The sequence below is a fragment of the Notamacropus eugenii genome, chromosome 2 (genome assembly GCF_028372415.1).
Source record: "Notamacropus eugenii isolate mMacEug1 chromosome 2, mMacEug1.pri_v2, whole genome shotgun sequence".
In the NCBI taxonomy this organism is placed as follows: domain Eukaryota; kingdom Metazoa; phylum Chordata; class Mammalia; order Diprotodontia; family Macropodidae; genus Notamacropus; species Notamacropus eugenii.
Window position 1 is genome coordinate 305,003,168 of NC_092873.1, and position 137,973 is coordinate 305,141,140.

The following is a 137,973-nucleotide window of genomic DNA, read 5'->3' on the forward strand; positions in this document are numbered from 1 at the left end:
CTTACAAAATTGACTTAAGATACTAGGAATGTTTAGAGAAGGATGGGTTGGGGGGGGAAAGAGGAAGTGAACATGTATGAAAACTGTCTCCAAGGATCTGAATAAAATTCTTGCATAGAATACAAATTGTGGATGGCCTAGAGGACCTAGTTTTTAGGCCCTACAGAGTGTGGCTCCCATCTTATTCCATATTATTCCTCTCCCTAGACTCTCCGTTCCAAATAAAATGGACTACCAGCTGTTCCCCAAAACTGATGCAACATCGGCCTCCTCCATACACAACTGTGAACACTCCCTTCTCACCCGTCCTTACAATTCTTATCTTCTCACACTCAGCTTGGCTGAGGTTGTCACTGGAACATTCCCTGACGCCCAGTGCTCTGAGGACAGTTTGCCTGTTCTTAACTCTGCACTTATCACTCCCAATTTTGTGCTACACTTACCTGGGTACGTCAATCCCTAGACCCAGCAGAATGTAATCTCGAGGACAAGGACAGCGTCTTTTTTTCTCCTACTCAGTGCATTGGAGAATGTGTAAGAACGTTCAACAAATGAGACTCAAGGGCTCAGATAAGACTCTTGTTTTGTGAACCTCGTTTCTTGGTATCATGCTGACATCTGCTGACCATCTGTGGTCTTACACCCATGGTTCTGGTAGATACCGTGACTTCACTCCCGTAGAAGAGGTAAAGAACAAGGAAACATGTCCTGCTAATCCTCAGGGGACTAGAAGCCTAAGCCCATCCCATGTCCCTTCCTCTCAGAAGGTAACATGTTAGGAGAAGGACTAGAGCTGGACTAGACCCTGCTGGGCTCCAGCCCCCAGACTCCTCTCCAGTGAGCCTTAAGAACTGGTTTCTTCCTTTAAGGGATTCTGAGAATTAGAAGGAAGCTTATGCCCGCTCTGTTTTATTATTAGCCTTCCCTACAACATTCACTGTGTCTCTGCTTGGATACCTTCAGCCCTCCAGTTGACAAGGAGCCCACTGACTCCTAATGCAGAACACCAGAAATAAAGAGACATGGGCCTTGGGGAAAGTGGGTGAGCTAGACAGAAACAGACCAAGAGAATCAGAATACCTCAAAAAGAGGGATTGAGGGTTTGGTGTTTTTCCCCCAAAGAGGCTCACAAACTTTCTTCCTTAATCATTGGTAGGAGGCTCTTGTCCTTGGAGTTCTAGACCTCACTGTGACTGCATAAGTTGGGGGTGGGGGAAGAGAAGAGAGAAGAGGGAAGAGGGAAGGAGGGTGGGGCCGGAGGCGGTGCTAGGCCAAAGACTCTTGAAAGTTTCTTCATTCTCTGTCAGTTCTCCGGCTACATCCAAGGCAAGACTGGCCTCAAAAGGTGAGGGATGGGTCATGGGGCAATTTGGGGACAGGGCAAAAGGCAGGACTGGGCAGGGTGTTGATGCTTCCCTCACCTTAACCCTTGTATTTTGCAGGGGAAGCAATAACTCCTGGGAGACCTCTGGGGTACAGTGGAAGCAGAAGAGGGGTAACGACACAGATGGGGACAAAGGAATGGAGAGAACAAAAAAGGTCGAGGTGATGAGGGCCAGTGTGATGAAACACAGGGAGATCTTAAGAGATGAGTGAACAGTTAAATGGGATGAGAGGAACTAAGGGACCAGAGCGCAGGGGGGCTAAGATTGAGAGAACAGTGCAGACATGGATAGGGAGACAGGGAGTGGGGGTGGCAAGGATACAGATAAGAGGAAGCAAGGCTCACACAGCTCCTTCTGCTCCCAGGTACCAGGCGCAGAACTGAAAAGCCTCACGCTATACCAGGAGCAAAATTCCTCCCTGGATCCTGATTGCATGAATCCCGCTGGGGAGCTGGACTCCAGGTACCCACTTGTCCCACCTTTTCAGACACCCACTGTGAGGAGTGGGAGAGGGTGCGGCTGCTCCTCCCTGTGGTCACAGCCACATCCTGTAGAGGAGGGGAGGGGGAAGTAAGACGCAAAACCACCGGAGGAACCTGAGGCAGGGAGCCTAGTTTGGGGCAAATTCTAGGGCTGGATCAGCCTTCTGCAGGGCCCTGACTCCTAGCTTCTCCTGGTGCTGAGAAGAACACATAGGACCACCCCTGTGTCACCTGCTTTCATCCAGTCTACTCTCCCTTCCTTCCACAGTTTGCTTTCTTTTTAGGCTTAAGCTCATGGTGGGCTGGTTTCTCAGACACCCTTCATCAAGTCCCCTAGCCAACCCTTTCCTTGGCTCCTTTGTCCCACCCTTAGAGGTTCAGAGTCTCTAGAACAGAGCTCTGAGGTAGCAAAAATGTGAGGGCTCAAATGAAAAGACAGGGACCCAATGGGTAGGAAAGGGAGACAACTAAGAGGAGAAAGCCACCTGTCTCCCTCATAGGGACCTTGCAGCCTATCCTTTTGGTTGATATTTAACATGGACTTGGGTCTCTGCCCCCAGGGATCATGGAGCCCTTCAGCTCAAGAAACCTTGCCCTGCAGGCAGAGAAGAAACTCTTGAGCAAGTTGGCTGGGCGGTCAGTGGCACACCTCTTCATCGATGAGACCAGCAGCGAAGTGCTGGATGAACTTTACAGGGTGTCTAAAGAGTACACCCACAACCGGGGCGAGGCCCAGCGGGTCATCAAGGACTTGGTCAAGGTGGCCATCAAGGTGGCGGTATTGCATCGAAATGAGCAGTTTGGCCCTGGGGAGATGGCCTTGGCTGACCACTTCCGCCAGAAGTTGCGCCAAGGTGCCATGACTGCCCTCAGCTTCGGTGAAGTGGACTTCACCTTTGAAGCTGCTGTGCTGACCGCCCTGCTGACAGAGTGCCGGGACACCTTACTAGAGCTAGTAAAGCACCACCTCACACCCAAGTCTCATGGCCGCATCCGCCATGTCTTTGATCATTTCTCAGACCCCAGCCTGCTCACTGCCCTCTACAGTCCTGGCTATGCCCAGCACCTTAGTAAGATCTGTGATGGGCTGAGGAAGCTGTTGGATGAGGGAAAGCTTTGAGTGCTGGTTCCCTGGCTCCATCTATCCCAACAAGGTGGTGGACTCTGAACGGGCCATGGTTATCTAGACCTACTCGCCCACTTTAACCCCCTCCAGCCCCTGGCTTGGGTCTCCTTAGAGTGTGGTTGGCTCTGAGGACCTCTTGGGTGGGAAACAGTTGGGGTTCACAAGCCCTTCCCTCCCCTATGCCTCTGGCCACCAGGACAGGAAATGAAGCTGCCTGAAAAAGATGAAGTGAAAGTCGGATCTTCTACTTCCCCCTGATCTGGACACATGATATGGGGAAACCCCTTCTAGGAAGAAGGACAACAACTGCTGATGAGGGGAAAGGGGGATGTCAAACTCAAGGCCAGCCCAGTGACCAGTCCTGGAGACAGTTTGGATGGATGTTGGAAGCCTTGCTCCCAGAGAGGGGCAGGGCAGGGGAAGATACTCAGAAGGGGAAATAAACCTGCTAAAACATATACAGGGCTCTCTATGTTTAATCTCTGAAGTTTCTAACAACTTACTATCAACACAGGGAGAGGGGAGTGGGAAAACACATTTACTTTCCTCTACATCCAACATTAAATAACAAAATAAGGCAGACTCTTAGCCCCAAAGAGCCTCCCTATGCTGTTTTCTTTTCAAAAAGAGAAAAGTACACCTCAAGCTGGTGCTACAAACCACAAATAAATATTCAATGGAGAGAAAGAAAGGAACCAGGTCATGGAGGCAACGAAAAAACCCTCCAGTGCTCAGTATGTGTAGGGGGGAAAGGGGTGTACGTACACACACACACACACACACACACACACACACACACACACACACACACACACACACACACACGCATGCAGAACACAGGTAGTCAGGCCTGCTCTTTAAATCCTAAACTCACTGACTATCCATCAAGGTGGCCAGTGGCCACTGCTCCCATCTCTCTATCTACCCCAATATAAATCTCAGTGGAATAGGGCAGAAAAGTGGCATGGAGGGAAAGGATGAGCAAAATCTCTAATCTCCTGAGCCATGAGAAAGAAAAACAGGACCAGTCACGTCAAGGCCAAGTCCAGCATTTCACTTCCTGATTTGGGGGAGAAAGCTGGTACAGCATCTAGGGAAGCTGGCTTAGTACCTCAGTGCTGCACAGCAGAGGCTGGGGCTCAGACATACCCACACTACTGACGGTCCCCAGAGCTCCTTAGATGGGAGAGGACTACAGGAGCAGCCATCATGGCTGATCATTGCTTAGCCACCATCCCGAGAGCTGGGAGGACTCCCATCTCCTGCTAGAACAAAATGTAGCTAATAAATAGGATTCCAAAATAGCACCAAATAAATTAGAAAGGAGGGTGGGAGGGAGTGGGGGGACAGCTTCTAGAGATCACTCCACCCTATGGTAAGGCCAAGGAACTGTGACAGGAACCAGAGAGAGGAAGGAAAGGGATAGACAGAGCTCTCTGAATCTAAAAGATCCCAAGATCTAGTCACAAGAGTTCGGAAAGGATCTAATCTCAACCCTTCCATTCTTGCCTACAATTCCTCCCATAGCCCCATAGTCCCTGATATGACAAGGCCAGGTCAGGGGGATGGGATGAGATAGTGGATCCTCAACTTTCACCCCATCAGACAGCTTCTCCTTTACTGCTTCTCTTTTCCCAACAGTTTTGGGGGTATCAGAGTTTAAAGATTTCATCTTCCTGGTCCCGTAAGGTGGCTGCCCTTGTGGTTCGAGTCAGGGGTACAGGGCCCAATACTGCCCGTTGCTGCTTTCGAGGGGAAGCCAAATGGGGATGCACATCCTCCCCAGGTACACTGCAGGTAAAGACAAAGGGAAAAGTGATCAGGAAAGGAGGCAAGGAAAGAACAAATTCTTATGAAGCACATGTGCCAGGAAATGTGCCAAACATGGTACAGATTTCTCATTTGAAGGGGTAGGGGTTAGGGTGGGGGTGTGTGAACTAAATAGAGAGAGGGATTGTAGCAAGCTGCCCAGGTAATGCTGCCAAGTCTGCCCAAGGCTCAACTTGCCTTGCCCCTGGAAGGACAGAGCAGTAAGAGGAACGTGAAATCATAAGCCCCCGTCCACCATAGATGTATTCTGGCAGGGGCTAGCTCACGTTGCAACTGGAATTCAAATTTTGAGCTGGAAGGGGCCTTTGAGCACATCTAACCCAAGTCTTTGATTTTTCAAGAGAAAGAGTGTGGAGTCCTGCAGTGTTTTGGGACCAAGGCCTGACTTCCCATCTCCTGATGCCCAATTCTGTGCTCTTTCTGCTAGATCAAAGGCTTCTGGTGCAGGTCAGAGGGGCTGTTCAGAAATGCCCAAGACTTACCCACTCTCGCTTTTCTTCAGCTTCCTGACGGCAGCCTTCTTTGACAAACTGATCTGTGAGTCGATCTTCTTGAGGAAGTCAGTGGCAGAGAGGTCATGGCTGGGTCTAGGGAGGTCCTGACCACATCTGGAGGAAAGGCCTTCACCATTGGCTTTTTCCTCTTGTTTTTTCCTCAAAGCTGAGGGGGCTTCAGCTCCACCTTGACTCAATGGCATCTCTTTCTCTTTGTCTTCTTCCTCCTCAGAATCTAGCCCATTGAATAATCCCCGGGGTTCCATCAGGATAGGAATATAGAGAGTTTTCTTGAGGAAGATGGAGTCATTAGTATAAAGACGGTTAACACGCTTAATCTGTTCCATCTTGGGGGGAAAAAAGGTAGGGACACCAGATTAATAACAGCAATAGTAATGCAGCTCCCAATTTTATAATACTTCACATTTTAAAATCCATTTCTTTATTTGGTGTTAACAACCATCCTGAGCAATAGGGAGGGCAGTATCATCCTTGTTTTATAGATGAATATACTGAGGCCTACTTAGGAGATCATGACTTGCCTAAGAACACTGAAAAAATGAGTGACAAACTTAAACTCAGGAGTCCTTACTAATAAATCAGGAACCCTGAAATATGCACTATTAATGTTTACATGAATTTGTCAGCATTTTTGGATAATATATCTTGGTTAAACTGAGGCATAACACATTGGGAAGACAGCATTCAGAATCAAAGTCTCTAAGAATGTTCGTGTTAGGAGGGACCCATTCAGTCCAGCTACTGAAGCCTGAGATGTAACCAAGATATTTCTATCCTAGCACAAAACTATCCTAATGAACTTGAATAACAGATCGCTGGAGTCAGGGAGACCTGACTTGAATTCTGCCTCAGTCACTTATCAGACATGGGACCCTGAGGAAGTCACATTATCACTCTGGGTCTCTGATCCTCATCTGTAAAATGAGGTTAACACAGCACCTAATTCACAAAGTTGTTGTGAGAATCAAAAGGGATAAGAGAGTTCTAAGAGTTTTAAAATGCTCTAGAAATGCTATTATTATTAAAACCAGAGAACTCTGAATAACACCAAAGTTAATAATATCTTGAATTGGGAGGGCATACAAGCTGTCATTTTGTTTTTAGATTTTATAAAGATTTCACAACGATATGATACAGTTGTCTCCCCATAGGGGGAGGGAAAGGAACATCCCTGTTTGACTAAGGTCCAGAGGTTAGAGTCTGGACAGACTGATCATTAGCCAAGGCTCCGTATGCTCTCCTGGACCGTGGATACTTCTGGGGTGTGTGTGTTTTGTGATCCCCAGATGATTAGCTCCAAGCCAAAATCTGGTGGTAAACGCCCACACACTCCAGCTGTCGCCAGCCGGTCGGACAACCGGGTGCACCTCCCCACACCCCGGGGGGGGTCTTCGGGCCTCCTCCTCAGACACTGGAGGGCAGGGGACCAGAGACTGCAAAAAGGGGTGAAAGTGGGGAAGCAGGAAAACCTGGGTTCAAATCGGGCCTTGGCGGTTACTAGCGGGGAGACCCCGGCCAAAATCACTTCATGTGCCCCAGCCTCAGTTTCCTTATCTGTAAAGTGAGGATCACAATAGTCCCGGTCTAACACAGTTCAAGCTCTGAACACCACTGGCCACAGCCCCGGGATCCAGGGGAAGCCGCGAGAGTAGTCCACGTAAGCCCTCCCGGAAGGTGCCCCCGCCGTGCCCTCCGCCCACTCACCGTCACCCCGTACTTGAGCGCCAGGCCGGCCAGGGTATCCCCGGGCTCCAGCAGGTGCTCCACGCGCCGCTCGCGCACCGGAGAGCAGGCCGACTGTACCAGGCTGCCGTAAGACCGGGCCCGGCTCCCTCGCAGGAGTCCCGAGCCTCCCGGGGACGCCTGACGGGAGGGGGACGCCATGGCCTCGCCGGCCCAGCCCAGGTCCTGACCTCCGACCCTAACGCCCTCTGACCCCTGACCTTCGAGGAGCCTTTCTCAGCCCAGATCCCGGGGGCCTGCCTTCGCCATAGGCCGCCTACTCCCGCTTCGGGCTGCGGATCTCCCGTCCCGGTCAAGCCCGAATGCAGGGCCCCGCCCCTCCCGTCCAAGGCCCAGGCGCCGAGATCTACAGCAGCCGGTTCTGTCGCTGCCCGCAGCCGAGGAGTGAGAAGCTGCTGGGGGCCTAGAGGAGTCCTGGCGAGCACGGCTGGGCCAGCTCCCCACCCCGCCCCGGGTGGAAGCTCACGCCACTCATGCAGGATCCGGAACCAGGAGACAGCCCCGAACCCTCCAGTTTAAGGGGCCTTACAGACCCCCCCAGGGCTCTGGAGATACTGAGAAAGACTTGAATTCCCAGAGAGCCGCGGGGCTCCAAGGCATCCTGGGAAGTGTAGTCCTTCCGCGAGGCCAATCAGAAGGAGCTGCGGGGCAGGATGCTCTCGCATTCCCGGAAGCATACGCCACGGAAGTAAGAAATCAACCAACCAAAAAATATAACTCTCCGCTCCGCCCCCGTCGAAGCTACGGTCACTGTGAAGGCGTTGAAGAATAGGTGGTGGAGTCGCTATATTTTGTGGTGGAGGGCTGTGATAGAAACCATGTCCTTCAAGAGGGAAGGGGACGACTGGAGCCAGCTCAATGTGCTCAAGGTGAGGAGAGGGGGGGGGGGGTAGTTGTCGCCCCTGAGATGAGGCTCACGCGTTGCCTCGGCAACCCCCCAAGGGGCGGGGCCATACAGGGTGGGGTGGGGGAGGGGAAGGAGGAAGGGATCGGAGGGGAGGAGGGGGGTCTCCAGCGTTCAGTTCGGCGCTCTCTGACTTCTCCGCCGTGCCCTCAGTAAAATTCTGGTTCAGAAACCTCATTTATGTTTCAAGGTCCATTGGGCCTGGTTGCTTCCCCTCCCCCCAGATCCCCCAGCCCCGCAGATAGAGGGGCGAACTCCAAACTTGTCCATTGGAGGAGGAGAAGGGCCATCGCATAGACATCTCATTTCCCACCAGCTTGCTCTCATGTGGGGCTTCTTCCATACGCCCCCCCCCCCCCACTTCTCAGCTTTTTTGTGTGTTTTCCTCCCCCATTATTAGATTGTAGACTCCTTGAGAACAAGCACGGGTTTTTCCATCTTTGTGTACCCAGCGCTTAGCGCAGCGCCTGGCCCGTATATGTATTCATATATATATATATTGATTATGGATCAATATTTGGGAGCGGGTCACAGACGAGCTGCTGGAATCAAATGTAGAAACAGCCAGAGCACTGTCGCCCTGCCCCGGGACCCTCCATCCCAGGGTTGAGGTAGAACCCTTTCTCTTCCTCTTCCACCACCCTTGGCAGTGGTAAGGAGTTGGGATGTCAGAAGACTTGGAGGCTCGGCTGAGACAGGACATGGACCACAGGTTCCCTGGAGATAAGCCTTACCCTCCTTGCCTCATTGTGGCTTACAGGAAACCTAAGCATGGCCCACTGAGAGTGGTGACCACTCTGAGGTGGGATCTCAAAACCTTCACTGGAAAAATAAAGTCATCAATAGACTGGTCCCATCCAACTTCTTTCCCAGGAGGCCTTCCCCCTCAGTTTCTTCCCTTCACACCCACTATCTTATCATCAGCACCAGAATTCCTGGTTACAGCACTGGACCACACTTTGCCTTCTCCTTTTCTAGAAGCGGAGAGTTGGGGACTTGCTGGCCAGTTATATCCCAGAAGACGAGGCACTGATGCTTCGAGATGGACGGTGAGGTCTAGGAGACATCAAACTTGAAGAGACAAACAAGGGGATGATGAGAAGAAAATGTCAATTCTTGATTCAGCCTTGGATTCCAGGAGAGGGAGAGAGAGAGTGGTGGGTGATGGGGGGAGATTGGAAGAGGTGTGCACTGGCAAAAGGGTAGGAAGACCTGGGAAGGGAGCAGGAAAGAATAGCCTTGAGGTGACCAAAAGCAAGGGTTCCCGAGGCTATTGCAACTCTTTCACCCATCTTTCCCCTCAAGATTTGCCTGTGCTGTCTGTCCCCACCGGCCTGTATTGGACACACTGACCATGTTGACTGCTCACCGTGCAGGGAAGAGACACCTGGCCAGTAAGTTAAAGGGTTAAAAGCAGGACATTAACTTGACAAAGCCTTCCCGAGCCATGCTGAGTATCTCTTCCCCACCAGGCCTGCAAGATTTCTATGGTAAGAAGCATCAGTGGAAAGGAGAACAGAATCCAAAACAGCAGGAAGAAAGGAGAACTGAGAAGATAGGGGACCAGGTAAGTGAGAAAGGGAGGTTTCTCCTAGGTAGAACTCTCATCCTGGGAGCTGTGAAGTATCTTGTTCCCCCTAGGTCTGAGAGCATTTGTTGACCTCTGCTTTGCATTAGGCTCCTCTGCTGGCCCAGACCCGTCTGATCACCCAAAGTGCCCTACGAAGAGCCCCAAATTATAACAGTTGCTGTCGGCGGCAGAGAAACAGGTAATTTTGGATAGAAGAGAGGTGAAACAAGAAGATGGAGGTAGGAAAGTGGCGGCAGTTTTTAGAGAAGAACAAGGAAATTAGAGGAAGAGGAAGATGGATGAGAAAAAGGTAGAATAAAACCTGGGGCATTTGTTACCAAACTGTAAAACTCAGTGAAGACATCTGTCTTCCAGCACCTAGGACAGTGGATGCATGATAACTGTTAAAGGAATGCTTTCAGTAATAAAAAAGATGTGAAGACAAAGGATTGGCAAAGGGTTGAGAAGATGGGAAGGAGAAATCCCATAGGTTCCCACATAGGGAACTGAGTTACATTTTCAAGAATAAGAACCATTCTCCAAATGATAAATGGTCAAACTATATGATCTCATAGTAGTAATTCATAATAGACTTTGGGTATGAATGCTCAGAAAGATTACTAGGAGTTGCTTCTGAGATGGGAGGAACAGAAGTAGATAACTCTGATGTATTAGGGACAAAAGATGACTGGATTCCTCCCCAACACTGTAAACTTTTTAAAATTCAATTTTATTTTATTTTATTTTTCAGTTCCAATTTCTCTCTGTATTACACTTCCCTAGCTGTTAAGAAGTCAAGAAAAATAAAATCCGTTACATATGTATATAGTGATACAAAACAAATTTCTACATTAGTCATATCCAAGAGAGAGAGAGAAAATAAAATAAAATATGGCTCAGTCTGCAGTCTGAGGCCATTATCTCTCTCCATCTGGAAAGGGATAGAATATTTCATCATGAATCTTTTGGAATTGTGTTTTGTCATATTGATTAGAGTCATTGCTGATTATCCTTACAATATTACAGTTATTATATAAATTGTTCTCTTGGTTCTGCTTACTTCATTTTGTGTCAGTTCATACAAGTCTTCCCAGGTTTTTCTAAAACCATCCCTCTCATAATTTCAATACAAATATAATAGTATTCCATCACATTCATGTACTGTAACTTGTTCAGCCACTCCTCAATGGATGGGCATCACCTCAGTTTTGAATTCCACTACAAAAAAGCTGCTATAAATATTTTTGTGCATGAGTTCTTTTCCTCTTTCTTTGCTCTCTTTGGGCTATAGATCTAGTAAGAGTATCATTGGGTCAAAAGGTATATACCAGGAGTAGAGAACCTGTGTCCTCGAGGCCACATGTGGCCCTCTAGGTCCTCAAGTGCAGCAGCCCTTTGACTGAATCCAAACTTCCCTGAACAAATCCTTTTATTAAGGGGATTCGGATTTAGTCAAAGGGCTACACTTGAGTATCTAGAGGGTCACATGTGGCCTCAAGGACACAGGTTCCCCACCCTTGGTATGTACAGTTTGATAGCTTTTTAGGCATAGTTCTAAATGGCTTTCCATAATGGTTAGACTAGTTCACAGCTCTGCTAATAGTACATTAATGTACCTGTTTTCTCAGATCCCCTCTAGCATTTGTCATTTTCCTTTTTTGTCATTGTTGCCCATCTGATGGGTATGAGATGGTATTTTAGTGTTGTTTTAATTTGCATTTCTTTAATGGTGATTTACAGCATTTTTTCATATGGTTATTAATGTCTTAGATTTCCAAAAATTGCCTACTTATATCCTTTTACCATTTATCATTTGGAGAATGGCTCTTATTCTTGAAAATGTAACCCAAGTCTCTATATATTTTAGAAATGTGACCTTTATGAGAGAAATTTGCTGCAAAGATTTTTTTCCCCCAGTTTCTTCATTTTCTTCCAGTGTTAGATGCTTTGGTTTTTTTTGCACAAAAACTTTTTAATTACATGTAATCAAAATTATCCATTTTACCTCCTCTTTCTCTCATTTAGTCATTTAGTCTATGGATAGATAATCTCTATCCATAAATCTGACAGATAATTTCTTCCATATTCTACTAATTTGCTTATGATATCACCCTTTATGTCTAAATCATGTGCCCGTTTGGAGCTTATCTTAATACCAAGATATGAACATCATAAACTTTGTTCCTTCTCCCTCAGACCAGAAGCTCCTTCGTCCTCAGCTCCCCACCTCTCACATAGGCCCCCCCAGACTGAGACACCTTCAGACAAGAAGGCTGACAGAACACCTAAGTCTGAGGGTGATATGCAGGCCAAGAGGGATTCAGTAGCAGCCCCAGCCCCTGTGTCCTTGAGTCCTGCCAGACGAAGAGCACTGGACCATTATCTGAACCTGCGCAGGTGGGTAGCCTGATGTATTGCTTCTCTTATTTTCTTCTCTGTCACTCCTTTTCCCTCCCTTCTATGAACCTATTTCCTCATCCTTACCAGACCTATTTTCTCTGATCTTCTCAGCTCTGGTTGGATCCAGGATGGAAGAGGTCAGTGGGTAAAGGATAAGAACGTGGAGTTTGATTCTGATGAAGAGGAACCCCCTGACTTCCCCTTGGATTGATAGCCTACCTCCCCACCCACTTTCTTTAAATAAATCAGAGCAGATGTTAGGAACCTAACGTCTTTCTTCCTCTAAGTTCTGGCTCTGTGTACCATACAGCTATCTCAGGTCCTTCTACCCCTGCAGGCTGCACAACTCCCTATACCACACCCACCCCTTCTAGAACCATGCCAAGCGTCAGCTGCACCCAGCCTTCTGCCCTATTAATAAAGTATATAGGGCAGGACTCTGCCCTTTGAATTGTCAGATGCCTTCCCTACCTCAACTCCCCCTTTTTTCCCCTCCCATTTCCACAGGGGTTTTTTCTGCTTTCTAGTGGGGCTTAGCCAAATTCAGGAGATACTGGAGGAGCCAACACTGAGTGGAAATAAAGAAGAGGATGTGTGTATTGGGATGGGCCAGAGGCATAAGGAGACTAGTAGAGGGAGGGATTTCTCCCTCCCCTTAGAGGTAACCTGAGCCTAGAACCTCCTGATCTCTGGGGTATAAATAATCCCCTAGTGAACTGGCAGACACCCTGGGGAGGGGGGGCATGTTTGATGCCAAAATCATCTCCCCATTTTCCCAGTCCCAGGCCAGAGAAAGAGGCAGGTGAAATGGGCAAAAAGACTTTTATTTACAGGAAGGGGAGATGGGAATTCCAGCTTCTAGGGGTCCCAGCTTTGAACAATGGGGAAGGACAGCATTATGTCTTCTTCTGCTGCCGACCTGTGGAGGTAGGAGGAATCAGAAAATGAGTCTATACCCAAGCTCTTGCTTTAGCCTGTTCAGAAGAATAATCTTCCTTCATTTATCATTTCCTCCCCAAGAACCCAATGGAAGGTAGTGGCCTAGGAATGCTCTCCTATCCCCTTAATAAAACTGACTTCTGTCTCTCAGTATCTGTTTTCCTGGACATTCATATTGCCCAGGGATCTCTGTGGAAGTAATGTCATCAGAGAGATGAGGGCAGGCAGGAAGCCAGGGTTAGAGGCTGGAAAGAGGTGCAGAAGGGGAGAGCTTGCTCGTGTATGAGATTATGGAAGGAGTAAGGAGGATAGATAGCTTGTGTGTCCCACTGGTATAGCCCTGCAATGATCGGACATCTAGAGGAAACACATTAGCTGGACTCCCTGTGAATGGGAGGACATGGACGGAAGACACAAAGGATAAGAAGAGACACTGGTTTTGGGTCTATACAGCTGAAGGGAGTGTCCTCATTGGTGAGATTGCAAATCCATCAAAGTCTCAAAGTACATGGGAAGAACCTTACCCACTTCTAGGTTAGCAACTCAGAGCTTCCTATGGGCAGAGCTTGGCTCCTCCGGTTTCTGTTGGAACTTCCCAGTCAGCCACTTGCTGAATTTAACGTTGGAAGGACTAACCCAGAGAGTTCTAAGCCTCATAATTTCCTCCAACTCCATGGTCACTTACGTAATTCATTGTTCCGGGTCACTGCTCGAGCTGCCCGAGCCCGAGGTCCTTGCTGTGTGAAGTGGTAACCAAATCGTACTATGGCTGGACAGTGCTCCAACATGGCAGCCATCTCCATCTCCACAGCATCTCCTGGCCAGTGACGCTGGAAGGGTTGAGGGTGGGGGGGAGAGCAGGAGTTATTGACAGTGAGGTAGTAGAGAAGACAGGTTGTTTACCACCCCCTCTGGTCACAGACTATCCCCCCAAGATTGTTGTGTCTTTGAGGGATCAGAGAAGGCTGACTCCAGAATTGGAGTAGTTAAGGGTGCTGTCTTGATTCTTTTCAGAAAGTTCAGGATTTGGGGAAGAGGGGCTGTCTTGGAGAAGGAAGTTATTAACCTGGTTATCCATCCTTAGCTCGGTAAGTGTGGCATTCTCCCGAACGGCCTTTAGCACAGCCATTAATCCTGTACTGCTGATGAAGTTAGACTCAATGTTGAGGCTCTGAAGGCTCTTGTTCTCCCGAAGCATCTCAGCTATAGCCTGAATGACAGGAACATGGAGCTGGGTCAGTAGATGTCACTGGGGGTAAGATAAACCTGGAGCAAGTGGAAAACGAGTCTCCAGGAGGGATTTTGAGGGACAGTGAGGGCAGAGTGGAGTAGAGCAGGACACAAAATGAGGGCAAAAGGGAGCATAGTGTAGTCTGTGAGAAAAGGATCTTGTGGAACTGCCTAGCTCATAGACTTAGAGCTAGAAGGTACCTTAAAGGGCATTGAGTCCTTGCAATGCTGTGACCTGGGTCAGTTCCCAGGCCAAGGAGAAGTGGGACATACTGGGAGGAGGAGCATGGACTTGAGGCCCAAGACTTGAGTGATCTCAGGCCACCATTTCATCTGTAAAATGTGCGGGGGGGAGGGGGTTGACTAGATGCCCTATGAGGTCCCTTCCCTTCTAACCATTTGAGCTTGTGATCCCATGGAAATCTGAGTAATAAGGATGTGAGTCAGGGAGCAGGGTACACTGATGGGCATTCTTTGGGAGCCAAGCTAAGGTGACAGTGTGATCAGGAGTGCCCAGGACTCACATTGGCTACAGGGTCACCACTTCGTGTAGCTACCAGGCTGAAGCTCCGCACATGGGTATTCCCCTTCATGGCCTGGCACAGCTCAATAATAGCGGAGGCTGCAATGTCCTGTCCACAGGAAAGGGGATAATCAGGTTTCTTCCCACAATGAGGCCTCCCATTAGAATGAATGATTTTCTCTTCTGGGGTAGGACCAAATACAGTACCTGCATATTGTTGAGGTTCACCTCCTCTAGTTCCTGGTCATTGTTCTGAACTCTCTTCAAAGTCTCCTCGACGTCTGTAGGGTTTGGCGGTTCATCTGGTACTGGCTTATATTTATCAGGCTGTACCACACCTAGAGGGGGCGGGGAGGAGGGGGGATATCCCCCATGTTCCCCCATCCCCCAATTCCGTTAGCCCTTATGCCCCCAGTCCTGTCCCCACCCCTTTGTGCCCACTGCCTCCCCTTAGCACCCACTCACTGCTGATGCCTTCGGTGTTGCAGATTTCTCCACTGCAGATGGCATCGTAGTATTGTTTGTTACTCATCAGTGTGTACATGCCCAGAATGGCTGAGATGGCAAAGGGGATACATGAGTAAAAGGAAGAAGGATACCTCAACCTCCCCCAAATTTTCCCCTCAATGAGTCAGGGGGCAGGGGAGGGGAAGGAGAGGTAGCCTTAGCCCAGCAGGGACTGGTGACTCTTTCATGACGTTTCTTAGCCCTTTGCATACTTCCACCTATCCAATATACTTCATTAATGCAGTGCGTTCCTCTTTTCCCACATGCCTCATGACCAAGCCCCCCTCCTTTGTCACCGGGGTTGCCCACCTGCAATGTCACACATTTCAGCATCTGTGGCCTTGGCCAAAGCCTCCTCCAACTCAGGTTCCAAAGTGATCTGTTCTTCCACAGGGATTTCCCTCTTAGGTTGAATGAATGGTTTCCCTGGTAGAGGGATGAAAATCAGCAAAGGGAAACATTTTCCAACCCATATCCTTGGCTTCCTGTCTGCCTTGATCCTTCTTACCCAAGCTCCTAGATTACAGTTAGGTCAGATGTCATGCATAGGTCCTATGTAGGTCTGGCATCATAAGATCTGGGTCTCCTATCAGGCTGGGTATTACAATGCCTAAACCCTGGTCAGTACAGAGGAGTGAGTGCTTAGGGTCTAGAATATGAAGACTCTTGGGACTCTGAGCTGGGCCAAGGAGCTGAGAGGAAAGATGGCTTTGTTGGGGAAAATGGGAGAATTGGAGAAGAGGATCTCTGGGTCTCTACAGGAAGGAGAGGGAGGAACTCAAAATTCAGATGCTGGGGTTCCTCTTCCTCTAACACCCCCCAGGGGGCTACTTCACAGAGCCCGAGAAATATGGAATAGCCGGACATTGGGGCTTGCAGGTGGGAATGACTGGCATGAGGGAGAGGAGGGGAAATGGGGAGATATCAACGACACAATAAAGTAATAGCAAGTTGAGAGGCCGAGTGCCTCGCTAAGGTTCCTGTACCCTTCTTCTCTCCTGTGAAGGGCACCAGGTCATCTCGCTCCTTAGTCTCCAGGGCCTGCCGTTCCAGGTGCTGCATCAAGGCTTCCCGGTCCAGGGGCCCCGTGGGGCTCTTCTTTGTCTGGTCACGCTGCCTTAGCCCGGCTGGCAGGAGCATGTTCTTGGGAGGGGGTAGGAGTGGGGGGAAGGACCAGCTCAGACTCCTCACTCCCAAATTTGGGACACCCTCAAGGTTCCCCATCTGACCCCCTTGCACCCTTAGGGATTCCCTGACCCCACCTCCCTGAGGACATTCTTCAGGTCCCCGGTGTGGAGACTACCTCCCCATTCGATGTCCTTACCTCGGGGTCCATTTCCTGCAGCTCATAGTCCAGCTGCTCCAGCTCCTCAGGGCTCAGGCTTCTCAGGATCTCATCTTCATCGATGTCCCTATACTTTTCCAGTTCCTTTTGATAGGATGACATGGTATCCCACAGAGCCTAGGGAATGTTAGGGAATTGTTAGACCAGATAGGTGCATGAAGAGATAATGGGTGAAGGAAGGTAGAGATCCTTCAGCAGCCCAGGATGCTTGGGTGGGGTGGGAAGCAGGAAGGAGGATGGGGGACTTGGGCTTAGCATCAGAGATCTTTCATCTCCTCTGCCTCCCCTTCCACTCACCCCAGATGAGGATCTGTGGGCAGAAATCCTGGCAGCAACCCACACACACAGCCCACACCCTCACCCGTCAACGCCTCTCCTGCCCCCTCACCCCTAACACAGCTGCCCGGGGCCCTTGCCAACATCTCTTGGGTCCCTGCCTAGTTCCTATGGAAGGAGGGGGTGGAGAGCTTCAGGGAAATTCCTCCTCCCCCCTCTCAATCAACCCAGCTCCTTCCTTAGACTAGGGAGAGCCTAGAGGACTGAGGGAATGGGAAGCCCGGGCCAGCTGCTCCTCTTTCCCTGGGCAATGGGAGAAGGCTTGGGGCAGTAGGGGGAGGGTGGGCTGGGGCACTGTCAGAACTTCACTTCCTGTGCCTTCCAAACTTCTAAGTCCTAAGGGAGACCCAGAGCTCAGGGCCGGAGGAAACTTGAGGGACTCTCCAGGTGCAAGAGCTGAGGAATGACAGAGGCCAGAGGGAAGGTACTGGGTTCCCAGCATTTGTCTCTGCCCTTAAGTGGAAGGTGACACTGGCCCTATTTGGGGGAGTGAGGGAGGAATGACTTCATGCCCTGTAATCTGGGGTCAAGTTCTTCTAGAAACATTTGGTGGGACCATGGGGGAGTGGGGTGGGGAAAGTACAATCAGTGTGGTAGGAGACATACACAGACATACCCCCCACAGCCAGACACACACAAACCGGGACATACATACACCCCAAACTTGAAATGCCAAGAGTGTAAACCACAAAGAACCTCAGTTTTGAGGGGACCCACAACCTGAGTGACAGTGTCACATACATACACTCGGCCTCTTAACTCCCCAGGATTCCCAATAGAAGCGCACTCTCCCACCCCTCCCGGGCCCCCTCCCCTCTCACCTCCCCTTCTGTCGTTCTGTCTGCTCTGCCTGGGCACTGACCGGGCGGCAGGAGGAGCCCTGTGCTGGGGGAGGGGGCAGGGGGAGCAGTGAGCTCAGCATTTTATTATTTTAGTTCTGGCCAGGTGGGGGGTGGGGGTGGGAGATCGCATGTACACCCCCCCTCACACAACCTAGCCCAGCCCCCCTGGTGGCCAGCAGCAGCCATGGCAGCCCTTCCCTGTTTCACAGAAGAGACTAATGTTCTGGACACCTGAATTCTAGTCCCAGCTGGGTGATCGGCAGATATCTAGAGCCCACACGAGAGTCACGAGAAGATACAGCCCCTGCCCTCAACAGGTGCACAGTCTCGTTGAAAAGACAGACATGCATGCCGCCTCCTACATGAACATTATGCTGGATCAAAATAATGGCAAGAGATCTTTCAATGGCCATGGCATAAAGGTCCCTCCTCCTCCCCTCCACAGAAGGCTTATCAGACGGGAGTTTTCCTATTTTTATTAGATTAAAAAATACAGATAGGACATGGGCAGGTCGCTCAAGGGAAAGAGGGAAGAGAAAATCAGGGGTCTGACATGGGTATGAGGGCAAGAGACGAACAGCAGGGGGAGGGGAGACGGAGGCGAGGTCAGTGAGGTCCAGGTGACAAGGGGCAAAGGAGGGATCTCTGAGGACCAGCCGTGTTTTCATTTGATTACGATTTTCTGGCGAAGAGCTCGGGGCCCAGGCCCAGGAAGGGGCTCTGGTGGTGGTGGGCCTGGCCCCAGGGCAGAAGCAGCAGGTGGAAGTCCGTGGGCCGTAATGTACTTTTTGTAGGCCTCCCGGATGATCTTGAAGGCTCTAGCTGTGGCGTAGGGAATATCTGTGACAGGATCTCGGTACAGTGCTGGACGGTGCGTCACAGGACAGACTTCACGCACGGGGATTTTGGGGGGTTTCCCCCTGGGAAAACACTCCTCAAATGTTGCGTCATCACTGAAGGTGATGAAAGTACGTGAGCACCGGGCAGGGGGGATAAGCGGCCCTGTTCCAGAGTGAGGAGCCACTGTGGAGACCAGAGTGGGTGGCTCAAGCCTGAGGGATGGAAGAGACAAAAAGTCTATGCATAAGAGGAGGAAGCAGAAAGGCTTGTTGGTTGAACTGGGGGATGGACAAAATGACAGGGAAAAAGTGAGCCAGGACAAAGGGAACTCCCTTGGGGGCAGCTAAGTGGTATAATGAGTAGAGCACCTACCCTGGAGAAAGGAGGACATGAGTTCAAATCCGACCTTAGAAATAACACTTACTAGTTGTATGACCCTGGGCAAGTCACTTAACCCAAACTGCCTTGCCTCCCCCCCAAAAGAAAGAAACTCCATTGGCCTGAGGAGGGGAATAGAGAAGAGAGAGGAAGGAAGCTGAGCAGTGATGCTGCAGGGGCAGGGAATCTTCAGAACCTCTCCCACTCACCCCTCCACATCCACGTTCTCCTCCTTGGGTCCCGGCTCAGTCAGCAGGGGCACTGTCATGGAGTGGTAGGTGATCACTGGCCCTGGGCATTTGCGCTTCTTATGAACCTGCTTCTTCTTGTCTGCTTCTAGTCGCTCGTAGTTCTCTGGGGGGTAGAGGAGAGTCAGGCCCTTCTGCTCCATGGACACTATCAGTCCCTCCCCCAGGCCATGCTTTTCACCTCCTAAGGTTTCACTTAGGGTCTCCCTCCCTCCCCACCTTGCCAGCCCCCAGTGCTGCACCTTTGTCTGTCCAGAGCCTTTTCTTGGCCCCACAGCCCCCACTTCACACCTCCCACAATGCCTGGGCTCCCTGTGTGCCATTGCCTCTCCCTGATATGTCCCTTACATCAAACCACCAGCCCCCTATACTTTCCCTCTGCTTTCCTAGCTCCTGTCTCCCATTCTCCACCTCTAATCTCCCCAGCCCCCTGGCTGACCAAGGGAACGCAAGTTGAGCTCCTCTGTGATCTTCGCTTCCCTGAGGAGCTCCTCTTGTGTCAGTGGTCGCTCACAGTGTGGACCCTTTCGGCGCCGTGACTGGCCCTGCCGCTCCTGAACCCGGAGGAATGTCTGTCGAGTGTGCTCAGCTGTCGACTGGCGCATGGACTTTCGACCTAGAGAGATTAAGTGAGAAAGAGAGAAATCTTGTACCTCAGGACCACCTCCTCCAAGAAGCCCACGCAGACTGACATACTCTTAGCTCCTTCCCCCAAAACAACAAATCCCCAACAACACCTTTTCTCTTTCATTCGCCTGTTAAACCCTGGTTCTACTACTTCCTACCTAGGAGGCCTTGGGCAAATCACTAGACTTGGAGAGACTCAGTTTCCTCATCTGCAAAATGAAGGAGCCACACGAGATGGTCTTGGGCTCCTTTCTGCTCTGAGTCCTATGATCCTTATACCCTGGATTAGACATGACATTAGAGAAGACTGGCAGGACAGATTACCCCAACATGGTCTTGTTTTCCTAACTCTGTTGTGATGCAGCTATATCAAATAAGGGCACCTTCTTTGAGCACAAGGAAATGTTCCCAGGAGCATGTCAACAGCCTGAATTAAACACTGGCTGTATGTAGTCCCCAGAGTAAGAGGTAGCTGGAAGGCCTTTATCTATGGACTAATCTCATGAGTTAAGCAGTGGGCTCCCCAAAGGAAGGAACGAGTCTCTTCTTCACTCCATACCTCAGAGAGAGTGGCTTTATTCTGTACTCATGAGGAGGGCTCCTACCTGGGAGCATCTAGTAAGCCTTGGGCTCATTTTTTCTTTGTGGTTGACAACATGGTTCCACCACAATCCAGAGCTAAGACACAATAAGACATTCTGATGGGGAGACCTTTCCAAAGAGGTCCCAACTCACTGTCGACGCCATCATCCTGCAGTTCCAAGGGCAGCAGCGTCTTCTCCTCCCGGGCCTTCTGGGAGCTTCCAGCTGGGGTACTGACTTTTCGAGGCCTCAAGCTCTTGATTGGCTCCTGGGGGCAGGTTGAGATCAGAGACCAGGGGCTGAGGGGATAAGGAGAAGGAGCAAGAAACCTGGGGCCTAGAGAAGGGAACCCAGACACTGAGGGAGTTGGGTTGGAATGGGAAAAACCTAGAAGATTGGTGAAAGAGAGCAGGAGCTTTCAGAGTCTAAGGAAGCTAGTGCCAGGACAGGCTCTCCCCAACCCCAGGGTCCCCACTCCACCTTGTAGGCCTTGGTGACCACACGACGCTTTCTTCTTGGTTCGTCTCCATCCCCGTCACTAGCTGGCTCGTCCCCCTCGTCGATGTCAAAATCAGAGTCAACTTCATCCTCTGTGTCTGACTGGTCCCCCTGATATTCATCATCACCAGATTCCTGGAGGAGGAAGGAGAATATGATGGTTTGGTCAACATAGAACATTGTCACTCATGGATCAAGGGTATAACTGTCATCTTCTTCAGGAAGTCAGGAAGACTTGAGTTCAGATCCAGCCTCAAACACTTATTAGCTGCATGACCCTGGGCAGGTCACTTAACCTCCATCTACCTAGACTTCCTCATGTGTAACATGATGATAACAGCATCTCCTTCTCAGGGCTTTTGTGAGGATCAAACAAGACAATATCTGTGAAGCACTTAACACAGAGCATGGCACACAGTTGGTGCTATACTTGAGCTAAATGCTGTCATTATTCTTATATTAAACTCAGCTAGGTGGTGCCATAGTGCACAGAGCGCTGGGCCTGAAGTCAGAAAGACTCCTCTTCAAGAGTTCAAATTCAGCATCAGACATTTACTAGCAGTGTGACCCTGGGAAAGGCACTTAAGCCTGTTGGCCTCAGTCCCTCATCTGTAAAATGAGCTGGAGAAGGAAATAGCAAACCATTCCAGTATCTCAGCCAAGAAAACCCCAAATGGCATCACAAGGTGTAGGACTCAACTGAAAACAGCAACACAGCTCCTCCCCAAGAAGGCTACCTAGTCACTCTACTCGGTGTCCCCCACCCCCGCCTCCAACAATAACAGCTTCTGCTTCTACCTCAGATACTTATTGTGACTTTGGATAAGTTAAATCTTAGCGTCTCGGTTATCTGTACTGTAAAATGTGAACACTGATACCTACCCTGGCAGCCCCACCTGGTTGTTATAAGAATTAAATAAAATGATGCCTAGGAATATGTTTTGGAAATATTAAAGATCTCATGGGCTTGATTTTGAATGCAAAGGCCAGGGCCTTGAGTTCAAAGCCTCCTTCCTTCCCGCCCCTCTTGGTGCTACTCTGGGCAAGCTGTTTAGATTCTCAAAGTTCTAGCTTCCTCATCTAGAAAAATGAGTTTGCACAAGATGGCATAGGAGAGCTCCTTCAGCTCTAAAATTCTATAAATTTTGTGATTTTTCCCTCTTCTAAACTTCCATAGCTATTTGTTCCTCTCTTATACGCTCAGCATATTGTACCTTGCATTAGTGTTAATTGTATATGTATATACATACGCCTATAATCTTCACTGATGGGCTTTAAATCCTTGGGAGAGTACATTTTACTTTTCTCTCTTAATCTACAGTGCCTTGCAGAGGGTTGGCATAGAATAGTCCTGAAATGTTTGTTGAATGTTCCCTGTTAACAAACATTTATTAGGCACCTAATATGTGCAAGAGAGTAAGATGAAGAAGTCACAGTCTTATCATCAAGGATTTTACAGTCTGGCTGAGGAGACAGCACATTATATTAAGAGTTCACAATCACAGAGGCCTTCTTCACAAAGGTTTACAAAGTATTTTGCATGTGCTACTTTATCTGATTCTAAAAACAATGCTGTGAGGTAGGGAATGCAACTATGTCCAGGTTACAAATCAGGAAACTGAGGCTTAGTAAACAGAAGTGATGGTAAATGGAAGAGCAGAGATCTGAACCTGGCTCCTTGGACCCACAATCAGGGCTCATTTCAGTACATCCTATTACCTATGGAAAGGTGCGTAAGGAAGATGTGGGTCCAAGTGTTGTAAGATTTGGGGGGAAGGTACACATTAAGAGCTGGAATGGTAAGTCATGGCTTCCTCCAAGAGTTGCAGAGCCTGATTAAACCTTGAAGGAAAGGCAGAGAGAGGAGGAAAGGGCAGGCAGGGTTTAAGGCACAGGGCGGGCAAAGGTAAAAGCCTTTATGCATATAGCAATGCCATAATTATGGGACTAATAATTAGACTAGTCTGACCAAAGGAAAGGATTCATGCAGGGGAAAATAAGGATAAAAAGGTGAAATTGGAAATACATTGTAAAAGGCCTTGAATGCCAGACTATGACATTGATCTGGAAGATAATAGGAAGCACTTGAAAGTTTTTGACCAGAAAGGCGCTGAGGATTGGTTTAAAAAAGTGCTTTAAGATTAAACTGGTCATGCTCATAGAGCAATCTGGCAAGCCTAGAGGCCACTGCAAGGAGGGGACAGAGGTCTAAGGTAATTAATGAAGGCCTGGACAAAAGCAGAGGCAGCATGAATGGAAACGTGAACTGGCAGGATTTGCTAATGATCAGATACAGGGAGAAAGGAAGAGGTCAAGGATGAGCACAAGGGTTTCAGCCTAAAAAACTGGGAGAATGATGGTAGGATTGACTGAAGAAGTGGGTTCAGAGGAAAGGTTATGAGTTCAATTTCAAACTTATGTCTCTATGGGCTGATGCATAACATCACCCTGGGATGACCTTGGGAAAGTCATAGAATTTTTAAAAAGGAATAGGAAGAGAACCTAGAGGTTGTTGGTGCCAAACTCCAATAGAAACGGGCCATCATGATCCCTGCTGGTGCATGCTGACTTAGAAAACCACGTAGTAACATCATCTGTGTTTTACTGTATTTTTATTTATTTTATTCAATATTCCCAATTACATTTTAATCTGGTTTGGGCAATATTCAAGCATGTTTGACACCTCTGATTTAGACTAATCCTTACTCAATGTTGAAACCTCCTCTAAAATATCCTCAACATGTGGTTATCCATCCTCCACTTAGATTCTTCTAATGATGAGAAACTCACTTCTTCATAAAGCTGTCAATCCTTTTTTTTTTTTGGATAACTCTAACTGGTTAAAAAAAAATCTCTCCTATGGCATTAAAATTTGCCTCCTGCAAGTTCCTAGTTTTTTGCTCTGGAGCTAAACCAACAGGTTTAGCCTCTCTTCCATATAACAGATGTTTAAATATCTAAAGACATATCCCAACTGAAGGAAGATTCTCAAGGTTGAACAACCCTCAATTCTTCCACTACTGCTCATGAGATATGGTTTCCAGACTCTTTTTTATCAATGTTCTGCTTTACTGTAACTGCTCCCATTTGTCAATGTCTCTCTTAAATGTGATCCTCAAAACTAAACGCATGACTCCCAATGCAGACTGACTCCTGAAGAATGTGGTGGGATTATCACTTCCCTCTCTCTGGATACGCTGCTTAAAGCCACCTAAAATCAAATTAGCTTTTTTTGGCAGCCATGTCTCAATATTATTTACATTGAGTTTTTAGTGAATGAAACAGGGATAACAATTGGGATAAAGCCCAGAAGTTAGGGTTAAAAATTAAACTGCACAAGAATGAGATGGGGAAGGAATGGTAACCTAATAGCTCAATGAAAAAGATGTGGGGACATGACTAATGTGAAGATGAGTTTAATAAGAACATATGTGTAGAACCCACATAAGACTACAAGCTGTCTTGGGGAAGAAGGGGAGAGGGAGAGAAAATTTAAGATTTACAGAAGTGATTGTTGAAAGATGAAAACAAATTAATTGAATTTTAAAAAAAGAAAAAGATGTGGGGGCTTCTTTAACCTGAAGCTAATTAGAAGTTAATAGTGTAATATGGCAGCCAATAAAGAGGCCTAAGGTCTAGTACTGTGTTCAGTCATTCGTGTTTCAGAAGGATGATCGACAAGCTGGAGATCATACATAGATAAGTAAGCAGAATGGGGACGAGAATGAAAAACACACTCTATACATCAATCAGATGAAGGAGATAGGATGTTTAGTCTAGAGAAAACTAAGGGAGGATGTGGTAACTGCCCTCAAGTACCTGAAAGGCTCTCATGTGGAAAAGGAGTATTTGTTGAAAAGGATTATTTGTTTGGCTTTGTCCCAGAGGAGAGGAATGGGAGCAAAGAATGCAACAAACAGAAAAGCAGATTAATATTAAATGTAAAGAAATATCTCCTAACCATTGGCACTATCCTAGAACAGGAATGTGCTGTATGTGATGAGTTCCCCATCAATGGAAGCATTCAGTCAGAAGGCTGAGTAAAGCACTTGTCAGGAACACTGTGGAGGGGATTCCTATTTGGGCACAGGTTGGACTAGATGAACTCTTGAGATCCCTGGCCAACTCTATGATTCCTCTAAATCTTCGGGATCTGTTTTAAGACGAACTGCTGTTTCATGTGAACCATTCCATTCTGTACCCATACAGTTTAAGTTTTTAACCCTGGAGCTGTATTTTACATTTATGTCTATTAAATTTCATGATACATCAATAGGCCAAAAATTTTGAAGCCTAAGTATCTCATCCAAAACTTTCTCTTAGCTTAGGGTTATTTACAAATTCTATAAATAAGGTATATCTGTGCCTTCATCCCCATCTTTGATGAAAACTATAGAACAGCAAGAAACAGAAGACAGAGCCCCAGGTGAGGAGATCTATTAACCCAACATTTTTTGGATAAAAGGCTCCATCTAGATTTCCGCTTAACTATGCTATCATGGAGCTCTCTTCATCTGTATATAAAGATCTCATAAAGAACTGTTATACCCTTTACAGAAATCTGGGTTCACTATGGCTAAAGCATTCCCTTGACAACCTCTTTAAAAAAAGAACAAACCAAACATGGAATGCAAAGAACACCAAGCTTGGAGTCAGATGACCTCAATTTAAATCCAGACTTTTTTGCTTACTACTTATGTAACCCTGAGTAAATCACAACTTTCTGGACCTGCTTTTCCTTATACATACTATAAAAAGGCTAGACCACATGACCTTTACAGCTCTAAATTTATTTGCCCCATCCAACTCTAAATTTATGATCCTAAGAAATGAAGTCAGTCTGGCATAATAATAACAATTGCTAGCCTAGCGTTTATATCATGCTACTATGTACCAGCAGCTGTGTTAAGTAAGCACTTTACAAATGTTACCTCACTTCATCTTCACAAGAACCAGGGGAAGTTGTTGGGGAATCTGAGGCAGAGGCCAAGGGACTTGCCCAGGATCACACAGCTAGTGTGCGAGGTTGGATTTGAATTCGTCTCCCTGACTCCAAGTCCAGTGCTCTACCAACTGAGCCACCAACTGCCTCTTGTTCTTGGTAATTACCATCACTTGTTCGCATGTAATTATATGTTCACTCTGCTCATCACTTCCCTAGTGTTCACAAACTGATTGTTTAAATAACCTCCAAACTGCTTAGGGACCCTTCTCAATCTCCTCACGGATAAGAACACTACCCCTGTAGTCCAAAAGACCCAAAGATTGAATCTCACTTCAGACCTTTATTAGTGCTATGACTCAGAATCAAATCTGTAAAGGAACTATGCAGCGCAACTTGAAGTCACCAAGACCTAAGGTCAAATCTGACCTCAGATACTTACCCTCTCTGTGTTTCAGGTTTCAGGTTTCCCATCTGTAAATATGGTTGTTGTGGGGATAAAATAAGAGTATACTTGTAAAGTGCTTCATAAATGCTTATGATTATTTGATCTCTTGGAGCCTCAGTTTTCAGTTACCTCATCTATAAATGAGGATGGTAACAGCACCTATCTCATAGGACTGTGTTGGACTTAATGAAGGATCTGGCACATAGTTGTTTGTCCTTCCTTCTCCATGACATCAGGAAGGTGATGTCATGATGCACAAGTTAATTGGATTTAAGTGAGGAAGGGCTGTGCAAAATCACCAGCCTCACTTTATCCTTCAGAGTCATCTGGGTCTGGGTCAGGCAGGTGGTGCAGGGGAGAGAGCACTGGTCCTGGAGTCCAGAGGATCTGAGTTCAAATCTGCCCTCAGGCACTTACTATATCTGTGTGACCCTGGGCAAGTCACTTAACCCTGAGTGCCTCCTCCACCAAAAACACAATCACTGGAACCTCCTGGCACATAATAAGCATAAATGGCAGCCCTTGTAATCCTAGTTATATGGTGTTTGGCAATCTTTAAAATTTACTGTAATTTCTAACGGAATAGAGGATGATGATCATTACGGCTAGCATGAAGCGCCTTCCAAATATTCTTTCATTTATTCCCCCAACAACCCTGGGAGGTAAGTGCTATTATGAAATAATACTTATAAAGCACTCCATAAACGCTGGCTATTGGTGTCGTCATCATCATCCCCACTGCGGACAGATGAGGAAACTGAGGCAGGCGGGAGGGAAGTCACTTGCTCAGGGCCACACGGCTGATGAATGTCAGAGGCTGCACTGGAACCCAGGCCTAGCGGATGCCTGATGCCCCGGCCGGGGAAGGATCCAGAAATACCGGCCTGGGCCTCCTCTCCCGACAGCTGTCCCAGGCAGGGGCAGCGGAGGGCGAAGGCCGAGGGGAGCCCCTCCCCCCTGCTCGCCACTCTCCGATCCCCCTCCCCCTCCCCCGGCCCTTTTTCAGACCCCTTCGCGCAGCCCCGCCCCCTCCCTGGGCCCAGCTCTTGCCTCTGTGAACCCCCCATAAGTGGTCTGGTAGAATTCATCTTCCTCCTCTGCCTCCAAGAGCCCAGACAATCGGTTCCCAGCGGTCTTCCGGGGTGCTCGGCCCCCAGCCAAGCTCATCCCTCCTCCGGCTCCAGCCGTCACCGGCGGCGGACCCGAGCTCGCTCGGCGCTCGGTGCTTTCCGCCTGCCTAGCGTCGCCGCCGGAAAGGAGAAATCGTTACAGGCAGAAGCAGCCGAGCGCCGAGCTGAGGATAGAGCCGAGCTCCGGAGCGGCCCCGCCCTGCTCCTCCACCCCTCCCTCTCCGTAGCCCGGCCTCCTGGCACGGAGCCTCGACAGCTCCGCCCCCTTCCCTCTAGGGCCGCCTACTTCTCCTCTCCCCGCCCCTCAAGCTCTCAGCAATTTCCAGTAAACTAGGACGTGAGAGGCACTGGGTCTGGGTTCAATCCGTTTTTGGGTGGTGGCATTAGAGTTGGAAGAGTGTGTCATTCAGCCTCTTTTAAAAGAACAGAAACGGTCACCCAGCGAATCAGTGTCAGAAAGGCTTCTCATCCCCAGGCTGGGGCTCTAGCACAAGGCGCAGACGTCTGCCAAAGCAGGGTTTGTCAACAAAGCTGTTAAAAGTGATGTGGGGACGAGGTCGAAACGAGGAAATGCTTATGTAAAATAATGCTACAGATATAGAACATGGGCATGAAAATGGCACCTGTCATACGCCTGGTGTGGAAATCAAGATAATATTTTAAAGCGCTTGGCACGGTGCCTGACATAATAAGACCTATATATAAAAGTCAACCATTATTATCATTATTGTACAAGGCTCTTTGAGATCTTTTATGTTCATTATAATTCCTCTGGAAATGATGATGAAGATAGCATTTGTACGTAGCACTTTAAGGTTTGCTATGTATATATACACATAGATGTATGTGTACAGCATATATAAAAACACATGCACGTGTATATATAACACAGTATTACAATAACTAGCTTCTTTTAAGCCTCGGAGGGCATGCAAGGTCCCTATGATTTTTCTTCTCTTCAGCTTTAGGGAGAATATTTCAGATGAAAAGTTATAAATTCAGTCACAATTGCTTCAAGCTCCTAAGTAAAAAAATTCCTAACATTGAGATAGAGATTGGACTATTTGTCTAACTTCATATATACATATATGTACATGTACATATACATATATAATATAATGTTAATATATTCAGTAATTAACATGCAGGCATATATTATATATACACATGTAGTTAACCCATAGCCTCTTTATTATTTAGGCAAAATTCAATTTACTAGAAATATTCGAGTAACAATACAGCAGCTTATACTGTAGTGTCTGTGGATAGACCAGCATGAAGTAAGTAGTCCCTGTTCAGACTTGATTCTGCCTGATTGATTCAATCAAGACGTGTTCTTACCTTAAAAAAAAAAAAAAAGCAGTTACTTTTAATTGGGTGAGGTAAATCAGTGGAGTCTGACCCTTATTCGGATGTATAAAGATCAAAAGATAATTTCACAGAATTGCAGAGATTTAGAGCTGGAAAAGATATCACAGTGGGCAAACTAGTCCAACCTGTATGGGATAACTAGGTTAGAGTTTAATGCTATATTTTTCCTGTAAATTTACTTCAACTTTGTAATTTTTAAAAACATAATTGAGGGGAAAAAAAGATTCCTAAGCTTCTTGCCTCTCCTCCATCCCTTCCACCTGTTCTTAATCCAATATGTTTTGGAGATCAATCAACAATGCCAAACTGTCTCTCATATATACGGGATTATTTCTATGATTCTTTTTAGAGGTATCATGCCATTTTCCCTTTTCTAGTGGAAATGGAGATTAGCTCCTTTTCCTACTTCCTAAGGAGTGCAAAACCAATCTGCCCTACCCTTTCCCCCACACCCTGCCACATCATCCTGTGTCCTCATGTGCTATGCCAGGAATGTTGCTAGGGAAGATCAGGGATATGACTCAAACAGAACGTTGCAGAGAAGAGGGTGGGGGGGCTGCCTTGCCTGAAGAGCATACTGCCCCTGCATGAGTCAAGATTGAGAAGGAGGAATCCTTCATTATGTCCTTGCCCATTCCCTGACCTCTCTTGTTTAGTTATGAATATATAATTACTCTTTACTCTGATTCCTTTTCTAATACATGGAGAGAAAATTAAATTTCCTAGGCCAGAAAGAAACTGGTAGACAGAGGCGGTTTTTGTCATTCAAATCCCACTCTCTTCTGGATCCAGAGGTATTGCTGAGGGTGATGAGTTTCCTTCATATGGCTGGATTCCACTTTGGTTAGAGTCATGGAGATATGTCCAACTTTAATTTAATCTCAGTTTTATTCTCATATCTGCTGATTGTAGAAGTGACTCACTATATGAAAGAAACCCTAGCCTCCTTGGGCAGTATTATTTTCTCTGTGAGAATTTTCATAGGCATGTAGAATCTGTTTTCAAAATCTCCTACTCTCGTACCAGCTCACAGGATCATATCCAGTCCTCTCCTTTTATAGGTGAAATAGCAGAACCCTGGAAAGGTTATGGACAGCTGGTGGTACAGTGGGTAGAACATAGGGCTTCAAGTCAGGAAGACTCATCTTCCTGAGTTCAAATTTGGCTTCAGACACTTACTAGTTTGTGTGACCCTGGGCAAGTCACTTAACCCTGTTGGCCTCAGTTTCCTCATCTGTCAAATGAGCTGGAAATGGCAAGCCACTCCAGCATCTTTGCCAAGTAAACCCTAAAAGGGGTCACGAAGAATCGGGCATAATCTAACAAGAACAGAAAATTTAAATAATTTAGTTAAAGCTAGTCCAGCCAGGACCATAACTCAAGTCCCCTGTCTGAATCTAAATTCAGTAATTTTTCCAATATACCAAACTACCCTCCCTCTTCCCTCCTTTGCAAAGCTTGGTATGGGCAACCCATTATTTGGGGGGAAACCAAAACAAACAAACAAAACCAAAAAGTCCAGTAGATGGCAGCAAGGAGCAATTACTATAGTTCCTGACTTCTCCTAGGCGTAAGAGATAGCAAAGTTCATTTGGTGCATATTGGTTGGTTGTTGTCCTTCCTTCTCCAAGACCAAAATGACATCACTATGTTAGAGTCAGGTTACAATGCCTCTAACTGTGGCTGATCAGACCCACTCAAGCTCGAATTGTTCTAATACAGATCGGACACAAATATTCTATGTGAATATTTGGGGTGGATTCTGTAAATGTGTAAATACACATCTTGCATTTTTTTTTTTTTTTTAGTAATTTCAATTTTGCTTTGCTCATAGAGCACAGCACACTTTCTGATGTGCGCACACCATGCTGGGTGGTCCTGTGCCAGTGTCTCCCATGTCACACAATCAATTCCAAAGTTCTTTTTTTGTTTGGTTGGTTTTTTAAATTAATTTTTAGTTTTCAACATTCACTTTTATAAGATTTTGAGTTCTAAATTTCCTCTCTCTCCCCTCTCTCCTCTCCAAGACAACATACCATCTGATACATATACAATCATCTTACACATATTTCCGCACTAGTCATTTTGTGAAAGAAGAATCAGAACAAAAGGGAAAAACCATGAACAAAAATGAACAAAAAAGAAGAAAAAATAGTATGCTTTGAACTGCATTCAGACTGTAGTTCTTTCTCTGGATATGGATAGCGTTTTTCATTAGTCTTTTGGCAATTCCAAAGTTCTTAGGAAAGACATTGTACTGTTTCTTCAGACCACCATGTGAATACTTGCCCTGTGTGAGTTCTCCATAAAACAGTCTTTTAGGCAAGTGTACATTTGGTAATTGAACAATGTGATCAGTCTGTTGAACTTTCACTCTGCAGTAGAGCTTGGCAGTTTAGTCTTAGGAAGGACCTCAGGGTCCAGTACCTTATCCTGCCAGGTGATCTTCAGAATCTTCCTAAGACAATTCAAATGGAAGCGATTCAGTTTCCTGCCATGGAGCTGGTAAAGTGTCCATGTTTCACAAGCATAGAACCGTGAGGTCAGCACAATCAGTCTGTAGACCTTCAGTTTGATAGTCTAATATCTTTTCTTTCCCACTCTTTCCTTGGGAGCCTCCCAAACACTGAGCAAAGTTCTGGCAACGCGAGCTCCAATCTCATGATCAATATGTACATCTCTAGAAAGCATACTGCCAAGGTAAGCTTATATAATCGTGGGGTAAATGAATATAGGGAAGAAAAGATCTTCTCCCTTCTCCAAATTTCCACAATACTTCTGGCAGACTTTGTTGGAACCGAATGGACAAAGACGACAGGATGGAAATGTCAGCGAACTCTCTGTCTTGTGCCTATTTTCCTTTGAACCTACAAGAACTCTTGGCTGAGAACAGGAGCTGCGTGATGGCTTTTGGATGGGGTTAGATGACCTGTGATAGGACCCACTGACCACGGCCTTCTGACCCCGGCGATCTGCACTCATTCAGAAGCTTTGCTTGGCCAGTATGTGATCGGGTGTGTTCCGAAGCTTGTGGGAGAGGCCTGACAGCTTCGGAATGAGTCTAATAAACGTGTCGCGAATGAATGAATACGCGGGAAGATGATCCTGAGGAACATCAGGAGGGAGGGCCCCACGTAGATCTCGGAGGCGGGGCTCTTGGAACTTGACCTGTGACCTAGCTCCAAGTTCCTAAACTTGTTATGAATTCCCTTGCAAAGGGTTTTTTCCTCCATCGGTTCCTTTTCACTAACTGGATACTTACTGAACCCTTTGATTCCTAGCCCACTCTCCAGCTGCACACCCCAAGTGACCCATCCAGGCCACCATAGGGTAGGAAGTCCAAGCGAGTTCGGCTTCTCCTCCCCACCCTCCAGAGCCTCCGGGGATTTACTGGGGCTTGTGAGGGCAGCATCATGTGACCTCGTGACTTGTCCAGATTGGCCTCGTCCTCCTTCTGCTCCCGCCCACCGAAAGTGTAGGCTGGAACGCGGGCGAAGTAGGGAGAACGGGCGCATGCGCGGGCCCTGGATATTTTTTTTTTTTTTTTTTTTTTTTTTTCCCCCTAGACACCCAGTGCGGAGCTCCGGAGTTGGACGATAAACAAGTCTCTGGCAGGGGTTGGGATTCGCTTGGCAGGAGACTTCTCACGCCCCCTTTTTTCTTTAGGTGTGGTGCAGCCCGAAGGCGTGGCCAAAGAGGTCCGGGCGACACCAAAGAGTTTCCAGGGTGGAGGGAAAAAGCAGTTCCTGTTGAGATCTGTACGGTGTTGGGGCCCGAGAGAGGAGGAGAATCCCCCTGTGCCGGACGAATGGTGCGGTCCTGAGCCGGGTCCGGAGCCGGCCGGACGCGTCTGAGGGAGGCCCTCGAGGAGGGGGCGCCGGCCGGCGGGAAGTGGGTTACCTGCGCAGCCTGTCGGGGGAGATTCGACTCCGGAAAGGGGAAAAGCCGGACCTGCGACGGAGCGAGGGCGCCGGGGTGGGGGGGAGGGGGCTGCCAAGATGGCGTCGTCCTCCGGCTCGTCGACGGCCGGGACTACCTCCGTGGAGTTGGGGAGCAGTACCTGCACTCCCACTTCAGGTGAGGCGGGGCTGCCGGGATGGGGAGGGGCGGGGGCCGTGGGTTGGGGAGGACCCGAAGAGGGGTTAGAGCTGGGAGCAGGACGGGCTGGGGAGTGAGTGCGGAGGCCCGGGGGAAGGCACTGAGAGCGGGGACCCGCGGCTGGGAAAGTTCAGAGTCAGGGGAGGAAGCGATAGGGGAGTGTTGGTGCGGTTTGGCCGTCTCAGCTTATTGGGGGTCTCAGAGACACACACATAGCACCTCCAACAGAACGTAAGGGCTCCTGACGGGGGCGGGGGGCGGGGAAGGCAGGGTACAGGAGGCTCCAAGAGGGTGAAGAATTTGTGGCTGTGGAAGTAGATGCCTGAAAGCAGGGAAAAGGACCCCCTCGAGGAGTGCGAGAAATCGGGGTCTCCAAAAGAGGGTCTGATAGGCAGACAAAGGTGGGGGCCTCAGGTTGTACCCGAGTTTTGGGAGGGAGGATTGATGGGTGGGAGGTGGGGAGGGGGCGAAAGGATAGGCAGTGTGTCTTTGGGGATCCGCGGGGGGAGGTCAGGCTTGGTGAAGGAGCCCCCTGAAGAGGGAAGATCTCGGGACAGGCCGAAGGACTTGGGGGAGATTGGGAGTGGGCTGAACAGCAGGTTGTGAGGAGCCCAGAAGAAAAAACAGCAGACAGTATGTGGGAGGGAAAGTGTGTGGTGTTGGGGGAGGAAGGGGATGTGAGTCAGGGATTGGAAAGGGATGGTGCGAAAGCCTGGGGATTGATGCAAAATCTGTAAGAAAACTTAGGGTGGCAGCATCTTCTTTGGATGGTGTGGAATGGGGTGTTGTTGCCACCTCTACTGAGCTGGGAATGCTGCTGGATGTTGGTTGCTTTACCTAAAATCTGGTGATGTCCGTGTGCTGATTGCCCCTTCTTGGTCTCCCAACCCCCTTCCAATTTTGAATAGATCAGATGGTCTTCAGGGACCTAGCTTTCACACTCTTAATAGAAACTGAATAGCTGAATACAAAGCCTTAGACATTTCATTAGCCGAAGTTTTATTTATGTTGCACATATTTTGGGGAGTCACTTTGAGCTTGAGGAGGGACACTTCGAAAATGACTGCCTTCGGTCCGTCCTTGGCCGGAAGTCTGATCCTCCAAATAGGGAAAAATAGAATAGTTATATATGGTCTTTAATCAGACTTGTCATTAATTAGATAGAAAAAAAAAAAGTGGGGTCTGTTACTGCTGGATTACCTATGAGAGCATATGTTCGTGTTCCAAAACTTTGATTAATACTCTTTTTTGGAGAGATTGACCAGATGAATAGGTTTAACAATAAGGAGGAAACACCTGTTTGTCATTTAATGATACTTTCCCCCCTATCCTCACCCCTTTTTTCCTGCTACATAGAATCCTAATTCTAGCCTTCAATCTATATTACTAGTTTACACCTGTTAACCTTGTGGGCCTTGTGTCCTGTGGTCAGTGTTGTTTTCTGTCAGCTGGAAGTTAAAAAAAGAAATGTTTATGTATTGTTAACTCTCCTGTTTTTACCAGAAAGTCAATTGTTAGATTTGGGTTGTACTTTGCCACACGTTTTAATGGGTATGAAAACATTCAGCTTAAAATTGTGTGTCTTTTTTAAAAAGCCCTTTATATAATTATGTAATTTCTTCCCTTTCTTTTCTCTGGCAAATTATTTCAAAAGTTTCTGCCAAACTATTTTTACTTTTAAAATTATTTTGCTTCCTATAATGTGTCTGAAAATTTGAGGTGAGAGGCATGCTTGTGCCCAAATGTAGCATGATGCATTTTTATATATTTAGATGTATATGGGTACTTTTGGTTTTAATCTAATGGTGTCATTCCTTCCATGCATGTGTTTTTCAGAAGCTTGATCCTAGTGCCAAAAAGCCAATAAGAAAGAGATTTTGTGTGTGATTGGAGAAGATAATTGTATCTCTGGCTCCCGGGAAATTGACATAAAGAGGAGATAACTTACGATTTCCTAAATATTTATGAGATGACATTCTGGGACCACAACATGTATTCTTTTTTTCCCCTGAAATAAACTGGTCATTTTTCCATTTTAATGCTCTTCATTCAGTAGAACTCTGGAATTCCATAGGCAGTGTTTTCTAGCAAGACTCAAGCTGAAGTGAAGGGAGAGCTGGCTTTGGGGGACCCTTGCAGAGGAGCCACTTTTCACTCTGTGGGTGTTGAAAAGCTTTGCTCTCCCAGTCAGGAAGGGCCACTGTGCAAAAGAATGTTGGTCTCCATCATTATTAAACCTTAGAATTCAGTCTCCTGCCTGCTTTCAGATTGTTTGTCCATCAGGCCTGAGCTGCTCCCTAATGACCAGTTAACAAACTGAAATACAGGGTGTAGCAAATCATAATCTGTAAGAGTTGCTTAACATCTCTTCCTAGTAGGGTAATTAACATTTTTGGATTTTGGGAAGACAATGACTGGCAAATACCTTACATCAGCTACTGTCAGGTTCATTCTTACATTTTGTTAATGAGTAGCGGTGAGAGTTTGTCATTTTATTTTGCTTGAACTTTTTGGTTTATATGAGAGATTTTCTCCTTCCCTTCAGTCTTTGTGTTTTGGCATACTGACACCATCTTAATAAAATTAAAGATGATGTACCCGTGCTGACAGTGCAGCCATCTGTCACACACTAGTGTGACAGATATCTATACAGATATGTGATATCTATATCCCAATCTTTGTTTCCAGCTTGTCGTAGTCCATCAAAGCGTTAAAATATACTAGAACCTTCACTGCAATTATTGAAAGGGGTCAAATCTTCCCTCTTACGGGCATGATTTTGGAGGTGAGTGGAATCAGGTCACCTGAAATAAACATAGAGTGATAAAGTAAAGTCTGACTCCTGTGGGAATGCATTTTATTTCTTAGATATCCATGAACTGTAGCTCCTTTTGATTCCTGAAGGGCCAGAACAGCAACCTTGTCTGGTGAGCAGTGCTTTCTAAACAGTCATCACAACATATGTCTGAAATTGTCACCATTCAGAACATCAGGAATACTAAATGACCTGCTCCATTCTTGATTCCATCCAGAGGACATGACATTAGGTCACTTTTGTTTGGGACTTTTTCGTTGAGGCCCACTCATCCATCTATGGCTGGGATGCCTTTGTTCTCTCTAGCTGTGCCCAACCAGTAAACTGTGCTGTAATCTGATAACCCCATAGTGCAGCCATTCTTGTTGAGAATTTTTTTTGTCAGTGTTCACTGTATAGATCTTAAGCAATTTCTAGGGTGACCGGACAGACTCTCTCCTCCTCCTATTTTGCTTTCTTATGAGTGAAAAGTTTAGACTTAAGTGAGCCATCTTCTTAGTGAAACCTAACAGGAAAAATTAAATTTGTAAATGTATACTATCTAGAACTTAATCCAATGCACTTTTAGAGACCTACTTTAGAATCCTTCTAATTCTACATAGCTATCCACTTTAAAAAAAAAAAAAGACACTGGAATTTTGAGGGTCAAAAAAGGTTTTTTGTTTAATTTTTTTTTTTAAAGAGAGGGCAATAATTGACCATGGAGAAGTTTAGTTCCTTTTCCTTGTTGGCATATTAAGAGTGTTAAAGGAAATGCAGATTTGGTATTAGGTTTCCATTGTTTCTGACTTAACCATTTATACATTTTGGTTCTTAGGTTCATTGACAGGTTTGGTGAATGGATCCTACACACACAGACACACACAGACACACAGACACACAGACACACAGAGACACACACACACACACACACACACACTCTCTCTCTCTCTCTCTCTCTCTCTCTCTCTCTCTCTCTCTCTCTCTCTCTCTGCCTGATTGATTAGGAACTTAATTGTGAACTAAGTTTGAGTGCCAGAATGTCCTGCTATACTTTTTATTTTTGGTCCGATCTTTGGAGGTTTTTTTTGAGCTGATATAAAACGACTGATAATACCTTTGGCTATCCACTGCATAACAACTGTTCTTTAAAAACTAATCTTTTGGGAGCATAAAGGAAATTAAAGCCTTTGAAGCTGAACTATAGATGATAACAGATCAAGGCAGGGAAGGGGTTCTTTTCTCTGGTAAACCTGCCAAGTGCTTTCTTTGGGAGGTGTCAGAATACCCCTTTTGATACTGAATAAACTCCCAAGTTACCAGAGTCCCCAGTCTCTCTTTCTCCTTTTTCTTTCCCTCTCAACTAGGGTGTTTCTGGTTATGTGGTGCTTTACAATACCCTAGGAATAGGAATCTCCATTCTGCTGTGCTCCAAGTCCAGCCTTTCACCACTCAGCTGTTTGATGTTTCCTAGAGAATAGAAGCTCTTACCCAACCATTTCCTATACTGGGTCCCACTTCCCCACCCTTTTCCATCAAAAAAGTAAGTTTAGTTTCCTCTTTCTAGGTGTCCTGTTTTGTTCATTTCACTTTGCAGTTGACTTTTCTGTTCCTTCTCCTCCCACTTTTAAATCCTGCTTCAAGATTCATTTGTTTTCCTCTAGTCAGTGGATCTGCCATTATGCAGAATATATTGCTTATGGACATTTTATTATTGGGTCTCTTATTGTCTTTTGACATCATAAGGAAGCTTCTGTTGAAAAGATTATCAGATTCTGGGAAATCCCATTGTTACTATATCTTGTACTATGTGCCTGACTACTAAGTGAATTTACAATCTAAGCAAGCACCAGGTCAGGAAAGAGGGAAAGAAGAGATGGGTGTGTGAAGCAGGATAGAATTTCAGGAGATATACTTAATAATTAGGTGTGTTAGTTTTCCTAAGCAGAGTTGCAAATAGGTCTGATAATCCTCAAGATTCTTGTTGATGACATATTATACATAGTAAGAATCAGAGGCCTATATTACAGGAATCTGATCATAGAGACAATAGTGACAATTTGGTTACCATTCTTGTCCTATTTTGAACTGTAGGACATATTTGGGACAGTTTTTGCCAATCATGTAGTTCACTCTGACATTTTCAAGAGTTAGACTTTACTTCAACAAACATTTGTTGAGTATATGAGGCACTTTGCTAAATGCTGAGCATGCATATATTACAATCTTAAATTGATTGTTTCCCCAAGGGAGTTGGATCTGTGTTTGGGAATGGTGATTGAAGAGGCAATGGGCCAGAAATGTTAAATGTCTCTTGGCTAGGAGCCATTCAACAGACCTTTATGGGAGGGATGAGGGTTTATTGAAAGCCTTGGACAGAGTTTTGGTGCCAAGGAGAACAAATGTTAGAACTGAGAACCTTAATTCTCTCCTACAAAAAGAGAAATAATGTTAGAGCTAGAAAAGAGACTGGAGACCTAGACTGATTTCTTTTTTTTTTTTTTTTTTTGTTACAGGTGAGGGAACTATGTCCAAAGAAGGGAATTTTTAGGATCACACAGCTAGTTATTGGTGGAGTTGTTGAAGGAGCATAGGCCTGCTAGGGTTGTCAGACTGGTTTTTAGACCATTCCCTTCTTCCCCGACATACACACATACTTTACAGGCATTGACTCCTCTCTGTCAGCTAAGCTAACCCCAGAATTATCAGGCTAACTTGGTTTATAGATTTGTTCTTTAAAAACATCCTAATCTTTTGAATATCATCATGCATTCTTAGAAAAAAGAAAATTTTCATTGAGCTAAGTTTAATTTTTGTCTATGATATGTTTTTGGTCAGTCATTATCACATGTGGAAGTGGGGGGGGGTTCTTTTCTTAACACTTTTTCCTTGAGCTGTGCACAGCTACACTTCTCAGAAGGCAGACTGGCATTTAAGATAGAGTTGTGAGGGGTTTTTTTTTTGAGGCAGAGAACATATTGTGCCTCCCACCTCTGAAAGGATAAAGAGAATGACTACCCAGATTGCACATAACTAGAACAGTGCTATTCCTCCAGAGAATTTGACCAGTAAATAAATGACTTTCTTGATTATTTGACTGATTTGTTTTAAAGTGTTCTGCAGTGTCAGATGAGAGACCATTGGCAGTTCAATCATTAGGTTTCTTTTGCTTCTATCTGACCTATGCAGGAATCATTGGTACCTTTGAAACCCAATTAAAAATTGCCTTGTAATTCTCTGGGATAGCTTCTTCTATGATCAGTTTGGGAACTAGGCTATAATTTCAGGAGTTTGAGGAATACGTATCTGTGTGGCCTGCAGTTTCCCAAAATTTTCTATGTATATGTGTATGTATACACATACATACTGCAAATATTGAAGTTGACCACACACAAGCTCTTAGTTTTTCTGCTGGTAGATGATGTCATTTCATCTCCTACGGAAATGCTTCTGCCCTGAAAACACAGGGAGAGGCTCCAGTATTAAGGCCAGCTCTGTTTTGCTCTACACATTGAAATAACACTCATTGCAGACATATCTACTGCCTGTAAAACCATCTTTGTTTCAGTCATCTTTTCTTTTGACACTCAGTTCCCTTTTTCCCTCTCTCAAGTCTGCATTTATCACATCTCTTGATATTACTTTTGAACTTCTTGTTTTCCTCATCTCTTTCTCTCCTTTCTCCCAAAATTGAGTCTGAACTTTCAGGAGCTCAGCAACAGTAGGTACATTTATATAAAGTTATGACTGTGATTCCACACAAATACACATTTTGCCAAGTGACTTGAAACCAATCCTTCCATGTGGAAAGTAGTGTCTGTTGCTCTGCAAACACAGCTTTGGGTGGGGTCAGGAACCAAAATTTAGATCAATCTTAAAACTAGGACTAAATGATTTTTAAAAACTGTTCTGTGATGGGACGATACACAGTTTTGTCTTTTGCAGAGAGAAAAGAGTATGAGCAGTTTGGGACTTGATCTGGTTGACACAAATGTTTTCTGAGGTTATATTGGCAACATTTAATAATCCTGTGTTATTTGTACTGGAACATTTAGTCTAAGTGTTACAGTTCAGGAAATACATTGAGATTAAATGATTGACTTGTTTATCCCTGTTTTGATAGGAAAGTATCAATGTTGTCCTGATGACTGGGAAACTGTGTGTATAATATACTTTTGGAGCAACCCTAGTATGATAAGTTCTCAGGTGGGTTTGTTTACCGGTCACTTTAGATGGCATCAAAAGCAGGGTGTTGAGTGTGTGTGAATCATGTAAAGTTGGGCATCTTTGGAGTCCCAAAGTATCAGTAGCACTTTGGACATTTTCTGTTGGTTTTTGCCCCTTCTTGTACCAGCTTTGGAGCAGCCAGGCGGCAGGTTTATGAGTTTAGTTTAATGGAAGCCAAATTCAGCATGTGTGCTGTGTAACTGAAATAGTGATCACCTGGTAGAGAATGAATGGTGGACACAGACCTGCAAACTTCCTAGAATGGAAAGCATCTGTCCAAAATTTCTCAAAGGAAAAATGTGATTCTTGGGTTGGAGTGAGGGTATTTTGTCTGCTCAAGGAATCTTTCTGCCAAAGCTTTTCCTTGACTTCTGGTCTTTTGAATATGGCACATTCAATATCAAAAGTTATTCCACATCTGAAAATTGGTCCGTAGGACTTAATCTGTTTGCCTTTTCTTAGTTTAAGCTTTTAGAATCTTTTAAAGTGTTCATTCTACTGTAAGCAAGTAGAAACTCCTCAGTTTATGATAACTTTCTCTCTTTCCTCATTTAGGTTTCCACTTTCTGTGCTGTGGGGCCACCCGTAAGAGAGGTAGACCTGATGCATATCTGTGCTTATTGAGGCATGAGCTCCCCACAGTAACTAGCAATCAGCTCCCCTTCCCCATAACCATATCAGGTTCTTGGAATGTGATGTGGTAGAGTATAGTCCTCCCTAAAAGGGCTATGAATGAAGGATTTTGTAAGCACATTTGTCCAAAGCTTCCTTGCTCTTCTCCCTTCCATCATGCCTCTTGAGGAGGAAAAAAAGTCCCTTCCTAATTTAAAAGTATCTTCACTTACAGTTCTCTAATACAATGTGAACTGCTATTCCCAACTCCTCCATCTCCCATCTGCCAGTGCCTCCCTTTTGTTTACCCTGGAGTCTTTTTGGAGCATCATTCTCACTGTTCCAACAGCCTGTTTCTCTGCCCTACCTCTCCTGGCTATCTAATTTCCCCTGCTCTCTTCATTGCTTAGAAAGGCTTTGTTGGTTTTATTAACAAGAAAATTTGTGTGTTAACTAATTTGGCAATGAACCCAGTAATCCAGGGATTGGACCATCTGAGGATTCTGGCTCTTTTAAAAAATGAAAAAACCATTCATGGCTCATAGGCCATTCAAAAAAGTCAGCTGGATTTGGTCCTTGAACTGTAGTTTGTCAACCCCTGTCTAGCTGGGGAGACCTCCCCTCCCCATTTCGTTAATGAACTCCCTAGTATAGGATTGGTTGACGTGCTGACAGTTCCTCTACACAATCCTCTGAAACTAGAGAATAGTGCCAAAGTTTTATACTTCACTCAGTCAATTTTAAGTAATCTGTAAACATTTTGGTATTTAAGAGTTCCCTCTTTTGTGTCTCTTCCACAATAATAGATAAGATTGTGTTGGTAAAATGGTAAAAAGCCTTTTTGATTAAATTCACTGCTGTTCCATTTATTATTTGGGGAAGAAGGTTGGAAGTCATGCTCTGATCAGCAGAAATGTTTCTAGATGTTTGCAAAAGAGCTGAAAGCATTATGCTTTTTGCTGCAGTAAGCAATGCAAACATAGGTACCAAACCCAGGCAGAATCTACAATCTCAGAGGAAGGAACTATTTCTATTATTTTTAAAATTAATGATTCTCATTATCAAGGCAAAAATTCTTTTCCTCTCTGTTTGTGGCACTTGGGAATTTTACTCTCCAGCTTCAAGGTTGTCAGCTTCAAGCCATTCCCTCACTTCTGGAGAAAATGAGAAACTGCCCCTTCATATGCAGAAGTGGCAGAAAAAAAGCACTTTCTTGTATAATAACAAAGATAGTTCTTCAGTTTAACTGGTGGAAGAGGAGGGAGGGGAACCTGCCTGGTTTTTATTCTTTTTGATTAAAGAAACTTTCTGCTGTCACACAGAACATACAGGATATTGGTTGTTGATTTCACTGAAAAGAGTTGAGGGCAGAGAATTGTGTTTGTTCTTCTGTTGCTGAAACTGACCTTCTAGGGCACGAGGAGCCTTGAAGTGATCGAAAAATGTGTCATCAGCTTATTCCTTCCAGTTTTCGGATTTTTGAACCCCAGCATTTTGCTAGAGTAGTCCAGTTGGAGCACCTTGCCCCACACCAGGGCTAGGAAGTTGAGAAGGCATGAAAAGAAGGTGTGAAAAGTACTAGACCAGGGGATTCATAGATTGGGCTCATGTTTTTACTGCTGACTAGCTATGAGATCTTGGGGAAGGTACTGAATGTATTCAGGCCTCAATTGCCTTATATGTAAAATGTAAGGATTGGAATCTCTTAAATTCTCTTCCAGCTTTGTGGTGCAATGATTTCAAGAATCTTTCTTGTTTTAGCTTAGGAATGGGTAAGCAGCATCCTGTGGAACTCATGGAGCCAAACTTCCAACTTGGTGTATTTTTTTAAAGCCAGCTGTCATTAGCTGATTTAGCTATAGGTAACTGAGAAGTAGCATTCTCCTAAAATAAATGATTGGTAACCCAGAAGGGTTGCAGACTGCTCATCTAGTTTTTTTTTTTCCTCTACCCTCTATATCAAGGGCCTAGAATTCTGATTCATTGGGACTGACACTGTCATCCACTCCTTTGGCCAAAACAGGCTATTTGTAGCCACTCCATGTTTTTGTAAAGTAGCCAACTTGTCTTAGCTTCATATTTGTTTCCAATAAAGTCTCTATATCTAGTCCGCTGAAATGTACTTCAGGGCCTATTAATAAAGTAGGATCCCTGAAGGCATGTTGGGAACAACCAGGAAAGACAGGGCAAAGCAGCCCACTACACGGAGTGATACAAGACAGTTGTTGTCACATTCTACCACCTTGTCTAGGTAGATCTTCCATCCTTCTTCATTTCTTAGCTTCTTTTATTTTTCTCCCTCCCACCTTCCTTTCCTTTTAAGAAATGTGGTTTGTTAGTTTTTTCCCTCCTCTTTTCCTTCCTTCAACAAATATTTATGAAGTTCCTACCATGTTCACTATTCTGTGCTCAGTGTTGGGATGGGGGTGGGGGAAGGAATAATTGACACCTTACCCTTAAATTCTAGGGCTGTTGGTTGAGGAGAGAGATGAGAAAAGTATATAAACATAGTACTAGTCAAAATGAGATAGGGCCCCTAAAAGTGGTACAACGGGATGTAGTTAAGTCAACAAGCATTTATTAGGTTCCAGGAACTGTATGAACAGCTGGCAATAGAGAGGAAGGCAAAAACCCCACAGTCTGTGCCCTCATAGAACTTCTATTCTAATAGGGAAGACAATGTAAAAAAAAAAATGAGGTGGTTACAAGATAAAGGAGTTCATGGAAGGAAAATACTGGGCTTTATTCGCACTGGGCCTTAATATGTGTACCACACAATTGTGGAGAATGAGTACAGTTTTTTCCCCCGCTTTGCAATTGTCAAAGCACTTTCACAAAAATATTCCAGCTTCATCAAGCAGCCATGGCACTAGAATGACCACTAGATTGAACCAAAAGACCTTAGTTCGAGTTCCAATTCCACCACTTATTATCTGTGTGACTTCCCATAAGCCATTTAAACTATCAGCTTTTTAAATTTTCTGTAAAATGAGTTCCTATCACAGAGTTGTTGTTAGAATCAAAATAGATAAGTGTTTTATATTCTTCAAGTTACAAATATGAGGTTACTGTTATTGGTACCTCCCAACCCTGTGAGATACTATTACTGAGATCATTCTACATACCCCAGGTTACATTCTGGCTTCTTTAGCATCTTCTTTGTCAATTACCTTGGTCTTTGGGGTAAAGTCCCTGCTCAGGGGCTTGATAGCACTGTCAAAGCACTTGAGATTAGAAGGTCCCACAGTAGTGACTTTGAATACAATAGCTGGTATGTCCTACATCTCTTTGTCTTGCAGATGCTATGAAGAATAACACAGTTGTGCATCATACTTCTTGATGAAAGTCAGCGTAGGCTAGATGGACATAAAATAGGTGAGGACCTTGCCTATACCAGTGCTGGCTTTTACTCGTGCAGTTTCAAGAGTTTAGGGAAGCTTTGTAGCCGGGTGTAGCACACCATTACTTAGGGTCCTATATGAGAGACCTTCATTGTCTCTGTCACTGAATCACTACTTCCTGCCAATGCTGACACAATACGAACTCTTTTCTACTTGTTTTCCTTTTGTCAAACTTAAGGAGGCAGGGACATCCTCTATGTTACATAAGCCTTAGTGGAATAGAAGTGGAAGTGTTGGCAGTGGCCTTAGGTGTATCCTGAATGCATCTAGGGATGGTAATGAGTCTTTTTTATTATTATTGTTATTTTATTTGTTTTCAGTGTTCTACAATCACTTCCATATAACTTAGATTTTTTCCCCCCTCCCTCCCCAAGTCGGCATTTTTTTATATGGGTTTTACATGGGTTTTATGGGTTCTACACATACATTCCTATTAAATACATTTTCACCTAGTCATGTCGCATAGAAGAATTAAAGTGGGAGAAATCATAAAACCAACCAAAATGTAATACAAAAGAAAATGATCTGCTACATTCTGCGATCGGATTCCATAGCTCTTTCTCTGGATGTGGAAGGCATTTTGCCTTAAGAGACCATTGGGAATATTTTAAGTCCTTGCATTGCAATTAAGTTCTAAGTCAATGGTAATGAGTCTTAACCAGCTGTTGTCTTAGTATCTCATTGACATGAGTCTCTTAGAGTGCAGAGTTCCTGGCTGACTCTTACTTATTATATTGCTAAATGTGCTGCTAGTGAAGAATTTCATAGTTTCTGCCCTTTTCGCTTCTCTGTTCTGTGCCTGATCACAACACTCTTAGATGAAGGGGTTGTTGATACCTACAAACTAAGCACTTTTAAGGAACCTTCAAAGCTTGTTTTCTCCAAGGTCTATGAACCTACAAAACATCTCCCCAAATCTTACTTCAACACTACTGATGAGAATCATTGACCTAGGAATTGTTAGTCTTCCTGCTGGGATTATGCTTTCAGTTTTGCTTCTTTCTGGTTGTATATGCATCCTGTTCTCTTTCTTGTCCTATGGGCCACATATTCCATTGTATTAATTGTCCCGAAATTATCACGGTCATATCTTCTTTTTCTTAAGTTGGTAACTCCCTAAAAGTCTTCTTGGAAACTTTGTAAACTTCCCTCTCATCCTGTTCCCACATAGCATTATGAAGAAACTAGTTCTGAAAATGTATCAAAGAAGGTCTTTTTAGGAGGATGATTCAGTATCGCAGAGTAGAAAGTTATAGAGAAGCCACAGTAATGGTGGTGAAGAGGAGCAAAAAATATTTCATCTTTGAGACTACTGGGATGTGGTGGTAGAATAGAGTGAGATCAAGCTTTGCTCAGACTAACTCTGCAGCCTTTCTGGCTGAAGTAGTCACTAGTATGTCTAGTTTACTGATACCTACCTCCTTCATAGGTTGAAATTTGTGCTAAGTTCTTCCAAAGCTTCCTACACTTCAGTTTTTGGATTGATGCTAATCTGAAAAACTTAATAACAATATTTTATCATTTTAGGAGGAAAAAAATAAGATCTCCTTTCCTATTTGGGAAAGGTCACTTCATATGTTTACCTCCATTCCACACCTTTTTCTGAGTTCCCCATTCAATAAGAGAGTATACTGGGATGGTTGTGCCCTTATCAGAAGGTATTTGAGGAAAGGCAACAGGAAATCAATGTCCTACTCAAAGAAATTTGGTCTTTCGCAAAGGGATTAAATCTCTCCTCTCCTCCCAAGTCAAATGGTATACTATTTCAGATCAAATACCATTCAGCTGGAAGTATCAAGCTGGTATTGCCATGCTGAGTTGGCATTTTTAACAATTTCTCTTTTGAGATCATTTCCCACAGAGGACAGAGGAAAGAAGGCTCAGTTGTGAAGAGGACAGGTGCAATGATATTGCCTGCTCCAGCTTTGGGATTTCCTCGATAGACCAGCTCAAGTTGATTAAGATGGGCTAAGTGGGCAGTCCATAGCAGATGGTGCCCAGTATTGGCAATCCAGTGTCCATCAGGCCTCTGCACTAATCTGGATTGCAGCATTGAGTCTTTGTTAGTAGCATTAGCAAAATCCTGTAGGTTTTCTCTTTTTTCTATCCTTCCTCCATAGCTTGGCACTCTAATCAGTTTCCTAGGGACATAACTTCCGGCAGAGAGAAGAGTCAGTCCTGTTCTCCAAGTGCCATTTGATCTGAGGGCCATTATTTAGCACCTGGCAGTCCCCTTTCTTCCCCTTACAGCTGCAAGCTTCCTGGGATGAACCCCAGCTCTGCAGCTGCAGTATCCCAGCTGAAAAAAGGAGAGAAAAAAGGCATCATTGGATGGAATCTTCCCACCAATCTTAGGCATTGTCTAGGATTGCAGCTCTAGATCTGGTTGGTACATGTTATGTGAATACTATGAAAGGGTGTGAACCACAAAATTGGCCTTGAACTGTCAAGTTTTCTCTCTCTCTCTCCCCGCCTCTTTCTCTCCCTCTCATTTTCCTTCCTCCCCCCAGTGAAAGGAAGGAGGAAAGAAAGCAAAACAGAACCTTTGTAACATACATGGTCAAACAAAACAAATTTTTGCATTGGCCATTTCTGAAAATTAGATACTTCAATCTGCACCCTGAATCTACCACTTATCAAGATGTGGGTAACATGTTTCGTCATGATCCTCTGGAGTCATCATTGGGACTGACCAGCTTTTTCAAGATTTAGCTCTCCTTTTGTTTGTCTTATTTGGACATCTCTCTCCATGCTCAAAGTAGAATAAATTCTAACTTGAGGATTAAAGAGTGAGTTTGAGAGAAACTAAGACTTCAAGATGCTCCGTACAAATTCTTGAGTGTTTACATGGGAGATGAACTTCAGACTTTGCTCCTTGACCCATCCTTTCCGCATTAGAATTCATGCTCAGTATTTTACTCCTCCCATCCAAGAATTATAACTTTTATCTTTTTTCAAAGGCTTAGCCACTAAATTGAGAAAGTCAGTAGCAGATTTACAATCAAAATGTAAACGTGCTGCCTCTCAGCTTTCTTTGTAATCCTTAATCTAGGCCCTCAAGTCTCAAACTAACTTTGGTATTCACCCAAATTAAGTTATTTTTTTGTAAAAATTGGTCTGATATGGAAAAGGTGAAGGATTTACAGGGACATGAAGTTTTTTTTAGATCTGGGAGTGAAGGGAGTCTATATTTTTCATATTGCCACGTTTTATTTTGTGTAGCATGTCTTCTTACCAACATAGAAATGTTAAGAATAAGAACTGGTACCAGCTCTTAGCTTTTTTGGGAAGAGAGGAATGAGAACCATCTGTTCTAATTTGTTGGCCTCTAGCCTGTCTATGGAGAGGAAAATTCTGTTGCTCTGCCTTGTGGGACTGTAAACACTTAGCCTGCAGCCAGTATTGAGTCAGAACCTCTTCCCTCAGTCTTGTCTGGTCCTCAAATCTAAATTGTCTGATTTATATAATTAGATGTATTTTTTCCCTAAGTATCCCCGGATCTCCCTCTCTTTTTCTTTCTCTCAGGTCTTCATTTTCATTCCTGAATTGCCATCATATTTGGACTTACCATTTACTTATTTTTTTAAGATATATTTAAACTTTTCCACTTCAGATTCTTCAGAAGTAGGCCAAAGAAATGATTGAGTAAACCCTGAAGATAAATATAGCTTAAAGTTCTGTTTTTTCCCCAAGTGCAGAAACTCTCTGTCATCCTGGCTTTGCTTTGGCTTCTTTCTTTTCTTGATTGGCATGTGAGTAAAGGTGAGGGTGGCAAGCTTACCTATTCATAGGTGTAGGACTGGAACCATTTTCTAAAGATAATTGTTTCACATTTTTCCTAAATCAAATGGATGAAAAAGCCATAAATTGAAATTCAAATATAAAGTTTGTCCTTAGCAGGCACTCAGTATTTCTTGAAAGAATGAATTTTAAACATAAACTACTTACATCTTTCAATTAATTGACATTAGTACAATAAACTAGGACAGGATATAAAAATCCTAAACAGTTCCTATATCCCCTAAGTTCCTCTACGTCAGTGGTTTTCAAAGTGCGATCTGGGGGTTCCCTGAGACGCTTTCAAGGGGTCCATGAAATCAGAACTGATGTTTTAATTTCTAATGTGGTAAATATCAGTAGATATAATACACATGAACAAAAGCTCTTTGAGAAGTAATCAATCATTTTTAAGAGTGTAAAGGTTTCCTGAGACTAAAATGTTTGAGAACCAGTGTTTTCCATCGTACCCTTTCTTTCCTTCCAGTTCTTAGTTCTATTTCACCATAATCTGTACTAACCTAACCCTCTCCTCATAAGTAACGTGTTATTCTCATTTGTATTGAACAAAAAGATCATGGATGCCCAAGAAGATATTCCCTGAAGTTCTGAGGGATTTTATCAGAAGACGAATGTGCAGTGACAGCCTACTTTGAACATGGGTATAGACTAGTTCAGCTCTTGGTTCTCTAGGAATATTGGGATATTTCCTGTCTCTCCTCTTTCCTATTTGGTGTCAAGTCAGAGCCACTGACTTTGTGTTTAGAGAATAATTAGATTTTTTCAGAGAGAGTCTGAGTTCAGTGTAAGAAGGATGTATACTAAAAAAGAGAATGATCTAAAAATTGTGTATTGGATACAAGGTATTGGGTACAAGGTTCCTAAAAGGGAATTAGCATCTAGAATTAATGAAGAAGTGATTGGAGCTTACTGTCATGCTAGGGTCAAACATTGATTTTTAGTGTTTTTAAGCAAGAAATATTGTGCATGTGTGTATGCATGTCGTCTAGCATGTACTTATGTCTGTGTTTTTGTTTTGTATTTTACAGTACAGTCAACCTTCAAAAAATCTTTGACCACTTCCACTGAGGTGAGTGTCAGAAGATAATAAAAATTTGAGTAGAGTAAAGGGGTTTTTGTACATTCTACTTACCTCTACTAGCTAATGCCTTACGTTGGAGCAGAGGGAACTGACTCTTGCTTCTGATGTCTAACCTATGTCACTTCTGTTTTGATTTTATCTTAGTCTTTCAGTGAACATAGAATATGACCCTTTTCACCATATAAGACATATTCTTCTTTAAAACTTCCTTCATGTTCCTTGCTTTTTCCTATTTTTTCTGCCCACTCTGGGAATCTGTGATAGCTTGCAGAACATACAAGTAGAAAGCAACCAAGACTTGTGTCTTGAGATTTTAGGCCTTGAGGGCCTTTGAAGAAACCCTTCCTCTGGGTCATTTTCCAAGATCCTTCTGCTCACGAACCAGGGATATAATGGTAAGAATGCTGGTATTGGGACTCAGAAGGTCTTTGTTAAGTCCTGACCTAGATACTTCTTAGCTGTATGACCCAGAGCAAATCATTAGCTTCTAAGCCTCTTTTTCATCTTCTCTTAAATGGAGATAGCAGTACTCACACAACTTTACAGGATTGTTGTTTGAAAAGTGCTTTATAAATTTCAAATCACAAAAATGTGACCGGCTGTGATTATCTTCATGAACCAGGGACCTTGAGAGAAGGCATAGAATTTTAATGTCACATAGTAAAGTCTAGGCCTTATCTACACTCCTCTCTTCTGACTTTTGGCTCCTAGGAGTCATCATATGAGTCCTACCCTAAATCACCATTCCCTCTTCCCTACTTATTTTGAGAATAGAAAACTAAGTCAAGACTAAACTCCCAGCAGTTTTTCTTACTGTGACTGGAATGGTCCATCTCAGCCTTGTCACTGCTAGACTCTAAATTGACTCCTGTAAGCTAGTGACTGGACTGACTAGGCGTGTGTGATCATTTGATCTGACTTACTAGGGTCCAGAATGGTTTGGTGATGCGGCATTTTAGATAAAGAAAATGAGCCTCCTTTTTAATAATTTTAATAACTGTAGCTGACACTCACATAGCATGTTAAGGTTCCCAAAATGCTTGACAAATGTTGCCACATTTTATTCTCTTAAAAATTCTGTGAAATAAGTACTAGAGATACCATCCCCATTTTACAGATAAGGAAACTTGAGTCTCTGAGGAATTAAGGGACTTGACCCATGTCATATAGATAGTATTAGAGATGACATTTGAATCAAGTTGTCTCTCAATTCTAAATCCAAAATATTTTCCATTACTTAGTAATTCATCCTTTTTAAGTTCAACCAGTGATTTAGCATAGTTTTTGTAATGGCTGCTCCACAGTCTCATTTTTTTCCTCTCTGTTGATTGTACCATTGTACAATTACCCTCTTCAATTGACCTTTGTCTCTGCTTCTGTTACTGTATATATAGGGAATAAGCATTGATGCTTTATTAAATGCCCTTGACCTAGAAAGCAGAGCATCAGTGGTTGTATCTACTTTGGTAATTGTCTAGTGTGAATATTTACTTTTGTCTTCTTTCTCTTTGTAGGTGTCTACCTCCTCTGGTCCAGTCAAGAAAATAGGACACAGAAGTGTTGATCCCTCTGGAGAGACAACATATAAAAAGGTATATCTGGATTCATGTGTGTCCTCTTAGAACTGGGCAGTGATAACTCTGGTCATCCTTGTCCCGTTTTCTGATTTCCCACATCTTCTGCCTTTGTGTAATAGCATTACACGCAGCCAGTGCCATGCAGGCCGCCTCACAAAAGATTACTCATCTCTGTATGCTTAAATAAGGATGTTCTTAATCGAAGGTTTACATTTCCATCCATTTCTTGCAACAGAGTTGGCAACAAGTACCAGCTTATTGTACTAAAGAAACTAGGTTTCTCTGTTAGGGAAAGGCATACAACAGGTACTTCAAGGCTGCTCTCACCTTACCTCAGGGCAAGTACATCTCCTTCTACCTTTCCAGTGATGCCTAATATACATGGAACTTCATGAAGAGGCCAGCCCCTTATATGGATGTTCCCAGACAGACAGCAGCTGGCCAGTTTACAGCCTGTCCCAACAAGCTCATTCCTTCCAAGTATTGTCTTTGGAATGAAAAAGTTCTCCACACTGCTGGGAGGAGCCTGAATACCTGCCCTTGAGATAGCAAATGGGATGGAAAGGAGCTTTCCCAACCAAGAAGAGAGAAGTGGATTGGGGAAGGAAAGGGGAAGAGAAGAACAGCTACTTCAGGTTTTCTGAGCCCTTGGCCAAGCTCCAAGCTAACTTCTTGTTCCGTAGCCCTCCCTGGGAGCTCTGTAGCCAGCTTCCTAATAATAGTGTCTACTTCACAGGGATGTTGTCAAGGTCAAATGAGATACTCTCTTTAAAGGATTTTTCAAACCTTAAGCACACTCTAAATGCTCACTACCATTATGCTGGAGCTTCTTTGACTGGTATAGACAATGCTTAGGGCTGCCAGCCTCTTGATTTGGTAGTGCTAGATTCTGCCTTCTGGTCATATTTGCTCTTTGTCTTAGTGGTAATATCCTAAATCAGCACTTTGATATAGTGGCATATACTTGTCTCTTTGGCTTTTGCAGTAAGGTTTTCACATAGCCAGTTCTTGAAACAACATCAACAAACATTTATTTAGTGCCTCCTACTTGCCAAGTATTGTGCTAAGTGCTAGGCACATAAAGAAAGACAAAAATCAGTCTCTGCTCTCCAGAAGTCTAAATGGGGTAGAAAACGTACACAGGATAAATCAGAAGTAGTTGATGCAAGGAAGGCACCAGCATTAAATCGGTGTGTAAAAGGCTACTTCTGCAAGGTGGAATTTTACCTGGGATTTGAAAGAAGGCAGGGATAATTGGATCCATGAGAGGTGATGAGATAACCAAGTGAAATAGTATAGGAGAGGGGAAAAAAGTTGCTTCATCTTATTCCCAACTTTTTTGTATTGGGTGGTATGTAGTCTCTCTTCCAGCCCTGGGTAAGCTGTAGTTTAATTTCCCTAAAGTCTATAATATCTTAGAATTTTAGAGCTTAAAGGAGTCTGTACAATTATGTAGTCCAGGAGTTAATTTTTTTGTGACATGGACTCCTTTAGTGGTCTAGTGAAGCCTATGCAAACCTCAGAATAAGGTTTTTAAATGCTCAAAATAAAATACATAGGATTTCAAAGGAAATCAATTATATTGAAATACAGTTATCAAAATACTTTTTTAAAAGTTCATCTGTTACAGATTAAAAATTTTTGTCCAGCTCCCTTCATTTTATAGATGAAAATCTCCTAATGCTATAACTGTAGGCAGTGTTTATTTTTCATTTTTTTAATAGGCAATATTCAGAGTGGCTTAGACCACTATTTCTACCTCTTTTTCTCTAAAACAAGATGCAAAAAGGCAAATAGTTCCATAGTTGATTAGAGAAATACCATCTTGTAATAGGCTCTGGATCTCATAGTACAAAGTCTTTCCTATGGAATTGGGATCTTGAATTAGGGTGGGAGGGGGGCCTTTGCTTCCTGGACTTGGAAATTTTCTGTCTTGTGGGGGAAGATGAGTTTATTAAGCCCTTTCTTTTCTTTATGAAGTGAGCTACATCTTTTATGTTCCTTTCACCCCCCCAACTAAGAATTTCTAGTCTTTTGGGGATTCTAGTCAGGCCCTGTTGCATGCTGTTGTGATGTCTCCAGGCCAGCCAGGCACCCACAAAGTGACCATCAGGGGTATAAAGTGCTTGTTGGGGAGGTGGGTGTGTATCTGTTGGTTCTCCTCCAGGGTTCTTAGCTTAAGGGGGTTCCTGAAATCAAAGTGTAAGAGTGAGGAAGAGACACAGTAATGGTCCCTAAAGAAAGTGTGTGTGGCAGGAGAGGAACTCATTTGGAAGGGAGCACCCTGCCTGGAAACCCAACTCTTGCTGTTCTGTCTAGCACAATGTTCTGCTCCTTTTAGTCACTAGCAGGCCCTCGTGTAGCAGCAAACCCAGGAGTATGTAGGGAATACGTATTTGTTTTCACCTCTTACTGAGAAGCCTTTTGCTTTCATTTTCTTTCCTCTAGCATGCTGAATCTGAACTTTCATAGTGGTTGTCAGATTTAGTAACTTGAATTTATCCTACTTTTTTTTTCTTTTCCCCAGACAACCTCATCAGCCCTGAAAGGTGCCATTCAGCTAGGCATCACCCATACTGTTGGCAGTCTTAGCACCAAACCAGAACGTGATGTCCTCATGCAAGACTTCTATGTAGTGGAGAGTATCTTCTTCCCCAGGTGAGAAAACTTGATATTTGGGGAACAGATCTAGTCCATTTCTCCTACTGCAGAAAATGAGATTTAGGGCTCAAGGAGATTGGATGTAGCATTTCCTAATGCTCCTCCTTCCTACCACCCTCCAAAAAAAAATCAGCCTCATTACTTTGTAATTTACTTAATTGTGCACATTTGACTGGTTTTTGTCTCTTGTGTAACCCTGGTGATGAGCACATTACTTTTGCACTTTTGGAAGGTTGAACATCCCAGTGAGATACACAAAGAAAGACCTTATCAGCTAGTTGAATCTAGTCCACATCCTGACACTGGCCCTTAGAAGTCAAGCACCCTCAACAGTGACCCTTGACCTGGGCAGTAGGGTTCATTCAGAACAGAGGCTGCCCACTGAAGATCCATAGCAAGTTACTGGCACTTGCTGCACTTTAAGGATAGGAAAAAGAGGGCTTGGCATGGTACCCACTCCCACGCCCCAGCAACATGGCCAGAGTCCCTGTTGCTGTCATATACACTCTGGTTTAAACCCCTTATTTTAGAGGTATGTATGATCTTCCTACTGAGTGAGGCATTTGACAGAGATTAAAAAGTCAGGTGTCTCCCCAGATCCAATCAGGGAATCAGGGGTCAGACTTGCCATTGCAGCTCTTGTCCTCAGCTGCCACAGAGATTTAGTTTTCCATGCTTAATGAGCTGAAAACTAAAGCAGCTGCTGCTTTTTTTTTTTTTAAATGAATTGAGTATGGGAGTAATGTGAGCACTCCCTCAGCCCATGCCTTAATCCCCACACTCAGCTCCTGACTCACCAAGTGACTCAGTCAAAACCTTGATTATCCCTCTGGGAGAGTGATCTTGGCTAGACTCTGGGGGGCACTAAGGGGATTCCTCAGGGTTCTTGACAAATTTTTCAAGTTTTGACTGTTTCTGCTTATCCTGTACAGTGAAGGGAGCAATCTGACCCCTGGCCATCATTATAATGACTTCCGTTTCAAGACTTATGCCCCTGTTGCTTTCCGATACTTCCGAGAGTTATTTGGAATACGGCCTGATGACTACCTGGTAAGCTTCTGGGATGCTTTTCTTTCCAGTTCTTCTTTAGCCCAGAATTCCATTCCCAGGTTTGCCAGGTGCTGGTATTTCTGAAACTCTTTTCCCTTTCTTTCTGGATCCCAGTATTCCCTGTGTAGTGAGCCACTAATTGAACTCTGCAACTCTGGAGCCAGTGGCTCCATCTTCTACGTGTCCAGTGATGACGAATTCATCATCAAAACTGTCCAGCACAAAGAGGCCGAGTTCTTGCAGAAGTTGCTGCCAGGATACTACATGGTAAGAGAGCTGGGTTACAGTTCCCTTTCATCTACTCCCAGGCCATGGTGCCAGGGGGCACAGAAAAGCAGCTTTGACTCTTTCTTCCCTGGAACTTTATTTTGGCACTTTTTGTCCCTTCCTCTCCTGCCTCACTTTGTTCTTAGTTTCCTATATCTGGCCTACCCAAGGCCCAGGTCAAGTGATGCTATTGGGTTTAAGGTTGGTTTTGTTTTGTTTTTTTTAATTATTAATTTACTTGTTTTCACTTTTCTACAGTCACTTCCATAAGACTTAGATTTTCTCCCTTTCTCTGCCTGAGACGGCATGCTATCTTACATGGGTTCTACACATACATTCTTATTAAACACATTTTCACATTAGTTATTTTGCATAGAAGAATTAAAATGAACGAGAGAAACTATGAGAAAAAACAAAACATAGCATAAGAGAAAATATTCTGCTTCATTCTATGTTCCACTTCCATAGTTCTTTCTCTGGATGTGAATGGCATTTTGCCTCGAGTCCATTGGGAATGTTTTAGGTCCTTGCATTGCTGTGAAGGGCTAAGTCTACCGGAAAATTGCCTCACACACTGTTGTTGTTGCTGTGTACAAAATTCTCCTGGTTCTGCTCCTTTCAGTCAGCACCATGAGTTCATATAAGTCCTTCCAGGCCTCTTTGAAGTCTTCCTGTTCATTTCTTATAGCAGGGTTTAAGGTCTTTAAGAAGCCCAAGCCAGAGCTACATGCTCACATTCAGTTTCTTTGACTTGCCTTTGCTGCCTTTGCCCACTTTGTGTATACTCCCAGGTTTGAAGATGGGTCAAGAAGGCCTCCTAGTACCTCTTTCTTCCATTTGTCCCCAGGAATTTCCTTTGTCACAGGATGATCTCATCCTTATTTCAGCAACTCCAGAGAAATACTTCCTTACTTATGACCCTAAATTGCCATTATTACATGGGTCACTGTTTCACAGCTCCTCTTGGTATAATGACTTACATGCAGAATTGAAATGAATGCTATAGGGGATTCAGGCAGCTAGGAATAGCTTGAAAATCCCAGGCTGACAGACCCTAAAGATCTGCCTTGGGAAGTAAATACCAGCATTCCTATGGCAAGAATCAGTAGAGAGAAACATGATGGTGTCACTTAACCCTGGAATGTCCTCTTTAACATACATCCTCTGCCTCTCTCTTGTCTCTGCCACCTCAGAACCTGAATCAGAATCCACGAACTCTGTTACCCAAATTCTATGGGCTGTACTGTGTACAGGCAGGTGGTAAGAACATTCGAATTGTTGTGATGAACAACCTACTTCCACGCTCAGTAAAAATGCATGTCAAGTATGACCTCAAGGGCTCAACCTACAAACGACGGGCTTCACAGAAAGAACGAGAAAAAGTGTTCCCCACCTTCAAAGATCTAGACTTCCTACAAGATATGCCAGATGGCCTCTTCTTGGATGCTGACATGTATAATGCCCTGTGCAAGACGCTGCAGCGAGATTGCTTGGTGAGTGCCCCCTCTCTCCTGCAAAAGGAGTGTTGAGATCGTGCCTCAGTATAGACCTTGTGATAAGCTCGATAGGATATTCCTTAAAAGGTCCCCTCCCTCAAAAACAGTCACCAGACTTCCCGCTGACACCAGGTATCACAGTGAACCCAGCCCTATGAAGTCTGTATTTAGAGTAACCTCTTCATCACCTTGCTTGGCTTTCGTTTCTCTCACTGCCACCTGACAGTGGATTCACAGCAATCCAGTATTACTTTATAAAGTACAGAGGGAAAGGATGGGCAAAGGGGGAGAGGGCTGAAAGCTGACAAGTAAAACACCCCTGAAGGATGGACGATTTAGGGAAAGTCAGCTAGGTATATCCGAGTGGAACTTGTGAGGTTGAATTAGGCCAAGAGGAAAATGAAAGGGGGAGGGTCCCCTTCTCTGTAAGACCTTTGAGTCACAGGAACCCCATCTGTTTATGTTGGGAAAGAGAAACATAGAATAGCTTTTTTTCTTTGAGCTTTAATTTGCTATTTGGTATCTTTTGTTTTTACATTACCAAATCCAAATTTATTCTTCATCCCTCTCCTGTCTGGTGAGCTTGCCCTTGTAACCAAGAATTAAGAAAGAAGGAAAGAAAAAAGAAAGAAAAAAAGGTTGTTTTGGAAAATTAATATACACATCAGCCAAGTCCGCCAGTAACGGGCAGCATCCCAGGCCTTCCTTCCATAAAGGAGAAATTCATTGTTATTTAGGGCCAAGCATGATGGTCATAATTATATAGCATTTAGCTAAATTTTGTTGTTCTTTCCATTTCCAGGGTTGTCATTGTGTGTATTGTTTTACTGACTTTGCTTATTTGACTTTTCTTCAGTTCTTTTAAGTCTTCGCATGCTTCTCTGAATTCTTCATAATTGTGGTTTCTTACAGCACAGTGGTATTTCATTACAGTAACATGCCACAATTTATTTAGTTATTTCCATTGTTTCTAATTATTTGCTTTCCATAATAACCAATTCACAGCTTCATCAACATGACATTGTATTAGTGTGTCTATCTTTCCATAATCCCTGCAACCTAGATTGTTATCATCTTTTGTCATCTTTGTCAATTTGCTAACCCGGAGGTGAAACAGAGCTGTTTTGACTCTAATTTTTAAAAACTATTTGTGATAGTTTGCAATTCTTCTTTTGAGAACCATTTGCTAATAGGATGATTCTAAGAGAACCCTTCCCAACTGTGCATTGGGTGGTGTGGGGAGAGGTGTCAGGTCTTAATAATCCTCATCCTCATGCTGGAATTCCCATTTTCTTTTTTCCAATTTGAATATCATGTGTCTCACAAAGCCTCTAGTCAAAGTATCTTCCTTGTACATAGGTGCTACAGAGCTTCAAGATCATGGACTATAGTCTACTGGTGGCAATTCACAACATGGAACATGCACAGCGAGAGCGGCTGCCCACTGAAGTGGGCTCTGGGAATGACACCCGAAAACCAGCCCCACAGAAGGCTCTCTATTCCACAGCAATGGAGTCCATCCAGGGGGAGGCCCGACGGGGTGGCACCATGGAAACAGAGGACCAGTGAGTATTTGATGAGTTCTGGGAAATTGAGTGCAAAGGCAGGTTACTCTTGACTGGAATTCATTTTAGAACAGGACCATCTTAGGCCTCATCCAAGAAAATCTAGTTATCAGAATACTATTTGTGTTTGTCCTTCGTTCTTTAAGAGGACCATGACAACAAAATGATGACATGACTTGCAATTGACTTTGCTTTGAGTGAGGGAGGGCTGTGCAAGGTCACCAACCCTGTTATTGGAATACTATATTGTCCTATATCATGACTCCCAAGAACAACATTATAGTATGGGTAAAGATCTGGTATAGATTGTGATATCTGTGGGATAAGGTTGGTCCATTGTCCAGTGGGGTTTATTAGGGAAGGTTTCCTGAAAGACAGGTTAGGGTGGATTGGCAGGAACATGTCTGCAAAACGTATTTGAGAGGAGAGGATTTCATGATTCTCCAATCCTTAGTTATTAAGTATAGTTTGTGCTTTGGTGAGCTCAAGCACATGCCTGGATTTGACATAGAGATGGGAGGCAACATGCTCTTATAGCTCTGTGGTTTCCTCATTCTTCGCCCTTTTTGCATTTGTCCCAGGATGGGTGGCATTCCTGCCCGAAACAGTAAAGGGGATCGATTGCTGCTTTATATTGGTATCATTGACATTCTGCAGTCTTACAGGTGAGAATCTCTTGAGCAACTAGGACACAGAAATGGATCCTAGGTTTGGGAGCTGAGAGCAAATGAGTATTTAGGGCTAAATATCCCCCTTCCAGTCAGATAAGTTAGGCTTGCCTCCAAGGTATCTCCTGATTAAGACTCGTAGGTTTCAGGACATCAGCTTGTTATGCAAGATTTCAGATGAGAGGCTTCATTTCCTCCCCCAATTCACACATACCTTCTGGTAGAAAGCTAAGTCAGCCCTAAGACCATCTGTCTGCTATTGCTTTACATGGTTTGAGTCACACTTCACTGCAATCTGTAGCTGGAAGTTACTTCTCTTTCCTTTCTCACTTTCCCAGTAGGGAAAAACAAGTAAGTTTCTATAATTGGGCCAAGAGCCCTAGCTTCTGGCTCCAGTCAGCTGAGGTGAGGAGAATCTGCCGCAGCCCAGAGTTCCTCGCTCCCTTTTCCCTGGGGAGTTCCTTGCATTTAAGAATGCTGAACAGCTGCATAACAAGTATTCAGTATTTGTTGATTTTTCTCATGAAGAAAGGGACACCTGTCTTTAGAGTCCCCCTTACCACCACAACAAACCAAAATCTGATCTGCAGTTACCTTGGTCTAGATAACTACCTCATTCCTTGCATAGATTTTACTCTTCATTCCATTCTCAAGTAGATATCTGATCTCACCTATGAGGGTATTCCTCCAGCAGTGCAGATTACAACTCATCTTCACCTGCCCATCCTGACTGACATGTTTGCCACAGAACTTCCACCCAGCACACTTTCTCTTGTCATAGCAATGGACACACAGAGAGTCCATGGGAGAGTGGTCTCTTGCTCTAGCCATGTGACCAGCCCATCTCCTTTTTTGATCATGCATTTAGTTGATGAGATCTTTACTGAAGTTCCCATTGTGGCTCATTATTTGTTTTGTGTAGCAGCCTATGTGTGATCTCCATAGTCCTCTGCTTTTTAATTCTTTGAAGACTGTATAGTTTTCTGTAAATTGCAACCATTCAATGCTACCCATAAAATATTGGTGTTAAAATTTTGGGAGAAGTTTGGTGTTATTAAAAGAGCTTTGGAGTTGCTGAAAGACTGTCCAGCTTGCTCCTCCTTCCATATCATTCTGGTCCCAGCTCATTGCCCATTTGCAATTGTCTAATTGAATTGTTCATTTCTTAGGAGAATTAACTGTTTGGATGGCTTTGTCCTCCTAACTATCATTTACCCACCCCCCAAAACAAATTATAATTATTTTTTTTGAGTACATAACTCTCAGGATGTGTTTGCACTAATAACTCTTTCACAGGTTCATGAAGAAGCTGGAACATTCGTGGAAAGCTCTGGTCCATGATGGGGTAAGTGGATTGTTTTTACATGTCTCTTTACCTCTCATTCCTGCATTTCCCTGCTCAATTTTCTCTATAATGAAATGGGTAGAATTGACTGAGTTTGAGATGCCCTGTGTTTTGAGTTCTGCCTCTGAAATATACTGGCTATATCACTTAGCCCCTCTGGATCGCTTTCCTTGTCTAAAAAGAAGAGATTAGACTCAATGATTCTGAGACTTCCCAGTTCTAAATTGATGACTCTGTGGTCCTATGACATGGTGGCCTTTGGACCTGGGCAGGTCACTTAATTTTTCAGTGCTCCAGACACCTCCATCAGACTCTGTTTCAGAGAAGATTATAACCTCTGCTGGTCAAGAAATTCCCTCTGTTTTTGAAATCACCAGTCCAGCCTCTCTCCATGTTCCTTCTTCTGCCTTCTGTAGGTCCTTGGCTCAGGGGCACATGGCATTTAGAACTGGGCATGGGTTCTCTTTCTCAGAACCTTATTTGCCAAATCTGTTCTACTCCACAGGACACAGTATCAGTGCATAGGCCGGGTTTCTATGCTGAGCGGTTCCATCGATTCATGTGCAATACAGTATTCAAGAAAATCCCCTGTAAGTGGTTCTTCCCAGATGACCCAACCCCAACACTCTTGCTACACATTGTGCCACTGAGGTGAGGGGCAGTTGGGAGGGCTGGGGGAATTGTAGGGTATGCAGCTTCAGCATGTGGCAACCATGCCAACCACTGGGTCAGACGACCAGCGAGATATGGAACAAAGACACACATTTCCTATCTTGGGGTCGGGGGGGAAGCATACAAGGAGGGTTTCTTTGTCTCCTGTCCCAGGTCATAAACTCACTGTAGCCCATATCATCTCACCAGGGACTCTTAGCACCAAAGATAGACTAGTTCATCCTGGCCTCCGTGCTGCTTTAGGCTGTTTCTGTGCTTCTGCTTCCCCTTTCCAAAACTCCTTCAGGAGGGCCTCAGGGACCTAGGAATTTTATTCAGCCCTACCAGATAATCTGGTCTTTGCTTATTTACTGTTTATGGAACAAAATTGTTTGGGATAGTGTAAAAGAAATCAAGGATAGCCTCTTCTTTCAAGAGGAACATAATTTGGAAAGAACGTACACAAATATGAAGTCTTAATAGAACTTTTAAGACAATGTACCAAAAAATGCAAGTAATACTCATTGACAATTTAAGGGGATGAAAGGGCAGTCATTTTCAAGGCTTCTTGAATAAGAGGAATTTGAAGGGGATGACTTGGGTATGGGGGACAGTCGGGGGGTGGGCAACGGAGTTAAAATATAGAGATTATTCCATATTAGGGTTTAGGAGAAGCTCTAGCTCCTTTATCTTTTGTCACCCCATTTTCTTCCTTAATGGAGCTGACTACTGAGGGGCCCCAAATAATGATGTATTCCTGCACAAGTTAAGTTTGGTCTCACCTTTTCAAGGGATGGGGAGGCGGGGAAAGGGAAGTCAGGTACTTCATACATTATTTCTCTTAGTGCTGATCTCTGTGTTGAGTACTAAGCTGGTCTTTTTCTCCCTTTTGAAGTGAAGCTCTCTCCTTCCAAAAAGAGTCGGATCAGTTCATCCCTTCGTCGTGTGGGCCCAAGTGGAAACTCCCTCTCCCCTCCCCAACTGACCGTCCCTGTCTCTGGAGATAACAAGGCAGAAATGACAGCACAGGTGGAAGTGGAACCAGGTTAGCACTTCAAGTGTGTCATCAGCAACCTCCTCCCCTTGCTTCCCCAGCATCTTTCAGATTAGGATTCCTGTGGTCCTAGAGATTCTGTGAGCCTTTACCACACCCTGGATTCCTTTTGCTGACCCAATGGAACACTGAGTACTTACAGAGTTTTCCTCTTCTCCTTCCTCACTGGTTCATATTTTATCTTTCACTTTCTAGGCATCTACTTTCGCCGTCCTGATTTACTCCCCCGAACTCCACCAGTGGATGAGACCAATAGTGATTCTGCTGCCACCACCCTTTCTACCTCTCCAGGCAGTGAGAAATTCAGCACACCAGCTAATAGGTTTGTTACTTGGCTCTCTCTTCCAAAGGTCTCTCATCCCTTTCTGCAGCTCTGTACTCTTCTAGGAAGGCAGTTTGTGACTCCTTGCAACCCTCAGAGGTCATGGTCTGTCCTCTGCTCTCCACTTAGGTACATGGGTGTACAGGTTCACCTTCCTGTGGGCTCAAGCTCAGAGATCCTGAGAAGGGCAAGAAACCTCAGCCTTGATCGGTGAGGGGAGGGGCAAGCCCCTACCCTGGGCCTTGGCCTTGGGCGGGGGTGCCTTTATACTACTGTGTCTACCTAGTCGTCTCCCTGACCACTCTGGGCTCCCTAGCTTCACTCTCCATCCTTTTCTTCATCCAATAACCTTCAGAGTGAGACCCCTTCCTGCACCTGCCAAAAAGTGGTTTGGCCTGTGAGGGATAGTGTTGTGTTGTTAGTCTTGTGTGGGGTCGAGAGTGAGGATGCTGGTGCAATTCATGTTACTATTGAGGGAGTGGAGGACCACAGTAGGGAGCAAGGAAATATTATGTCAGTTGGCTAGTTTGAGCAGAGTAACGGTCCTAACTTTAGCTTTTCCTTTAGTCTTCCACCTGACGCTCACAGGTGATAACATTGAAATAACTGGGAGGGTAAGGGGAGTAGGACTGTCAGGAGGAAAGATAATGAGGCCTGAGCAGGGACAGCCCCTTACCACATCTGACTTTTCTCCCCTAACACTTTTCCTCCTACAGTTCACCACCTCCAGAAAGAATTGACGCTGTAGAGTCAGAATTCAGCTGTGTGAGTGACTGGGATTTGGGGAGGTTGGTGTCCTAAGGCACAAGAGGATATATTATCGAGATGGGGAGGGTCTGGTTGTTTTGTTAATTGCCATAATCCTCCCCTTTGTGATTCAGTGATGTGGCCCAAATTGGGTGGAAAGCCTTTGTTTCTGCTGCCCAGGCTGAAATGGACTTTAATTATTCCGAAGTTCTGATTCTCTTTTACTCTTTTTTCCTTCCCCACAATTTTACTCATTTTTTCTTTCCCTCTCCAGTGAGAAAAAACCCAACAGAGGACCTGGCACTTGGAATTAGATTCTTCCATCATTGTGGTCCCAAGCTGTCAGCCCCAATCCCAGCGCTGCTGAGCTCCCCCTTTCCTGGCTATTGAAAAGGAGAATAGTAGAGTCTGGGAGAACCTTCTCCCCAAACTCCTGAAGAGGAGCCTCTTCCCCTACTCCCAGGATGGGCATTAAGTAGTGCCTTAGGCAGTCCGGGCAGTGTCATTGTGTGGAGAGCATCCTGCACTCCAAGTTGGGTGGCTCCCATTCTGCACTTCCCAGCTCAGCTTCCAAAGTTGACTTTTAGGATTGTACCCTCTCCAGAACTGAAAGTAGGGCTGGTGGACTATGTGGTTCTCTTCCGCCTTCCTCGACTCTTTTTTAGCAACTGGACTCTGTTCCTTTGCAGCAGGCTAGCTGATAACCCCCACCTCGGCTCTCTCCTTGGCTTCAGGAGAGGAGGTTCTCTGTAACTTTGGTAAAGGTTTTTTGGGAAGTAGGGGTGTTTCTCCCCTCTCCTTGGCTTTGGTTTTCAGAAGCTCCTCACACTCCCCCCTCCCTTCTCTTTTTTAAAAAAAGATTTCAAGCCAATTTCAGAACAAGAAGTTGGACCCTGACCACCTCAGAGGCCTCAAGCAGTGAGACATCGGGGGGAAGGAGTGCAGGCTCCCCATAAAGAGGAGAAAGGCTGGTAAAGCACAGGACTCCAGGAGAATCCTCTTTGCATCCTCTTCTTGGAGCATATTATGAGTGTCTCTTGTCTTAAGAATCTGAGATAGGAGACAAGGGCCTACGCATCGCTCAACAAAATACTTACCTTGGAGTGGCCATGGGATAAATGGTCAGAGATCTTCTGATCAGGATCCCTGCTGACTGTCAGGCCACACTGATTATTACTCTCTGCAGTTTGAAATATTTTCTGGTTGTTTTCCTGAATATAAAGACTTATCAAGTGAATCTTGTATCCTTCTTCAAAGGATTTCCCCTCCTTGCTCTTTCTTACCTGTTACAACAGTGTCCTGCTGTCTGGGGAACCGGGTCGGGAGGGTGGACAGCTTTGTGTATGTAACAGGCAGTCCTTGCTGATGAGACGGAAGAATGTAGCGTCTCTCAAATCTGTTCTTGAGTCATCATCCCTGCATCCTTAAGAGAAAAAGAGATTGGGGAGAAGGTACTTTAGATCTTTATTCCCCAGTGACAAGGATCAAAGGTCTCCACCTCACCACTCTGGTCTTGTGGAGATAATGGGGGCTGGAATCTCAGGCAGATTATTGGATCCCCATCCCCCATTTCCCCTCCTTTTTCCCTATCAGGTTAGTCTGTACTCAAGTAACTGTCTATATTAGACACCCCAATTCCCACCTGAAGCCAGTTTCTGGCCTTCTGTCTTTGCTGCCATTTTTTAAATAAGAAGGAAGCAGAATTCTTGCTATTTTTTTCATGATTTACTATTTATGAAGTATTTAAGTGTTTTATTCAGGGCAGAGTTATTCTCTAGGGGGTGGGAGGGAAACAAGATATTGGAGGGAGGGCTGGGCCTCTGTATGGCAGGTGGAATTAGGATGGAAGGGGACTCAGCATTTCTATGAAGCGTCGCTATCTGCCTCTACTTTGTATTGTTCAAAAATGGCAAATGCATTATAAAATGATGAGTACCTGGTTTTAATGTATTAAAACTTTTATCAGTTATTTTAATCCCTTTTAAATAGCTTTTTGTCTTTTTCCTTTCTGGTTCTCTTTTACCATTCTTTCTTCCAAACACTCCGTTCAGATGACCCCAAATTATTGTCTTCCTTCTGTTGCTCTGAGACTTAGCTTGCCCTTTCCACATCGCTTTTTCCTGGCCTTAGCTTATTTGCAAACTTATGGTAGAACCTGCATTATAACCTTGTAATCCATTCCCCATTTTATGTCAGGACACAGGTATGTGGGATAGATGGAGAGAGGAAGGAAAGTTTACCCCATTAATACTTGGGATACAGATGTTGGAATGCTGTCTGGCCTCCTCTAAGGTTTCCTTCCCTGGTTCCCTTCCCTGAATAGTTTCCCTTCTCCCCAGCCCAATTTTCCTTTCCAAGGTGCTCAAAGCATCTGCTGTGCTGAACCTCAGCTCTCACTACTAGCTTAGAACAGGGCACGTAGAGAGTAAAAGGAAAAAGGTGAGTTCCTGCTAACCTGTCTTAGAGATTGAATGAGCAAGGTTGAAAGCCACCACCTTCTTCTCTACAACACCCTTCAACAAATATTGAACACCTAATTGTTAATCCTTCCTTCTTGAAGAGGACCCATGATGACATCAGGAAGGTGATACCATGACTGCTTGCAAGTGAATTAGATTTAAGTGAGGGAGGACTGTGCAAAGTCACCAGCCTGACTTTCTCCTCCAGAGCCATCTGGGTCCAGTGGCAAGATACACATCAGGACTACTGGAGATGGCTGTGGATGCAGTGGGAGATCATGCATGACCTTTTAAAGCTAAGATCTTTCCCAGGTCTCAGTTTGACTGATGCAATGCCCATTTGTTGATTAAGACTAGGTAAGAAATGAGGCAAAGAATGGCCTCTTTTACCAAGTAAAAAAATATCAAAATCTGGGATGGTTTCTGGCCAAAACAAAAACAGTTGCTATTTACATTCACTCAGAGCAATCAGGGACCCTGTAGCCTTGAGCTGGGACCTATTACTGGCCAGTCTACAAGAGCCAGAATGATTTGGGTTTAAGGTATGGTCCTTAAGAAGAAATCTAGCCTGTAAACCCTTAAGATATCTTGTGAGGTTTCAGCAATCAAAATTTACATTCCTTTGGGCAGAACACCTCACAGTTAAGGGTATAATACCCTGTATGGATGGAGGGAGGAAGGAAGGAAGGAGCTGCATTGCCCATCTAGAATTGGCCGATTGGGTCCCCAGTGGGGTAGCTCATGCTACTCACAAATTATTCATCCTTTGTTCTCAAAGATGACCGTTACAGCAGGAAGGTGATGCCATGACTTGGAAGTGAATTGGATTTAGGTGAGGAAGGGCTATGCAAAATCACCAGCCTCACTTTCTCCTCCAGAGCTATCTGGATCCAGTGGCAAGATATAGATCAGGACAACTGGAGATGGCCCAAAGGATAGGTAAGAATTGAGGCAAAAGGTGGACTAGTTTGCTTTCTCAAAAGAGTCAGTCTGGGAAGGGAAGACACCTTATGTATGCATAATATACATGATTTTAAGGATTTTACATTCTAATTAAGAAGCAAAAGATAGACAAAAAATGAACTTTTAAATGGTAGAAGGCAGTTTTTAAGTGCCCACATGTCAGTATTATGCATTTTTAGACATCGTTGTTGATATAAAAAAAAATGTTAGGAGTTGATAGAAAGGTAAGGTCTCTGGTTGGATAAGTTTTATGGTAGAGGTACATGGGAACTAGGTCTTGACAGACAAGCAGGGTTTGAAGGTAAAGGTGAATAGATGTTCAGAGGGAACAGTAAATGTGGAAGAGGCTGATTGGACAGTTTAGAAAAGTAGGCCAGATTGTTATGAGCTTTACTGCCAAGCGGAGATGTTTGGACTTCTTCCTACAGACAGTGGAAGGCTTTGGAGAAGGGAAGAGATGTTCAAAGTGACACTTGAGAAAGCTTATCCTTTCAGTGTAAGACAAGGTTCCGAGTGGGAAATAACAGTCCAGGTTACCTTCATTCAGTGACTTAAGGTTTGCTAAGGACTTTGCTTACAATCTCTTGAGTTAAGTAATTGGTGTATTGTCTTCCCTTTTAAATACTGGAAACTGACGCTCTTTTGAGGTTAAGTCATTTGCCCCATAACCACACATCCAGTGGGAGGAAGGATTCAAAATCAAGGTTCTCAACTCTAGTCCATTCTCCCCACTACCCTTCACTACTTTTCAGGAGGGTGCTACTGTAAAATTCAGATTAGAGGTGATCAGGATCTCTGGTTGGTAATGGAAATGAAGGAACAGATTCAAAAAGGATTTGGAGAAGGGGCTACTCACTGGCAGATGGTAACTCAGTTACTTACTAAGCATGTGCTCCTGGGCATGTCACTTAGCTCCTCAAGCTGTAGTTTCAATTAAAATGATGTATAAATGTCCATTAATTGTTTCTCTTGGTGTAGTGGCAAGCCCATTCAATTTGAAGTCGGAGGACTTGGGTTAAACTCTTCAGCTCTACCACTTGCCACCTGTGTGACCTTAGGCAAATCTTGTCTTTATACCCCATTTTCCCTCTTTCTGTGGGTGAAGAATGAGTTCTCAACAGCTCTCAAGCTATGTTCTTTCCATTACCTCTGGCCAAACATGACTTGTGAGATCGTATAAGGCAGAACACCTGGCCTCAGCCACTCTGAACAGCTAAGGATATCAGTTTTTCATTGAAAAAATCAGGCTGAGGAAGTGCAGTACTTTTGTCAATTATGTTGATCTTGGGTTCCTTTTGTTACGCTGCTTCTTACACTTACAGTGGGTAGTTTGGACGGAGTTTGGCCAGCTCTAGGGAGTTTCTGCCTTGTGTGGAGGAGCCCTCCAGTGGTCAGCAGTAATAGCTGCTGCTTATTTGGCAGTAATTCACAGTGCTGTTTGTACAAAGGACCAAGTCCTAACATGTAATCTTGGGGACTGATTAACATGTGTAAAAATTAGGAAAATTAATAATAATCATGAAGATAAAAGGGTGGGAAGCTTTTGGAAGATCACCTTGCATTTACGATGGAGGCTTTACAACTTTTCCAGTGTTTTATATCTAAATTCTGATGTCCAACCAAAATTCCTCCATTTCCTTTTCGTCTTTCAAGGACAGAAAACAACTTCTCATCATTAAAATCCCAAAGCAGTATGTATTTCATTATACTTTGAGTTTCTACTTCCAATGAAGATAATAGTTACCCTATAAACTTTATTTCCTATCTTTTTATATTTTAATCTTGTATTTATTTTTGTTTTGTTCTGTTTTTACATACCCTTCATTTTTTTAAATTGATCTTTTCCCGTCCTCTGCCTGTCTTCCCTGTTAACAAACATTTTAGAGGAAAGAAGGATGAAAAGCTGCTATTCTGCAAAAGCAATCAAATACAGTGATAGCTCCTGAGAACTTACGCAGTATTCCACAACCAGTCTCCACTCCTGCAAAGAGGAAAGGGAGTGAAGTGAGCAGAAAGAAAACAATACTGTTTGGAAAGAGAGAAATACTGTTCATAACAACAATATTATAAAAACAAACAACTTTGAAAGAATTAAGAACTCTGATCAACTCAGTGACCAGCAATTCCTGACAGGGAGGTTGTGGACTCAGAGTGGAGATTGAGACACGTGTTTTTGGATATGTTAGTGTGGAAATTTGTTCTGCTTGACTATACATATTTGTCAGAAGGGATTTTTCTCCCTTTCTTTTTTAGGGGGATGGTGGTAAGAGGGATAGAAGGAAGACTATTGAAAAATTGAAATTGAAAATTGAAAAAATAAAATAAAAAAAAACCCTCTGGCTTCAAGTTTGGTGATTATAGTTACACAATATTCACTCTTGTTTCTGTCCTTTGCCCTTTTGTGTATATATTATTTTCCTCACTTCACTGTCAGTTCATGAGTCTTCCCGTACTTCTCTGAATTTTTCATATTTGTGGTTTTTAATGATGTAGTAATTACATCCATGTGTTACTATTTAGACATTTGTTTCCCCTAACTGATTCATCTCTAATTTAGCCTTGGGAAGAAACTAGGTGGGGTAGTGGATTGTGCTGGACTTTGGAGTCTGGAAGACCCTGTTCAAATCCTGCCTCAGGCTGTAGGGCCCTGGACAGATCACTAAACTCTTCTCGGGCTCTTCTGTCTAACGGAGCTAATGATAGCGGGTGTCTCAGGGTTTTTCTAATGATCAAATGCGACATAGTTAATGCTCTTTGCAAACCTTAAAATGTTATTTAAATGGAGACAGCTAAATGATGTAGTGAAGGGTGCCAGTGGATCCCCTGGGCCTGGAGTCAGGAAGCCCTGAAGTCACATTGGGCCAACCTCTGCCTCACTTTTCTCAACTTGAAAGTAGATGATAACAGTCCCTACCTTTCTGGGTTGTTGTAAGCATCAAATGAGCTATTGGAAATGTGATTAGCACAGTTCCTGGCACATAGTTGGTGTTATATAAATGCTTATTCTCTTCTTCTCTCCCTAGAATGCTAGCTATTATTAGTAATAGTAATTCTCTTAGGGAAGCTAGTCGTATGCCCTTGACTACACGATGGTCTGCCACCTGCACAAAGTCCTCTGATGCCTCATCATGACATGACAAAGTTTCTCAAAGACCATCAATAGCTCTGACAATTCTACCATGATATAGAAAAATTTCAAAGATTGTCCTAGCAATAGATAATATTCCAAGGACAAAGTATAGATAGGCTATCATGAGTCATTTGGCAATTTTTTTTACTATGGCTGTCCATTAAAGAAATAAATGAATAAAGTAAATGAATGATAATTACCACTTAGGTATATTGCTTTACATGTTCTCTCATTTGATTTCTCAGACTAATAACCCTGTGAGGTAGGTTGGTTGGTTATTGTACTTTGTTCTGAAAGAAGACTAAAATGACATCACTGTGTTGGAGTCAAGGTATGGTGTATCCCCCTGTGGCTGATCAGACCAATAGGAGCTTGGAAGGCTCTGTCACAGGTTGAGCACAAATAGTGCACATGAACATTTGGGGCGAAGGTGTCACTAAACTCACACACCACGTTTCTTCGAGTTACTGCAGTTCTGCTTCACTCACAGAGTACAGCACCCTCTTTGATGTGGGCACAGCATGCTGGGTGGTCCTTTGCCAGTGTCTCCCATGTCACTTGATTCCAAAGTTCTTAAGAGAGACCTTGAGAGTGTCTTTGTATTGCTTCTTCTGACCACCATGTAAGCACTTGCCTTGTGTGAGTTTTCCTTAAAATAATCAAATGTACATTGGGCAACGGCTGTCACTGATCTGCCAATAATAGGTCCCAGCTCAAGCCTCAACTTGCTTGCCCATTGTTTCGCTTTTGATGGCTCAGAGTGAGTGTGTAAATAGCAACTTTCTGTTCTAGCCAGAAACTCTGAGGGTCTTACCTTCCCAGATTAATTCTTTCATGAAGGCAAAGTAACTATCTTTTGCCTCAATTCTTACCTAGCCTTTAATTACTGAATGACAGTTGCCTGCGATAAACAGACCTGGGGAAGACCTAAGTTTCAAAAGACCAAGGTCTCCCAACTGCATCCAGTGCCATCTCCTGGACTCTTAATAACGCTGGAGGAAAGAGTGAAGCTGATGACATTGCACAGCCCTGTTTCATTTAAATTCAATTCACTTGTAAATCAAGACCTCACCCTCCAGATGTCATTGGTCCTCTTTCAGAACAGATTTATAAGGGGCAGCTAGGTGGTACAGTGGATAGAGCACCAGTGCAGGAGTCAGGAGGACCTGAGTTCATATCTCACCTCAGACACTTGACATTCATTAGCTGTGTGACCTTGGACAAGTCACTTAACCCCAATTGCCTCATCCTGGCTCATCTCCAGTCATCCTGATGAATATCTGGTCACTGGATTCAGATAGCTGTGGAGGAGAAGTGAGGCTGGTGACCTGCACGGCCCTCCCTCCCTCAGAACAGTCAAGTGCAAGCTATGTCATCATTTCTCTGGTAGCATGGTCGCCTTCGGGCAACGAAGGATGAATACACACAGAACAAATAGCATTTGGCATTCAGACAAGGCAGCCAGTCCTTCGGATAAGTTCTCTCTGCAGGAGAGCTTGAATGCTTAGCAGTGCAGCTCTGGAAAGGACTTCAATATCTGGTACTTTATCTTGCCAGGTGATCTTCAGAATCTTCCTAAGACAATTCAAGTGATTTACTTTCCTGTCACGGTACTGGCAGACTAAGTTTCGCAAGCATACGACAATGAGATCAGCACAAGGGCTCTGTAGACTCAGTTTGGTAGGCAACTGAATCCCTCCTCTCCTATGCTTTTCTTCAGAGCCTCCGAACACTGAGCTAGCTCTGGCACTGTGTGTTATCAGCCTCATCATTTATGTGTACATAGTATCCTACCAGGGCAAGTGAACTTATCCACAGCATCCAATATTTCTCCATTTGGTGCTTCCATGTATGGAAGGTGTGACGCTGGCTGGTGGAGAATCTGGGTTTTCTTAGTGTTAATTGTTAGGCCAAAGTTAGCACAAGCAGCAGAGAATCGATCCATACATACTTTGTTGCATCTCAGCCTCAGAGGTTGCATTGATCCTCAGACTAACGCTGGTAGGTTACTGGTAGGTACTATTATACTCGCTCTACAGAGGAGAAAATATGCTGAGAAGGGTTAAGTGATCTGGCCCAGGTCACATAGCTAGTAAATGTTTTCAGTGGAATTCAAACCATGTCTTCTAGACTTCAAGACTAACACTTTGCCCACTGTGCCATCAACCTGTCTCTGCAACATACAAAATGGTCTTCAGTCCAGTGTTACTTCCCCTTCCACTTTAGTGATACCAAGAGTGGTAGAAAATCAAGGCCAAAGGCCCTTCACAAGGTTTTTAGATTGCCTGTAAACTTTATGAGGTCCTTGTCCAGTAGATTAGAAGAATGGAATCACAGTCATCTTGACATTCTTGTAAATGAAACCAGAAAACATCAAAGAGGAGCTAAATGGAAGGATGGTACATAAGTCTTCCTTGGTGTGGTAAATAAAGGTATTCACATTATCACAGATTGTGAGCTGGAAGGGACTTCGGAAGTCATCTCAACCCCCTTATCCTACAGATATTTAACAAGGGTACCAAAATGATTAAGTGACTTGTCCAAAGTTACCTAGGGAGTAATTTGCAGAAGCAGGACTCTGAATCCAAAATTGTGCCACATGCTCTGTCTAGATAAAAGCCATCTTAACCAAAATTAATATTCATGAGTTGCGCAGTATTGGGTAATCAATAAATAATTATCAAGTGCCTATGCACTAGCTGGGGTTACAAATATGAAAAAGAAAGTCACTGCCGTTAAGGAATTTACAATCTAATTGAGGAAGACAAAACATACAAGGAAGCTGAAAAAGGTGAGGAGTGAAGAAGGTAGTAGAGGGGCATAGTGGAAAAGTCAAAGGAGTTCCGAAGTAGTGCAGCCAAGTATGAAATGAGAGGTCTGGGTTGAACTCTCCTTAAATGGAAGTTTGGAGTTCGCAGCCCCACTTTTCCAATCCTAGAGACAAAGGCAATGAGATGGCATCCCAAGGTTGCTGAGATTTACGGAGATGATGTGTTTAGCTCAAGAATGACTTTAGCAGCATGAGTAAGTCAGAGAAGTCCAGAAGGACAACAAAAGAGCAAGGTAGGCGGGGATTTACTTGCTTGGAAGGACCATGCTCATTGAAGAGATCCCTGAAACCTCTGAGTACTCCCTAACATCTCCAATTCCTACGGAGACTTTTAAAAGTACAGCAAAAACTAGTCACATGATCTAATTAGGATCTGACCAAGCAAAGTGTAATGAAGAGACAGCATTGCCTTTTTAATGCATTTCAGTACTACAGCTGCCTTTATTACTTGCTAACAGCTTCTGAACAATGATAATATCTTGGTTTGTTTTTTTAAACGATCCATGTACCTACCGACGTGAGTTGTAGCGTATTTGGGGTTTTGCATTGGTCTCCAATGAATTTGTAGTTTGACTTTACGTAGAGCTACTTTTCTCATTTATCAGGTTGATTTTATATTTTATTCCTGACTCATAAATTCCATATAAAAATCAAGCTTCGAAGGTGAAGAATTTGAAGGGAGGGTGTCTGCACCACTGCAGAGGGGAGGGACTCGCTCCTTTCACCTTTCATCTCCTTAGCCCGCAACCAAGTTCTCCTGTTGTTTGGCCAGGGTTGGGATGGGGAAGAAGACCCGTATCATTTGGAGCATTCCAGTCACCTATTTAAAAATAGAGGTATAGGCTGGGAAAGGTGGCATACTTAGAGGGCACAAGGGCGGGGGGGAGGGGGGAGTGTTACTGTATCAATAGTTTTGGCCGTTTTCCTTTGCTAAAAGGAAGGTTTCATTATGAAGGGAAGAAATTGCTATGATGCAAAAACAAAAGGCATAGAAAAGAAATGTACTTTAAAAAAAAAAAACACCCAGCTGTTATCCACTCTTCCCTTTCCGTTTTCCCCCCTAGGAAGCACATCCAATTCGTATAGGCGGGACAAATCGTAGGGCTTTCGAGTAGGTCCCTACAAGCAAGGTCAGGTCTGGAAACTGCACCACCCTAGAGAGACAGCTTCCGAGCCCTGGGTTCCAGTCCAGTCTCTGACACATGCTAGCTGTGTGACCCTGAACGAGTTACTTAAGGTCTCTGTGCCCTAGACAGGCCAACGAAATCCCACGTGCAGTCCCCATCCCTCGCCTTTGGAACCTTCCATTGCAGCGACCCCACCCAGGCCAGTCTCTGTCTCTGGTTGCGCCCCGAGCCTTGGCTCTGCTCTTCTCCCACTTCTGGCCTACAGCTCCCAGAGATCCCCGCGGCTCCCACTGTGCAGCTCAACCGCCGGACCCGGATAAGGCCCTGGGATTGGAGGGGCGGGTTAAGCCAATAGGATAAAGCATTGTTGGGTAGTCCAGACAAGCCGGTCAGGGAGGGAGGAAGGAGGCAAGATGGTGTTGGAAAGCACTATGGTGTGGTAAGAGACCGGGTCCGGGGCGACGGGAGGGAGCGGGTCCAGAGGGGGAGCGCGAGGAGCTGCCGCCGGCGCCTCCCGAGAGTGAGGACTAGGGAGTCGTGGCCTGTGCCATGGCGGCGGCCCCGGTGGCGGTGGCCCGAGGCGGATTCCCTGAGTCATCCCGGGCCCCGGAGGGCAGGCTGGAGGGGGCGGGGGAGGCCGCCCCGGAGTCCAGGACCCAACGCGCCGCTGCCCGTGCGGCCTTTCTCTCGCTCGCCCAATCGAGCCTGGGCCTCTTCCGCGACATTCCCTTCCCCCTTTCAGGGCCCTCTCGGGCGGTAGCCCTGCTCCCGCTGGCTGGGGGCCGTGCGCGCAGAGGCCTGGGGCTCCGTCCCAGGCTTGAGGCGCCGTCCCTGACCCGGGGGCCTTGTCATTGGATCGCGGGGACCGCAAACGTACCCCAAAGCCCATCTGCCCCTGGGAGCACTGGACAAGTGCCGAATGGCAGTTACGGCGGCAGATGAAGCGAGGGGCCTCCGAGGCACCAGACCCAGTGCTGACCCCCTCTGCGCACCGTGCACAAGTCACTGGGCAGAGATGGAGAAGGAAGGTCTCATGGTTCTAGTGGGCATTCAAGACCCCTCCTAGCCTGGCCCCCTCCGACCCTTCCAGTCTTCTTCCATCTCACTAGCCTAAAGGTACTCCTCGGTCCAGTGACACTCCACCTCTCAGGCAGTATCCTCCACCTGGAGTGCTCCACCTTCCTTGCTTTAAGCCCCAATTAAAATGCCACTTTTTGCAAGAAACCTTAATTGCAGTGCCTTCCCTCTGTCAATCTTTCCTGTTTATCCTGTACGTAATTTGCTTTGTATATATTTCTCTGTATATTGTCCTTCTGGTTAGATTGTAAGCTCCTTGCGGGAGGGACTATTTTGTGCCTCCTTTTGTATCCCTGATGCAACTTGGCACTTGTGCAACACTTGGCACATAGTATGCGATTAATAAATGTTTATTAAATTGAATTATAGGATGAGAAGGGCCTGGGGAAAGAGGAGTAAAGCGTGAGTAAAGAGGGGCCAAGGTTAATGTTGTGTTCAAGGAACATTAAGAAGATCAAATTGACGAGGGTCCTGTTGGGAGTGATTAGAGTAGTAGTAAAAAAGTGAAGAAGGGTCCAGATCACAAAAGGTCTTGATTGCCAGAGTGAGTAGTTTGGGCTTTATTTACAGGTAATATGAAAACTTTTGTTTGAAGGTTCATGACCAAGATGAAATGATCGTGCCAGGGTAGCTTTTTAGAAGGATTAGTGTAGTAGCAGTTTAGGATGTATTGGAGAAGGGAAGGCTTGAAAGCAACAAGACAGTTCACGTCCATGATATGGGCTTAGAATGGTTTTAACAGGAATGTAAAGGAAGGGGCAGATGGATTCCAACAAGATAGCAACTGACAGGACAGGAGCATCATAGATGGCTTTGAAACTAAGTAACTCAAGGTAATTGACATAAATAGAAAAGTTCAACTTTGTATGTTGCATTTTGAGGAAAGATGATGAGTTTAGCTTCAGGCATCTATAGGTTGAGATTCTACAAATTTCTAGTAGGTGCAGAAATGAAAGGAGAGAAATGTCATTTGGTCAAAAATATGTTTTTAATGTCTACTGTGTAACTGTAGGAAAATATTTTTAAAAATAGACTCTAGCCCCTGACTAGTAGAGATTACAAGCTAATTTTGTTTAAGGTTAAACCTATCCTTTCCTGCTGTGGCTTTCTTGAAGATGGGGAATGTTTCTGTCTTCGCTATTATTAAGCCCTTTGCCTCATTCGACTGTGTCTTTTCCATCCATTCTCCATGTGTTGACTTTGTTCATAGTCCAATATTTTCCTTATACTTAATAACCATTTAGACTTTTCCCAAAGCTTTTGTTTCTCCTTTCAAGGAATTTGGATTCAGATTCATCCTGGAAGATAGAGAACTCTTAAAACATTCTTTACTCTTTTTGTGAGGATATAGGTCATCGGGATCAGTGAGATCTTTATTATCTTAATGTGACTTAACTATTTTGAGGATTAGATTCAGCTCATTTTTAATACAGAAATTATGGATCTCTGAATGGAAGGGGACCTCAGAGGTCATGTATTTCAACTCATTCCTAAATAGGAATTAGCTTTATATCATCTCTGATAAGGATCCATTCTCTGCTTAAAGATCCCCATAGCGTACTATCTACCAAGATAGTACCGTTCTATTTTTGGACAGTTCTTACTGTTAGAAGTCTTCCTTCTATGAAACCTAAGTTAACCTCCACAATTTCCTAGTTTTGTCCTTTATGGCCAAGCAGAAAATGTCACAGGATTTCAGAGTTGGAATGGATCTCGGCTCATAATAGTCCAGTGGTTCCCAGGTTTTATAATGTAAAACAAATTTGAAATCTACCCCATGATAGTAGTTTTACTGCTTTATGCATTGATTGAGAAAAATACATAATGACAGAATGCTGCTAGGAATTCAGTAGCTTTCAAATTAATTTGTATTGTATTAATAGCATCTACATACATTGAAAAAATTATAATATATTTGTGAGACATTCAGCTACAGAAGTTCTATTTGCTTTTTTATTATACTAATGCATTTAATATGGTGACTGGTGCTGTTTTTTAGTTCTCTGAGAAAATTGATCGAAATGATAAAAGTTTAAACCATAGATTTGCTTCCACAGATAGCTTCTTTCAATATTTAGATTTCAGTGTAACAAATGCAGAAAAATCCACTTTTGTAAATGTATATTGGAGAAAAAGATATTTCACAGCCTTATCTGAAAGAACTAACATCTAGCCATAATTCAGTCCAATATAAAGATTAAATTTAAAGAGTTGTCACATCAGAGTTCCTTTAGACTGACTTGTTCTTTTGATGTGAGATCTGCAGTGAATATATATTCATCATATATTTTTTTTAAATAAAGTTGTATCTTGAGTTAGGACTGCGAAAATATTTCCACAGCTGTACTTACAAATGTGCCTCTTTATTTGCAGACCTCTTCTAATAACTGAATAATGCTTTGACATTACAAGAGTCTAAAGTTCACAGGTTGGAAATCCCTGACCTAGTCTAGCTAACTTGAACCTAAGCATTATCTTCCTAAAAACATCCTTGAGAATTGCTTATCCAGCCTTTGTTTAAATACCTCAGGGCTAAAGAAGTGGCACCTTCCAAGGTGGCTCATGTTGGCCCTTCAGATATTTGAAGACAGTGCTCATGTCTTTGTCTACTAAAATGTCTTTTCTCCAGTGAGACCCCTCCTAACTCCTTTGATCTTGGTACCTCTCAGATAAATCCCTCTCCTGGACCTCACTGCTTTCTTTGTTTCTTCTTCCATTTCTTTTCCCTCTGAAGCTTCTCAGCTTCTTTCCCACACCATTAGTTGGTGTGTGCCAAACTAGTAGAAGCATTTTACTGTCAGATGAGCTACAGCATTAGAACTTGTCCTGGACTCACCTCCATCAAAGACAAATAGAAATGAATTTTGAATTCTCTTTCTGCAGCATCCTTCAGTTAGCTTAGATCACCAAGACATACATGTTCTACCTTGGGCCAGAGCATTTGTATCCCTCACTGTGCTTGCTCTGTGGCCGTGGAGAATCAAAAGAGAGAGAATAAGAGGAAACTTGGAACACTCACACCCTTCCAGCCTCATTTTCATAACTTGATTTGTCTGCCCCACCTTTTATCAAAACGTTGACCAAGTACCAAGCGTAGAGAAGCAGTGATAGGACTGCACTTGGAGTAAAGTTCAGTTCCCAGTTATGACAGTGACTGGGATCATAAGATTAGAGTTGGAAAGTATTTTACAAAGGAACAAACTCAGGCCCAGAGATGTTATATGAAGTGTCTAAGGCCGCACATAGAGTGGGTGCCAGAGACTGGCTGTGTCACCATCAGTGATTCAGGTAACCTGTCAGCCTCAGTTTCCTCATCATTAAAATGGGAAGGATAAAATTTATGTCTAGTTCACAGGGGTATGAGAAGGTCCTCTTTAAACATGAAAGTGTTGTGTAGATTTGCTATACTAGTATTCTGTTTTAGCTAGTTTTATCTTACTTGTTTGCATTGGAATGTATGCTGTTTTGCAAATATTCTTAAATTTTGCCTGCCTCTGGGAAGCTTCCCATTTAATGGGAGACATAGAACATTAACAAATCAAAGCCTTGAGAATACTTAGAAAATAGTATTTTGATTAGTACAAACTGTATGTCATAGTGCATATGTGCTTAGGAGATATTGAAGGGTCCCAGGAAGTAAGAAGGGAGATGTCTTAGGATTCAGACATCCCAGGAATATTGTTCATTCTCAACCCTGTGCCCTGATCCCACAGTGTTGATAACAGCGAGTACATGCGGAATGGGGATTTCCTGCCCACACGGCTACAGGCCCAGCAGGATGCAGTCAACATAGTATGTCACTCCAAGACACGAAGCAACCCTGAGAATAACGTGGGGCTCATCACACTGGCCAAGTACGGAGGTTGGACTCGGGTGGGCTATGTCCTTGTTTTCCCGTGAATCAGTCCATTTGTGAATTACTTAATGGGCTGCACATTCACTGCTCCTGTGTGTGTAAATGTAGAGAATTCCAATTCATTTGAATAGCCTGAACAAAACATAGTAAGATAAACTGGCCAGGGGAAACCCAAATTATAGTCTATTCCAGAAGCAATTAAGAATGACTTTTGGATTATTGACGGCACTTTGCATTGACCACTGACAATTGACCATTTCCTCAAACTAATTGTCATCTCAAAAAAGGGTTTGAAAAATAAGGTTTAGATGCGGGGGTGTCTAGGATTGAAACAAAAGGGTGGACTGGTTCCCTTGGTCCTGTCAGTGAATCTATGCTCATTAATTTCTGTATAGAGAATCCAGTAGTAGTACCTGAGTCCTAACAGGATACCAAGGGGGAAAAGACAATCTCTATACCTGGGAAGCTCTCTCTTCAATGGAAGAGATTGGACACATATGCAAATGAAAAATATGTATAAATTATAGCAATCATAAAAGGAAAAGGTGATTAGAGCAGTTAGGAGACATTTATGCTGGCCTAGATTTACGTGAACTGTCTGTCTCCTTCCTAGTGACTGTGAAGTACTTACCACGCTGACTCCTGACACTGGCCGAATTTTGTCCAAGCTCCACACAGTTCAACCTAAGGGCAAGATTACCTTCTGTATTGGCATTCGAGTTGCCCATGTAAGTGTGACAAACCTTCCTGACTCTGGTCCCACAGGGCCTACATACTTGTTTTTTTGGGGATAATCTCCTTCTGCCTTCCCAGATCAAAGAGGAGTATAGAGGTGATCTAGAAATATTTAGCCTTGAGAGTAGAAGAGGTGAGGTAGTGTCCAAGATGCAGGGGATGTGGGAAGTAGGGAATGACTTTGGAGTAGAAATACTAACCTTTCCCAATGCCCAAAGCATAAAAAAGATATTGGAGTTTAGACCTTGGGGAGATGCAAAAGGAGAAGCAAAGCCTATGAGATCACCTTACCTAGAAACCGTAAAGAAAGTCCCCTTCTCTGGGCAGGGGGGTGATTCAGCAGGCAGGCAGTGATCCTTGGGTTGTCTCTGAGACCAGGATTCCTCTTTTTTTCCCTACAAGTTGGCTCTGAAACACAGACAAGGCAAAAATCACAAGATGCGGATCATTGCTTTTGTGGGCAGCCCAGTAGAAGACAACGAGAAGGATGTGAGTCTAGCCATGGAATGGGAGCAGGACAGGATGGGATGGGACAGGACAGAGGAATGGAGATCTGTAAGATTAGAACATTTTGGGGGAAGGGGATGTTTGGAACTTTGGACCTTAGCATGGATCTTAGATGGGAGGGATCTGCTTCAATGGGTGGGCCTTCCTCCATGATGCCACTCACTGTATATCTGGATAGTCATGTTCCCTTAGTGTTGGAGAAAGGACGCTTAGGCTGAGAGGCTGTGTGTCTGGAGTGGGGTTTTTCTTGTAGGTGAGAGGAACAGGCAGTGACTACTAAGAGGAAGTGTGGGGTCCAGGGAAGAGGGTGAAGCTTGAAGTGAGAAGACATTGGACCTTGCACTAGTTTTGAGAATTAATAGTGTGACAGTTAATTCCTTTGAGCCTTAGTTTCCTCATTTTTAATATAGGGAAAGTAATTATGGCTAACATTTATGAAAGACTTTGAGGTTATTATAGCACTTGACATTTATGATTTCATCTGCTTAGTAATATTCACACTCCCTACCTCACAGGCTATTTTGGATAAAGTGCTTTGTAAATCTCCAAGTGCCGTATAAATGTGAGTTGTTATTATTTTATTTATCTTTCATTTTCCCAACTCCCTTTGTAGCTGGTGAAGCTAGCAAAGCGGCTGAAGAAAGAGAAAGTGAATGTTGACATCATCAACTTTGGGGAGGAGGTAAGTGGGGGGCAGAGGAAAGAATCTTGGGGGTGGTGAAAAGAGATCCTTCTTTATAGGAGCAGCTTCCCTGTGAGAGGTGCAGGGAGGGGAAGAGTAAAGTTTCCCTAGTGAGATCAGCCTCTTGTGTTGCTCTTCTCCCCAGGAGGCAAACACGGACAAACTGACAGCCTTCGTGAACACACTAAATGGCAAGGATGGAACTGGCTCACATCTGGTGACAGTACCCCCTGGACCCAGCCTGGCTGATGCCCTCATCAGCTCACCTATCCTGGCTGGAGAAGGTGGCGCCATGCTGGGGCTAGGGGCCAGTGACTTCGAGTTTGGAGTGGATCCCAGTGCCGATCCTGAACTGGCCCTGGTGAGGGAGAAAGCCCTGATCCCACACAGACCCACACTGTCCCTTATACTCATAGTTCTTGTATCATTTCTAGGACTCCTAGTCATTCATTCAACAAATATTCCTTGTATGTCTGCTAGGTACAAGACACTGCTCATGTTTCCATTTCTTTCCCCCACATCCCTTAAACCCTCACTCTCTTTCTGATTATCCAGACTTTAGAGGCTCTAATCTGGGGTTATATGAAAACTGCTGCTTTTTGAGCCAGTTTCCTCTGGTCCTTACAATTTGGCCCCAAATGGTCTCCTGCTCTCCTCCTCATACCACCCCATTGTCCTTTTCAGCCTTTTTCCTGAATCACAGGCCAGAATCCACTTTTATGCTCTTGCTTCAGAGCCCTGCCTAATTTGCTTAGAGCTCGAGGAACTGGGAAACTGACTCCTGTCCTGCCCTCTTTCCTCAGGCCCTTCGTGTATCCATGGAAGAACAGAGACAGAGGCAAGAGGAAGAGGCAAGACGGGCAGCAGCGGCCTCTGCTGCTGAGGCTGGGATTGCCACGTCTGGGACCGAAGGTGGGGGTGAGAGATGGGAACCTAGGACTGGGTGGCTTGGGCACTAAGACCAGGAAGAGGCAGCGTGACAAAATGAGGGTATGGGGGAGCAGGAGAAGAGATCTCTGACAGCTCATCCTAACGGCCTGGCAAAGGTGTGGGAGGACATGCACCCCCTGCTACCCTCTGGTTTTCCTCCCCAACTCCTCAGATTCAGATGATGCCCTGCTTAAGATGACCATCAGTCAGCAAGAGTTTGGGCGTAGTGGTCTCCCTGACCTAAGCAGCATGACTGAAGAGGAGCAGATTGCATATGCCATGCAGATGTCCTTGCAGGGGGCTGGTGAGTGAAGGTCTGGAAGGAAGGGCACGTGGACAAAGGGCATGGGGAGCATGCTGACCAAAGGGACCTCTCTTTTCCAGAGTTTGGTCAGGCAGAGTCAAGTGACATCGATGCCAGCTCAGCCATGGATACCTCTGAGCCTGCCAAGGTGAGGGTTGTCCCCTGGCCTCCAACTCCCCAGAAACTCATTAGCATCTAAGTCTAGGACTCGATTCTGGCCCCTCCCTCCCTAGTCCATAATCATATGGGCCTACCCCTGGAGAATCCTGTCATTCTCCTAGGACTTGTGTATTCTTAGTATTCTGATTGTGGGAAATCAGTGGGAAAGCAACGATACTTTTGCTGAGTGGAAAAGACAGTGAACTCAGTCTCGGGGAAGGAGAAATCTGTATTCTCTTTTGCTAAGAGGAGCAGGCTGGACACTTCTTTAGAAGAAGCAGATGTTTGAATATCAAAAGAGGGCCAGTGTAACAAATGACCTGGGTCCTGTGGATTCTGTCTTCCTTTGGCTAGGGGTATGCTTCTTGTCTGGGCACATCTAGGGACAGGAGAGGAGCCTAGGGACCAGACATCATCTCCCTGCCCCAAGATTAACACTATCATTTCTCTAGGAGGAGGATGATTATGATGTGATGCAAGACCCAGAGTTCCTACAGAGTGTCCTGGAGAATCTGCCCGGTGTGGACCCCAACAATGAGGCCATCCGAAATGCCATGGGGTCACTGGCCTCACAAGCTACCAAGGACGGCAAAAAGGAAAAGAAAGAGGAGGACAAGAAGTGAGGCTAGAGGGGAAGGGGTGCTTGGTCTCCTTCCTGAAATGGGGCCGAAAAGGGTATGGGGGGAAATTGTCACATAGTGTTTAGGTAATGGTCTTGTGTAACAGTTACAACTGAAATAAAGTTTGGTGATTTTTTTCCTTAAAATTCAAAACTACCACTTTGAGTGAGGGGGAACGGCTGTACGCCAAAGGAGACTTTTAGCTCTCCTGGGTCTCTGAGGTGTGTTCAATGTCAGAAATAGATAAAGGAGCCAGGAAATGAGGGGAGGTGAAGAGGGAGCTCTGTTCCTAGGGTAGAAGAAAAGAAATTTGCCAAACAAGTCAATTGTTGGCTTTGAGGTAAATAGCAGATCCAGTTTTAGGAGGATTAATGGAATTTAGAGCTGGAGCCCTTCATTCTACAAATGAAGAAATTGAAACCCACATGTATTCAAGGCTTGCTCAAGATCAGTCACTGAACTAGGATTCAAAAGTCTGTCCTCTTTTGATCATGCCACCTTTTTTCTTCCAAGGGTGAGTGTTACTGTGGACCAGTCATTTAGCTTCTGTGTCAAAAATAGACGGAAAGGGAGGGTGTCAATGAGGCCCTTACTGGCGATAGCCACATCTAGGGATTCTGCCCGACCTGGCGCCTCATTCTAGGACTTGGGATTGGTTCAAATTGTCAGTTGAGGGCTCAAAAAATTTTTATAACTGCTGTATTTTAGCCAACTCTGGCCCCCCTCGTAACCATCTCCCCAGTCATAAAAGCTTCAGGACTAGAACATCTTTATAGAAGCCTGCCTCCTTCTTTTGCCATTTTCTCACTATTTGGTTGTGTGTTTTTTCATTTGTTCCTTCTTTGGGCAATGGATAGGGGAGGCTGGAGAGCTTAGCCCAGACGGCTTTTTTGAATCTGTCATGCTGCCCAAGGAGGACATGAGAGGCATGGCAGTTCCCTTTGGAATTAAAGGAATAGTAATTTGGGATTGGACATAGGAACACAGGCCAGTTGGTTAGGGCACTTTGGAATTCTAAAATGGAGTGGGCATCCTCTAATTGGTAATGATTTTATTCCTTAGACAGTAGTCTAAGGAATTATTATATTCTGTTATTCTGTCACCTACATGTAAAGTTCTTTCTTTGGGTTCTGGAGAATTGTGATTTTTGTCTCTGCATCACTAGTATAATACTGCATATTTCCAAATGGGTCAGAGGTGGATGGTGAGGGCAATTGTCACTTAGAGTGACCAACAGTGATAGTTGGCATTTTATATCCCCAGTGCCCGGCACATGTTTTCCTTAGCACAAGTGAATCTCAAGGAGAGGCATCAAGATGCAGTGAATAGAGCTTGACTCTACTTACTAGGTGACCCTGAACAAATCAGTCCTATACTCAAGCCAACTCAAGCTGTAATGTGCAGGATGTATTGACTTGCATTTGTAGGAGTTTCCTCCTCACAGAGCTTCCTTTCCCAACCCTTGTTCCTTCTGTCTCCTTCACCAAAGTGCTAAGTCAGGTTATTGGTAGTTTCATGGTGGCTTCTCAGTAGTCATGATTGTTTTCAATCTCACTCCAAACCATGCCCGCCATTAATAAGTGACATTTAGATAGGGTTTCAAAGTCTGCAAAGAATTTTACACATTTGATCCTCGCAACCTTGGGAAGTAGGTACGATTGTCATCTCTATTTTATAAATGAAACAGAATCATTGTAGTTGCAACTTGTCCATGGTCACATGACTATTAAGTGACTGATGGGAAATTTATCCTTATCACTTACCAACCTCTACACTCCCTGCACCTCCCCCTCCAAGTCCCTTCTTCTGTCCTAGGTGCTTCATCCATTCCAGGTATCCAGAGTTGGATTCCATGGAGACTCCCCATTCTGGCTTCTCTACCCCATTCCCATCTTCCTCCAGGCCTTTGGTCCCTGCACTGAGGGATTCCCTGAACTGAAGCTAAACCTTCCTTGAGGAGCTAAGGTTAACAAACACCCAGCTTGTTTTGAGGAGGGAAAAGAAAAGGAGTATTATAATGATCTGCATTGGGAGAAGAAAGGCTCAAGGACTCAAACTAAGGGAGAAATGAAGTGATAAAATCTTCAATTTATAGCAATTGTGGATAGAAGAGAAATTCTTTACAAATTATAAGAAACGATTTAATATTTTTGCACAACAAAATATTTGATTTTATATTTTATATAGGACAGAAAGTCTTGTGTACAATGTCAGAAAGGAATGGGGAAAATAAATACTTTGTAGTAAGTGCACAGTCCAATTTTTTGTTCTTAAAAGGGAGAGAGAGCTTTACCGGGATTGGACCGTAAGAGAAAATGACATGTAAAATGACAATCATCAATAAAATAAAGTCTCTGCAGTAATAAATGCTCGTTGGATATATCTGATAAAAATCTGACATCCAGCATCTACCAGGAATTTTTCAACATTTATGTTAAAAACTACTTCTGGGTATTAACCAGCAGTTTTGAAAGAAGAAACAAATTGTCAGTGATCACCTGAAAAAAATGCCAAACTTTCAAACTTTTCTGAGGTATCGCTTTAATTGTCAAGATTTAGTTATTAAAAATAAGATTAAATAATTGTAGGGATATGGGAAAATGGGCACCCTACTAAACTACACATGGAGTTGTGAAATTAGTGTGTTCTTTTTGAAAGCAATGTGGCATACGGTAAGTTCCAAAGTTGGAGCACTAGGTGGCGCAGTGGACACAGCACCAGGGCTTCAGTCCAGAAGATCTGGGTTTAAATGGGCCTCTCAGACACTAGCTGTGTGACCCTGGAAAGTCGCTTAACTGTTTGTCTCAGTTTCCTCATCTATACAGCGAGTTGGAGAAGGAAATGGCAAACCATTGCTGTTGGTCAAGAAAACCCCAAATGGAGTCATAAAGAATTGCTCATGATTGAACAACAAAAGTTCCAAAGCTTTTAATACTTTTTCCCTATACCCTAAATATGTTATTAAAAGGAAAAAGAGCCCCTTTTATCCACATACAATAACTTTACTTAAAATAGTACAAATTAGGAACAGAACATCACTGTTGATTAAGAAATGACTTAAGAAACATATTAATGATGAAATATTGTGCCATTAAGAAATGAGAAGGATGAAGAATGTAAATGTAGGAAGAGCATTATTTACTGACATGATGTGGAAATCAGAACAATATGTACCCTAATAACAAAATGAAAAAATACACAGAAGTAAAAGATCAGAAGGGGATTTGGTAGCAGATAGGACACTTTCTGTTTTGTTGAAGGTAATATGCCCTTTTTAAAAAAATAATATAAATGTATGATCCTAAGTTTATGTTTATTCGAAGGTTTGTTGATGGATACAGTTAGGAATAAAAAAACTGTAAAGATTTCAGTGCAGACGTTACCTCCTCACCCGAATAAGGCCAGGATTCCTCTTAATGTGTGTTCTAACCTAGGCTCAGGAGTCATCTTAGCTGTTGGTGAAAGTCTCAGGATACTAGTTTAGTATATATCAGTTTTAATACTCTGAGGATCAGGCCTAGAAACAAGTTTTTACAGACAAACTTGAAAAGTTCTATCTGTACTCCCAGTCAAATACAATTTGTAAGGACCAACATAAAAGCCTGAATGCTAAATAATGGCTACTGATTTTGTATATGGCAAGATTTCATAACAAAGGTGGCTTCCACTGGCCCTTTTGTTTTGACCCCAGGATTCGTTTGCATATAAATCTGTGTGCTGGGAGCTAGGGATTCCTCTTCACCTCAGCCCCCACACACAATTCTGGTATGGTTTTAAGGAAAGTCTCCAAACTAGTAAGGGAATACATTGATATTTTGTAGCCCCAGCATGGGGCACAGTACCCAGCACGTAGCAGATGCTTAATGTTTATTGACTGAACGTTTTTTACGTGCCTGCTATGTGCCAGGCAATGTACTCAGCACTGGTAATACAAAAGAGGCAAAAGACAGTCCCTGCCCTCAAATCTAATGGAAGGGATGACATACGAATAAACATATACTGAGCAAGCAGTATGTAGGATAAATAAGAAATAATTAACTGAAGGAAGGCACTGGAGTTAAGAAGGGTTGGAGAAGGTTTCCTGCAGAAGGTGGGATTTTGTTGTGACTTAAAAGAAGCCAGAGAGGTCAGTAGTCACGGTGGAGGAAGGAGAAAGTTCCAGAAATGGGGGACAATCAGAGACAATGCCCAGAGCCTTGTTCGTGGAACACGCAGGAGGCCAGTGTCTTTGGTTCAAAGAATATTAGGCTGGGAGTAGGGTATAAGAAGACTGGAAAGGTAGGAGGGGGCTTTGAAAGTCAAACAGTTCATTTTGCATTTGAATTTCTTCCTGGAGACAATAGGGAACCACTAGAGTTTATTGAGTAAGAGGGTGACATAGTCAGAGCTATGCTTTAGGAAAAACATTTTAATGACTAAATAGAGGATGGATTGGAATGGGGAGAGACCTGAGGCAGGTAAACCCTTGAGCAGGCTATTGCAATAATCAAGCCATAAGGTGATGACCTTGGCAACAGATTGCACATGGCGGCTGAGAGACAGTGGAGAGTTCAGGATGACACCTAGGTTATGAGCCTGAAGGACTGGGAGGAGGAGGATGTCTTTTACAGTAATAGGGAAAGTAGGAAGTGGGGAGGATTTAGGAGGAAAGATATCGAGTTGAATTTTGTACATGTTAAGTTTAAGATGTCTATTGGACATCCAGTGTGAGATGTTTGAAAGGTAGTTGAAAATACAAGACTGGAGGTCAGTAGAGAGGCTGAGACAGGAAAAGTAGATTTGAGAATCGTCAGCCTAGAGATGGTGGTTAAATTCATGGAAACTAACCAGATCACCAAGTGAAGCAGTATAAATGAAGGAGAGAAGAGGGTCTAGGACAGAACCCTGAGGGTCACCTATAGAGGACATGACCTGGATGAGGACCCAGCAAAAGAGATTGAGCAGGAAGGATCAGATAGGTAGGAGGAGAACCAGGAGAGAATACTGTCCTGAAAATCTAGACAGAAGAAAATATCAAAGAGCAGAGAGCGATCAACAGTTTCAAAGAGGTCAGGAAAAATGAAGATTGAGAAAAGGTCGTTGTATTTGGCAACTAAGAGACCACTGGTAATTTTGGAAAGGGCAGTTAGATTGGTGGAATGATGAGGTCAGAAGTCAAACTGTAAGGGATTATATGAGAGTGAGAGAAGAGAAAATGGAGGTACCAATTGTAGACAGATTTTTTGAGTTCAACCACAAAAGGGAGAAGAGATATAGGACAATTGTTAGTGAGTTTGGAAGGATTTGGTGATGGTTTTTTCAGGATAGGGGAGACAAAGGCATGTTTATAGGCAGTAGGAAATGAGGAAGAAATTGAAAATAAGTGATAGAATATTGATGACAGTGGGGGCAATTTGTTGGAGGAAACAAAATGGAATAGGATTACCTGAGCAGGTAGAGAGGGTAGCCTTGGTAATGACTAAGTCCACAACAAAAACATACAAGATATAGTATAAATGAGAGGTGTATACTGGCATTATATATATAATGTTATATATATTACATATGATGGTATGTTAAAATTGTTGATTAGCTCACATGCACCACATTACTTGAAATTTGACCTGCATTAAATATAACCTGGTATCATTTTATAATTCAAATTAAATTAAATTTCAAATTAATCACATTAATAGCTGCATATACAAATTTTGGAGTCATCTGCATAAAAATACTTGAACCCATGGGAGCTTATATAAAGATTCATGCAGCTTGAGTGTGTTCATCTCTCGTTGTCGAAGACCATGCCTTCAGAGAAATAATGACATGACTTGCACTTGACTATGTTTTGAGTGAGGGAGGGCTGTGCAGGTCACCAGCCTCACTTCTCCTCCAGAACCATTTGAATCCAGCGACCAGATATTCATCAGAATAACTAGAGATGACCCAGAATGAGGCAATTGGGGTTAAGTGACTTGCCCAAGGTCACACAGCTAGTGAGTGTCAAGTGTCTGAGGTGAGATTTGAACTCAGATTCTCCTGACTCCTGCACTGATGCTCTATCCACTGCACCACCATGTGAGACAGGAATGAAAGAGGAGAGAGTCAAAGAAGTAAAAAATGAGAAAGAGGGGAGAAGAGGAAATGTATAGCAAATGCCTTTAATTTTATTTGTAAAATATGAGATTCTCAGCTGAGTGAGGGGAGGGGAAGCTATGGGAGATTTGGGGAGGGATGAAAAGGTTTGGCAGAGCTGCTATGTGATAATGAGTTGCTGAAGTATAGTAGGATTGCTCAGCACCAGTGAGGGCCCAGTTGAAGCTGTGTAACATAAATCTGTAGCGCACCCAGTCAGAATGGTTGTGCAGTATTCTCCACCTTTGTTCAGTAGCACCTGTGTAAGGAGTAAAGGCAACAAATGGTAGGACAAATCTAAAGCTTAGACTTGGTGGGACATAATTGGTAAAAATAAAGAGCTTAAAGATTCAAGAGAGGAGGAGAATAGTGTAGAGATGAATTGGTTCACCAAGGAGTCAAGATGGGGAGAAAAGGAGAGAGTGGCTAGTGCAGGGGAGATGGCCTGGGAAAGAATTGAGGGGTCAATTGGAGGTGTAGGTAAAGAGTAGGGTTTTGTAAAGTAAGGCAGAGAGAGAAATTTCACTTCTTCAGCCAATAGATTATGATCAGATAAGGGGATTTTGGAATCCTTGGGTGTGGAGGTGATAGTAAGATCAAGAGTATGACTGTCATTGTCTGTAGCTGAGTTGGGGTGGAGGAATATGTCGTAGGAAATAAGTAGGTTAAGGAACTGAGTGGTTAGCGTGTTTGAGGGAAGAATCAATACACCTGCCAAAGTCCCTTAGTATAAGGAACTGGGAAGGAGAAAACAAATGTGAGCCACACAAAGAACTCTGACACAGAAAGGGGAATGATGGGGTATGGGGTGGCATCTGTAGACAACAGGATTTTGCTAGTAGATATGAATAGTTTACATCTTAAAAAAGATGTTTCTGAATGTTAAGGTAAGGAGAGAATCTAGAAGTTGCAATGAGGAGCAAGGAGTATTCCAACTCTTCCACCTTGACTAGTGATTGAGCTGAAGAGGAGTGAAGGTACAGTCAGTACTGAAAAGGATGACCAGGGAAGCGACGTCATCTGAGTAGAGCCAAATTTCAGTAATAGATAGTAGATGGAAAGATTGGGAAAGAAAAGATTTAGGATGAAGGGAAGTTTGTTGCCTATGGAATAGGCACTCCAGAGGCCACAGTGAAAGGACTAGGTGGTATTTGGTTAGGAATCTGAGGTGGGAGGTTTGAAGGGGATAGGAATAAGGGATTGGTGATAGGGAGTGGGGAGTGAGGTTCTGACTGATCTGCAGGGGTTCAGAATCAGCGGGATGTAAAGGATGTTATTCATTATTGAGTGGAGACTGCCATTCCTCTTCCCAAAGGAGGTTGGAGATCAAGCCAGACCCAAGCGCTGTTGTTTGTCCTTCATTCTCAAAGAGGACCAGGACATCAGGAAGGAGTTGTCATGACTTGCAGGTGAATTGGATTTAAAAGAGAGTGTGCAAAGTCACCAGCTTCCCTCTCTTCTCTGGAGCCATCTGGATCCTGTGGGATGACCAAAGGTCCCCCTGGATGAAGTGAGAGACCTTGACCTTTTTAAACTCAGTTCTTTCCCAGGTCTCAGTCTGACTGAAGTGATTAAGATTAGGTAAAGATAAGGCAAAGAATAGCCTCTTTTACCTAGCCAGAAAGACTGATAAATAAAATCAATCTGAGAGGGAAAGACCTTCAGGATTTCTGGCCAAAACAGAAACAACTGCAATTTATGGTCACTGAGATCCATCAAAACCCAAACAATGACCAAGGGAGGCTGGGCAAGTGCTTGTTGAGATGGGAAGGTATAGTCAGGTGGTCAGATGGGAGGCCTTCTTCACTTCTCCTCTTCCCTCCAAAGGGTGGAGATTAAGCAAGAAAAGGGCAAAGCAGGAAATGCAGGAGAAAAAACTGCCATTCCCCACCAACTTTCCTCATCCTCTTCTCTCAAGAGGGGCACAGAAGGAGACTGAAGGCCTCAGGTCAAAGGGAAAGTTGTTTCTCTTTGTGTTGGAGGTTCTCCACATCCTGACTGGGAGATTAGATGGGCAGCAAGAGGTCAAAGTTGTCTTGTGCTGACACCAGAAATTGTTGTTTTGGGGCAGATGGAAGACACCCTACCTGGCCTTTCTTCAGGGCAACCCCTGCATCCAGCAGGAGATGGAAAGCTCTTGCACGGTCAGAGGAACGTTTGACTTGTCTTGAAACATTTTGAGTGGAGTTGTGATATGACATGAATGAATGAATGTGTATGTGTGTGTGCAGCAAAATGTAAATTCCTTGAAAGAAGGAGGAGATCCTTATCAATTACTTGATGGATTAATTAAGTTTCCCTTGCCTCAGTAAGTCCCTCAAACTACTATATGTGTCTCAATTCTCTCTCATAGTCAGTTATAGAAAAAAACTCCATGCCTAGCCTCCAATTTCTCTCCTCCTACTCACTTTTCAATCTTTTGCAATCCTGTCAAAGTGTTCTCTAAGTTTACCAAAGATTTAATTGTTAAATTCAATGGCCTTTTTTTGGACTTCTTCTTCTTCTTGGACTCTGTAGCTTTTGACACTGTAGAACATCCTCTCTTCCTTGGTACTTGGTCTCTTCTTCATCTCTCCCACTCCCTGGGCTCTCCTCCTACTTGCCTAACAATTACTTCTCAATTTTCTTTGCTGAATCATCATATTCTACCTCTGAGGCTCTTGTCCTGGACTGCCTTCTTTTCTCTCTATGAATCTTTATATAAGCTCCCATGGGTTCAAGTATTTTTATGCAGATGACTCCAAAATTTGTATATGCAGCTATTAATGTGATTAATTTGAAATATAAAATGATACCAGGTTACATTTAATGCAGGCCAAAATTCGGCTAATGTGGTACGTGTGAACTAATCAACAATTTTAACATACCATTATATGTAATGTATATAACATAATATATATAATGCCAGTCTACACCTCCCATTTATACTATATCTTGTATGTTTTTGTTGTTCAGTCATTTTTCAGTCATGTCTGACTGTTCTTGACCTCATTTGGGGTTTTCTTGGCAAAGATACTGGTTTGCCACTTCCTTCTCCAGTGTATTTTACAGATGACGAAACTGAAGCAAACAGGGTTAAGTGACTTGTCCAGGGACATACCACTAATAAGTATGAGGCCAGATGTAAATTCAGGAAGATGAATCTTCCTAATTCCAAGCTCAGTGCTCTATCCACTGTACTAACTAGCTGATATCTTAATCTTCCCTATAAAACGCTCTCTTCTGCTTAGCTGTTACAGAGGACCATCCAGATATTCTATATGGGAGAACTGAAGAAGTGATCAAGATCTTGGCATGAAAGCCTTGGGAGTCAGGGTCTCCTATGAACATTGTCATTTCCCTGCCTTCTCCTGATGGGCTTGAAGATCCCGATAACAAAGCCTGAGTTTGTGTATTCTGCCCGCTTTGGTGATCTGATTATATCCTTGTCTTTCCTGCTTGGTATCTCTAATCCTGGTTAGATCCTTTGCCTCCTCTTCCCTTGACTTTTTATATCATGCCATTCTACTTCCTTGGATTCAAGGATAGCTCCAAATTTATGAGCCAGGGTTACTGGGAAGATGGTGGCATCAGAAATCAGAAAATTTGTAGTAGGGATGGATTTTTAGAGAGGAAGAGTACGCTGTTGAATCTGAGATATTTACATGATATCCAGGAGATGTCTAGAGACAACTGACAAAGCAGGAGTGAGAAGAAAGATTAGGGCTGCACTATATAGATTTGGGAGTCATCTCCATAGCGTTGATGAGGCAGCTAGGTAGTACATTGGATAGAGTGCTGGCTTGGAGTCAGAAGGACTCATCTTCCTGAGTTCAATTCTGACCTCAGATAGGTACTAGCTACGTGATCCTGGGCAAGTCACTTGTTTGCCTCAGTTCTTCATCTGTCAAATGAGCTGGAGAAAGAAACGGCAAACCAATCTAGCGTCTGCCAAGAAAACCTCAAACGGGGTCACAAACAAGCAGACATAACTGAAACGACTGAACGACAACAATAAACATAGAGCTGATAGTTGAACCCATGGAACTTGATGAATTTTCTGAATGTAGAGAAAAGAGGGACCAAGACAGATTCTTAGGGGACATCCACTATTGGGGGCAGGAGATGGATAATGCTCCTGTATCATGAGTATCCAAGGACTGGCAGACAGGTAAGATATGACTAGGATGAACAGAGAGGAAATAGTGACCAGTGGGAAAGGAGCGGTCAACAGCATCAAAATTTGCCAAAAAAAAAAAAAAAAAAAAGAAAAAGGTCTAGAGGGATGAAGATTGAAGAGACAATATTGAGTTAACAGTTAAGAGGTCAGTGACAACCTTGGAGAGAACAGGTGTGGGTAAGTAGGGAAATTGGAAGCCAGATGGAGAGGGACTGAGAAATGAGTAGATGAGGAGAAAATGGAGGCAGCATTGTAAATAATTTTTCCTAGGAACCTGACAGCAAAGGGGAAGAGAGGGGCAGTGTGATACACTGGACAGATCACGTGACTTCAAAGTCTAATGACCTGGGTTTAAACACTTACTAACTATGGACAAGTTTCTTTGTTTCTTTGAATTTGTTCCCTCATCTGTAAAATGAGGAATTGCTATTCATCAAATAGTGTTCTATGCCTCAGCTTAATTTGACCCACTGCTTGTGTGTGAGAAGTTAATTCTTTTCTGAACACTTTCTACTGTCTTGAATATATCTTCTCAGTGTCCCCAAGTCCTTTCACATTTCTTTAAAAGCTTGATCAGTACTGCAGTTATCTTGTGGATATTGGTTTTTTACCTTTTTTTCTTAATGTAATAGTTTTATTTTTAAAATATAATTAATTTATTTTTAGTTTTCAACATTCACTTCCATAAGATTTTGAGTTTTAATCTTTCTCCCCCTCTCCTCCCTCCTCCCCAAGATGATATGTAGTCTAATATAGGCTCTACTTATACATTCATGTTACACATATTTTCAAATTAGTCATGACATAAAGAAGAATTAGAACTAATGGGAGGAACCACAAGAAGTAAGAAACAAAATAAAACAACAAAAGAAAAGGAGAGCAAATAGTCTGCTTTCATCTGCATTCAGACTCCAAAGTTCTTTCTCTGGAGGTGGATAGTATTTTCCATTGTGAGTCTCTTGGAGTTGTCTTAGATCCTTGCATTGCTGAAAAGAGTTAAGTCTATCAAAGTCAGTCATCACACAATGTGGCTGGTACAGCATACAGTCTTCTCCTGGTTCTGCTCGTTTCACTCAGCAGCAGCGCATATAAGTTTTTCCAGGCTCATCATTTCTTAGAGCATAATAGTATTCCATTACATTCATATACTACAACTTGGTCAGCCATTCCCCAATTGATGGGCATCCCCTTAATTTCTAATTCTTTCCCACCACAAAAGAGCTGTTACAAATATTTTTGTACATGTGGGTCCTTTTCTTGTTTTTATGATCTTTTTGGGATACAGACCTAGAAGAGGTATTACTGGGTCAAAGGGTCTTGTGGATATTGTTGAGGCATAAGGCTAGCTGATAACTAAGGATTTGATCTCTGTTCCCAAGGGTTTTCTAATTTTTATGAACTCTATATATTATTGTAAGGGGTGGGGGCTTGGGTTACATTATTAATTTTTTGAAGTTTTATTGGCATCAACATCTTTCTTTTACTCAAATCTAAATTATACTTTAATTTTTCAAAAGATCTATAATTTGACTGAATGAATATGAGGACTCCTTCTGCTGATGTAGGTTGTTATCTTTCCATGCCTTAGCTGAATGTTTCTTGAGTTGTTGGAGGCTAAAACCTTCACTGTCTTCTAGTCACCATTTGGAGGCTGTCAGGAAGTTAGTCTGGTCCTTAGCAGACACACAATCTGCCAACAGGTCCCTACTCAAAAGCTTTCTAGCTTCATATGACCTACCAGAATATTGATCTGCTAGCATAGCTTTTAAGAACCCATGATGCCATGATAAGGGCATTCAAAAAGAATTTTAGAGGAGGACCTAAGCTCTATCTACCTATAATCTTATTGCCAATAGAAAGTGTCATTAGTAAATCATCAATATTACAAGGGAGAAACAAAAGCAAATGTACATTTAAGCATGTTAAAATAATTCATATCAGTAACATAAACAAAAATGTTGCCAACTTTATACTATAGAAGCTCTGAATATCACAGATTAAAAACATTAAAATGAAGGGCTCGTAAACCATGTACGTTTTATTTTATTTTGAAATGAATACAATTGGATTGGATTTGAACTTGTTTGTATTTTTTCCCTCAAATTTATTAATTTATTTATTATCAATTTTCAGCAATCACTTCCATAAGTTCCAAATTTTCTCCCCCCTCTCCTCCCTTTCCAAGACAGCATGTACATTTTAGATTAATATAGTCTATGACAAATGAAAATTCACATTAGTTATTGATTATTTAATGAATCACTCAACAAATAAGGGAAGCATATAGTGAAAAGAATGCTGGCTTTAGAATAGGAGGATTCAGATTCACTTGAAGCCTATATATACTTGATCAAGTCATTTAATCTCTCTGGGCCTCAGTTTCCTTGTCTGTAAAATGAGAGAGTTAGACAAGATTACCTCTAAGGTCCCTTCCAGCTCTAAATTTAAAAGCACCTACTACATGCCAGGCACTGTACTAGGCACTGAGGATAAAAATACAAAAGCAAGACTTTCTCTGACCTCAAGACCTCATATTCTTGGGGGACACAACAGGCTCATAGAAAAATAAATACAAGATATAAACAAAATGAATACAAAGAGATATGTATGTGTAGGGACTAATAGCCAGGAAAAATCAGGAATGTCCTTTTGAAGGAGATGGCACTTGAGCTATGATGCCTTATAGACAGATAGGGTCTCCAACAAACAAGTATTTTTTCCAAGTTTACTCTGTGCCAGACCCCAGTGCTGAGAACACAAATACAGATAATGAAAAGGTCCTGTTCTCAAGGAACTTATAGTTTAATGAAGAGAAAACAAGTGTATGCATAGATGTTGACCACAAGTGCGGCACCAATCCCCAACTCACCTTAGGAGCTCTTTTTCCCAGAGTTGGAGTTGGCTTGTTCATCCTACTTGTGTCCTCTTCAGGAGGTTGGGGTGCTTCCCAAGAGTTGTCCACAAAGCTACTACCTAAACTCTCACTGTCCTCTGGGTAACCCTGTAGGTTATGATTCCCATAAGCTATTCCCACTATTCTCATACTATTGCTGGAGTTCCCACTAACGTATTTCCATGGTCAAACCAGTCACTATTACGCAATCTTTTATTTTTTCCTATTACAAACAAATATAGTCAAAAAAACAAATTTCCTCATTAGCCATATTTTCCCCACAAAAGTCTCAGTCTGAATTTGGAATCCTTTACCTCTGTATCAGGAGATGGAATAATACTTCCTTATTGGTCCTCTGGGGTCTTATCAGAGTTCCTAAGTCTTTCAAAATTGTCTTTACAATTTTGTTGTCACTGAATGATGACGTTCTGCTCATTTCACTTTGTATCAGTTCATATGAGTCTTAAAAGTTTCTGTGACAACATCCCTTTCATTGTTTCTTATAGTATAATGGTATCCAATCATATTTAAATATCACATATATATGTATATAATGTGAAATGATATATCATTATATCCTATATGTTACACATAAAATATATGATATATATTATGTAACTTGTTCAGTAATTCCCCAATTGATGGGTACCCTCTCAGATTCTATTTACCACTTCAAAAAGAGTTGAAATTATTTTTATAATCCTTAGGATTTGTTTTGCTTAGGACTAATCTTTTCCTTATTCTACCCTCTATCTTATTCCCCCTACTCAATTTTCCTTACTATTTCTTTGTTAAGTGAAATGTACTTCTGTAATTAACTCTGTATGTGTAAATGTGTGTGTGCATATGCGTGTGTGTGTGCGTGTGTGTGTACGTGCGTTTATCCTTCCTTCAGATGAGAGTAAAGTTTAAGTGTCAGAAGATCTCCTCAATGTCCTTTATTTACATAGGCTTCTAACTTGCCTACCCTGACTATGTGAGATAATTTTCTCTTCCCTTTCTATCCCTTTCCCTCAACCCCAGTATATTCCTTTCCTTTTTCTTTCCATTCTTCTTTTAAGATCATCAAGATATAATAGAACAATTCCCAGGTCTTCTATCTAATTAGACTCCCTCTCTGACCCTGGATGATAATTGGGTTTAGAAGCAACACATGTATAGATCTCTCCATATTAGAATTTAAATGTGTGGCCTTGTTTGCTCTCTTATTCATTCATGTTTACCTCTTTATGTTTCTCTTGATTCCTGTATCTGAGCTTCAAACTTTCTATGCAGCTCTTTTTTTCACAAGGAATGCTTGAAAGTCTTTTATTACGTTAAAGATGCATTCTTTCCCTCCTGTAGGATTATACTCAGTTTTGCTGGGTAGGTTATTCATAGTTGTAAGCCTGTATTATTTGTCTTCTGTTCCCTTATAGTGCTAGCTGCTAAATCATATGTGATTTTGACTTTGGTTCCTTGATACCTGAATTCTTTCTTTCTGATGTTTGCTGTATTTTTTCTTTAATTTGTAAGGTCTGAATTTTGTCTATAATGTTCCTGGAAGTTTTCATTTTGGTGTTTCTTTGAAGAAAAAAATCAATGAGTTTCTTCTATTTCACCTTTGTTCTCTAATTATAAGATGTCTGGACAGTTTTCTTTTATGATTTAATAAAATACGATCTTTAGGTTCTTTCTTTGTTTCTTTCTTTTTGGTCATGGCATTCTGATAGTTCTTAAATTTCTTAAAATTTTCTCCTTGATTAATTTTCCAGTTTCCAGTTTTTAAGTTGTGGAGTAGAGGGGTTAGGAGCTCACACTATTTCTTCTTGCCACTCTGTCACTTTGGCTTCTTTTTTCCTTCCTTCCTTCCTTCCTTCCTTCCTTCCTTCCTTCCTTCCTTCCTTCCTTCCTTCCTTCCTTCCTCCTTCCCTCTTTTCTTTCCTCCCTCCCTTCCTTTCTTCTTTCTTCCTTTCTTTTTTCTCTCTCCACATAGTGTATCACACCCCTGCCTGTGAATGCTTTGCCCAAAGGGGATGTCAATTTTAATCTCCAAAACTTTTTTCTTGTTTTCATTTATTTGATCTTAAAGACCAGCCTTAACTCCAAATCACTCTGATCCCAGGCCAAGTCTTACTTGGTCACTGTTTGGGCCCTGACTAGCTCACAATAAGTGGACCATTCTTTGCCTCATTTTGATTAAGCCTTAATCACTGAATGGGCACTGCCTCCGCCAAACTGAGACCTGGTAAAGACCTTAGCTTTAAAAGGCCAAGGTGCCCCACTGCATCCTGGGCCATCTCCAGTTGTCCTGATCCATAACCGGCCACTGGACCCAGGTGGCTCAAGACTGGCGACTTTGCACAGCCCTCTCTCACTTAATTCCAATTCACTTTCAAGTCATGGCATCACCTCCCTGATGATGGTCCTCTTCGAGAATGAAGGACAAAAAGCAGCAACCTTGGCTCCCACACTCAAATCTTAACAAAAACATTTCTTTAAATTGTAAAGAAAACATAATATTTATAAAAGCATCTCACCAATACCACTCGTACCAATGCACACAGTGTCCTTGGGGAAAAGAGCTGTCATACACTTAGAGTGCCAGGTAGTAAAGCACACAGGCTAGGAAAGGACAACTCACAGCTCTGGGACTGTGGACTATGATATCCTCTTTCTGTTTTAGCTGTCCTTATTCTGTACTGAAGAGGTCCTTCTATTGATAAACTAAACTAACCTATGCTGTCCCTATGGAATACCTCATTGTTAGTTACTTCACTGGGTGGTCTTTTCCTTTTTCTGCTTCAAGCTGCTCTTTGCTTAGCTGAACTTACTCCTCAATGGCAACTAAAGTATCTATCACTTCCAGCTTTCAGCTTTAGCTGATACCTTCAGGTATAGTAATATCTTGCTCTGTCAGGAGCAGGCAATGACCTTTATCCTAAAACTGGCAAACTCTTCTCCAACTCTCTCCTTTGCAAGATTCTTCTTTTCTTTCTCCACCTCTCAACAACAATAGGTGGTAATTTAGAGAAACATCTTTGGACTTTTCTTTTTCTCAGCAACAAATCTTACTTCTGGGAAACAGAGTATATTCTCCCTACTCCTCATTCTTCTCAGCTGCAGGTGGCAATAGAGAGCATTCTAGCCTCTTACTGGACAACCAGTCCTCCTGGTAACAAGGAATAGCGCAGAGAGAGTTCTCTCTTTGACCCAGTTCTGAAATCTGTTCTTTGTTCTTTGGCCTCACTCTCTTCTTCTGTAATCTCTTTTGGTTCAGCAGTCGATTCCTCCTTAGCTTATAGCTGGTACTCAAATTCTCATCTTGTGTCTATATTTGGATAAATTACATTTGTCCCACAATCTTAGAGCAGTTTTGGTGTCCCTATTTGCCCAGATATTAACCTAAAACCTCTCTAATTCTTTGATTCTTCCTATGCAAGTCCCAGAAACAGATTGTATTTTCCATCTGCTCATACTTGTCACTAACCCTAAATGCAAACGGGCAACTATAGTTTCACCGTTCTGAGTCAGATCATTCAGCAACTGTTTTTGTCTGAAGCAGACTTATGCCCAGAGACAAATGAATTGTCAAGGAGACAGAATAAACATAAAGAAAATGGAAAGAAATAAATACGAAGTAGTTCAATATAGGGTACTTTGGGAGGAAGGGCACTAGCAATTAGAACAGGAAAGGTTTTGTGTAGATGCTGAGCAGTATTTTGAGGGAAGAAAGGTTTTTTGAGAAGTGGTGAGGAGGAAGTGTGTTTAGCACAGCATTAGGAGATGGTATGAGGAACCCAGAGAAGGCCAGTTTGACTGGATCATGGAATGTGACAGGAAGTAATGTACAAGGAGGCTGGAGAGCTAGACAGAGGTCAGGTCGTCAAGAGCTTCAAAAACTAAACAGAGGAATTTCTATTTTATCTTATAGGGGAAGTAAATAGGGAACTGATGGAGTTTACTGAGTAGGGAGTTACAATATGGTCAGATCTATGTTTCAGGAAAATCACTTTGGCAGTAGTGCGTAGGATGAACTGGAGTGGGGAGAGATAAGGCAGGGAGACCAGTTGGGAGACTATTGCAATAGCACAGGTGAGAGGTGATAAGAGGTAGAAGCAACAATATTGATTAGAGAAATGCAAATTAAAACAAGTCTGAGGTACCACCTCACACCTACCAGAATGGCTAATGTGACAAAAAGGAAAATGAGAAATGTTGGAGATGTGGGAAAATTGGAACACTAATGCATTCTTGGTGGAGTTGTGAACTGATCCAACCAATTTGGAACTGTGACCAAAGAGCTATAAAACTGTGCATATCCTTTGATCTACCAATACCACTTCTAGGTCTATATCTCAAAGAGATCATAAAAAAGGAAAAAGGACCTATATGTATAAAAATATTTATAGCAGCCCTTTTTTTGGCTAGTGGCAAAGAATCAGAAATTGAGGGGATGCCCATCAATTGAGGAATGGCTGAATAAGTTGTGGTATATGAATGTAATGGAATACTATTGTGCTATAAGAAATGAGGAACAGGCAAATTTCAGAAAAATCTTGAGACTTATGTGGACTGATGCTGAGTGAAATGAGCAGAACCAGGAGAACATTTTACACAGTAACATTGTGTGATGATCAACTGTGATAGACGTAAATCTTCTCAGTAATACCATGATCCAACACAATTCCAAAAGACTCATGAGGGAAAATGCTACCCACATCCAGAGAAAGAACTGTGGAGTCTGAATGCAGATCGAAGCATACTATTTTCACTTTGGTTTTTTGTTTTTGTTTTTGTTGTTTTTTCCTTTCTCTTGGTTTTTCCCTTTTCTTCTGATTCTTCTTTCACAACACGGCAAATGTGGAAATATGTTTAATATGATTGTACATGTATAGCCTACATCAGATTGCTTGCTGTCTTGGGGAAGGGGAAGGGAAGGGAGGGAGATAAAAATTTGGAATTCAAAATCTTACAAAAATGAATGCTGAAAACTATCTTTACATGTAATTGGAAAAAAAATAAAATGCTATTAAGTAAAAAAAAGATATGACAATATTTGGCAACAGATTATATATGTGAGATGAAGAGAGTGACGAGTTGCGAATAATGCTCTGGGTACGAGTCTGGGAGAGTGAAAAAAAGAATGGTGTTGACTTTAACAGAAAAAGAGAAGATTGGCAGAAGGGTGGGGTTTTGGTGTCTGTCACAGAAGTAGGCTATGGAATCTCAAATTACAGAAGCGGATTATGGAATCTCAAGTCATGGAAGCAGGTTATGGAATCTCAAGTCATAGGGAAAAGTAAGAAGACCAGTTAGGTGAGAGTGTGGGAGAAGGAGTAATTTATAATCTGTCTGGAAATAGCACCAGATAATGAAGGAACTTTAATGCCAAACAGAGGAGTTTATATTTTATTCTAGGGCCATAGGGAGGAGTTAAGCTTTTTGATTATGTTTAGATCTATGCTTTAGGGATATCCATTTTTTTTCAGTCAGTCAACAAATTAAGCACTTACTATGTATCAGGCATGGTGCTAAGCACTGGGTATACAAAGTAATGCAAAAGACAGTCCTGGTCCTCAAGATACTCAGTCTAATGGAAGAGACAACAAGTAAACAAGTTATATATAGGATAAACAGAAAATAGTCAACAGAGGGAAAGCACTAGAATTAAGAGGGATTGAGAAAGGCTTCCAATAGAAGGTGGGATTAAGAGTAGACCTGCTTCAGGTAAAATGGCCTAAAAGACCCTAACCTCTATTTGAATGTAATTATGAAAGTACTACATTTCCCAGGATACCTGGGTCCAGAAAACAAAGATGGATTACAGACATCATTTTGAATGAGATCATGGAGATGATAGGCTTTTGGGAGGAGGAGAGGGACATTCAGGAACACAAGTAGCCACGGAGCACCCCTGAAGCTCCACAAAGCAAGGAGTCATACTAGGTACAGAGAGATAGTAAGACCAGCTGCCTTCTAAGCAGAAATGTGGATGTTATATTCACTTCATTTTACAACCTCTTATTTCAGTTACAGACAGACTTTATGTAAAACTTCCCCATTGGAATTAGAATTATTTAAATGAGTTAAAATTCTAGGCTACTTTTGGGGAAGGGGTATGGGCCATTTACTGAGAACATGGGTGGCGATTGCTTTCCACTGCTTTTTGTATATTTCTGACCTGAATGAATATTTTGTTGTTCCAATGCTGTATGTACTGAATGTACTTCATTCAGTATGTGGCCCAGGAGCTCAGGGGGAATGGAGGACAGAGAGAGATGCAAGATTGATGGTTAGGGGAGCTCCTGTTTAGGCCATGCAATCTGCCCCTCTGGTGCATTGTTACAACTTTTAGGACTTAGAACTTTTAAAAGTCTTTTCATTTATCCTGCAACTGAACTCTATAATATGTTGTTTTTCCTCACCCTACCATCCCTCAAGTGTGTACTTGACCATAGATTGTCTTTCTGTAGTTGTCATCCATCCCCAGTACTGAGCATAGCACTTGGTACTTAGTAGCAACAGGAATTCAATAAATGTTTTTTCATTAAAAAAACAACAACAAACCTTCCAGCTCTAAATCTGTGACCTGAGATGAATAAAAGAGACAATTTACAGGACCAGGAGGAAAAGAACTTTTACAATCATTTAATCTAATTCTCTTTTTACAGATGAGGAAACTGAGATGCAGAATAGTTAAGTGATTTTTCCAAAGTCATCCTATTATAGATTAGCCAGGATGTAAATCCAGGTTGGCTAACTCTAAATCTAATGCTTTTTCCATCATACCATCAATCCATATTCTTTTCATCCATAGGTAAGTGGCATAGTGGCTAAAACCACTGACCTGACGTCAGGAAGACCTAACTTCAAATTAGGCTTCAGACCTTCATAACTGTGTGACCCTGTGGGAAAGTCACTTAACCTTTCCCTGCCTCAGTTTCCTCAACTGTAAAATGGGGACAACAATAGCACCTACTTCACAGGGTTGTGTGTCTCAAATGATATTTATAAAATGTGCAACGGTACAGTGGCTGGCACATTGTGGATGCTCAATAAATGCCTTTCTCTTCCCCATCTTAGATTTATAAATCAAATCTAGATCAGTGTAGGCTTTACCCTAAGACAGAGGCTCTTAACCTTCTTTGTGTCACAGACTCCTTTGGCAGTCTGGTGAAACTTAATGGATACCTTCTTTCAGAATAATATTTTTAAACGCATGAGATAAAACACATAGGATTACAAAGGCAAGAAATTAAATTTATTATATTCAGTTATTACTTTTTTTTTTTTAAAGACCCCAAGTTAAGAACCCCTACTATAATACTCGGAACATATCCAGATAGGTTGGAATCCAGCAATTTCAACTTTATGATGAAATTATTACAATTTGCAATCTGTTACGTTTATAAACAGTCCTTTCCTTGGATAGATAAAACTACTAGTGACGCATTTCATCTGTGGTCTGGTATTGATTTCTGAATTTATAACTTACTTTGCACAAGTCTCCAAAACACTCCAAGGAATGAAAAACAGGCTGTCATAAATGCCCAGGAAGTAGCCCCAAACTACCTCCTTCAGCTCCCTTCAGCAAAAGCATTAGATGGCTTCTCATTGCCTATATGATGAATATCATGTGTCTTAACCTGGCTTCCAGCATCTTCCATAACCTCTTTGCCATCTACATCTTCCATTTCAAGGATTCCCCTTTACTCCCGCTGAACAGGTCACTTCTCTGTCCTTTACACATGACATTCACAATCCTGCTTTTGGGTGTTTTTTCAACATATCTTTTTCCTGAAAAGGGACATTCTCCCTTCATCTCCTCTTCTAACTCCTACCGAAGAGCACTTCACATAAATACATTACTTCATGTGACAATTCTGAGAGGAATCAGAGTCCACAGTTATATATAAGGAAACTGAGACATATTTAACTTAATTGACTTAGCCCTGAGTTATGACAACTTAGAGCCAAGGTGGAATTCCAGCCCAGGTCTTACTTTAAAGCCATCAGCCGTCCAAAGTCCTCCATGCCAAGGCAAATCCGGGCTAGATTTCTCCTGAACTCTCAACAGCCATGGTTGTCCAAACTCTGGGTTTGCCCCTTTGCTGTATGCTACCTTGCGTGGGTTATAAGCCTTTGAGGGCAAGGACTTTGCCCCCCCCCAATCATTTCTTGGAGGGGTCTAGGCACATCAAGCACCATACTGTATGGTATCAATGATGGGGAGGAGCGGGCATTCTGATGGCCAAATTCCTTTTTCTGTTTCTCAGTTTCTTCTTGCCCAAAAGGAAAGGTTGTTTTGGGTCTCTAGGGTTAAATTCAACCCCAAACCCTGTAATAATACCCCCCAGTAATTAAGGGGCAGCACAGCGAGAGGAAGTCAAGCCTTTATGACTTCATCAAATTGAGGGAGACTCAAGGTGGGTGGTCAGGAGAAGAAGATAAGAAGCTGCCCACTGGCCACAAAGGGGCCATTAGGGGTAGGTGGCAAGGTCACTCACTGGATGCCCAAGTCAAGCCAGACTCCACGTGTCCCCTGCCCCCGCCCTCCACCACGTCACAGAAAGAAAGAAAAGGCGAGGAAAGTGGGGCTGTAGGAGCATCCTTAGGCCACGTGTAGTTTGGTGTGACGTCACCACGCTGATAAGAAAAACTGGTACTGCCCCACACCAGAGCTCGTCATGACGTCAGGTGACGTAGTAGCGTCGCCATAGTGTCATGGCGCGGCGTTCTGTCGCAGAGGTCGTTTGTATGAGAAACTAGCTTGGACAGGGTACTTCCTATCCGGGTCTCTCTAGGAGTCAAGGAGGAGCTGCCCCTCCCTCTCTAAGTCTTCATCAAATAGAAACTGAAAACTCTTTCATATTTGCATAGATGAAGACAGGCCAATGGGCTTTAGGAGAACCGAGGGACGTCGGAGAGCAATCTACTCCAGTGGAGAAAGAGGGAATCAGGCCGGGCAGTTGGTAAGCGACTGAAGCTTCCTCCAATGAACTTTAAGAAGCTCAGGTAAGAGGGATGGGCACGTTTCGTTCAGGACGGCGACCAATGGCGAGAGGGGTCCTCTGAGTGACGAGGGCCCCGGCCCAATGAGGATTGGAGGAGAGAGGGAACTTCGTCCAGAGCGACGTCAGCCGAAGCCACTAGTATCTGACGATGGGCGGGGCTAGAAAGCGAGCGACGGGCGTGACATCCAATGGCGAGTGCAGAAGCAGGCGGCTCCGGCCAGGAGCGCCGAAAGGGTTGAGGGAGGGGGAAAAAGCTCTACAGTGGAGAAGCAGGAAGTAGCCGCGGTGAGAAACGGAGGCAGCGGGGAAGGTGGCGGCAGCGGCGTCTGCAGGAGCTGGGTAAAGACCGCATAGTGTCAGCCTGGCCCGGGACCGGAACAAGTAAGCCCGCCCCGGGTAAATACCCGCCTCCGGCCCCGCCCCCTCCTTGGGGGCGGGTAAATACCCTCCCCTCCCCCACTTGGGTAAATCCCCCCTCTCTCGGGGGGAGGCGTCGGGGGGATTGGGGGTGGAAATCTGTACCGTGAGGATGCTGCTCCGCCGCCGCCGCCGCCCACCTGGGTCCGGCTTGGGGTGGGTGAACCCCCGGCAGAACCGCGCTCCCGGCAAGCCAGGTAAATACCCGGGGGACCGGAGGCACCTCGCTGCCGGCCCCTTCCCCCTAGTCTCCGGCCCAGGGCGGCGACCGGGTCCCGGGAGGCCGCGAGGGAGCACGACCCAACATGGTGCCTGCACCCCGGGGGAGAAGGAGTCGCGGACCGGCAGCCCTCCTTCCTTTCCTTCCCTCCCGACCCCCGCTGACCGGCCGCCCCGAAAGACGCGCCCGGGCCCGGGTTCGAAGGCTTGAGGCCTGCGGGTCAGCCCTCCCCCTCCCCCAGCTCGCGCCTCCCAGGGAAGCTGATGTCCTGAGGCCCCGCCCCGCCCCACCCCGCCTCACCCCACCCCAGGGGGCCCTGGGAGAAGCCAGAGCCGGCGAGCCGGGAGGGCGTCCGAGCTGGCCCCGGGAGCCCCGGACCACGGTCGGTTACGGGCGCCCTGAGACGCGGTCCTGAAACTCCTGCCAAGGAGAGGAGGGAGTGGTGGGCCCCGGGGCGCGAGCCGCCGCAGGCTGGCCGCTTGTGTGGGGGCCTCCAGACCCCTCCCCCGCCTGGCAGCCTCAGTTTCCCCCTTCGCCTTTCCCCGGCTCTGCCTCGCTGCGCTCCTCCGAGCCTGTGCCTCAGCAGATGGCAGGGACTTAATTCCGCCCGCTGCCCAGCCAGTCTGCAGCCTAATCGCCTCGTGTGCGCCGGCCGCGGCCCCTCCCGCCCCTGCCCCAGTGCCAGGCCGTGGGAGCCCGTGGAAAGCGGAGCGCTCCTGCCCTCCCCTCCCCCATGTGCCCCGAGCGGCACTCGCCCTGTTGGGCCTCCCCTTTGGCTTTTGGGCAAAAACTGAAGGAAAAGCTCAGAGGGGTGGGCGGCCAACAACCTGGAGACTCGGAGGCCGGAGAGCGCTTTCCCTTGAGTACCAGGCTGCTTCTGCCTTTGGAAGTGGATGGCTATGGGACGACTTCAGAACCTAGCCTGATTCCCCCCCCTTCCCCCGCTAGTTGCGGAGAGGGGTGTGTGAATGAAGTGGGGTGTACTCTTCATAGTCTGCCACTCCTCTTCCACCTGCCCCAAGGAGAACTGGGAGGACCTCTATGAGAAATAGCCAGGCAGCTCTTAGGAGAGCTTCCAGTTAGAGACTAAAGTAAGGGACTTTGCTGAAGAATGGGAGAGGATTCCCCATTTTGCCTCAAGCTGGATAGGTTTACCCCCTCCCCCCTCCACTGGCTCCCAGAGGTCCCTCCACTAGTACCTGCTGCCACCTGCAGAGACCATCTCCAGTTACCATCCTGGGTCTGGGGACAGGTGAGGGAACTGGCCCCTGGAGGACCAAAGGCATCTTGAGAAAAGAGAAAGGGGAGGGGATTTGTGGAGGTAGAGACTCCGTCAGCTTTGTTTTTGCAGAGATTGGCCAAATTTCAATTCTTTACCTCTTTTTTTTTTTTAATAGGGGTAGAAGGGGGTAAGATATTGAAGGTTACTTCTGTTTTACGGCCTTGGGACAGAGTGAGGGACTGTGGCTGGGTTTGAATGGAATTAGTTGCCACCAAGATGGTTTGAGAAGCTTTTTACCTTGGCAGCCTAAGGGGGGTGGGGGTGGGGTCCTGTCTCTCCTTCAGCCCCCTCTTGAATCCTAGGTTAATTTCTTTGGGGCAGTGTTGCCATTAAGTTCTCCTATGCATCTTGGTCCCTTGTCCTGGGAAGAAAGGAGAAGAGAGGAATATGAAAAAGAAAGGAGGGGCTGGCTGAGGGAAGTCTGTGCCACTCTAGGGAAGGCTGGGGAACTGAGCAGCAGGTGTTTGTGACTGAGGAGAGGCCCCAGAGCTGGGACTTTTGTGACAAGATCTACTGTCATTGTCTCTGGATCTCTCACCTAATCTCTCTGTATTTCTGTTTTCCCTAGTCCATTTTCCACATTGATCAGTTTATGTTCCCTTCTAGTTAAGAATCACCCCAGTTGGCCCAGATTTGAATTTATGGGATAACCATGGATGGTCTCAAATGGTCCCAGTCTCAGATTTCCATTGCCCACTCATCCTAATCCTTAGCAGATCTAAGATGTCCTTATTTGATCTGAAATCCAATTTTTATTTGATTTTATCCTTAAAACAGCTCTGTAGGGAGTTGGAATCATTCTCTGCCTTTTATAGGGTGGGGAAGCTGAAACCAAGTGAAACTTGTGATGAGATTAAACCTTTCTTGTGTCCCATCCTATTGCTCTGACCACTTGGCCCAATTCCTTTCTCATCTCTGTGGGCTTCCTTTGACCCACAGATGACCTTGATTGATCCTGTGGCCAATCTTGAGCCTTAACAGTTATTGATTAATTGTTTTTCTTTGCTGGGTACTGAGCTGAGTGATGGAGTCACTTCAAGGATGGGTCCCATGTCTGTATCTAAAACCTCAGCTGATTTCAGCCCTCTGTAAACTCTCTGAATTCCTCAGGACCCTTTCTGCTATATACATACATGCCTGCACACATCCCCATCTCTTTCTCTGACTTTCTGTGTTTACCTCACTTCATTGTCTTCAGCTTCCTCCTGCTATCCCTTCATATCCCTCCATAGCCCTTCCCTCCCCTCCCCTCCATCCTTCCCCAGCAGCTCTTTTGGACTTTCCCCTGCTTGAATCTTCAAGGTGCTGATGGGGGTCATCTGTGTCTCAACTCAGCCTCCCTGCTCCCCGCACTGACATCAAGCCAGTACAGGCTCTCATCACCAATTACCTGGTCTCTTGCAATAACCTCCTAATTATCTTCCTGACTCCGTTTCCATACCCTCCCCGGCCTTTAATCCATTCTTCATGCTGCTGGCAGAAACATTTTTCTTAGAGATGGTCATTCCGCTTCTGATAAAACTTCATGGCTTCCTTTTGCTTATCAAGGGATATTTAAACTGCCCATCATTATTCTCCTTTTCCAACCTTATGTCCTATCTCTCTCTTCTCTCTCTGTTCTGTGTTTCCATGTCAAGTCCATGCTTTCCCTCCCTTCCTGTCCTGGAAATGCCTGACCTTCCTTTCATCTCCTGATGGATCCATAGACATGTTTTACAGTCCAAGCCTTCCCTGCTCCCCCTGATTGGCTATTACTTTTTTCCTTAGGATATTGTTTTAGAATTCTCATATCCCCCCAGAATCATAAGCTCATCGATATAGACCTGGAAGAGACCTTAGAGGTCATCTAGTCCAATCCTTTCATTTTATAAATGAGGAAACTGAGGCCCTGGGAGGTTAATGACTTACCTAAGTAACCAGGAAGTAAGGATCAGGAAAGCTTTGAGCCCTCCTACTCTGACTGCTGAGACAGTTTTCTGTGCCTGTGTGCCATAGCTGCCTCCCTTATGATGCAGTGTTGTGTATCCCAGCTGCCTGAGCTGTTGTCTTGTCCCCTCCACTAGACTGTGAGCTCCTTGTGGGCAGAACTGGTGTCTTCTGTGAACCTTGTATCTCCCCAGTGCCCAGCACAGAGCTCTGCACACAGCAGGCCCTTAATAAATGGTTGTTGCATTGCATTGTCCAGTCTGAGGGTTTTTAACGAGGCCAGAGAGAGGGGACAAGAGGGGGAAGTCAAAGGAACATGGCCCCCTCCCTGAAGTCTCAATTCCTCCCTCTTATTCCCTCTTTCCCCAGGTGTAGGTCCCACCCCCACTATGGGGGACATGAAGACCCCAGACTTTGATGACCTCCTTGCTGCCTTTGACATCCCTGATATTGATGCTAATGAGGCCATACATTCAGGGCCTGAGGAAAGTGAGGGGCCTGGGGCCCAAGGGAAGGCAGAACCCAGTGGTGGGGGATCTTCTGGGGAAGGACCTGGGGCTGCTGGAGATGGGCTGCCGCTTCCAGCCCAGCCTTCTGACCATAATCTTCCCCATCCAGACATCTCTGCTGTCAGCGTTATTGTCAAAAACACTGTATGTCCAGAACAGCCTGATTCTGTGGGTGGTGGTCCAGGTGGGGATGGAGCCAGAGCAGGGCCAGGGTCTAAGGAAGGGCCTGTGGGACCCCGACAACTACAAAATGGTTTTGGGGGCCCTGAGCCACCCCCCTCAGGAGCTGCCCACTCCCCAGTTCCTCCCAAAGGAGAGAGTTGGAAAGACAAAGCAGGGGAAGGGAAGCCTTCCTTGGACCTCTTTGCACATTTTGGATCTGAGCCCCGGGACCCAGGCCCTTTGCCTCCTTCTGCCCCATCGTCCTGTGAGGGGTCCCTGACCTCGTCCTCTTTCTCTACCCCTTTTGAATTGAGCCAGGAAAATGGTCCTTCTCTGCTGCCACCTGATTCTTCCCGACCCTCAGGAACCACAGAGCCAGGCAGTGCCAGCCCCCTTCATCCTTCTGGCTCAGGCAGGTCTGGTGTGGCCTCCAGCCCCAGAGAGGTGGGCATCCTTCCTAGCAGTTCACCTGCCCAGGTGGGTGGGACCCCTTTTTTTAAGTCATTGCCAGCCTCAGGAAACCCTCCCAGCTCCCCAAAGCCACTGGGCACCAGTCCACCAAGGGATGAAGATGAAGAAGATGAGGGAACAGCTGCCAAGTCTGCCCCCGATACCCCTCAGAGCCCTTCCAGTGGAGCTGAGGCCGCTGATGAGGACAGCAATGACTCCCCAGCCTCTTCCAGCTCCTCCAGACCTCTCAAAGTTCGTATCAAAACGATTAAAACATCTTGTGGGAATATCACAAGAACAGTGACACGTGTCCCCTCAGACCCTGACCCCCCTCCTGCTGCTGTCCCCCCAACTGAAGGTGCCCTCCCGGCTGAGGCTGACCTCCCAAAGGTCCCCCCAGTGACCTCTACCCCTGAGAGCCCCAAAGTGGTGAGTGTCCAGCTAGGGGATGGCACAAAGCTGAAAGGCACAGTGCTTCCAGTGGCTACCATCCAGAATGCCAGTACTGCTATGCTGATGGCAGCAAACGTGGCCCGTAAGGCGGTAGTCTTGCCTGCTTCGGCCACCCCTAAGGCTGTGGCCAAAAATGTCCTTGGCTTGGCACCCCAGACCCTGCCCAAATCTGAGGGGAGGGTGGCACCAGGGGGTGGGGGGCAGAAGGTCAATGGTGCCTCTGTGGTGATGGTGCAGCCTTCGAGGCCCGCGGGGGCCGGGGGCACGGTGATCTCCAGGAGCCAGTCTGGGTTAGTAGAGGCTTTCAACAAGGTCCTCAACAGCAAGAACTTGCTGCCGGCATATCGACCCAATCTGTGCCCGCCAGCAGAGGCCGGGCTGGCTCTGCCTCCTTCTGGGTACCGCTGCCTGGAATGTGGGGATGCCTTCTCCTTGGAGAAAAGCCTGGCAAGACACTATGACCGCCGCAGCATGCGGATTGAGGTCACCTGCAACCACTGTGCCCGCCGCCTCATCTTCTTCAACAAGTGCAGCCTCCTTCTGCATGCCCGTGAGCACAAAGACAGAGGGCTGGTCATGCAGTGCTCCCATCTCGTCATGCGGCCTGTGGCTCTGGACCAGATGGTCGGGCAGCCAGACATCACGCCTCTGGTGCCCGTGGCTGCGCCCCCTGCGGCTCTGCCACCCCCAGCTACTCCAGGCACAGGGGAAGGGGCTGCTGAGTCTGTGGTGTCACCCCTGTCGGCTGAGCTGCCATCAGCCTCTTCTCCTCCTTTTACTTATACCTGCTTTCGCTGCCTCGAGTGTAAGGAGCAGTGTCGAGACAAGGCCGGGTTGGCCACTCACTTCCAGCAGTCCGGACCCCCTGCTCCCGGGGTTGCCAGCAACGTGAGTCAACCTTCTCCCAGGGAGAGGGACCACGGACAGGAAATGGGGTGAGGGGACTGGTTGGTTGTGACTTGGAAGGGCTGGGGAAACATTATGGGGAAGGGAGAGTTTGAAGGACCAGGGTAGGACACTAGATGGGAGCAACCTCCAGTGGCAAGAAGGGAACTACCCATTTTCTTTCCACCCTAGAAGTCTAGCATGGGCTATGGCAGGGTTCACTATCAGCCCCCAGTCTGGGTAGTGTCGCAGTCAGCGTTAACCTTGCAGCCTGGGGGAGTCTCTGTGGTGCGCTCTGGATTACCTTCGCCTGCCCTTTCCAGGTATGTTCAACTTGTCCCATGATGCTTCCCAATCGCTGCAGTCTGAGTGCCCACCAGCGCATGCACAAGAGCTGCCCCCCCCACGTCTGCCCTGAGTGTGGGGGAAACTTCTTGCTGGCCAACTTCCAAGCCCACCTTCGGGAAACCTGCCTACACTTCTCCCGACGTGTTGGATACAGGTGCCCACCATATCTCTAACTTCTGGTTCTTTTCACCTTGGCCTCCCAAATCCCCTGGAAAAGCTTGTCAGAGACCACTCCGATTCCCTGTGGAAATGTGGAGGAGAGGGTCCTTCCTTCTGGAGGCTTCCCTTGCTCCAGTTCTCATCCTAGACCTGTGACCTCTGCCCACTTAGAATTCCTTCTGCAGGCTGTGGTCTTTCTGCCACTTTTCTCTCTCTCCAGGTGTTCTCACCCTCCTGTCTCTCTCTTAGTACTCTCCTAGGGGACCAGATTCCTTTTCCCTCAGAATCCAGATCACAGAGGGGTCTAAACATGCTACTGTGAGCCAGAGATGCCTGAGGGTTTGGGATGTACCCTGCCCCCCACTGCTCACCATGGCCCTTTCCCCCAGGTGCCCGAGCTGTTCAGTGGTGTTTGGTGGGGTGAACTCCATCAAGTCACACATCCAGACGTCACACTGCGAAGTTTTCCATAAGTGCCCCATCTGCCCCATGGCTTTTAAGTCTGCACCCAGTGCTCACGCACACCTCTACACCCAGCACCCTGGCTTCAGCGCCCAGGAAGCCAAGTGAGACCCTTGGGAGCTGGGAGTTTGGAAGGGGGGTGATGGATGAGAGCTGGGAGGAGTCTCTGCCCCATCCTGACTCACCCCTTCCCCTTCCCTAGGCTGATCTACAAGTGCGCCATGTGTGACACGGTTTTCACCCACAAGCCTCTCCTCTCCTCACACTTTGACCAGCATCTGCTGCCCCAGCGTGTCAGTGTCTTCAAGTGCCCATCCTGCCCCTTACTTTTTGCTCAGAAGAGGACCATGTTGGAACATCTCAAGGTGGCCTTGGGCACTCTAGTTGAGCCCCTTGAGAAAGAAGGGCTGGGGGGTGGGGTAGGGCTGGGACTGTAGAGGGTGGGGACATCCATGCTGAAATATTTCTGGGGATGGAACACTTAGGAAGTGGAGGTTGTGGGAAAATGAAGTGGGGGGTAAGCCATAGAGAAGCTCCTTCTCCCATCCCACTTATAGTGACTACCCTTCCTTCTCTCCCTCCCACAGAACAGTCATCAGGCTGGGCGGCTGGGAGAGGAAGCTGGGGGGAAAGGGACTGGGGCTACCCTGCTTACACCTAAGCCTGAACCTGAGGAATTGGCTCTGTCTCGGGGTAGGGCAGGCCCTCCCACAGAGGAGTCATCTTCCTCTTCAGAAGAAGAGGAACCCCCTAGTTCCCCTGAGCCCCCCCGGCCAGCTAAGAGGGCCCGACGTGAACCACGGGGGAACAGGGGCAGCAGGGGGCGGAGTGGAGGGCTTGGGGGCTGGACCTGCGGCCTCTGCCACTCCTGGTTTCCTGAACAAGATGAGTATGTGGCCCACATGAAGAAGGAACATGGCAAGGTGAGGGGGCCACCAATGCCTGTGAGGCCTGGGGCAGATGAGGTGGTGGTGGGGAAGATGAACTGGGGTGGGGGCAGCCCCAGATCGCTAACAAAAAGGTGGATGGCGCGATCCCTGGAACTCCATGCCGGGATCTCTCACCCTGACAGCCCCTCTCCTTCCACCTCTCTCCAGTCAGTGAAAAAGTTTCCATGCAGACTTTGTGAGCGTTCCTTTTGCTCTGCCCCCAGCCTGAGGCGCCATGTCAGGGTCAACCATGAGGGCATCAAGCGTGTCTACCCCTGCAGGTAACAGCCTCTTTGTCCAGCAGTTAGCTGTCTACGCTTCCTTTCCCACCCTGCAGGAGATCTCATATGGGTCCCCTTGCTCTGTCCACCCTAGGTACTGCACAGAGGGAAAACGCACTTTCAGTAGCCGGCTGATCTTGGAGAAACACATCCAAGTACGACACAGGTTGCGGCTGGGCCCCCAGTCCCCGAGTCTGGCAGCTGGACTTGCACGGGGTGGTGCCCAGGTACTGAGGGGGCCAGTGCAGGGGTGGTGGGTAGTCAGAGGGTGGGCCTAACCCCCCAGGTCCTGGGAGATATAATCAGACATTTGAGGGCAAGGATGGAGATGGGGTAGGTGGACAGATGAGGGGATGGCACCCAGAAATGGAGTGGAACTAGCTTGAAGAGATGTGTGGTTGGTCACTTCCCACTGACCTATTTACCTGGCTCATCCGCCAGGGTTCTGGGCGTAAGCGCCGCCCATCCTCAGACTCCTGCAGTGAGGAGCCAGACAGCACCACACCACCAGCCAAGCCCCTCCGAGCAGGGCCAGGGGCCAGTAGCCGGATGCCCTTGCGCTACCGGACCATGACTGGGGCTGAACAGGGTCACCAAGGAGGGCTTCGAGGTGATGATGGGGCCTCCCAGTGTCGGGACTGTGGCCTCTGCTTTGCATCACCTGGCTCCCTCAGCAGACATCGATTCATCAGCCATAAGAAGAGACGATGCGGAGGGCTTTCTGGTGGGGGAGTGGGGGCTGTGGAAGAGGTGCCTCCCCAGTTAGGGCCTGACCCTGAAGGAGGGGACTCGCTCCTGCCTCCTTCTGGGGGTCCTCTGGCCTGTAAAGTCTGTGGCAAAGGCTTTGACAGTCCACTCAACCTCAAGACACATTTTCGAACGCACGGCATGGCTTTCATCCGTGCCCGGCAGGGAGGCAATGGAGACAGCTAGGTCCCACGCCCCCTTCGGGAAGCAGAGGGGTACCCTGGAGCTCTAGGGGTAGTTTGGATGGGGCCAGGGACTCCACTGCTGCTGGCTCCTTTATGCCCAGGCTGGGAAGGGAATCCCAGTTCCCCCCACCTTTCATGAGGGACTCTAGTCATTCCTAGCTCCCTTGCCCCATATTGGGTTTGGCACCTGGGTCCTCAATAGGACCTTTTCCCATTTCCCAACCCAACACTAATCATCACCTCCCCGCCCCCCCAGGCCTTTAGTGTGTAGTTGGGGGTGGGAGGGTGGGGGTTAAAAACCGGTTTCTAATTTGGTTTTGGAGGCACACTGGTATACCAAGGCCAGGGGACTGATGATGACTTCCCCTTCTTGGTCCTCCCAATCCCAGGCACCAGGAGAGGTGACCCTCCCCCCTCCTCTGGGCCTGCCCCCAGCCTCCCCCAGCTCCAGGCCCAGCCCCTACAGTGCCTTTCACTTCTCTTTTTTTCAGAAACTCTATGGGAGGTTGGTGGGGACCAGGGAGGGAAGAAGGGGTAGGTACTCAGGAATCTTTTATTCTTGTAGTAATAAGAATAATTAATAATATTAACAGTGAGAAGGGAGGGGAGCACTCAGCCCATTAAAACTGCTAGTGGTTTAATCCTGATTCCAGTTTTTACTTTATGCGCCTTGGGCTTGGCAGGGAGGGAATGAGCTTTTTGGGGGCTTTCAATCCAGGGTTGTCTTGGATGCCACAGTTACTTTTTGTACTCCAGCCAAGTTCAGTGAGAACACAGGTGGCTAACTAAGGACTTTATTTCAAACCAAAAAATAAAAAAATTGAGAGCATTTTCCCTAGGCCAGAGGGAGTGGGGTCAGAACGGACACAGGAATCCCCACCCCCTTGGGCTCGGGGCAGAACTGGGGATTGGCCCCACACATCATGGAAGGAGGCCTGACTGATTGCTCTCCCCTGCTTCCATGAGGGGGGGCACTGGAAGTGGAGGGACCAGAATCAGATCCCCTTCCATTAAGGGGAGTGCCAGGTGTGTGCTGTACCGCTCCCCACCAGGGACAGGGTGGAGGTGGGAGAGAGGCCAGTGGAACAATGGTATGCCCGGTCCCCAGGTTCCAAAAATCTCCCTTTCCCTCTCCTTGTGGCCTGGAAGAGATTGGGGAGGGCAAGAAAAATCACAGAAAGGTGCCCTTTCCCCCAAACTCATCATGTCCATTAGGGGGCCGTGACTCCCAGAGCCTGGCAGGTGGTAATACTGTTACAGAAATGGGGTTCCTCCTCATACACTCCTCTCGCTCCAGGGGCAAGCTCTCTCCTTATTACCACATGATCCTGGGTAGTGCTCTTTCTCCCCATTTGTCTCCCTTGGGTGGACACTGACCCTCCCAGGGAGTCTCACATCATCCCTCCCACCACTCCCTGGGGCTGGTGGCTGGCTGTCACATGATGCCATTGGTGAGGTACTGGAAGCCGTCATAGAGTTTGGTGGTGATGGAGCGCATGCTGCCGTCCACCATCTGCTCCACCAGCATCTGCAGCTGCTCTTCTGTCATACTCATGTGGAAACGCTCCTTTAGGTTGCGGATGGTGCTGGAGCCATGGAAGCAGGGCAGCTGAGAACCTGGGGAAGGAGGATGGTGGGGTTATCATACCCTCCTAACACCTACAGGCACAATGGCTTCTTCTGAGCCCAGTCAGCATCCCCCTCCCCAATTCTGTTCTCTTGTTCCTGAGAGTCTGTGGCTGCCAGGCCTGACATGGTTTCCAGTGCAATTCTACTAGGCAGAGGGGGAGAAGGGAAGAGTTGGGGGAGACCTGCCCTGAGGACATCCTTAGTGCTAAGGGCAGGGGCACAGGTTTCCAACAGGGGGTGGAGGGGTGGGAAAGGGAGAGACAGAGAAGGGTCCCGGGGCTATAATGAGGGGCCAGGCAAGGAATGCTGGGGCCCGGGCACTGATCTGGGCACTTATCTGGCTGCAGTCTCTGCCTATGCTACGTGACACTCACAGATGACCTGGGCCACCGTCATTAAGGGGCTGGGCGGGGTTTCTCCTGAGCAACGTCGGCAACCTGTGGGGTGGGGCCAGGGGTGGCCCAATTGATATTGATATTGATAGGGAAGGTGTGAGTAAAGGGGAAGGAGAACTTGTAAAAGGCAGACTCGGGCACAGAGTGAAAGCCTAGGTGAAAGGTGGGAAAGAAAGGAGAAGAGCCAGGGTTGTGTGGTGAGTAGGAGTGGGGCTGCTGATTTTTACGTAAGATGGGGCAGAGACTCTAACTGAGTGAGAAGTAGTGAGCCAAACAGGAGGAGGAATGAAAGGCTCCAGGAAGAGGCAGAGCCTGGGAAACCCAGGGCTGCCCAAGGGTGGGGCAAGGGGGGAAGCATCAATGGCTTGGGGGTGGGGTGCAGGTGGGAATCCCTTCCCCCCTGAGCTACCAGCTAGGATTCAGGCTTTTGGGCCCATCCTGCTCCAAGATCTTTGCCAAAGAGCCCCCACCTTGCTGCATGATCTCCACAATCTGCACCACCTTGTCCATGTGTTTTCGGGCAGCAATGAGCCCCTGCAGCATCAGCATCTTGTAGTAGTTAAACATGTCACCATCCAGTCCTCCCATCACCTGGAGAATGGAGGAAAGGCAGCTGTGCAGGGGAGGGCTCAGACTTCCCCAGGCACTCTCCATCCCTCCCTGGGACAGAGCCTGAAATCTCACTTTCGGTGAGGACCCCTGACCCCTATTGTCAGCCTGGCCATTTCATTTCACTTTGTAGAACCCACTAGTTCACCCTTCCTCACCAGGGAGATTGATGGAGACAGCTTTGTAACTCACATCCACAAACTCTGTGGTCAGCTTAAATGCTGAAGTCTCAAAGCCCAGGTTGCGAGGGGAGCTGGACAGGATGAAGCCGAAGTCAATGTGAATGATGTGCCCATCAGCATCTAGAAGGATATTCCCATTGTGCCTGAGGAGGAAATAAAGATGGTCTGGAAAGGAGGCAGAGGCAGACTTTTGGATTGGTGTGACCTCCACCCCCAAGATCACGTGTTGGCCAAAAGTGCTCTGCAAAGCCAGCTCCTAGCTGTCTTCATCTGTCCTGCTGGGATCTCAGACCACCAGCAGAGATCATTCAATAAGGACAAAAATTCCAACCGAGTCCAAAGCTGCTATTATTAAGAATGAGAAAACTCAAGTAATACCTCCCTTATTTAGCTATAACCATCTGGAACATAGCCCCAAGATCAATTGACACAAAGACCAAAGGGAGGTCAGTCAAAGTCTCCAAACAACTTTTCCCTTAATCCATACTTTCTAATGAACTTCATGGTTGGGTTTGCCAGCCCATAGCAAATCATCATCAGCAAACTGCGAGGGGCTGCCAGAAGCAGGAACACTGAGCACAGGGAGAAGTGTTTCTATTCAGTTTTTTAAAAAAATAACAAGATAAATTGCAAAAAGAGAATTAATTAATGTGGAAAACCTTATACCCAGAAGTCACATTAGTTACCGGGGGGCATATGAATTAAAGAGAAATTCCAGGTCTTAATGACTTCCAAATGAATGGCTAGCAAAGGAACCAAGGCCACACGAAGGTGGGGAAGGCCAGGCCCTATTCAGCATAACATTGCCCAGCCAAGGCAGGCAAGGCCCAGCCTTTGTTAAGTAAAGAGCTTGTATTCAAAGAGGCCAGGGGGGTGGGGTGCTTAAGTCCGACGGGTCAGAGGGGAAACTGGTCCCTTTTCATTTCCAACCAATCCCCAGTGCACAATAGGAAGCAGAGCTAGAATTAGGAAAAGATACAGAGTTTTGTGTGGAGAAACTATACAATCTTAATCTGATTTAGTTTCATGCCTGCTAAACCATTACAGGTGGGTACCTTTGTAATATTGCTACAGCTTTTCCGTTCTTTCCTGTGTTAGGGTCTATAAATTGACTCCAATTCACCTCCTCTATCATAGGTCATTTTTTAAAAAAAGATTCAACAGACTATTGGCTGGTGGAAGATTCTTTTATTCCACAATGGAACCTTCCTCCTGCTCCAGAATCAGGAACGGGAAGGGCAGATAGCCATCCCTTTTCAGCCTTTAGTTTGCTTAGTCTAGTGACTGTGCTTCAGGAAATTGGATTCAAAATCCTGACCCTAGGTCTTGAGAAAGGATTTCTAGAACAAACAATGCCCTCCCCCACTGTACCTGCTCTGCCATTTGCATAGCTTTGTTGCTTTGAAATTAAATTTTTGTGGAGCATACCTCTCCACTCCTCCAGGTCTCTGGGAAGCTCTGCTGTTTCCTTTTTCCAAACTACTGACAAATAGTTTCAGATTCTTATGTTAGGACAAGGACCCTACTTATTCAACTCAGCACAACCAGCAAGAATGCACATGTATTCTGTGTGATCACAGAGATGGGGTGATGCCGTATGTCTATGAGAGGGACTGGGGTTGGGGCTTAAAGCTTGAGAGAGCCCTGGAGGCCAGGCAGGACAGAGACTTGGGAAGTCAGTCACCCACCTGTCTTTGACCTGCAGCAGGTAGCAGACAAGACAGTAACCAGCACAGCTTTGTACAAAGTTGCGCTGGGCACTGAGGAACGCCTCGGTGGTGTAGCTGCCATGCTCCTGCAGAAAGTAATCGAGCAGGGAGAGCTGTGATTGCTTCTTCACCTGATGGATGGACACAGCATTGACCACAGGTTCTATCATGCCACTGTCCGCAGAAATCACCAGAATCTTGTAGGGCTTGATCCAAAGGGGCACTCGCTCCTGCTCCCAAATGGACTGAGGGGAGAGAGAAGGACACAGGAAGATCACCACCATTTCCCTAGCTGGGAAAAGATGGTAACTGCGCCAGAGGGAGGAGAGACCTGACTCCCTTCTCAGCCTTCTATTCTCTGCCCATTGCCCTAACCAAGGTTGTCTTGGAACACTATAAACAACATCTAAGGATCTTGCTGGGGACTAAAAAACATGGTAGGGAGGGTCCAGGAAAAAGAATGGGAGGATGCACACACCAATACAGCAGCACAGCAGCAAGGATACACAGGAATGGAGAAAGATGTTGCTTAGGTACAAAGGGAGGTAGTCACAAGTGAAGAGGGAACCCTCCTGAGCACTTTGTGTGGAAGTGGGTAAAGGCAATAATGTAATTTTAAGGAGTGAGAAAGAAGTAAGAAGGGCAAAGTCTTAAACCCCAGCCAGTTACAGATGCAGTGCCGGGAGTAGCCAGCAGAGGGCCCTGGAGTCCCCTTCAAGTACAACTTCCCTCAATGGAACAGCTGCTGCCCCCGAGCAGCCTCTATGTCCCAAAGCCAGACACTGTTTCCTCGTCTCCCTTACCTGCAGTTGTTTCAACACCTGGAAGGCTAAGAGCTCCTGTCGCAGGTCATCCCCACACTTGACAATGACGGAGAGGAGCCGCCAGTTGGGGAGGTGGCCATAGGGGGAGCCCTCTCGGATCCGCCTGTGGTGGAAGGAAGAAGAGAGAATGACCAGGAGGTGAGCACATTCACTTTCCATTTAAACCCACCACCCAATTCTGTGATGCAGGTGGGGCTGCTGGGTCCCCATGTCAGTCTTGGTTTGTACCTCTGCACAATGGGAATGTTGGTGGGAAATCAGAGAAAGGTATACACTTACCTGACTTTCTCCTGCCAGGGCTCTTTGAGAGCAACTGCTGATGGGTCTTCTGGGTCCCGTTTAAAGGCAGTAGGGGTGTGGGCTAGCTGCTCTGAGAGGCGCCGCCTGGCAGGAGAGAAACCCATCACTTACCATGTGTAAGGAGCCGACCTTTACAGGAGGGACCCTAGCCCACTCATAGGCCAGCCCAGCCCAAATGAGAATGTTTTTAAAAATCCAAAAAACCAGGATAGCACAAAATTTAGGACCAGAACATAATTAGAGATGGATGCTGACAGAGGCAACGAACAAGAGAATGCAGTAAAAGTGATCAATGGCCCATAGACAGGCAGGTCAGCTCTCAAGGAAGGAGAGGTCAAAGGAGAAAGGGCAGAGCTCTCAGGATGGTCATACCGGATATCTCCTGCCGCAATGAACACGGGCTCCTTGCTCTCTTGGCTGGTGATACTATCCACAGAGAACTGGGAGATGTTGTCACAGCTGTTGGCGTGTACTTCGGGGAGCTGGGGGGAGCAGGGAGAGGCAGCCATAGTGAGCAGAGGACCCCTTCTCCCCCACTCTTCTTTCCCCTCCCTCTCATTCTGACCTCTGGGCAGGTCACCTGCCCATGCTCCAGATTCCACATCAATCCCCTGTGATCATCCTCTTTGAGTCTCCTTGGCAGTGGGGCAAACCACAGACAGGACTAGAGGGACTCACCATGGGCATTTTATTCTTAATGCTGGGAGATTCCTGACGACAGGCATCCTACATCTTCCCTCTTTATTTCCCCTGTGCCCAGAATCTTACTCTTAACAGCCTGGGTATGAAAGTGAAAGGCGGTGATAACTGACTTCTTCTCTAAGCCTGGCATTCAAGGTCTTTCACAAACTGGACTCAATCGACTTACTAGCCAATCTCTCACACAAAATGTCTGCCCTAGCCAGCCTCATTTTACTCAGGATCCCTGGAACCCTCTACACATCCTTACCTCCCTCCCTTTGTCTCCTACAGTTCCCCAACCTGGAATACTGTCTCCTCTTTTGGAACGTCACCAACACTGCCCAAAGCTCAACCTCAAGCTTCACCTCTTCCTCATTCTGACATCATTTCTTGTTTATCAGTGGGAATTCATGCTGCCTTACTGGGCTGCCAATTAACTTTCAAGTATGTCTGTATCTCCCACAGTGTCTAGCCCAGTGTTTGGTACAGATGTGAAGATACTCTACACTGTGGAACATTTTGTTGAATAAGGGCTGTGGCCTTAAGGCCGCTAGCTCTGCACCAACCCTCGCCTTGGGGTATAGGCCTTCATGACTGCCCCTCTGGATTAACCCCAAGGCTTGCTTTCCCTCTCTCCTCTCTCTAATCCACCCTTCACCCTGCTGCCAGACAGACTCTTTGATGCATCTGTCTGGCCACACATCACTTGCATAAACGCATAAAACCATCATGACTACTGAGTCCAGTTCAGACTCTTTTGGCCTGGCAATCATGGCACTGGCCCCCCTTTGGCACCCCTTAGGCAATCAGCACTGCTCACGTTTCCCAAGCCACATCCTGCACGTTGATGCATGTGACCCCTTCTGCTGTACTGTTGGCCTTCAGTACACTTTAAAGTCCAACTCAGATGCTGCCACCTTCTCCAGAAAGTTTTCCCTGAATACCAGAGAGTCGCTCATGGCATCTCCTGCCTTTGACATTCCACAGAATTTTCTTTGCATCCCTCTAACATGTTATTTTATACTCTAATTATATGTACACCCCATTCATGAGGTCTATTCAAGCAGGGATTGCATCTTGTCTCAATGGTATACCTTGTCCAGTACTGTGTCCTGGGCTCTGAAGATGCTTCATCATTGTCTGCTGCCTGGAATTGGATTGATTCACCACCTTCCCTGACCCCTGGGCACCCTCAGATCACTTGGTACTACTTTCTAAATCTATGTTTTGATGGCCGCCTTCTTGAGGGCTGGAGTTCTCACCACTAGCCCAGGGCTAAACACACACTAGATAATGTACATGCTACTTGTGGACATGGATCCTCCAGGATCTCTCACCTCCACCTGCAGTTCTCCTATGTCATCCACAGACCAGGCTTCATCATCGTTGTCGTAATTGGGGACAGTGCTGAAGCTGCCTGCCCGCTGCTCATGGGTGATACCACATTCAGGAAGGTTTTCCACCGACCTTGTACTTCGGATCCGGTTCTCGGGGATCCTAGTTGGGACACTGGTGGTGTCAAAGTTTTCACACTCAAGGACTTCCACGTAAATGAGATAGGGCGCCTGGAGGAAGAAAATGATGGTGTCAATTGCCTGTTCCCCTGCTCTGACATTCTTCCTCAACGACCGTGACACTCATTGTCTTGCTGCCATTCTCAATACTAGAGATTGATGGAGAGGCAGCGTGGTGGAGTGAAGTCATAAGACCTGGGTTCAACACTTGGCTCTGCTACTTAGACCTGTGATGCTCAGTAAATCACTTGGCCTTTGTGGGCTTCAGTTTCCTCAACTGTAAAATGAGGGAGTTGGACTAGATGATCAAAGGTCCTGTCTAGCTCTAAATCCTACAATTTGGAAAAAGGAGTATATGGTGAAATTTCAATGACACGAAATTTTCTAAATTAACAAAAAGGCAAGCCAAAGGGGATGGCCGTCAGGAGTTCTTGTGGCTGTGTGAGATGGCAGAGAAGTGGTTGTAGGAGTCAGATGGTGGATTTAGGGAAAACTCATTCAAACCAAACTTCTGGATGATAAGCTGGACTAACATCCCTAAAGACATTGGCTCAGTGTGCAGTGGCACCCCCAAATGCCAACAAAACAGCATTTGTCAATAAGGGTGTGAGAAATAAAACCAACAAACTCTCTTGGAATCCTATTAAGTAATTCTGATTCCTGAACCTCAAGAAAGGAGTGACTGAGTTGGATAAAGGCTGGGGAAGGGCAATAAAATGATGCAAGAGATAGGGGTGGGAGGCTGTTGTATGAGGAAATACTACAGAGATTAGAACTCTTAAAGCCTGGAAACATGACAGCTGGGAGGGGACACATCATGTTGGAGCAAGGTGAATTTAGGGAAAATAAAAAAGGAACACATGTAGAACATCTATTCTACATTTTATGGAACAGATATTAAATTTACAGAACTCATTATGCTAAAAAGTGATACCGGTTAAGAAATGAAATCGCTTCCCAAATGACTATGAAGGAAAGGTTGAAGGAAAGGTTGGTGACACCCCTAACCTTCTGAGCTCAGTCAGAGGACATAATGTACTTACTGGTGCCCTAACAAGAAAGAGAATCTGTCAGGGGTGGGCAACGTTTAGCCTTGAGGTTTGGACTCCATCAAAGGGCTGCACTTGAGGACCTGGAGGGCCACATGTGCCCTCCAGTTTGCAGGTTCCCCACCCCTGAGCTATGTGAAATAGTAAGGAGAACACATGACTGAGGTCTGGAAAGCCCAGGTCCTAGTAATTTACTATGTGAGCTTGGACAAATGACTTCCAACTTTCCTTGGCCTCCACTTAGCTCCTTCTAAAGTGAGATTAAAACTACCTGCCCTCCCTACCTTGCAAACTTTTTGAGTTCCAAGTAAGAAAAGGCATGTGAATTATGTTGCAGAAGTACAAAGAACTATGCCAGTTTAAGGTGCTATGTCAGTAAGAATATTAGTAAATGACTGGATGTGATGATCTGGCAATTCTTACTGTGATTCTCCTGCTGTATCCCCCTTACCATCCTTCCCCCAGCCTTTTAATCTCTTCTCTTTACCCAAATCCAAGCCCACTTCCTGAAAGCTTTGTTACACTGAACCCAAGTGTAAGATGGGCATTCTTCACCTACAGTTTACTGAGGACTTTCAAACAGCAAACACTGAAGGAAAAAGAAGAGCTGTGAAGGAAGCTCTAGGTTTTATCTAAGCTCTGCATGCTTGCTGAATAAACAAGAGCAAGTAAGGTCAGCTTCTGAGTGTGGGGGCACAGGTGGGAGCTTACCTACCTTATCTTTAGAGTTGAGGACAACTGCCTGGGTGTGGGGCACCCGAACCACATGGTGGTCGAAGCCAGCAGTTGGCAGCCAGACTCGGGCAGGGAGCTTGTGGTTGAGAAGGGACAGCTCAGAGATCAGCCTCTGGGTTTTCTGCTCCTTGGTGGGCAGTGTTGCCAGTCGCTTGCCAATTGCCATCAGAGATTTGATGAATTCTCGCTCAGGAGCCAGTCTGACCGGCTATGAAGTATCAGGGTAAGAGACAGGAGGGAGTTATATAGCTGGCAGACATGCCCTACACATCAAAGACCCTTTTGATTGCCTCAGGCCAAAGTTCCCCAGTGTCCAGGGAGCAGGAGGATTTGGAGGATGGTTTTTGGCCCAATGGCAAGACCCTTCCCATCACCCCAGTCATCCCAGTGGAGGTTCTGAAGAGGGAATGTCAGCCCTTTCCTGTTTCAGGAGTCCTTAGGCAATATCTCCAGGATGCAGTGTACAACAAGAAGGTATAGGGAGAACATCCTTTAGTGAGAAGTGCCTCCTCATGAAACATATTTCCTCATTCTGACTTTCTGGGCTACCTGATTCGTGAGCATCTGTGGAGGCAGCTGGCACCTACCAGCTCCCTTGGGAATTGTGACAAGGAGATTTTGGTGGATATTTCCTCAGTAAAAATGGCTACTCCCACAAATCCCACCTCAAGCCCTTGCAAATGACACTCTTTCCTTGCCCTCCTCCCTCCCATCACCCCACATGCAAGCAATGAACATGCAAGGCTGGGAGGGAGCAGAATTTGTATAATGGGTGAATAATCAACAGGGAAAAGCAATAGCAGCTAAAGGGAGGACCAAGAAAAGGTAGGGAGAGGGGCAGCCTCTCTCAGCCCCTGACCCAAGGGCAGAGTTGCTGCCTCATTCTCAGTCCTTAAGGGAGACCCCATGTTTTCCGAGATGCCCTCCCCTCTCCAGCTCTTATCCAGTAGCATGAACAGCACAGTCCCAAGCTGGTCAATTCTGCCCATGTCCAGAAATGGCTCATCCAACATTTAAGAGGCTTTCCATACCCTGGTATAGGATACTCTAGTCATCTCCTCAAAGAGACAGATGTGATCTGGGTGGGAAGGGATGAACTAGGCCAGATAGTGAAAAGAGGCTTCTTTAGCCTGGGCCCCCTCCACCAGGAGGAAGAGTTTTATCAAGACCACCAGCTCAGATTCCTATACTACGTGCTCAGTGCTTAGCACATAGTAGACATTGAATAAATTTTGTTGATTGATTTCACTCACTATCAAAAGGCCACTCCTTCACATGAATAACATTTCACTCACCCATGATTATTTTTCCTAACTTAATACTGCAAGACTGACTATCCTGGGAAAGCCATGTGGTACAGGATATCTACCAAGACTAGGAGACATAGAAAGAATTCTCAAGAATCCCAGTCAAGAACTAAACTGAGTTCTTTTCATGAATTTAGAATGTTGAACATGAGAATACAACAGATTGGGGAGGCTTCCAGTTCTCAAGACACCCCCACATGTCCAGTGAGGGAAGCAGGACGAAAGGAAGAATGAACTTAGAAATTCACCCTGACTCTGACCCCTCTGATGTGGGTCCACTCAAGTGGAAAAACTAGCTCTACCTTGGACTTTGTGTTCATAACAGTCATCTTAGAAAAGAGAAAGGGACTCTCCCTGATCCTCAAATCAGGAGAATCAACCAAACTAGCTGATTATGTAGTATATGTCACCTCATAGGGGAGATATGAATCATGATTGAGAAAGGAACAGCACAGAACACAGGAAACTGATTGGGGAGACAAGTAAAAATTCAAAATGCAAAAAAAAATCATCCCAATCCCCAGAGGGTCCAGCATTTCCTCTCACGTCTCTGGTCAGAGGCAGGGTCTTTGATCCTGTACAACTCTTAGGATAGGGAACGCACTAGAGCTTCAACCAAAGGGACTTATGGCAAGACAGATGAGGCAAGGAAGATGATGACTAAGAAACATTCTTGCTAATAATCTGGGAAAATGGGGCTACTTGGTTGTAGAAGAAATGAAGCTGCAGCTGAGATATAGTCTGTGGGCAAGTAAACATTTCTTTTCAACCCAAGTCCTTAACTCATATGTACTGGGTGCTCATTGGAGGGCTTCAGGTGAGGGGGAGGAGATAAGCTGGGGGGTGGGTGTGGGGAAGAAGAGTCCTTTTCAGGGTACACATTTCTACCAAGTAATTCTTGGAGCTAGCTCCAATGGCCAATTCTCACCAATACCTCTTGGGTGCTTGCTCCAGAGACCTGGAATGGGTAAAAAGAACAGTTCCCCTGCTCTCACTGACTTCTGTGAGAAAAAAAAAAGAACTGGACCTAATTCAGCTAGGGCTCAGGACAAATGGCAGCATGGTGAAAGGTAGATCCTCTCTGTCTGGGGAGCCAGTGAGGGTCTGGGACCCCTGGAGCCCTTTAAAAGCTGGCCTTGGCATTTGGGCAAAGGTGAAAATATGAAAAGGAGATCTGGGGACGGAGAGGAAATGCTGCCATGGGCGGACATGGGGAGTCAGCCACCCAGCCCCAGCCTGGCCCCACTTACGGAACTGAATGATTTATCAACACTCTCGGTACTGGAGGAGAGTTCCTGGGAAAGGGGCCGGGAGGACAAGGGGAGAGAGGGGGAGGGGGAAGGGAGAGAGAAAAAGGCAAAGAATTTAGCTCTCATTTTGATTACAACCACTTCTCTTTCATATCTCTATTATAAATTTTTCTTTAAATAATTAAACCCAGTTATGGAGTTTGACCCTAACACTAACATTAGTTGGAAATGATGGGAGGCAGGTTCAGATCCTACAATAGTCAGTGAGAGGGACAAAGGACCAACATGGTTTGTGGGAGGGCAGTATGTATCTCTGTTCTGTTTTTTTTTCCTTCTTACTGTCACTAATTCAGTACTTATTTCAAAGGAAAAATCCAGATCTGAGTCCCAGAAGAGGGAAGCTTTTCTCAGTGTAACACTGTCACTCAAGGCCCCAAGGTTTAGTGGTTTCCAAAGGATCAGTTCCTAATTCAGGTCAGGTTTTACACACACATGCTTTACACACACACACACACACACGTGTACATAGTCCTCAAATTAGGGATCTCCAGTTGCACCAGTCTTGAGGGATACAGCAAAGAAAAAGAGCTGAGTTTCAAAGTTGATGGATGAATCAGAAACCTCTAACTCCACATCACAAGTTCCACACTATATTGGATGTTAGAGGGCCCCCAAACCATCATGTCCTCTTCGGTCTCCTCTGCACGAAGTCCTAGTTATTACTCCCTGCACTGAATATATATACATCTGTGGATTTGATGTTTCTCCTAGCTCCAAGAAGCAACTTGAAACTAAGTCCAAGCTCTTGTTCTAAGACAGTCTACATACTGCTACTAGTTCTGGGGGCTCAAAGGAGGTCCCTTTACAGTGGGTACTTGTGGCTCCTCTTTCACAAATATTGCCCATATTGTGGCCCATAGAAATGAGGTCTTCCACAGCTTGGGAAGGGGGGAAGAGGCAAAGGTGCAGAGGCCTGCCTGGCCTTAAGGGATGGAGTCCTACTTCCCTCCTCAGCAGACTAAGGAGTAGTCACTTAGAGGTCTTATTTTCTACCTGAATATTTAACTCAATGAATTCTACCTGAGTATTTAACTGCCCCATTCTAACCTGAAGACTGTCCCAATTCTTGTCTCTTTCCTTGGAGAACCTGAGGAGTGGTGAAGAAGAAAGGAGATTAGGGAAGTCAGGGGGACATTTAAGGAACATGGGAACAAAGGAGGGCAAAGGGAAGCTCCCTTTAGAAATCTCACCTTTCCACACACGTGCTCCAGGCTAAGGGTAGGACTGGTGAGGCAATAAGACCGCCAAGGCCAGACCTGAGAGGCCTCCTTTTATCAGCGGATAGAATCACATGTACCATAAAGCTCGCTGGGAATTGCCTGCCCTCACATCTCCCATCCATCTCGTCTCCCTCATTCCTACTCTGTTTCAGGGACACCCTGTGGGGAAGGTTGTTCCACTTGGTTACTGTGACCTCCTCTACTCTCTGGGCCTTCGTTACTCACACTGAGTCAGCTCCAGGGAGCAGGGTTGGGCCAAGAGGCTGACATCAGAACAATATCATGCTGGCAGGCTGGCTGGGGCTCCCAGCATGACATGAAACAGATTTCTCTGTACAAAGGTTGAGGTAGTCCCAAGAAAGCAAGACAGACCCACCAAAAATGTTGCTACTGTGGTGGTAGGGGAATCAATCTAGTTAGAAATGGGAAAGAAAATTGCCTGGTGATTAGCAGCTGAGCAAAGTTACTTAGCTTGGTTTCTCTGACCTGTCTTTGTGGGTAGGAGATGAAGGAAGCCAAATTCCAAGTCTTGGTTGGTTCCACTACTCCACCTTACTAATCCCCATTTGAATGAAGAGTTAGGTAGTTAAGATAAGGTGAAGGATATCAGGTTAGAACACAGTCAACAAAATTTGGATAAACAAAAGGCAGAGAGAAATGGAAAGTACACGCGATGCCTCACCTTCCTGACTCGGGGAGGGAGCGTGGGAAGGGAGAGAAGTAGTCCTTCCATGATCACTTCCCCAGACAATGGAGCTCGGCATACTAAATCACAAGCTCCTCAAAGTCGAGGAGGAGCTACGTGACAAACTGGATAGAGCACTTGGCCTTGAGTCAGGACGACCTGAGTTCAAATTCAGCCTCAGCCACACACAAGTTGTGTGACCCTAGACAAGTTATATAACCCTATTTGCCTCAGTCTTCTCAGCTGTAAAATGAGAAGGAAATGGCAAACCTCTGCAGCATCTTTGCCACAAAAACCCCAGATGGGGTCATGAAGAGTTGGACATGACTGAAATAAATGAGCAACAACCATCTCAAGGGCAGAGTTTTTCCTCTTCTTTATGTGTTCACACTACTGGCACAGTGCTCTGTGTATAGTTGGTGCTGAATAACTGAATGAATCAATAAACGATAAAGGAAAGGGAGGATGAAAGAGAGCTGGGCTAGGGCTGAGTCTCTTTATTTCCTTTAGATCTTGAAATACTATGTTGTCAAAATGCACCTGGCAAGAGAGAGCTGAGGGAACGGCATCTAAAGGCTCCAAAGTTGCCTGGAAGATAAAACTCCTTTCTACAATAGTAGGGATCAGGTCTCTATCTTTTACTCTCTGGATCACATTTCCCTCAGGAAAGGGAAGGGAATCAGATGTCTAATCCTTTTAGCATTAGATAACCTGTGAGGGTTTAGAGATCTGGTGTCCACTCCCTTCTCCCAAGATACAGTGACCTTTGAGACAGAGCCAAGACAAGAAAATGAGTTACCTGGAAGGACTGGCCCAACTCCCCACAAGGACTGGCCTCTACAAGATGCCCATAACTCTGGCCTGGACAGGACCAACAAGAAAAAAGGCACCAGCTCTATCCACCACCTAAGGAAAGCACCAAGGTCAAAGTGTGTCCAGCCTTAAGATAGGGGCTACACAAGTAGGGGAGAAAAGTCCAGGCCTGTAAAGTGGCCCCATGGGGTCTGTACATAGTTTTCAGGAAGGTCACATAAGAACATGGAGAGTATTAAAATCTGTATCTGGTTTTGAACTCCCTGGGGTCAAGGGGCCTGAAGTCTTCTACAACCTTGCCCCTGCATTCTTTCACTTCATGGCCACCTGATCAAGTCAATACTGCTGCTTCTGGAAAGAGCCTAGCAGCCAATTTCCATATGGTTCTGCCCACCACACTTGTGACTCCCCAGAGGGAAAAAAAAAGCCCTTCCCTAACTACCACACTCCTTTTATATGGTCTCTAACTATTAGGACGTAGCAGTTCCTTGAGGACAGAGAGTTGTCCCCATCCCTTGTGTGGTTCAGCAGATGCTAAACAATATTTGAACAGATGCCCTCTAGCTCAGCATCCCAACAGGAAATAGCTTCATCTTAGAGTGTGTGGTCATAGGATGTAGACACTAGGGGCAAACTCTGTCCAAAGGTGACCCCCATGGCCAAGAAGGACAGGTGACAATCCCAGGAGGAGTCTCTGGGAAATGATTCTGGTGTAGAGCATATGAATTCACTCTGCCTCACTCCAGGTTAACAACCCTGATCACATGACCAAGGACAAATTGGCCTACAAAGTCTACTTCCCACAGATAGCAGGTTCCAGATCAGGTTTCACAGCTTCCCTCCCTTCTTCCCCTCCCTCCCAACACAGACAGGTTGAAAGGACCCTTACTGTATTAGAAACATGGGATGTGGCACTTCCCCATGTGGGCAGATGCCAAGACCCCAGCCACATGAGGTTTCCAACAAGGGCTGATTCCTTAGTCTTTTTTTCTTCCTTCTCAAACTGGGCTGGAAGCCAGTCTGGGAGCATGGCCAGTGGTGAGTCAGTGGTGGAGAACTGAGGCACCATTGTCTGGCTGGGACACCAGGTCACCAACAGTTGGTTGTCCACTGGGGTAGCTTCCCCTGCTATTTACCCAGTTGGGGCCTGCAACGTAGGTGTGGATTGCTGATACAGGCTCCCCATCTTTAAGCCACATACCTATCCCAATATTGTCTTCTCACAGCCTCCTTCTCCTGGCTGTCATGTCTCTGGTCTTACACTGAGAGTTTAAGACCCACTCCCATCTAGCTTGCTTACTTCATTTTGTTTTCTCTCAGAAGGAAAATGGGAAACATAGGGAAGCCAGATATTTCACCCTCACTTTATTATCTGAGAGCTAACATGTAGTAAGTGCATTCTGATGGAATGCTGAAATAAACCACAGATGAAATTTGCCCTTGAATCTACAAGGAGCAGAAGGAGCTAGTGTGATGACAGAAGGCCAGAGAATGAGCTGACACTCTATTAACCATCTTTCTACATTGCCTATGACACATGATTCTTCATTCTTTTCCTTTGTCAACACTGTTACTCCCTAGAGATTTGAAGCAGAGAACTCAGATCTTAAGAGGAGGTAGGGAGGAATCCGTTCCACAAGAAGTTCATCCTCTACAATCTTGGCCTTCAGGGTCTTCCTAGCAAGAAGTAAATGGAGTGGGGGTACAGTGGAGGGCACCTAAGATTCAGAGACTTGGTTTGCTCACTAGCTAGCTGTATGACCTTGGGCAAATTAGGTAAGTACTCAGGAGTTTCACTTTTCTTCATCTATAAAATAAGGAAGCTAGATTAGATACTTTCTAATCTTTCAAGCTCTAAAATCCCATGCTCCTGAATGTGAAATGAAAGATTTGAAGGAAGAGGTAGGTAACACCCCAGGCAGAAGCCCTATCCCCATGCAGCCCTGCACAATACTGTTCCGGACCCAATCCTTGCATTTTACCTCCTCCTCATTCTCCACTTTGGGGTTGCTGGCTGTGCGTTTCAAATTGCTGCTGAGGCTGATGCTAGCAGTGGCGTCCGATTTGGAGCGTTGGTGAGTCCTTTTGGAGGGGGACAACCCTGTGTCAGGAGCTGGGCTCAGGGAGGGCAGCTCCCTCTTTCGATGAGCTGGCTTCAGCTCATCAGAAAGGATGAGCTTGCGGAGCTTGGTCCCACGGGAGTGTCGCTGGGTGGAGATGTGCATGTCCGAAGAGTAGGCCCCAAGCAGTAGGGCACACTGGAGGGAAAAATTAATGCTCTGGCGGCAGCGGTGCACAATGTATGGCTTAATGGCATCCCCTACGTCTTCATCCATGTGGATGTACATGTTTAGCAGCTGGGGTAGATAGAAGTCAACATCTTCATTGCGGAAACAGAAGAGCCGATTGCCTATGTAAGCCTGAACACCAGGCTCCTTGGAGTTGTACAGGTACGAGATGGCCATGGAGATGTCAAACAGCTTTGACTCAAACAGCCTCAGCAGCCATGACTGTTTGGCTGAGTTGTTCTGCCGCCGCCTTCTTGCCCCCTTAGCCGAACTGGAGGTCCCCATCTCATCCTCCTCTTGGATGCGGCTGGGTGGCTCATCCAGGCAGTGAAGTTCATTGCCTGTGCTGTCCCCATTGACAAGCTCCAGAGTGGGCCTATCTGGGGGGCTAGTCGCACCGCCATGTAAAAGTTTTACTTTCTCCAACACCTCCTCGCAGGCCTTTTGGGCCACCTCTGGGTCAATGACTGCCAGCTCCCCAACCCCCTCAGTGATGACACTAAGCAGGGCACCCCCATTATTTCCTGGTGGGCTTGGAGTGGACTCTGAAGAGGCATTCAGCGGGGCTGGCTCCACGGCTGTGTCACCCATGGCCACAGTCGGACACAGCACTTCCAAGCTGAGGAAGGGAGGGTAGGAAAAGGAGAAACACAAACCAGTTAGTTTTTCTACCCTTGAGTCCCCACCATCTTCCAAGTCCCAAGTACATGAAGTTATCTCTAGAATCTGCTTTCCACTAGATTCATAATCTGCTAACATGTTGCTCTGTTTGTGTATTTACAATGTTTTCACGTGGGTATGCACATTGTTTCCCTAAGTAGACTGTGTCCCCTCTAAAGACATATACCTTTCTCCTTGTTCATTATCTCTCCAAAGTTTATTCTCCTGTCCTCCCCATTTTCCCTCTCAAGACCCATCCCCTTGGCAGTCCTTTTAACTTCAGATTTCTAAGCCTGAGCATATACCACGCTTTCATATACTCTTTGCCTGTAACAGATTCCCTTGACCTCCAATTTCTACCTACTTGCAACATTCCCTTTCCTATAAGACCTAGTTCAGGTGCCACCTTCTCCATGAAATCTTTCCTTCTTCTCTCAAGAAAGAAATGACAGCTCTTACTTTAAGACCCTCAAGCCACTAAATATGAGCTCTCCTATGCACTTCACCATTTTAAGACATGTTTTACAGTTATTTCCATACATGTTTTCATCTTCTCTTCACCTCGCCCCTGATTTGATTATAAGTTCTTTGAGGGTAGAGACTTGTTAATTTTCAACTTTGTCACTACAGTAACTTAAGTAGTAACTTATAGTAACTATAACTTTGTTATAGTTATAGTATATAGTAACTTAAGTTATAGTAACTTAAGCAGATGCCTAATAAAGATTTGTGGAACTCATACAAGTAGTTCTACTTCCTCATTTATCACTCCTCCCACAACCCTTCATTAAGGGTACAGATAGATTTCTGTTGTTTCCATGTATGTTCTTACCTGCCCTTTTAGACTGTAACTGTCTGATGGCCATCGGAAACCATGCCAGGCCGGGTTAAGAGAAAACCATTCTAGAATAATGATTCTCAGCCTTTGGTTTTTCACTGTCCCGTTGTTTGTTTGCTCTCATGACACCCTCCCCTATTCCTGAAGGATGGCACATGTATGTTATTTTTTATTGAAGTGGATGAGAATTTGAGGTTGAGAAGCCTTCTCTTGAGATAACTAGTAATATTTTGGGGTGCCAAAAATCAACTACCACTACCACCACCAAAAGGGTTAACAATCTTGGCTCTAGAACTTGGGCGGGGGAAGGGAGGGAGAGAGGAGGAATAAGATCCCCATAACCTAGAGCTCTCTTCTGGAGAGAAGCCTGGGAAAAGTCTCAAGGAAAGAACATTAAGGAAGAAAGGCAGCTCAGTTTACTGCTTCCTCTTTCTCTGGTCCCCCAAAAGAGTCATCCTTTAGACTCCTCTCCAACTAGAGATACTGGTTAGACCCTGTAAAAACTGGAGAACCATAGAGTGATCCTACTGGATCAGGGCTGGGAGAGGTACACTGTTAATTCTAGGTTAACTAGGGTTTGGAAGTCTGGCTGTAGTCAGCAATGGCTCCAAGTCCACGAAGAGATTAAGACTATAGTACATTAAAAAAAACAGGCCAGTTAGAGGGCATTGGAGAATCAGAATGAAGGTGAATTCCAAGTATTAGCAACAACTTTAAAGCCCAGGCCTAGGCATATACATTTGGAGTAGTCAGGAGGTAGCTTAGACTCTCTAAACAGTCATGAAAACTCACTCCTCAGACAACGTAAAGAGTAAAGGACAACCCTACTTGACTGGGGTTTTCTGGTCTACATCTCTGTGTCTGTTGAGGCAGCACTCAAGCTGTGTGGGGCAGCTAGGTGGTGCAGTGGATAGAGCACCAGTGCAGGAGTCACGAGGACTTGAGTTCAAATCTCACATCAGACACTTGACACTCACTAGCTGTATGACCTTGGGCAAGTCACTTAACCCCAATTGCCTCATCCTGGGTCATCTCCAGTCATCCTGATGAATATCTGGTCACTGGATTCAGATGGTTCTGGAGGAGAAGTGAGGCTGGTGACCTGCACAGCCTTCCCTCACTCAAAAGTGCAAGTCATGTCATTATTTCTCTGATGGCATGTTCTTCGGCAACGAAGGATGAACACACTCAAGCTGCGTAAAGCACTTCAATCAATCAGAATTGGAGGGTATCTCAGGGCTATCTAGTTCAGCTTATATCTGAAAAAGAATCTCTCTGCAAAACATCTGACAAGTGGTCTTCCATCACTTACCAAGCAGTCCATTCCATTTCTGGAAAGTCCCATTTGAGCAAGTTTTAACTTCCACTTAACGATTTTAGTTTTGATGTCTAGGGCTAAGGAGAACAAATCTAACTCTTTTCAAAGCCTTGAAGAAAACCAGGGTGTGCTCCCCATGCCCTACCCTCCTTCTGCAGACTAAAAATTCCTAGTTTCTCTTAGAGATTTCCAAAGCTAAGTGCACAGTCTTCTTTGATTTCTCTTGAGAGGTCAAAGAATGTCCTAACCACAATCTACCTGATGCCAATTAATTCTGGTGGAGGCTAGGGGTGGCAGTTCTACTTTGCCCCCTCCCAAAGCTGGGCAGGGCCCCTGGGGGCCTTGCTTTCTGAGCAGTATAACCAGCACTACTACTTGTATGAATCTGTCTCTACTCGCACTCATATAACATAAGCATAAGAAAAAAACCTCAATTTTTCCTCACCACGCCTCTGAAGGGCTCTCAGTCCTTCTTTACTGTAACTCTGCTTCAGCTAGGTAGGACTATCTGCCTCACCTCCTATATCATCATGATATTCATTCTAGGTCAGAAAAGAAACTGAGACAGCAGCTAAGAGTTTCTTATTCAGCCACCATTATTCACATTTCTTTTTTCATAATCCTCTCCTTCCACTTTTTTCTGCCTCATTGATTCTTTAAATCCCCTCCCAAACTTCCCCAGAGTCCATCTTCTCCCCCAAACTTCTAATGGAAGGGAGCTCCATTTATTCTCTTACGTACAAAGCTTCAGGTTTCACTCACAGGCTTAGCAAATAGATGGCAGCTTAACCTTATTAGTGGCTGGAGAGTGAGAAAAGGGGAAGGTATAGGGGCTTTATATGCCTCTCTTTATCCTCTGTACAAGCTGGAACCCTCTCAGAGAACAACTGAGGCCCTCACATCACCAATTTCCAAGGGTCTTCCTTGCTGATAGCTATTCTGTCTGGTGGCCTCTCCCTCCAAGTCTTCCAGAAGACCAGGCTTGCCAAGGGGTGTAGGGCTAGACTCCTCTACTACCAAGACATGAAAGGTTCCCTATGACATATAGTGAACCAGAGATGGACTTCCTAAACTGGATTTGGGGGAAGGTATGGAGGGGTGGGTATGAAACCACCTTCCTAGTTTTTCTGGTACTTGAGGATTGTCAGGGTCTAGTTTTAATGCTGAGGCTGGGAGGCTGGAAACAACGGAGGGGTTAGATGGGGAGAGATAAAGAAGGGAATATGTTTATATTGTTTCCATATTTTGGGGAATATTAAAGGGAGTAAGGGATTCTCTGGTCTCCCAAGTCCAACATAGTCCCAAATATGGACTGTACTGCTTTCAAAAGATAAATTTTAAAATTAGGAGGTGTAGGGGGCAGTTTCATGGGGAAAAGACAACTACAGGGCAGTTAAGTGAAAGGACTAGGTCATCATGTCCTGAATCTATTCTCTTTGCTCCACCCCTCCCTGCTGGAGGAGAAGAGAAAAAGAAAAGAAAAAAAAGAAAAAGAAAAAAACTAGCGAGTGAAGAAAATCCAGTTTGGTTTGCAATTTCTGTGGCTTTAAGGGTCATTCTATCCCCATTCCTATCTGACCAATAAAGCTCAAGACTGTCTTGCTTGGGGAAGCTCCTTACCTCAAACCTAGTGGAGCTTGACATGACTTGAGAATTGGATGAAAAAGGAAACTGGAAAAGCCTTTGCTCCTCTGGCTACACAACTGGCTTAGGAGTAGGGAGTGGTAGTGGGAGCACTGACAACAGAACATGGGCTCCATAACTCATGTCTGGGCAGCGTCTGGAGAGCTGGGCTGAGCATCCAGGGTTATTACAGGGCAAAGGGAAGATGGTGTACACATGCAAGAGAAGGAAGTTGCTCACACTTGCCTGGCTCATCTCTGTTCCTCACATCTGAGGATCCAGAAACCTTCTGACTCTCTCAGCTACCCTCCACCCCGATGCATTTACTGAATCTGTCTGTACCTGAAGCTGGGTCTACCAGAGTCCCAAACCAGCCTTTCTCACCATTTTCTCATCATGCCTCTCTTTAGTGGGAGTGGGAAGGGTGCTAGATATGGATACACATTCTCTTGTGACTTCTTGCTAGTTGTGTGACCCTGGGACCTCTCCTCTCTGGGCCCACTTTCCTGATCTATAACATGTGGGTTGGCTTAGATGGCCTTTATGACAATTTCCAGTTCTAAATCAAAGAGCCCATGAAGTAGGCTGATGACAGCTTCTCTGCACCTGGTGATTTTGATCTACTTACTATGAACATGTTCTATCCCTCAGCAGAATATACACTCCTTCAAGGCAGCTGTTTTGTTTCTGTATCCCCAAGTAGCACAGTGCTCTGTACACAGTAGGCATTTAATGTTTCTAGAATGGAATTGAATTCTGACACTTTCATAAAGATCTTGCATTTTTCATTTCTGAATCTTTAAGAAGTCATTAAATCCAGACCTCTGCCTCAGAAACCTACTGATGGGACATTAGGCAAATCCCTTAACCTTCTCATTCCAGGTTCCTCATCTATATAATGGTGGTAATGATAGCACCTGCTTAGAAAGGTTGTTGTGGAAATCAAATGAGATAATGTGCAGATACCTCCTTGTAAATCTTAAGAGTTGTGGATCACTATCATTCTTATGTCCAGTGTCAACCTTAACTGCGTTGGTTCCAGCCCATCTTGCCACTCTGATATTACTGCTAAAATTGGAAGCTGAGGTCTCTCACTTTCCTGGGTTACAACTCAGCTTCCAGGATCATATAGTTAAGCAAGCTTAAGCCCTATCAAGAATCACGTAAAAATCACAGCAATCCTAAGAGAATATTGAACTTTGGGCAAGGTTTCTCTCAGAACCATCAAGTGGAGGGATAGTAGTGAGCTAAACATGGCCAAAACAATAATGATTCAGGCTGGGAGCTCCTTGAGCTGCATCTGAGGGAATGGAGCCAAAGAGCCAGTATTGGCAGATTCTGGCCAGAGGCCTCAGCCAGATCTGGGAGCACCAAATGGAAAAGACACACGACAAGGAAAGGCAGCCTGGTTACTCTTTTCTAACTGAGTTCTCTCCACCCAATCCCCTTGGATTTTGGGTGACTCTCCATTCCCCTGAGCTTTCTATGATCAGCTAAAGTGTTCTTCCTATAAAGAACTACACTGGAAGAGGAAGACAAGAAAAAAAAGGTTGGAGAAAACTTAAAATTTTAGTTTCAAACCCTTCTAGGTAATCACTGCTCCTGAGAAAAGGATCAACAGCAGTTCCTAGTTGGGAAATGGGCAAGAGGGAAGAAAAACAGTGAGCTCCTTTAATTATCTCAGAACCAGGTATGGGCCTGAAAACACCTAATCTACTAACCCATGATAGAGTTAGGTGGCTGGTAAAGCAGCAGCCAAACTCTCGAGCTTCACTTGAGGGTCTCTTTCCACTTCAGTCTACATGTATTGGAATGTGAGTTTATGGATCAGGCAGGGGAGGGGGCTTAGTCAACACCTTGGGTAGATGAGAAGTTAAGTGGAGCTGAGGTCCTCTTTTAACCATGTTAATTTGATAGACTGTAGGCCATGGACATATCAGATAAAGGAGACAAGGCAAATTCCCAGGAATACAGCATTACTACTATTAATAAATGCCTTTAGATTATAGTTTCCAAAATGTTTTATAAACAGACAAGGTAGGTCTGATTCTGTCCCTCATCCAGTCCCTGCTATTAAACTATTACAGAGTTGACTTGCACAAAGTAAATCAATATGCCTAAAGTTACCCTGGGGGTCAAATAAGGAAGTTACAAACTGAACCCAGGAGTTTTACCTCCCCATGGCTCTCTCCACTGTCCCTTGGTTATGCTGGCTATTTTTTAGTGTTTCCCACATGCTGTACTCTTATGGAGTCAACAAAACTATTCCTCTAGTGAGCTACAAATGAGTTACCCTGGATTTGACTGAAAGATACTGCTCCAGCATCTGTAAAGTAACAAAGCTAAAATTAAATAGGCCATATCAAAATTTCCCACAACCTCATCCATACTGACTTGTCAATCCATTTAGTATCTGCTTTTTGAACTGAGGAAATAAGCATTCATAAGCACCTACCACGTTCTAAGAACTTTATAAATATCTCATCTGAAACAACCCTAAAAGGTAGTGACTTGCTCAGGGTCACACAGCTAGTAAGTATCTAAGATGATTGGCCTCTGGTCACACAGCTTCTAAGTGTACGAAGCCAAATCTGAACTCTGGTCTTCTTGATTCCAGGTCCAGTGCTCTATCCACCAGCGGTGGCCCCTACAACAAAGCAAAGCCTAAAGAGACTTCTCCAAAATTTCTCAGACCTTCTGAAAGTATATACCCAAGACTGCGCTCAAAAGTTGTTGCTGACACTTGGAAATCACCTCCAGTTTGGCTCTCACCATTCCCTAGCCTTTAAGGGAAGCCTATTTTCTTCCTGCCCAAGAAGATCAGAAGCATCTTTCTAATATATTTATTGTTTAGTTCAAGTTTTTGGATCTTGAAATAGGAGGGGATTAGATAGGTTGGGGAGAATATCACAGAGGGTATCAAGGACACATAATGAAATTGGATTCAAGTATCGTGACCATCCAACGCAATCGTTAAGGCCCTGAGAAACTGGGAGGAATGCATCCTGGAATTCCTCAGTAGAGAAGGGGTCATCACTATTAGACCTCTTCCGTCTACCAGGAGTCAGTGCTATGTCAACTTGAAGCCGCTTTGGGGATGGTAGTGGGGTGCATGTGTGGGGGTGGGGTTACAAGGAGCAGGACTGGGTTACCCAAGGAGAATCTAAAAAGTA

At 45.0% G+C, this 137,973-nt stretch overlaps 8 protein-coding genes and 2 long non-coding RNA genes across 28 annotated transcripts in view; 4 read left to right on the forward strand and 6 right to left on the reverse strand.

Moving 5' to 3' along the window:
• Positions 1 to 1,265: 1,265 nt before the first annotated feature.
• Positions 1,266 to 3,451, forward strand: TNFAIP8L2 (TNF alpha induced protein 8 like 2). 4 transcript variants are annotated; one of them, XM_072644790.1, is made up of 4 exons: positions 1,272 to 1,345; positions 1,443 to 1,539; positions 1,750 to 1,847; positions 2,428 to 3,451. In XM_072644790.1, the coding sequence occupies exon 4, from the start codon at positions 2,433 to 2,435 to the stop codon at positions 2,985 to 2,987; it is 555 nt and encodes a 184-aa protein (XP_072500891.1). In that variant the 5' UTR covers positions 1,272 to 1,345; positions 1,443 to 1,539; positions 1,750 to 1,847; positions 2,428 to 2,432; the 3' UTR covers positions 2,988 to 3,451. The 4 variants fall into 4 exon arrangements, with proteins under 4 accessions (XP_072500894.1, XP_072500891.1, XP_072500892.1 ...); XM_072644791.1 differs by having other exon boundaries at positions 1,287 to 1,345; positions 1,443 to 1,495; XM_072644793.1 differs by lacking the exon at positions 1,443 to 1,539 and having other exon boundaries at positions 1,266 to 1,345.
• LYSMD1 (LysM domain containing 1) lies at positions 3,452 to 7,222 on the reverse strand. Its single transcript, XM_072644789.1, has 3 exons — positions 7,043 to 7,222; positions 5,306 to 5,664; positions 3,452 to 4,784 (listed from the first exon to the last, which is right to left on the reverse strand). The coding sequence occupies exons 1-3, from the start codon at positions 7,220 to 7,222 to the stop codon at positions 4,646 to 4,648; spliced, it is 678 nt and encodes a 225-aa protein (XP_072500890.1). The 3' UTR covers positions 3,452 to 4,645.
• A 373-nt stretch (positions 7,223 to 7,595) lies between these two features.
• Positions 7,596 to 16,282, forward strand: SCNM1 (sodium channel modifier 1). Of its 3 annotated transcripts, XM_072644788.1 has the most exons (8): positions 7,596 to 7,950; positions 8,964 to 9,034; positions 9,291 to 9,379; positions 9,458 to 9,552; positions 9,663 to 9,754; positions 11,752 to 11,952; positions 13,909 to 13,982; positions 16,161 to 16,282. In XM_072644788.1, the coding sequence occupies exons 1-7, from the start codon at positions 7,900 to 7,902 to the stop codon at positions 13,976 to 13,978; spliced, it is 669 nt and encodes a 222-aa protein (XP_072500889.1). In that variant the 5' UTR covers positions 7,596 to 7,899; the 3' UTR covers positions 13,979 to 13,982; positions 16,161 to 16,282. The 3 variants fall into 3 exon arrangements, with proteins under 3 accessions (XP_072500889.1, XP_072500888.1, XP_072500887.1); XM_072644787.1 differs by lacking the exon at positions 16,161 to 16,282 and having other exon boundaries at positions 13,909 to 14,005; XM_072644786.1 differs by lacking the exons at positions 13,909 to 13,982; positions 16,161 to 16,282 and adding an exon at positions 12,067 to 12,219.
• Positions 12,761 to 18,345, reverse strand: TMOD4 (tropomodulin 4). 3 transcript variants are annotated; one of them, XM_072644782.1, is made up of 11 exons: positions 17,909 to 18,345; positions 17,657 to 17,720; positions 16,479 to 16,616; positions 16,141 to 16,297; positions 15,464 to 15,580; positions 15,113 to 15,202; positions 14,855 to 14,985; positions 14,649 to 14,756; positions 13,961 to 14,104; positions 13,580 to 13,724; positions 12,761 to 12,874 (listed from the first exon to the last, which is right to left on the reverse strand). In XM_072644782.1, exons 1-11 carry the CDS (start codon positions 18,343 to 18,345, stop codon positions 12,852 to 12,854), a joined length of 1,554 nt encoding a protein of 517 aa, XP_072500883.1. In that variant the 3' UTR covers positions 12,761 to 12,851. The 3 variants fall into 3 exon arrangements, with proteins under 3 accessions (XP_072500883.1, XP_072500884.1, XP_072500885.1); XM_072644783.1 differs by having other exon boundaries at positions 17,657 to 17,715; positions 17,909 to 17,964; XM_072644784.1 differs by lacking the exons at positions 17,657 to 17,720; positions 17,909 to 18,345 and adding an exon at positions 16,797 to 16,890.
• Positions 18,138 to 27,613, reverse strand: VPS72 (vacuolar protein sorting 72 homolog). The gene is made up of 6 exons (XM_072644785.1): positions 27,291 to 27,613; positions 20,833 to 20,985; positions 20,506 to 20,620; positions 19,583 to 19,759; positions 19,105 to 19,249; positions 18,138 to 18,729 (listed from the first exon to the last, which is right to left on the reverse strand). The coding sequence occupies exons 1-6, from the start codon at positions 27,405 to 27,407 to the stop codon at positions 18,342 to 18,344; spliced, it is 1,095 nt and encodes a 364-aa protein (XP_072500886.1). The 5' UTR covers positions 27,408 to 27,613; the 3' UTR covers positions 18,138 to 18,341.
• Positions 27,614 to 28,526: 913 nt separating this feature from the next.
• LOC140527683 (uncharacterized) lies at positions 28,527 to 32,207 on the reverse strand. Of its 3 annotated transcripts, none has more exons than XR_011974891.1 (2): positions 32,004 to 32,207; positions 28,527 to 28,711 (listed from the first exon to the last, which is right to left on the reverse strand). It is a non-coding gene; the product is annotated as an uncharacterized lncRNA (long non-coding RNA). The 3 variants fall into 3 exon arrangements; XR_011974892.1 differs by lacking the exon at positions 32,004 to 32,207 and adding an exon at positions 29,921 to 30,060; XR_011974893.1 differs by lacking the exon at positions 32,004 to 32,207 and adding an exon at positions 29,416 to 29,501.
• A 98-nt stretch (positions 32,208 to 32,305) lies between these two features.
• LOC140522996 (putative PIP5K1A and PSMD4-like protein) lies at positions 32,306 to 81,680 on the forward strand. The gene is made up of 26 exons (XM_072638108.1): positions 32,306 to 32,818; positions 48,700 to 48,740; positions 50,267 to 50,344; positions 52,857 to 52,987; positions 53,923 to 54,040; positions 54,155 to 54,307; positions 55,501 to 55,800; positions 57,163 to 57,368; positions 57,950 to 58,033; positions 59,333 to 59,381; positions 59,887 to 59,971; positions 60,928 to 61,077; positions 61,282 to 61,408; positions 61,538 to 61,618; positions 62,125 to 62,196; positions 63,015 to 63,109; positions 73,013 to 73,103; positions 77,455 to 77,595; positions 78,211 to 78,325; positions 78,735 to 78,821; positions 79,453 to 79,521; positions 79,667 to 79,882; positions 80,325 to 80,433; positions 80,624 to 80,755; positions 80,836 to 80,903; positions 81,367 to 81,680. The coding sequence occupies exons 1-26, from the start codon at positions 32,740 to 32,742 to the stop codon at positions 81,535 to 81,537; spliced, it is 3,048 nt and encodes a 1,015-aa protein (XP_072494209.1). The 5' UTR covers positions 32,306 to 32,739; the 3' UTR covers positions 81,538 to 81,680.
• A 20,241-nt stretch (positions 81,681 to 101,921) lies between these two features.
• LOC140527687 (uncharacterized) lies at positions 101,922 to 104,330 on the reverse strand. Its single transcript, XR_011974894.1, has 2 exons — positions 104,219 to 104,330; positions 101,922 to 104,031 (listed from the first exon to the last, which is right to left on the reverse strand). It is a non-coding gene; the product is annotated as an uncharacterized lncRNA (long non-coding RNA).
• Positions 103,968 to 113,752, forward strand: ZNF687 (zinc finger protein 687). Of its 6 annotated transcripts, none has more exons than XM_072644800.1 (10): positions 104,194 to 104,310; positions 107,911 to 108,914; positions 109,353 to 110,003; positions 110,193 to 110,323; positions 110,897 to 111,073; positions 111,172 to 111,334; positions 111,557 to 111,892; positions 112,067 to 112,179; positions 112,274 to 112,406; positions 112,621 to 113,752. In XM_072644800.1, exons 1-10 carry the CDS (start codon positions 104,226 to 104,228, stop codon positions 113,110 to 113,112), a joined length of 3,285 nt encoding a protein of 1,094 aa, XP_072500901.1. In that variant the 5' UTR covers positions 104,194 to 104,225; the 3' UTR covers positions 113,113 to 113,752. The 6 variants fall into 6 exon arrangements, with proteins under 6 accessions (XP_072500897.1, XP_072500896.1, XP_072500901.1 ...); XM_072644799.1 differs by lacking the exon at positions 110,193 to 110,323 and adding an exon at positions 110,324 to 110,502; XM_072644796.1 differs by lacking the exons at positions 104,194 to 104,310; positions 110,193 to 110,323 and adding exons at positions 103,968 to 104,077; positions 110,324 to 110,502 and having other exon boundaries at positions 107,911 to 110,003.
• Positions 113,753 to 113,889: 137 nt separating this feature from the next.
• Positions 113,890 to 137,973, reverse strand: part of PI4KB (phosphatidylinositol 4-kinase beta) — a 24,853-nt gene continuing 769 nt past the window's right edge. Inside the window, exons 1-13 of one of the 5 annotated variants that reach the window (XM_072644802.1) lie at positions 131,854 to 132,087; positions 130,056 to 130,980; positions 125,296 to 125,340; positions 122,719 to 122,946; positions 120,778 to 121,005; positions 119,132 to 119,241; positions 118,739 to 118,843; positions 118,439 to 118,562; positions 117,615 to 117,880; positions 115,937 to 116,069; positions 115,606 to 115,726; positions 115,115 to 115,177; positions 113,890 to 114,728 (exon numbers count right to left, since the gene is read on the reverse strand). In XM_072644802.1, coding sequence (XP_072500903.1) covers positions 114,547 to 114,728; positions 115,115 to 115,177; positions 115,606 to 115,726; positions 115,937 to 116,069; positions 117,615 to 117,880; positions 118,439 to 118,562; positions 118,739 to 118,843; positions 119,132 to 119,241; positions 120,778 to 121,005; positions 122,719 to 122,946; positions 125,296 to 125,340; positions 130,056 to 130,952 — 2,502 coding nt within the window. In that variant the 5' untranslated portion in view covers positions 130,953 to 130,980; positions 131,854 to 132,087 and the 3' untranslated portion in view covers positions 113,890 to 114,546. Of the gene's footprint in view, positions 114,729 to 115,114; positions 115,178 to 115,605; positions 115,727 to 115,936; positions 116,070 to 117,614; positions 117,881 to 118,438; positions 118,563 to 118,738; positions 118,844 to 119,131; positions 119,242 to 120,777; positions 121,006 to 122,718; positions 122,947 to 125,295; positions 125,341 to 130,055; positions 130,981 to 131,853; positions 132,088 to 137,973 lie in introns of those variants that run through there. The other 4 variants (XM_072644801.1, XM_072644803.1, XM_072644804.1 and 1 more) reach the window with 4 other exon arrangements.

Bases quoted from the DNA above. Each gene is read 5' to 3' on its own strand.
- TNFAIP8L2 (XM_072644793.1), top strand. From the start codon at position 2,433: ATGGAGCCCTTCAGCTCAAGAAACCTTGCCCTGCAGGCAGAGAAGAAA.
- LYSMD1 (XM_072644789.1), bottom strand. From the start codon at position 7,222: ATGGCGTCCCCCTCCCGTCAGGCGTCCCCGGGAGGCTCGGGACTCCTG. The intron at 5,665-7,042 runs GTGAGTGGGCGG...TTTCCCCCCAAG, and splicing joins CGCTCAAGTACGGGGTGACG to ATGGAACAGATTAAGCGTGT. The intron at 4,785-5,305 runs GTAAGTCTTGGG...CTTTACCTGCAG, and splicing joins CTGAAGAAAAGCGAGAGTGG to TGTACCTGGGGAGGATGTGC.
- SCNM1 (XM_072644786.1), top strand. From the start codon at position 7,900: ATGTCCTTCAAGAGGGAAGGGGACGACTGGAGCCAGCTCAATGTGCTC. The intron at 7,951-8,963 runs GTGAGGAGAGGG...CTCCTTTTCTAG, and splicing joins GCCAGCTCAATGTGCTCAAG to AAGCGGAGAGTTGGGGACTT. The intron at 9,755-11,751 runs GTAATTTTGGAT...CTTCTCCCTCAG, and splicing joins TGTCGGCGGCAGAGAAACAG to ACCAGAAGCTCCTTCGTCCT.
- TMOD4 (XM_072644782.1), bottom strand. From the start codon at position 18,345: ATGAAAACACGGCTGGTCCTCAGAGATCCCTCCTTTGCCCCTTGTCAC. The intron at 16,617-17,656 runs GTGAGAGGGGAG...AACATTCCCTAG, and splicing joins ACAGAACGACAGAAGGGGAG to GCTCTGTGGGATACCATGTC. The intron at 14,757-14,854 runs GTACTGTATTTG...TCCTGTGGACAG, and splicing joins TGAACCTCAACAATATGCAG to GACATTGCAGCCTCCGCTAT.
- VPS72 (XM_072644785.1), bottom strand. From the start codon at position 27,407: ATGAGCTTGGCTGGGGGCCGAGCACCCCGGAAGACCGCTGGGAACCGA. The intron at 20,986-27,290 runs GCAAGAGCTGGG...TTCCTCCTCCAG, and splicing joins CTTATGGGGGGTTCACAGAG to GAATCTGGTGATGATGAATA. The intron at 19,250-19,582 runs GTCAGCCAGGGG...TCTACCCCCCAG, and splicing joins GCTCAACTTGCGTTCCCTTG to AGAACTACGAGCGACTAGAA.
- LOC140522996 (XM_072638108.1), top strand. From the start codon at position 32,740: ATGGCGTCGTCCTCCGGCTCGTCGACGGCCGGGACTACCTCCGTGGAG. The intron at 54,308-55,500 runs GTAAGAGAGCTG...CTGCCACCTCAG, and splicing joins TGCTGCCAGGATACTACATG to AACCTGAATCAGAATCCACG. The intron at 80,904-81,366 runs GTGAGGGTTGTC...TCATTTCTCTAG, and splicing joins ATACCTCTGAGCCTGCCAAG to GAGGAGGATGATTATGATGT.
- ZNF687 (XM_072644797.1), top strand. From the start codon at position 104,226: ATGCTGCTCCGCCGCCGCCGCCGCCCACCTGGGTCCGGCTTGGGGTGG. The intron at 111,074-111,171 runs GTGAGACCCTTG...CCCCTTCCCTAG, and splicing joins TTCAGCGCCCAGGAAGCCAA to GCTGATCTACAAGTGCGCCA. The intron at 111,893-112,066 runs GTGAGGGGGCCA...ACCTCTCTCCAG, and splicing joins TGAAGAAGGAACATGGCAAG to TCAGTGAAAAAGTTTCCATG.